General features: G+C 41.4%; 7 protein-coding genes across 7 annotated transcripts in view; 3 read left to right on the top strand and 4 right to left on the bottom strand.

Moving 5' to 3' along the window:
• LOC133366972 (vomeronasal type-2 receptor 26-like) overlaps positions 1–6,030 on the bottom strand; it is an 8,239-nt gene extending 2,209 nt beyond the window's left edge. Inside the window, exons 1-4 of the mRNA XM_061590534.1 lie at positions 5,887–6,030; positions 4,185–5,069; positions 3,515–3,742; positions 2,980–3,113 (exon numbers count right to left, since the gene is read on the bottom strand). Of these exons, the coding sequence (XP_061446518.1) occupies positions 2,980–3,113; positions 3,515–3,742; positions 4,185–5,069; positions 5,887–6,030 (1,391 nt within the window). The remainder of the gene's footprint in view (positions 1–2,979; positions 3,114–3,514; positions 3,743–4,184; positions 5,070–5,886) is intronic.
• Positions 6,031–19,840: 13,810 nt separating this feature from the next.
• LOC133366971 (vomeronasal type-2 receptor 26-like) lies at positions 19,841–28,579 on the bottom strand. The gene is made up of 6 exons (XM_061590532.1): positions 28,259–28,579; positions 26,953–27,631; positions 24,721–24,887; positions 24,413–24,640; positions 22,862–22,988; positions 19,841–20,736 (listed from the first exon to the last, which is right to left on the bottom strand). The coding sequence occupies exons 1-6, from the start codon at positions 28,577–28,579 to the stop codon at positions 19,841–19,843; spliced, it is 2,418 nt and encodes an 805-aa protein (XP_061446516.1).
• A 9,810-nt stretch (positions 28,580–38,389) lies between these two features.
• On the bottom strand, positions 38,390–58,678 carry LOC133366970 (vomeronasal type-2 receptor 26-like). Its single transcript, XM_061590531.1, has 6 exons — positions 58,599–58,678; positions 57,057–57,348; positions 55,545–56,426; positions 52,758–52,985; positions 39,400–39,535; positions 38,390–39,297 (listed from the first exon to the last, which is right to left on the bottom strand). The coding sequence occupies exons 1-6, from the start codon at positions 58,676–58,678 to the stop codon at positions 38,390–38,392; spliced, it is 2,526 nt and encodes an 841-aa protein (XP_061446515.1).
• A 6,054-nt stretch (positions 58,679–64,732) lies between these two features.
• Positions 64,733–76,796, bottom strand: LOC133366969 (vomeronasal type-2 receptor 26-like). The gene is made up of 6 exons (XM_061590530.1): positions 76,494–76,796; positions 74,952–75,536; positions 70,381–70,608; positions 67,200–67,326; positions 65,945–65,950; positions 64,733–65,625 (listed from the first exon to the last, which is right to left on the bottom strand). The coding sequence occupies exons 1-6, from the start codon at positions 76,794–76,796 to the stop codon at positions 64,733–64,735; spliced, it is 2,142 nt and encodes a 713-aa protein (XP_061446514.1).
• Positions 76,797–93,024: 16,228 nt separating this feature from the next.
• LOC133366966 (vomeronasal type-2 receptor 26-like) lies at positions 93,025–99,825 on the top strand. The gene is made up of 4 exons (XM_061590528.1): positions 93,025–93,033; positions 94,421–94,648; positions 98,370–98,505; positions 98,924–99,825. The coding sequence occupies exons 1-4, from the start codon at positions 93,025–93,027 to the stop codon at positions 99,823–99,825; spliced, it is 1,275 nt and encodes a 424-aa protein (XP_061446512.1).
• A 2,483-nt stretch (positions 99,826–102,308) lies between these two features.
• On the top strand, positions 102,309–120,799 carry LOC133366965 (vomeronasal type-2 receptor 26-like). The gene is made up of 6 exons (XM_061590527.1): positions 102,309–102,357; positions 113,996–114,306; positions 115,592–116,479; positions 116,913–117,140; positions 119,060–119,186; positions 119,898–120,799. The coding sequence occupies exons 1-6, from the start codon at positions 102,309–102,311 to the stop codon at positions 120,797–120,799; spliced, it is 2,505 nt and encodes an 834-aa protein (XP_061446511.1).
• Positions 120,800–133,131: 12,332 nt separating this feature from the next.
• Positions 133,132–136,557, top strand: LOC133366964 (vomeronasal type-2 receptor 26-like). The gene is made up of 3 exons (XM_061590526.1): positions 133,132–133,152; positions 134,635–134,761; positions 135,656–136,557. Exons 1-3 carry the CDS (start codon positions 133,132–133,134, stop codon positions 136,555–136,557), a joined length of 1,050 nt encoding a protein of 349 aa, XP_061446510.1.
• The last annotated feature ends 7,622 nt before the right edge of the window (positions 136,558–144,179 follow it).

The following is a 144,179-nucleotide window of genomic DNA, read 5'->3' as shown; positions in this document are numbered from 1 at the left end:
GTATGTTCAAGAGGAAAAAGAGAATAAAGCAAATTTGGTGAGCTATTTCCTCATCACATCTATGAAAGGGCAGGAGGAGGAAGGACCAAAGTATGGTGGACTCCATGCAACATCTTTTAAACTATATGATGAAACAGAAAGCATCTGATGTGACCCTCAGTGCTCTGAACCACTCAGATGTCCACAATGACTTGGATGGCTTGGGAGATGCCACAAACACACACGCATGCCAAGAAGCTCAGTTTTGACCTGGATAGCCTGAAATTAGATTCTGGACTCCTCACGTCCCTTGGCACATATAGTTTCTTCTCCCACTGATGTAAAGTGCCTTTGCCCCCACACCCTTTGGACTGCCCTGTGTCTCCTTTGGACCCCCAGAAACATCAGTGGCCATAGATAGTCTGAACTCTCCCTCAATCTAGGGGTCCCTTTCTCTCGCTTTCTGTGATTGTGCTGTGTCTCCATTCAATGTGCTGTTAATTCCTTCCTTTGGCCTTCCTTTTGTCTACATTGGGGGGTGTTTGCCCCCCACTATGTTCTAGCCTCAGGTTTCAGTGTGGTGGGGGTGGAAGGAGAGATTAATGAATTGTGGTCAGCCCTAAGTATCCATGGCCACATCTTCCCCTCTCTTACCTCCAAATGATGGGCATGGTTGCATTTGGTCTGAGGTGCCTGATGAAAGCTGCCTTCTGTTTCCCAGTTCACCCATTTGGCAGTACTCCTTTGAAAACAGGGATGAAGCCTCCCTTGACTTAACCCTCACCTTACTCTAATAGCCCCTTGAGAGCCTTTTTAAAAAAATTGTCATTTTGTCTGATAGTTACAATAAATAAGCATCCCATGTGATTGTGTGGGGGGACCAGAAATCCCTGTGTCTCATCTCTTCAACCTTTTTTTTCACAATTACCAGGAATGCCAAATTCTGAATCTTTCAGATCCAAATCCAGGCACCATTACATCTTTACAGGTGACCTCAGTGGCTAGGAGTGCCTTTCACCAGCTTCGGATGGTAAGATAGCTGCAGCTGTTTCTGGACAGGTATAGCCTGACCAGTGTTATCCAAGCACTGGTAACCTCCAGACTGGATTACTGTAGTGCACTCTATGTGGGGCTACCCTTGAGGTTGGTCCAGAAGCTGCGGCTGGTACAAAATGTGGCAGCAAGACTGCTCACTGGAGCAGGTTATCAACAACATGTCACTGCACTACTGAAAGAATTGCACTGGCTACCTATTAGCTACCGGGCTAAGTTCAAGGTTCTAGTTTTAGTCTATAAAGCCCTATACAGCTTGGGGCCAGGATACCTGAAAGACCGTCTTACCCCTTATATACCCAGTCGATCACTGCACTCTGCAGGTGAGGGCCTCCTGCAGATACCATCTTATCAGGAGGTCTGTTCTGCACAACATAAGAAACAGACCTTTAGTGTAATGATGCCTACCCTTTGGAATTCCCTCCCCTTAAATATTAGACAGGCACCATCTCTGTTATCTTTTTGGCACCTATTGAAGACTTGCCTCTTTCAACAAGCCTTTTGAGTAGAGACCTTATCCCAGTTTCCATCTGTGTTGGAATTGCTTTTTAATATATTTTAAACCTTCTTTTCTTTTTTTTTTTTTTCAATAATTTTTATTCAGATTTTCATAAAACATACAAGACAAAATCATAAAACATTCAAAGACAAAAAACAAAATCAAAAATAGTTAAACAAAAAGAAAAAAAGAAAAAAAAAACAAAAATAAAAAATAAAAAGTAAAATATTGACTTCCCATTTGTCAAAGATCAAATCAGTTATAAGTCTATAATATATAACAATCCTGTCTCTTAAGTCATATTATAAAATCACTTTCCTCCAGTAGTTATCTTACTTAATCATCAAATCTCATAAACATTACTTTATTCTTTCCACAAAAAGTCAAAGAGAGGTTTCAATTCTTTAAGAAATATATCTATCAATTTTTTTTCCAGATAAGCATATCGATTAATCCATCTCATTACTAATTATGATAATCTTATTGTCATAACCATAGTCAAAATAAACATTTCAATTAATCCATCACATCAGAATCTGTTAAGTTCAATAATTTCAGTAGCCATTGTTCTATTATCTCTATTAGTTCCATTTTCCATCTTCCATCTTCAGTAGTCTTGTTAAGTCCAGTAATTTCAATATCCAATCTTCCATTATCAGTATTCCATAATAATCTTGCTGTCAAAGCCATAGTCATATAGTAAGAGTCTGATGGGAATTACCTCTATCCCAAATATTTTCTTGCCATCCATTCTGAATAGGTTGCCGAAATACTGCTGTAAAATCATATCTCTGTTCTTTTTTTCAAAATACACTGGGTCATCTCTTAAAAGTTTTTCCATTGTCACATGGCTGCAGTTAATTCCATAGATTTTCTCTATATTGGGCTCCATCACATCATTCCAGTCCAGAAGATTATCCATGCCATTGGTAACTTTATCTCTAGAATCTTCATTCATTTCTTCAGAGATAACATTGAGTTCCAAACAATAGATTTTATTTCTAAAGTCCATAGACTCCAAATCTTGTTCCTGTTCCACGTTGGTTCCAATCTCCGGGATCTCCTCTCTCACAGGGACCCCTATTCCAGTCTCCTTCTTTTCTTAATGTCCTTAAACTTTTTTAAAAATGTTTTTAAAGATGTTTTTATTTAATATGTATTCAATGGTTGTTGTGTTTTAATATATTTTGAAATCTGTTTTTATGATGTTTTAAAGTGTTTTTAGTGCTTTTGTTTGCCGCCCTGGGCTCCTATTTGGAGAAAGGGTGGGATATAAATCAAATAAATAAATAAATAAAATATCTATCTCCCCAAAATAATATCAAATATCAATACAATTGTACCTGTATAAGACATGAAAATAATATATAGTACCATAGTTTTGTAAAATCTACAAAGTTAATGACAAACTTGTAAGATGTATCATTTGATATATCTTAACATAGCATGTCCTACCTTTCTCATTTGAGATCATTCCATCTGGACATGGAACGCAATCATAGCAGCAAAATTTCTTTCCTTCGATCTTTTTCTTCCCGTAACCAGGATGACAGTTGTCATTGCACACTGAAAGAGGTGGAATCTATCCAAAGATGAAGTAAGCATTTAATATTTAAAAAATGACTTTGGCATGTATTTTCTGTTGGATGATCTGCTAGTCAACTAAAGGGCTAATGTCATGGTATAGAACATTTGTCACATTCTGTGTGAGGAATATCTATTATATATCCATCATAATATCTGAATGTAGTTCTCCTTTTGTTCACTGAAATACCCACCCTTCACATACTAATGTACTATTTTTTTTAAAAAAGGTATCTCCTACTTGCCAACACAGTATAGCATTCCACTGAATTTTACATATAATTTACATACATGAGATTAAGAACGGATTTCTTTGTTTTCTTTACATCTATTGCCAGCTCATTTCATTGAATAACCATGAATTATAACATTTGAAAGATGGTGCGGGTATTTTCCCACCTGAATCAAGTCACTGTGCCATTCAATTCTGTCACCATTAATCTTCAGTTCTTTGCCTGGGGGAGCCTGAGGATCCAGACTCCCCACTTTTACCCTGATGTAGGATTTATTTGGGAATGTGACAAAGTTTGTAATATCAAATCCAGCGGCCAATTCTCCATGTTCATTAAACATGATTTCATCTCCAGCACTGTTGTTAAATGAGATCCTCTGAAGGAAAGAATGCAGCTACATGGAGAGAAAGATAATCAAGGTGTTGAAATATTCCCCCTGTGAATTTTCATATAACTTTCTTTGAGGGATTTAGGTAATCTTCCTTTAGGAGTGAATCAGTTTAGGAATGCAAGGCTTATGCCATAACCATCATTGATGCCAGATATGGGGAGAGTGAGGCTAATGAGTGAGCATACCATCAATGGTCAGTGGTATTGATAGTCAGAAAAATACCATAGAATATAAATTACGCTATAGATATGATGGTTCTATGACATCAATATCTTGGAAAGAAGAGAAGGAATTTCAGAAAAGCAAGACAAGAGCTGTATGCTCATGGTTTGCCCAGATATAGTGGTTGTTGAAATTTGGCTGCTACATGACACACCACTGTCTTGAGCCCAGCTCATGACAATTGCAAATTTAGTTGTATTTCTCCTCTATAAGGAAACACTACCTGCCAGGTTTCCACATTAGAAAGAGACAGACTGCTCCTGGCCTCCATTATTCTGTGGTTGGATCTAGCTGACTGCATGATATGTAAGGCATGAGCCAGAACATAGACAGCATTATAGATACTATAGCTGTGACCAGTCATGCTCATTTCAAAAAGGGATGCAGGAAGGCTTTCCAGCATCTCTTCTCCAGTGCACTGGCCAGTGAGGAAGGCTGGCAAAGTGAACTTTGAATAGATACAGTTAAAGGCTGCTTTCCAGAAATTGTGGATAAAACCATCTCCCTCTGTCCAAGAAGGATGGATAGTCTGAAGAAACCTACGAAAGTCTCTTAGCTCCTTGGAGTTAATTGAAAAGGAGATAGCACCATGGAATATCTGTAGATCAGTATCAAAAATGTTTGCGACAATACGCATTGTGAAATCAATTTGGGCTGTTGTAATCCACACTTTTGCTACAGAGAACTCTCTGTATGTTGGAAATATCTCTTGTGTTCTTGCAAATTTCTGTATTAAGTCTCCCAACCATATAGTTGATGCAGTTTCTGCATATGTAACAACTACATTGACTTTCCCCATATTAAAAAATAGTGACATACTCTTTTGGTCCTTGATAAGTTCATGTATATTTAGTGTTGTGAAACGTTCAGGAGCTCTTATTATGAATGCTGTACAGATTCCATTCATGGAGAACATTGGCTCCATAGTCTGCAAGAAATGGTCTCCACCTTCATCATCCTTAGCAATGATCCCAATCCATTTCCATCTGAAATGCAGAAGTAACTGGACAATTCCCTGGTACTGAAGGGCTTCATTGGGGACCATGCGGTAAAATGAAGGAAAATTGGTGGGATCATTCACTGCTGGTTCAAATGAGCCATATGAAATCTAAAAGAAGAAGGGAAAAACATAGATAATTTTGGGACAGAAAACAGGGATATCTCATGGCCTCTTCATCTAGTTGAGTCCTATTTATTTAATTATTTGCTTAATTGCTTGCCCTAAACCCTACCTTTTTTCTTTCTGAAGGGTCCCTGGCAACTTTATTTATAGTGGCCACTTTACAGAAACAACACAAAAAATAATGACAACATATTCAATGCTCTTGAGATAGACAGATGTGAGGTAACTGTCAGCTAAAATGAATCCAGATGATCTCCAAATGAAGTCCTTGTCAAGTAGCTCTTAGCATTGTGAAAAAGCAATGCTTTGCAACCTGTTCAGTAAAAATAAAAAACATGTTTCCCTTACCTGAGAAAAAGGTGAAGTTACTGTCTCCTGAAGTGATAGAAATCACGGTATAATAATGCATGTAACAGTTTCATGGTTCTCTTAGCCACAGAAGAAATAATGGTGCTGTATCACCTCATAACAGAGCAGCAGGAAGAAAACCTATATTTACACATATCAACAAACTAACATTCTTGGTGAACATTTCCTCTATATATTGTTATCAGATTTTGACCAATTCTCCTCTAACACACATTAAACATACAATCTTTGAAACCTCCCACAACTCATGCACACTTTCGGATATTCATATTAAACCATGTGTAATTCCACATTTTCTTCTCCCTTTACTTTTTTCCATCATACTGTTCCAGCTTTATGAATCATCACATTCCTACTTGAAAGAGAGAGTAGAGTGGATTATGGGGAGAAAATAGGGGAAATCCCAAATATCCCCATACTTCATTGCTCCTACCTGTGGAATCTTGAAAATATGTAATATGTCTGCCATGCATGAAGTGGTAGCAGAGCTCAGTCCCCCGATTACACCTATTAGAGTTTCCTGGATTCCACATATGTAGTTTGGAACAAACTGATGTGAATTAAAGAGAAGGTCCATCGTGGTGTGGTAGGTCATCCTTGAACTGAGGTAGCTGTCAATGATGTGGAACCCGAGAGTGACATTGGGTAAGATCTTGGGATTCTTATTGATCTCATCAATGGCAAACACAAGAGCGAGGATGTGCTGGTAGAATTTTGGTATCACACTGCAAATAAAATGACTTGCTATTTCATGGGAAAATTGAATAGTACACAAAATCATTTTATCACATTTTTCATCTCCTCTGGACCTGGGAGACTCAGCTACAGAAGGAGAGGGCACAACAAGCAAAGGTAGTCATAAATTAAGGGGAAATTGTTGTGGGTTTAACCCGATTGTGCCTTTTTACTCATACATGATAAAGATAGGCATCCTTGGATCAGTCCTCAGAATACATGTGTCTCAGAACAAACAGGTTGTGGGGACATCTATATAGAAAGGATCAAACATTTTTTGTTGAATGTCATCCTTTGTTTATCATGTTCACAGAGTACCTGTAATCCTACTACTGACCTTGCCCCATTCTCAGAACTTCATCTTCTGCAGTTTAAAAGATTAAAAAAAGTTTTGCTGATTTTTAATTAATTTAAGAAATTTAACATTGAAGTCTATTATAGCATTGGTCATGCTCTGTAAAAACCGTCAGTGTTCTTAAAGCCAGACTCACAGCTGTTTGGCTTGGCTATGCCAGACCTTGATTTCACTTTAGACGGTCGTGGCTTCCCCCAAAGAATCCTATGTGCTGAGAGGTGTTAGGAGACTCCTATTCCCCTGACAGAGCTCCTGTGCCAGAGTAGTAGCTCCTCTTCTGGGGATTGTAGCTCTGTGAGGGGAATAGGGCCTCTCCTAGCAACTCTCAGCACCCTTCACAAAGTACACTTCCCGGGATTCTTTGAGGGAAGCCAGAATTGTCTAAAGTGAAAGGTCTGGTGTGGATGTGGCCAGGGACAGCTTTGGTTCAAATTTGGGTGGGAGACTACATATGCCTGCAGTAGAACAAAAAAGTGGAGGAGAGATTGAAAAACTATAATACTGTTCACAATGTTTGGGGCTTTCCCTCTGCCCAGTGCCTACCCACCCAATCTCCTCTCCTCCCATCCACCTTTCTCCCTATCCTTGCCCTTCCTCCCATTCTCTCCCCCTCCTTCCTTCCCCCACCCTGCCAAATCAGTTTCACCTATCCTTAGCATGATTATACAGGGGTAAATCCCATTGAACTCAAAAAGCATGCAAATGATCAAACCTGCCCTCCCCACCTCCTCCTACTTATCTCCTCCCTTCCCCTTACAATCCTTTCTCCCCTCCTTCCCCCTCCCCCTCCTTCCTTTTCCTCTCCCCTCCCCCTTCTCCTCCCTCATTGTCAGTTTTACCTATCCTAAGTATGACTGCAAGGCAGTAAATCCCATTGAACTAATAAGCATGCAAGTGATCAGACCTGCATTTCCCCTCCCCCTTCCCTCTATTTCCCCCTCTCTTCTTCCCCTCTCGTCTCTGCTCCTCCTCCCTTCTTCCTCCCCTCCCCTCTTCCTTCTTCCTCCTCCCTGCCCACTCCAGCCCTCCCTCCCACTTGACTGTCATGACTGAATGTGTTGGAATTGCTTTTTAATATATTTAAACCTTTCCTTTAAAAAAATTTTTTTGATGTATTTTAAGTCTGTTTTTATGATGTTTTAAAGTGTTTTTACTGCTTTTTTTTGCTGCCCTGGGCTCCTGCTGGCAGGAAGGGCAGGATATAATAATAATAATAATAATAATAATAATAATAATAATAATAATAATAATAATAATAATAATAATAATAATAATAAAGTGAAATAAAGGTCTGGTGTGGATGTAGCCAGGGACAACTTTGGTTTAAATTTGGGTGGGAGACTACATGTGCCTGCTGTAGAATAAAAAGATGGGGTAAGCTCTGAAAAGCAATGATACTGTTCACAATGTTTTTCATTTAGAAAGGAAAGGGGCTTGCCTTCTGCCCAGTGCCTGCCCACCCAATCTCCTCCTTCTGTTTCTGTGAATATGTGAAGTACAGAAACACTTTGCATAATTTACATTAAAAAAAACTTCAACATCAATTGTGGAATAATGGCACTGACTATTCTACAGAATAGTCTCCAATGGACATGAGGAGTGTCTCAGTTTGCACAAGATAAAACGGTGGGGGTGAAATATATTCTAACAAATTTCTAGGTGTGCCCTATGTTTTTAATTGACCATGCCCACCTTTCCTTAAGTGAAGTGGTTTAAGCATAGCAGGCTGAAAACATGCATCTTGGACTGGCCAAGTTTGTTTTTTCCAGCAGCTAGATTAATAGCAACATATTGTAATGGCATTGTGTATCTTAGTTAAACAGTGTTCTAGGGAATTACTGAAAGTCCAGCAGGATGTCTGACTGGACTCTGCACACACAAGAGTCAACTGCATATTTATCAAATCTGGTCTACAGATATGTTGGACAACATACACTAATTAGCGATGGATGAACTGATCTGAAAAAATAAATAAAACTATGAGATGTGGCCAAATGTTTGGCCTTTCTCTCTTCAAAAATGAAACAAAATCTTTATATGGATTCAAATGCACAGAATAGCCTAAGGCAGCCTTTCCCAACCAGTGTGCCTCCAGATGTTGTTGGACCACAACTCCCATCAGCCTCAACCAGCATTGCCAATGGCTGAGGCTGATGGGAGTTGTGGTCCAACAACATCTGGAGGCACACCGGTTGGGAAAGGCTGGCCTAAGGCATTAAAAAAAACTACCTTCCTTTGTCAGATCACTTCAGCAGTTTGCAAACTGTCTCTCCAGGAGACGGAAACTTGCTCAGAAATGTATCTGTAGTTCCTCAGTGAGGAAAGTCAGCAATAGTAGAAAAGCTTCCCTGAAAGACATCCTGCTTACTCCCACTGATCGTCTACTTTGGATGTAGGATAGTGATGGGTACGTTTCATGCTGTACTCCCAGGTTGTTCATATAGGTTAATGGAATGGAATGGTGAGGCCCAACAGGCCTGACCAGTGCAATGCATGTGCCCTAAAATATGATCCAGAACCATCTGTGATATATAAAGAACCCTCAACAGATAAGTAAATGTGAAAAGATTTCCAAAAAATATTTTGAAAATCTATAACTTTCAATAAAACCTCCTCCAGTTAAAAGTGCTCTGATTTATTCCTCGTGGACTCAGTGAAAAGATTATCCATATGTGGATGCAGATGTCATTTGAAACAGCACTTTGACAGCTAGATCCTACTACAGATAACTCCTTGCTGGATCGTCACCTTGTAGTGGTGAGTGGGCTTGTGTGTTCCAATGAACCCTCTGAGCGATGCCGTCGGGAGTCATGTACTCCCAGCAGGGTCACCCATGGCGGTAACATCAAGGGACAGGAACTAGAGAAAGAACGATCCAAGAATGTCCTCAATGGCAGAACAGGCAGAGGATAACAATGTGTATGTTACAACAGCTGTGATGTCCATGCCATTGGATCAAAACCTTTTTCTGTCAAGATTGTGTGCTGATCGTTCTGCACCTATCTCCCCACATAAAACAAATTCATGCACAGGCATCTTTCAACCACCTTATCTTGGAAGACAATCTTGCTCCGCCATGAGTGATCACCAATGAATGAATGATGGTAATCAATCTGGTTTTAAACCAGACTAAAGTTTCAGTTTCAACTGTTAATGCACCCAAAATAGAAATAGAGCATAACCTCCAGTTTGAAACACAAAAGTCTGTCTTCACCTCATATGACATTGACCAATAAAAAGACTTTGAAATTAATAATAAAAATAAATTTGACACAGATTTCTAGGATAAATAACGAGAGAAATAAGATTTTTTAGGTTAGATTCTCTATACAAACAGTAGTAACACAGGAAAGAAACAAAGTAAGAAGAACACCAACAAACATACAAAAAATGTAATTCTCCATCTTTGGAGATGCAGTCCTGATTGCCAGTGTTGCCACCACTCACCATATGCTCAGGGTCACATGTCATTTAACAAGCTCTTTCACAACAGAAATGACACAACGAAATGCATTTCTACCCTGAATGGATCTTCTTCAGTGACCATTATAGACACAATATGCAATTCAATTTTGTCACTGCATAAACTATTTGATGTTGTATCAAAACATTACGTAATAAACAAATCAATAAGTTTTGGAAGATAGAGCAGAAAGAAAGAAATGTTTAACACTACTCAATATATGATAGAGATGAAATTAGATTATTTATTACATGTTAAAAAAACATTGCTGAAAAATAACTCACAGGAACAGTATCATTGGGTGTTTTTCTTTTTTTAAAACATTCCTGAGCGATTCTAATGGTTATGTGACATACAAAGTGGCTCTTTTTGCGCTTGCTGCGAAAAAGATTGGAAAGAAAGAACTAGATAAAAATTTTACAAATTGTATGGGAGATTCAGAGTCTTAAACTGAGCTTGCTGATGGTAACTCCAAAATTCTTTTATATTATTGGCTGCAACAACAATTTCTTATCTGTATACTATTACATACCTCTATGTTTTTATGTTCTTAATGTATTTGTCATGGCCTTTGGCTAGTACAATAAATTGAATTGATTGATTTTTTAAAAAATAATAATTATACGAACTCCAAAATGTAATTTTTAAAATTAAAAAAAAAGGGAAGAGTATGATTATTTTTTATTATGGTCAAAGACCAGTCCATACAAAATTGTACAAGTGTGAAATAGAAAAAAGTAAAATAATGTAACTCTACATACTAAAACCAATCAAACCACAATAGGAGTTTTCCTTGTAATGAATATGCTCATTTCCACAAAAACTCAAAATAAGAAAATAACTCAGACAGAAAAGCAACAGCAAATAATCGACTTTGAAGGTCTTTTCTTAAAAAGAGAGGTTTTCCTGGCACCTAAAGGTCCCCAGTAGCAGGTGGGCACAGTCATTCCAGAGTGGATGCCATGACTGAAAAAAATACATCCGGAAATTTCCACAGAGTGAAACCATGAGGTTTATTAGGGATTTAAGGAGGGCAAAATACTGAGCCATTTAAGAAGAATCAGGTTGACAAAACAAAACATAGATCAAGTGTGGAATGATATCAAGATCACAACAAAATAATAAAACAAAGGATATAGCTATCCTCTGAAAGGCACAGTATTGGATGTGATCAAATATGAATAATGTAAAGAATCACTGAAAAATGTTTAAAGAGCATTTCCTTACATTGGGATGTAAATCCAGGCCTGAGAAGGATACTTGTTGAACAAGAATTCATGACTTGTGGATATTAAATGGAGATGAGATGCCATCCCACCAATGAGAAGATCCCCTGTCACATACCAGTTATGTGGAATGCGTACAGGATTATTTATGGAGCACTTATGAGCCTGCACTTTGCACACCATGTTTATGAGCAGCAGAAGCAGAAGCACCATTCTGATGGCAAACCTCTTTCTGCACATAGACACTCCTGGGCCTTTCTACAATATGATTATTGTCACTGGGCTAATTTGAACAAGATCGCTTGGGTGGGAGCCAACTCATCCAATGCAGAGCCAACTATCCACTTTATCCTTAATATTCACAGTGTTATAAAAGCTTGCCTCAGATGCCTATTAAAAAGTGCCAATATAAAGCTTGACTTATACAATGCAAGAGGGAAACTGATCACAATGACAGAGCCCTGGCCCACTTTTGTCTCTAATCTTAGTTCATTATGAAATAGTGATGTACTTATAATCATTGCAGACTTGCTTGCTGAAATTCCCCCCCCATTATCTTTCCAAAAGCTGCCAGAGCTTTTGCTGTGAATTAATGACGGTGATTTAACAAAATTACAGGAGATATAATAACATATGCAAAGTTTTCTGGACCCCCTGATGTATCATCAGTAGCAGAACTACTGGAGCAAACATATTTTTTTATATCATGGAATTACTGAGGGAACATAAAGTTAGTCCAACCCCCCTGCCAATGAAGGAAACCCACAGCTACAAAATCCCCAGTGGGTGAACATGAATCATCTGCTTAAAAATTGCTCAGTCAAAAAAATACTTAGTGATGAGCAGATCCCAACCCTGAATCATTCTTTTAAAGGATGATAAGACACGTGTGGAAACATTAATACCTTTTCTGCTAGTCTGATTTGAGAACTCTCTAGGCTCCTACACTCTTATAGCCATGCAATGTTGATCTGCCCCTCTTTATCACCCCGTGCTTTGTAAAAAGTACTGGAGTTTGGATAGTGATGAACAGTGGTAGAGAGGATCTCATCCATAACTGTAGGGATGTGGGAAGCCTGGGAAATACAGCTCCCATAACATGTCCAGGTTTACAAAGGGGTGGAAAGCATCTTGGGGCCCCAAATGCCTTGGAGGCCCTAACTTCCTGGTACATATTGCCCAGTCCCCAAGACTCAAGCTCTCAGTTCCACCCCATATCTCTACTCTTAAATCCTGTTGCTTTTCCTTACTCCACAGATATGTGAGTGAAACCATTCCCATTATGGTTAGTTAGGTCATATTCACACATGAGGGAGGTATGTGGGGTGGCCACATAAGAATGGGCCTTCTCAGTGGTGACTCCCCATTTGTGTAATACTCTCTTCAGAAGGCATGCCTGAAGCCATCACTCTGCCTTTAGATGCCAAGTAAAGACATTCTTATTTACCCAGCCCTTTGGAATTTTCTGTTTTCTTTCAGTCAAGTGGGGAGAATATGGGTTTTGTTTTATGTAGGATACTTTTTCTTGTTTCTCTATTTTTTTTTCAATGTTGTAAGGCGCTTTGAATTTTCAGTTGGGGAAAAATGACTAATTAATAGCATAAATAATAGTATTTATTTTAAAACAGTGGTGGAGAATCTTTTTTCACCCTGGGAGCCACAATCTCTTCTTAGCAACCTTCTGAGGACCACAGACCAGTAGTGGGTCTGGGCAGGCAGAGGTAAAAGTGGGAGGAGCACCATATGTAAATTTTACCTTTGTACAGTAAGCTAGTTTCTACAGACACTCACACACCCCTCCATTCAGATAAGCAAGAGGCTTTATCAGGATTCAAGGACACATTCCAGCAGGCAAAAACACTGAAGGAGGGTGTGAAGTAGAGCAAGTGAGGGGTGTGGCCTGGGCAGAGAGGGTGTGGACTGCAAAGTGTTCCAAGGGCCAAACTGAAATTTCTGGGGCCACATTTGGTCCCTGGGCCTGAGGTTCCTACCTCTGTTTTAAAGGGGTGACCCAGCCAGCCTACTTGTCATATTTGACTGACTCAGTGTGGGATCAATGTCTGAGCATTTTTATTTTGACTGTTGTTTTTAGTAGTCAGGAGGGCAACAATAGCAGAATGCTGAGTCAGGAACTCCATTTCCCATCAGCCACCCTACAGTCCTGGCTCCCAACCAAAGAAGCAGACTCAGGACTCGAGGACTGGCTTTTTCTGCATAAAGCTTTATTCCAGAAATCAGAAGAAGAACATAACATCTCATGCTAAGCCTAAACGAGGATTCAAACAGGAGCAGACATCTAGACATTGGACACAACAGCACACTAGTTATTGCAACAGCTAATACAAGCAATTATATATATACAGAAAAGGGGTGGGCACTTGACACTGAATTAATTCAGGCCGTTCTCAGCACGAGCTACCAAGAGACAGCTATGAAGGGGGGAGTGAAGTTGGGTTACTTGTAACTGTCTTTTTCCATCCTCCGTGACCATGGAGATATGCCAGTTCCTGATTCTGCTGAGACGCTTTCATTTTCTCCTCTCTGAGAAGTTCCAGTTTCCCAGCCTTTGGGGTAGGAGTTTTGGTTAGAGAAGCAAATGAGGTTCAAGGACCTGGGTGGAAGAAGACTTTGGTTCAGGGAAATCTATTACTCTTCCAGATGATTCAGTTAGAGCTTTAAGAGCCATGACTGAAAGTGATTTGAAACTTTGGTCTCAGGTAGTCTTGCTGATATTTTTGGAAATCATCAAGGCTGGGACAGAGAGCTCAGCTACTCTGCTTAAACTTACAATATTGAGGTAGATCTAGGATCTCATCTGCCAGTTTTGGAAGTATTAACATTTGCTTCCCTGGTTTGCACAAGTGTTTCTCACCATTACTTTTATGATTCAAGCCACTTTTATGAGTTTACATCACTCCTGCCTGCAATATGGTTAAAGGGATACTCAAGTTTAGTGCTGGTGTTTCTCAGATGATTTAAATATGTTTTATTGATTGCTGTTTGCTGTCCTAGGCTCCTTTGGCAGGGGGAATAGGATGCAGATTTAATAAATAATTAACAAACGGCTGATGATGATGATACTGATAATTCCTGGACCAAATGACTGTGTGGCAACCTGATGAGTCACCTTCAGCTTCCTGGTTCACTTTTTTTCACTGACCTGCTGTTCTGTACATGCTTTGACTCAGTCCACTGCCACTGATTCACTCACTGAATTTCAAACTAATCTTGGCCTCAATAGTATATTCCATCTATCAAATGGATAGGTTTTTTCTACCCTGTCTTCTAGGATCAGCATCTAGAAATACTGACCTATTTTGCAAATGCTTTAATAACTTATAATATCTTACATATCTGCATGTACATGTTTTTTGAGTTGTTGTGTACTCTGTGGATGGGAACATATGCTTGACTTTTTTGGCTATGAACGTAATTTCTAGTCCATGTTTTGTGCTTGTGGCACATTGTACAGGTCTGGCTTATAGTGTTTTGATACTAGAGTCTCCTATCATCTGTGGGTGCCAGAGCATAGCTTATACATATGTGAGTAACAATTCTAGATTCCAGATTTATGCCAAAGGCCTGGAAAATCTTATTCCTGTGACACTCTTGTAGCGCTCTGTTTTATCCCCACACTGGTTGAATCAGGCTTAGTGTGCTTTTAGTTAACCACAACTGATGCAGGATTATCTAAGACCTACCACAGAGCAAGAATACCTAAGCCACTTTAAGATGCTCTCAGCAGAAAGTAAGCTTAATAGCCAAATCTCTTTTGACAATTTGAGACATTTGCCAAAAAGAAAGGAATGTAGAAGTTATTCAGGTAGGCTATCCGTTTAAGCATTAAATTATTCTTTAATGATGAGGATGCCTATTATTATTATGTACATTGTTTGAATAACTATTGTTTGAATTGTGGAAATGTTTAATAATATTTGTTATTAATTGTAGCAGTTGTATTATCTATGTGGCCAAATATCTAGCAAAACCAAAAGCAGAGGGGAACCGTGCGACTAAGGCCCTCAAGCATAGGAATAACAAGGAGTCTGTGTTTGAGGGGAAGGAAAACCCCACCAAAATGGCTCCTGTGGAGGAGGGAAAGTGGAGATGGAACACAAAACCCTTACACTCCTGAGAGCTCACCCCGATCACAACAGGGAAAGGAAGAGGTGAGGTGTGTCTACACAGTCAAAGGCTTTGCTGTAATCTATAAAGCACAGGGTGATTTTCTTCTGAAATTCCTTGGTCCGTTCCATTATCCAACGTATGTTTGCGATATGATCTCTGGTGCCTCTTCCCTTTCTAAATCCAGCTTGGACGTCTGTCATTTCTCGCTCCATATATGGCAAGAGCCTTTGTTGTAGAATCTTGAGCATTACTTTACTTGCATGGGATATTAAGGCAATAGTTCGATAATTACTGCATTCCCTGGGATCTCCTTTCTTTGGAATTGGGATGTATATGGAATGCTTCCAGTCTGTGGGCCATTGTTTAGTTTTCCATATTTCTTGACAGATTTTTGTCAAAATTTGGACAGATTCAGTCTCAGTAGCTTGTAGCAACTCTATTGGTATGCCATCTGTTCTTGGTAATTTGTTTCTTCCAAGTATTTTAAGAGCAGCTTTCACCTCAAATTCTAAAATTTCTGGTTCTTCATCATATAGTTCCTCCGTGAATGAATCTGTCATCCTGGCATCTCTTTTATAGAGTTCTTCAGTGTATTGCTTCCATCTTCCTTTCATTTCATCTTGCTCGGTCAGTGTGTTGCCCTGTTGATTATTCAACATCCCTACTCCTGGTTTAAATTTCCCTTTCAATTCTCTAATCTTTTGGAAAAGGGCTCTTGTTCTACCCTTTTTGTTGTCCTCTTCTATTTCTATACAGTAACTATTGTAATAGTTATCTTTGTCCCTACGTACTAGTCGCTGTATTGTTGCATTTAGGGTTCTGACTGTGTTTCTATCTCCTTTTGCTTTTGTTTTCCTTCTCTCTTTAACCATCTGAAGAGTTTCTTCAGTCATCCATTGAGGTCTTTCTCTCTTTTTAACTAGAGGTATTGTCTTTTTGCATTCTTCTCTGATAACATCTCTGACTTCATTCCATAGTTCTTTCACTTTAAACATTCATGGCTTTCCCCAAAGAATCCTGGGAAGCATAGTGTTGTGAGTTTGGGGGTTGGAATGGATAATTCCTATGAGTCCCCTTCCAGCCTCTGATTTGGAATCCTGTGCCTTGGGGTGAGAAACTGGCTCTGCTGGTCAGATGAGTTTCTTTTGTTAAGCTAATAGAGTGGCAGGTCTGTTAATGGGTCTATCAGGTGCCCAGCAACTGGTGAATGGGCCAGGAAGATCTTTTTGTCATTGAAACTCTTCATGAGGGCCTTCCCCCTCCCCTCCTGGTGGCTAGGAGAGGTGTGTGTTTTTAGTGTGTGTTGGAGTTGTGTCTGAGAATGGCTGGGAACTGGAGGCAGGCAGAGAGACTGGCTCTCTGCACCATAGCTTTAGGATGCCTCCTGTAACACTGATGGAAAAGCTGGATATTGGACTGCTGATGCCTTGAACTCCTCCATCCTAAGCTCAGGTTGGAATGTGTGTAAATAAATAAACCACATTTCATAAAGACACCACAGTCTCTGCTGACCTTCTTCCCAAGGAAACCAAACCCTGGATGAGCGCAGGGACCCCTGGAATCTCACCACTCAGAGACTGGGGAGACACGGAACAATAGTTTGTTATGGGTGCTGGGAGTTGTTTCCCCTCAGAAAGCTATAATTCCCAGAATTCTCTGGGAAGAGGGACCTACTGTGAAACCACTCTGGGGAATGTAGCCAATGGTCAGGGGATGATGGGAGATGTAGTCCAAAATACCTAGAGGGCACTACATTGGGGAAGGCTACTGTACATTATTGTCCCGGTTCATGTCATGCTCTGTCTGCACTACACATTTAAAGCACTCTTATACAATTTTAACAGTCATGGCTTCTCCCAAAGAATCCTGGGAACAGTAGTTTATTAAGGGTGATGAGAGTGGTAAGGAGACCACTATTCCCCTCACAGAGCTGCAATTTCTAGAGTGGTTTAACCAATCCCTCTTCCAAGGAACTCTAGGAATTGTAGCTCTGTGAGGGAAATGGGTTTCCTAAAATCTCTCAGCATCCTTCCCAAACCACCCTTCCCAGGATTCTGTGGGGGAAACCATGACTATTTGAAGTGGAATAACAGTGGAATAAATGTGTGAATGTGGCCACACTCACTGCTCTGCCAGTTCCAGTGCATCTCCATCTCTCTGTTCTGAAAACAGAATCACACAATGCTAGTCAAACCCCACCACTTTTTATTGTAAAACCTGATGGGAGCACTTGAGTGCATTTAAAAAAAAAAAAACAGCTTCAAAGAGATTTCACAACTGATCAGCAGAGCAACCTTTTCCCTCTCCAGGTGTGGCTAATGGAAACTCTTTGATCTGATGACTAGTGTGTTTACAGCCTTGATGTCTGGATGAAGCTGGTTTAAAGGGGAAAGCGTTCAATCTCTAAAATCCCAGATTAAGAGTAAAAAAACAGGTGGAGTCTGTCATGTTTCCTCAGATTTACAATACAGAGGTAGAGACTCACTGAAACCAGGATAACTGCATGTGTGTCTCCACTCTCTACCCTCATATAGTGGTGAGCAGTGACAGAAAGGAAGGCTTCCACATCTACAGTATAAGGGTTCGGAGAGCCTTCTCCCTGCCTTTAAATCCTGCTGTTCTTCCTTCATCCCCAGAGTAAATAAGTGAGTGAAAAGTATCCTGGCCATTCCCAGCATGTTTCAGTAAGTGATATGGACATGTATATAGGACTAGATTATTCCATTTCATTCAGGGGTTCACTTTTAAGGTGAGTAAGCAAAATGAAATAGCAGATGCCTTGTCTAGGAAAGACTTTAGATTGTTTGAATGCTCCGTAAAGTATCCTGGAAAGGAAAACTGTATTCTGCTTGTTTATGAAGGGGGTGAGATGTAGAGAAAAGCCATGTACATGAACCTCTATTTATGTTTTGCCCTTTTGGAAATCCTTCTGTGACCTTTGTCATAGTGCTACTATCAAAGTTTGAGGCCTTGTGCTGTGATTACTTTCAGGTCTGTTTAGTGGTAGCTGCTTAGTGACAAGCTCTGAACAGGGAGACAGAAACACATACACTATCACTTTTTGTATTTATAGACAGGGCATGGATCAGGCCTGGGAAACAACAGACTCTCTTGGGCTGGAGGTTCTAGTCATTAAAAAATAGGCAGTTGACTATCATTAGGAGAAATAATATGAGATGAGAAATTCAATGGATAAGAACATAAGAACATAAGAAGAGCCTGCTGGATCAGGCCAGTGGCCCATCTAGTCCAGCATCCTGTTCTCACAGTGGCCAACCAGGTGCCTGGGGGAAGCCCGCAAGCAGGACCCGAGTGCAAGAACACTCTACCCTCCTGAGGCTTCCGGCAACTGGTTTTCAGAAGCATGCTGCCTCTGACTAGGGTGGCACAGCACAGCCATCATGGCTAGTAGCCATTGATAGCCCTGTCCTCCATGAATTGGTCTAATCTTCTTTTAAAGCCGTCCAAGTTGGTGGCCATTACTGCATCTTGTGGGAGCAAATGCCATAGTTTAACTATGCGCTGAGTAAAGAAGTACTTCCTTTTGTCTGTCCTGAATCTTCCAACATTCAGCTTCTTTGAATGTCCACGAGTTCTAGTATTATGAGAGAGGGAGAAGAACTTTTCTCTATCCACTTTCTCAATGCCATGCATAATTTTATACACTTCTATCAGGTCTCCTCTGACCCGCCTTTTCTCTAAACTAAAAAGCCCCAAATGCTGCAACCTTTCCTCGTAAGGGAGTCGCTCTATCCCCTTGATCATTCTGGTTGCCCTCTTCTGAACCTTTTCCAACTCGATAATATCCTTTTTCAGATGAGGCGACCAGAACTGTACACAGTATTCCAAATGCGGCCGCACCATAGATTTATACAGGCATTATGATATCGGCTGTTTTATTTTCAATACCTTTCCTAATTATTGCTAGCATGGAATTTGCCTTTTTCACAGCTGCCGCACACTGGGTCGACATTTTCATCGTGCTGTCCACTACAACCCCGAGGTCTCTCTCCTGGTCGGTCACCGCCAGTTCAGACCCCATGAGCGTATATGTGAAATTCAGATTTTTTGCTCCAATATGCATAATTTTACACTTGTTTATACTGAATTGCATTTGCCATTTGCCATTATATTGAATTTGCCATTATATTGAATTGCATTTGCCGCCCATTCACTCAGTTTGGAGAGGTCTTGTTGGAGCTCTTCGCAATCCCTTTTTGTTTTAACAACCCTGAACAATTTAGATGAGGAGGTGTGAGGCAAAGGCGAGAGAAAGCTAAGGGGAAAGTTGATACATGGGGCCTGAATAATAAGATATCTTTCTCAATGTGATAACTATATTTTGCTGTTGAAGGTCAGACACTTCACACATACCCCAAACCACAAAATTTAGTTCCTTCACATCATCCCAGTTCATTTACACCTCATTTATGATCCTATGAAGAATATCAAGAATATAAATGAAACCACAAACTCATATTTATATTTTTCTTCGTATTAGCTGCCCTCTGTTGTTCAACTCAGGCCTCATCACAATAATATAGCATTTGGGGAAAAAGATAAAGGCAAGTAATCCAGCACTGGAAGCCAAGATGGAGAAGATTTCCACAGCGACTGTGTACTTTGCTCTTGTGCTCAGGTAAGATGGAATAAAGGAGAGCCAAACACTGCAGAAGACCAACATGCTGAAGGTGATGAATTTGGCTTCGTTAAAACTATCTGGTAACTTCCTGGCCAGGAAGGCCACAGTGAAGCTGACAATGGCCAGGAGGCCCATATATCCCAAAACACAGTAGAACATAAGGACTGACCCTTCATTACATAACAATACAAGTTCTTCAGTCATTGAATGCACATCCAAATCTGGGAACGGGGGAGAGGTTGCCAGCCACAGAACACAAGTCCCTACTTGAATAATTGAGCAGGAAAGGACAATCAAATAAGCCAGTCTTTGTCCCAACCATTTCCTCATCTTGGATGCTGGTTTGGTGGCCATGAATGCCAAAACCACAGATACAGTTTTGGCCAAGATGCTAGAGAGGGCCACAGAGAAGACAATGCCAAAAGTAGTTTGTCGAAGACGGCAACTTGCCTTATTAGGCATTCCGATGAACATCAAAGAGGAAAGGAAACAGAAGAGGAGGGATGCGAGGAGAATGCAGGTGAGGCTTCTGTTGTTGGCTTTGACTATGGCAGTATTCCAGTGCTTAATGAAAATGCCAAGCACCAGAACTGTGATAAGAAACAAGAGAAATGCTGAGATAGTTGAAACAATAGCCAAAGGTTCATCAAAGGCTAGAAAATTTGGTGTCTTAGGAATGCATTGATCCTTGCCTTTGTTTGGATATTGGTCTTCTGGGCAACTGATACAAATTTCTGGGAGGAAAAAAAATTAAAAACAATTACAATTTAAAAACAAGGAATATTTGCCTTTTCAGGAATGCACCTGAACTACATTTGAGAAAATTTTGAGCTTCTATCTAGGGGTTTCAAAAGATTCACCATGTTATCTATTCTAGAGTTTTCTAGATGAAGGGCATCCGGTTTTCTAGTGGCCTTTGAATCAAAAGTGCTATGCTGTGAAATTCCACCAGAAATCTGGAATAATGTAAGCCTCATTCTTAGAGGGGAGAAACCAGCACTTCTTTCCCATCCCATTTGTCCCTTTTAATCTCATGCTGTCATGATTCTGGGTGGTTCATGTTCACCCAACTCTACATTCCTATCACTGATATCATGCATAAAAAATCTGAAAGTTGCATTTGATCGTTCAGCAACAAAGATTCAGAAAACCTGTGAAAATAACTGCATATATGTTTAATAAAGTATACCCCTGCTCCCCCATCCCCATATTGCATCAGGAGGCAGAACTACTCTGTGCTAAGCTGCTGTGGAGGGGAGGAAAGGAAGAGCTACTAAGGGCCATATAATACACAAGGAAATGGGAATAAGGGAGTAGCTTACGACAATGCCCCCCTTTCTGTTCCTTCTTTTATTGCTAGCTCAGCACCAGCCTACACAGGAGACTGATCTCCTTGCTTATTATTAATGATAGAGTAAAAAGTTTGCTTGATGGCTTGGGAGGGGCTTTTTCATACCTATGTCATATTGACTGGGAGCCAAGAGTAGTTTAAATGGTGGCTACCATAGTAAGATCATGGTGGGCAGGTTATGTGTGAGTACCAACAATTCTGGAGCTTAATAACAGATGAAATAAGTCTTATTACAGGTCAGATGGTCCCTTGTGATCCCAGGCTAAAATTACTGAACTTGTTTACTGAAGATTTAAAGGACTTATTGTTTAAAGAATTATTAACCCTTTCTATTGTAGCTGCCAGACAGGTCTTAACTCAACATTGGAAGACAGCTGCTAACTGGAGGCTTGGTGTGAGAACATATGGGCCATTGCACTTATGGGAAAACTCTCTAAGCAACTTAAGGCTCTAAAAGACATATCAAACAAAGATGACTTTGAGGAAACGTGGTACATTTTTATTCAACATATTAGAGTTATATTAGAGGCAACATGTCTAGGATACCCCCAACAACTGATGGCAATCTCTGGAGTAACCTGCTGAGACAATGAACATGACATTAACTAAAGCCTGCTACTGACCACAATACTTACACATAACTTGTGAAATAACTTACCTCTTTGTGAATGGTGTATATATATACATGGAATGCCTGGCAGGAGCGGAGGAGTTATGGGTTCTTTTGAATAAGATTGTTTGTATTTACTATTGAAAATCCACAAATAAAACTATTTTTAAAAAGAACAAAAAAAGAAAATAGCGTTTGATATGCACCCTGAGGCATCTTTGATATGAAGGGAGGCCACAAGAGTTCAGGGAATAGGGATATGACTTCTGCTTGAGGCCTCCTCAAATCACTGAAACAAAGCCACAAGGCACAGATATATGGAGGCACCATGGGTTGAAGGCAGATTAGCCATAGTCACTGAGCTAGGGGAGCTAACCCAGATAATGATGAGAAAGAAGGACAAATATCCATCACCTCAGCCAGAAAGAGAACTCAGTTGGAGTGAGTGATTGAGTTTCTTTTTACACTCAGTGTTAAATGATCTCAGAGAGCCTGAAAGGTTAAACAACTTGTTACTGATTTCAAATTGGGGGAAAAAATCCTGAGTTTTATCTCTTCGTTATGGGATATAAAGATGTTTGTTACCTTCATTCTCACAATTTCCAAGAACACAAAATACCATTAATGGAGCTAAAATGTCCTTTTATATATTCCAGAACAGAGTTCCAGAGCATTTCATCAGAATGCTCTTAGATCATGATTCTAAAAAGTATTGCCTGCCTTTCTAAATATGTATTCCTCATGATAATTAACGTTATCTATAAATATAAAATCATACTACATTTTAACACATATCTCCATACACACACATACAAGCAAATTGGTGACAACAAACTTTCAAAAGAGTTTGCTGCAATAAATTGTATAATTTGGAATATTTTATAATGGCATCTCCTACCCTTTTCATTTGAGAACATCCCATCTGGACATGGAGCACAATCATAGCAGCAAAATTTCATCCCCTCCTTCTTTTTCTTCCGATAACCAGGAAGGCAGTAGTCATTACACAATGAAAGAGGTGGCACCTATCCAAAGATATAGGGACATCATAAGAAATTATGAAATAATGCCCTTCCTGGCTAGATGTGTCTCTCTCCATCATTACTGACTTTTAGGAGGAATTTGAAAATATTCCTGTTTACCCAGGCATTTGATGGGTAAAGGAGACTGTTCGTGGCAACCTGGTGATCACTGGATGGAAGAACATTTTTATCTGCAACTCCTTTTAAAATGTTTTACTGAACTGTTTTAGAATGTTTTTGTTTTTAGAATGTTTTTGAAAATTGTTGTGTCATGTTTGCCACCCTTCAGGAGGAAGGGTGGGATATAAATTTAATTAATAACAACAACAATAATAATAATAACCCAGCTTGATCAGGCCAGAGGCCCATCCAGTCTAACATATTGTTTTCACAGTGGCCAACCAGATGCTTATGGGAAGCCCGCAAACTTGCATGAGTGCAACAATGCTTTCCCAACTTGTGATTCCTATTAACTGGTAAGCAGCAGCAAACTGCCTCTCTATTCCACCAGGTTTTGATTATGCCCACTATATCTATGCTAAGACCAAGCAATCCAGCTCACTGATCTTGGCTCAGAGGCTTTTAGAATTCTCAGAAAAAGAAAATATTTAGGAAGTTCATCTTACAGCAGATGATCTACCAGTAAATGGGAGAGGCAATAATACTGAATATAAGATTCATAAGTGCACAGGTGACACAGTCTATGGGAGGAATACTTGGGAGGAATACTTGCTGAATTGAGTATCATAGCAACTCAGGAAGATTAAAATATCCATATTCAGTCCACCCAAAGGTATAACTACCTTAGTATTCAGTCTAATGCTAATAACTAGAGGCTTGTCTGAGAGACTTCAGAAGAAAGCTATGACAAGCAACATAATTTGTTCTCTGATAACTACTGGTTCATCTTAGTCAGAGATGCCTTATCTGGAAGCTGCACTTTTTGTTGTCATGGCTTATTTTTTTATACAACTTTCCTGAAAATTTTCCTCTCTATGTGGCTTACAAACATTTAAAAAAATATAAAACTATTTCAACATCATGTACAATGAAAACTGCAACCAACAAAATTGTAAACAGCCAGTCAGCAATAAGTACAAATGAGAATTGTATCCATTATAGAAATAACTAACAAATCCAATAACCAGCAGACCAAAAACAGTATTCTCATAAACACCACAAACCATAATACAATAATCTTTAAAAAGCATTAGTTTAAACATAAAGCCTGTTGGAAGGCTAGTACTAACACAGCCAAGAGTACTATATGCTTGAAGGCAGCATTAAAAATGCTCTGTCTGGTACTTGCTACTTTGATTTTAATGGCAGGTCAACAAGCTGGGACTTGCTATTGTCTTCCTGTTCTGTTGAATGGCCATAAATGTCGACATCTGAGATACTGAGATACTGTGCAGTCATTTCCCCACCTGTGTGAAGTCTTTGTTCCATTCAATTCTGTTGTCATCAATGGTGAACTCTTTGCCAGAAGGAGCCTGAGGATCCAATCTTCCCACTTTCACCCTGATGTAGGAGTTATTTGGGAAAGTGACCAAGTTTGTAATATCAAATCCAGCTGCCAATTCTCCTTGTTCATTTAATGTAATTTCATCTCCAGCACTGTTGTTGAACGAGATCCTCTGAAGGAATGAGTGAAGCTAGGTGAAAAAGTAAGAAAACCAAAAAAGGTCTATAAAGTGTAGTAATATTCCCTTCAAGACTAATAGAGAGTATCCACCTTTTGGTAGCAGATACAGGAAAAAAGTGGCAAATCATGCATCAGTGTACATTCAACAGTTGAAGGTGCTGCTAAGAGACTTCCAAAAGGATCCATGGAGGAGAAATTGGGGTATACACGTTTCTTATTTATAATATTTATAAACTGCTTTTCACTAAAACATTTTCCTGAAGCAGAAACAAAAATAAAAAATGAGCACATAAGTAAAACAGCATAACAGTAAAAGAAAAAGCAATAGTTAAAGCAACACTAAAACCAGCAGCAGTGTATTTTACTAAAATTAAAACTCAAGAGCAGGTTTAACCAAGCCCAGGAAAAGTCTGGGAGAACAGATGTTTGATTCAGTAACGCAAGGCCATCTAATGATGTGGCCGTCCACACTTTCAAGGTGAGGAAGTTTGAACATTGGGGCATAATTACCAAAAGGCAATATTCAGAGTCTCCACACAGTGAACAACAATCAACAGTGGAACAACAGGAAAGTTATCCTCTCCTAATCTGATAGCAGAGGTGGTTCACAGAGAGAGTTACACTCCATCAAGTACCCAGGTTACAAGTCATCAGGGCTTTGAAAAGTTAGCATTAACACCTTGAACTGGGCCTGGTAACATATAGGCAACCAGTGCAGATCCTGCAGAATAGGTGTTGTATGTCATCACATAAATTACCAGCAAATGCACATGCAGTGGAATTCTGCAATAGCACATATTTAAGTCTTCAAGGGTTGCCACACATTGAGTGTATTAGAGTAATCAAGACTAGAGCATGCAACACTGTGCCAAGGCTATTTCAATCCAGGAACAGCTACAGCCTCAACTGGAAGAAGGCATTCCTTGTCACTGAAGTCCCGTGCACTTCCAGTGACGTTAATGGATCGAAGAAAATGCCAAGTCTATATAACTGCTCCTTCAGGGGGAGTATAACTTCACTGAGAACAGGCTGAATACCAAGATATGAGAACCACCCATCAACATCATCTCCATTTTGTCAAGATTCGGGTTCATTTTACTGACCCTCATCCAGTCCATCATAATCTCTAGGCACTGACACAGCTACATATGGCTCACATAGTATGAAGACGTATAGCTGAGAATCCACTGCATATTGATGACACTGAGCCCTAAACCCCCTGATGATAAGCTTCCTATAGATGTTAAGTCACATTGGGGACAGACTAGAACAGGTTCTATGCCCCTTCCCTATGCTAACTCTCCTTTTTTCTTTTACACAGACCTTCTCTGGAAATCCCTTTCTTCTTTATCTGCTAGGACTTTTGCTGTATAAGATTGGCTACTGGGAATCACAGGGGTCTCCCCTGCATTCCTTACCAAAGCACTCAGAAATGTTTGAAATCTGTATAAAATTGGCAACAGATCTTTTCTTCTGCTTCTCCAAACCTTTCATATCCCCATCAAAATACATCTTCCTCCAATCTCAATCCAAATTTAATTCCATCTCTCTCTTTCCAATTCTTCCCAAAGTTTTCTCCAGCACATTCTCTCAGTCCACATTTTCTCACAAGCCACTCTCTACTGGACCTCCTCCCCCAGTGCCTATTTGTCTATCCTTCCCCCTTTATTTCTGTGACAAAAACCATAGATTCACAAGCCTATGTACCTTGGTTGTTCTCTTCCCTATCCGATTCCAACAAATGCCTTCTTTATCACACTCTTCCTTTTCTTTCTTTCTCTCCATTTCCTTTTTTCCAGATTCTGCTTCACACACACAAACACACACCTGCAGTTTCCTTGTTTTGTGGTATGGCGAGCTCTTATGGGTACTTTTTTAGAACTGGTGGCTTGAAAGATTAGTTATAACTCTTTAAGTGCCTACTATTATGTATTGCTTATGAAAGTCTGCATAAGTTAATGTTTCTTTAACAACTTTTTACAAAATAATCTTTTTGATACGATCAAATTGTTTAAGATTTATTATCCTTGAGGTGCCAATTTCCAGAACATGCCCAGGCTGTCAGTGTCACATATGACAATGCAAACTTTCATGGAAACTGGACTTTTCATAACACTACCTGCCAGGGGTCCACATTCCAAGGAAACAATCTGCCTGTGTCCTCCATGATTCTACTGTTGGCTCTAGCTGACTGCATGATATGTAAGGCATGTGCCAGAGCATAGACAGCATTATAGATACTGTAGCTGTGGCCAGTCATGCTCATTTCAAAATAGGGAGAAGGAAGGCTCTCCAGCATCTCTTCTCCAGTACACGTAATACCAATGAATGTTAACACAGTGGACTTTGAAACTGAACAACTGAATGCTTGTTCCCAGAAAAAATTGATAAAGCCATCTCCATCTGCCCACGAAGGATTTGCAGTGTGAAGAAATTCTTGGAAGCCTTCCAGCTCCTTTGACTGAACTGCAAAGGAGATAGCACCATGGAACATTTGCATATCAATGTCAACAAATTTTTGAAGGGTATACAATGTAAAATCGATCTGTGCTGTCGTTATCCACACTTTTGCTGTAGATAACATCTCTTTGTAATGAGGAAATATTACTTGAATCATCCTTATAACACTTCCCAACCATATGATAGTTGCACATTCTCCATAAATAATGACTGCCTTGGCTTTGCTTCTCAAGAAATTTGGCCAAATCTTCTTTATCTCATTGATCAAATCAGGTATCTTAAGTGATAACTGCAAAGATTTTATAACTTTTTCTATGAATGCTGAACAGATTCCATTCTGCAAAAGCATTGGCTCCATGGTCTGCAAGAAACGTTGTCCACCTTCATCATCCATAACAATGTGACCTACCCATTTCCATCTGAAATGCAGAAGTAACTGGACAATTCCCTCATACTGGAGGGCTTCATTGGGGACCATGCGGTAAAAAGAAAGAAACTTACTTTGATCATTGACTGCTGGTTCAAATGAGCCATATGAAATCTAAAGAACAAAAAATTGGGTTTTTTTTAGAGTGGGAACATTATTTATCATCTAATTATTTCCTTACAATAGAGTCCTATATATCGCCAACCTACTTCTTTATAGAATAATAATCCCTGCCTTTTAAACACACCCAAAGTGAAAGAACAAGAGCTTAATGGCTGATCATCTGCTTTGCATGGAGAAGGTCCCAGGTTCAGTCCTCAGCATCTCTAGGTGGAGCTGGGAACTTCCCACATCTGAAACTCTAGAGAGCTGCTGTTAGTCGCTCTAGACAGTAGTGAGCTAGATGGTCCAATGGTCTAACTCAGTACAAAGCAGCTTCCTATGTCTCTATATACACACATGCACACACTCACTATCTTGGTCACATTTTCCTCTGTTTGCCCCTATCACCTTTACAGAAATCTTCTTCAACAAATATTAAACACACAGTCTTTGGAATCACCCTCCTCTCAAACATCCCTGGACACCAAATTATAATCCAGCGCAGCTCCACATATTTCCGCTGTCCCCACCTTTCCATTTTACCACTCTATGTATCTGCTTGACTTATTACATTCCTATTGGGAAGAGGAATGGGGGAGGTTAACAGAAATCCCTGTTACTCCCATACTCAGATCCTACCTGTGGAATCTTGTAAAGACCTAAGATGTCAGCCATGCATGAGGAGGTAACGGAGCTGAATCCCCCAATGACTCCTATTACATTTTCCTGAATGCCACATTTGTAGTTGGGAATGAACTGATGTGATTTGAAGAGAAGGTCCAGAGTGGCACGGTAGGTCATCCTTGAATCTGAGTAGCTGTCATAGATGTGGAACCCAAGAGTGACATTGGGCAAGATCTTGGGATTTTCATTGATCTCATCAATGGCAAACACCAGGGCAAGGATGTGCTGGTAGAATTTTGTTACCACACTGCAAATAAAGTGACTTTCTTTTTTCATGGGAGAATTAAATAGCAGACAAAATCATTTTAGTGCAGTACTTGTCCATTCTGGATTAGAGCTTCAGCTGTCTGACTATAAGAAGGGGGCAGAAACAACCAATTAAATCATTAGCTAAATTTTACCAGAAAACAGGAAAATCTAATGTGGTTATCATTGCCTACTTTGTGACTTTCCTTGAAGGAAAGGAAGATCAAGAGTTGTTGAAAATGTGTGTGTTGTGAATTTTTTGCTGCTGCTCTCAATTTCCCTTTCAAGAAAGGAATGATTGAAAGTTAGTTTACAATCTTTTAACATTCTTTTTTTAATTCAACAATACATCCCTTTGCCAGGAGCTCTATCTGTTCAGCAATGCAAAAAGGTATGAAATGAAAACAAGGATAATGACACAGCTGCCATTTTCAATACAAAATATTAAGTTTTCCTGATTATAAATATGTGAGGGAAAGCTTTACCTATTGACGTTTTGCCTATTATGGGCTCATCTACACTGTGATTTAGTGTGTGTTTGGTGCTACTCACATCACTTTAATTTGCATGGTTCACATGATGTTACTGGCAAACGGAAGCTATCACACAGTTTTCCCTCTGTAAATCTGTACTAACCCAATCCTCTGATAATACAAAAAGTTTAGAACAATATGGCTGTGCTCTGCCCACTAATTCTCCCATGAATTCCATTTTGTTTTCATTGGTTTATCCAGCACCTTCCGACTGCTATGTCTTCCCCCTCTTCACAGTTTGCTGTAGCCCTCCCTTCTTTCCTCCCTTTCTCCCCAAGTAAACTTCCTTCACTCCTTGTAACTAGCGATGGGAATTGCAATTGTATTTTACAATTCTTTCTCATATTCTCTATCTTTGTGGAGAGAATTTTGAAGTAACATCTCTCCGAAACTATTTTCTGATTTTTTTCCTAAAAAAGATAAATGTTTTGAAACATCTAACTCTCAGTATAGGCATTGCCTATATGCACTGAAATTATCAAAAATAGTGTGCCCCCCCAAAAGGAAATAAAACAATAGAACATGAAAAAGTAATATAAAATATAATGAACAACAACAGCCACTTTCATTATGGTTCAAGAGCTTGGTACAGTGATGCATAACCATTAAATTAAATAATATAGAATGCATATTAGAAAATAAACATAGTTATATATTTTTTCTAAATCTTAAAAAAAGAAAATGAATAATGTCCATCCAACCATCCATGTTATTCAAAAAAGTTATTTTTCTATTTTTCAAGGCCATCAAAGTAATTTGCAGTCAGTCTGACAAATATAAAAGAATCAGTGAAATAAAATTAAAGACCTTACTTAAAAAAAAATTTTTTTTTAATTTCCTTACAATGGAATGTTAACAAAGAACTGAGGTGGACGTTGATTGAACAAAAGTTTGGAGAAAATGTAGTAGATATGAGATGCCATCCCACCAATGAGGAAATCTCCAGCCTCATACCACTCCTGTGGAATATATACAGGTTTATTTCTCAAGCATCTAACATTATGCACTTTGCACACCATGTTTGAAAGCAGCAGCAACAGCAAAAGAAGTACCATCCTGACAGTAAACTACCCCCTACACATGGACTCTCCCAGGTCTCTCTGTCTACATCATCAATACTCCCATCAGCCTGATTTGAACAAGATTGCTTGGGTGGCAGCTGACTCTGCTAATGCACTACTCAGAGGGCCGTTAATACACCTTGTCTTCAAGTTGAACAGCATTACAAAAACACTGCATCAATGCCAATTAAGAAACAGCCATCTGACAACCTACGCCCTGCACCTCTCTTATTTCTAATCTTAGCTGTCCATGGATTACATGAATATTTATACCCATTTCAGACTAGTTTGTTGAATATAATTTCTCCATCAGCCTTCTGAAAAACCACTGGAGCTTTTGCCATATGAATGAATTACAGTGATTTAGATAATTACAGGAAGGGAGTGCCTTCTGCAACATTTTTGAATTGTTGACAATATGTTTGCTTCAGAACTGCTAAAGCAAATGTTTTTGTCACATCATAGAAATATGGATTTGCAAGGGACTTCAAAGGTCACCCATTTATTCATTTATTTACATATTTATAATATGTACACTCTCATGTAAAATATCACAAGGTAGTATCCAACCTGAAAAAAGTAAAAACTATTTTAAAATGTCAAACACATTGGTAAAAGCTGTGTGCATGAATGTCTGTTTAATATTTTGTCTTTTGGAAATGATTTCTGTGACCTCAACTGATGTCAGAGTGTAGGGCTGCTTTCACACATGGGGCTGATTGCGTTAGTTTAACGGATTGAAAAGGTAGCGCTTCTGTCCCTATTTTTAAAATCCCTTTCACACTGCAGCACCTCTTGCGATAAGGAAGAGTACTTTTTCAGCTGATATAGTGGCATTTCGCGCAACTGTCTTTCACACAGCTTGTTTTTGTCCCTCACCCATGCACACTGTTCCCCGCTGCATAGGAGGTCTAAGATCTTGTCCCGTCACCATGCAAGCCCTCTCCCTTTAGGATGTGACTTTTTAAATCATTTTAGTTGTTTCAAGATGGGTGTGTGTGTGAAATGCTGCTGCTATCTGCGCCAATGCCAGAATACCGGTACAACATTCGTCAGGCAAAAAAAAAAACCTGCACAACTAAAGGGCAGGAACGCACTGCATGCTGGGATGCCTGTTACATGAGCGGCAGCAGCTAGCAAAAAACTCCTGCGATCTTCCGGGTTCCCAGCCTTGCTAATGGATTAGTTCTGGTATCATTTCTTGCTGAAATTAGCGCTAAACTTCCACTACATTCCACCAGAATTCCGGAGCTCCCCGGTATATCGTGTGAAAGCTCAAATATAATGCGCAAATTACCAGGTAAGAAATCATCAGAATAATGGAATAAAGTGCAGTGTGAAAGCACCCAAGGTGTTAACATTTAAAGCCTTGTGCTGTTACTATGTCACAGGCCTGTTTAGAAGTAGCTGCTTACTGGCAAGTTCTGAAAGGGAGAGGGAGGCTGCATTCTGACGGTAGTTCATTCCATTTTCCTGACATTTCCTTGGAAGGTCAAATACCCACCAACAGTTATGCTGGTTTGATGACGTCACCCTTGTTAAATTTGAGCATGCCTTCTATAAACACCAACTTTGTCTGGATACGTTTTCGGACATTTGAATGGCATCTACTGGTCTACAGTATAACTGCATGGATGTATAGATGTTTAAATGTTCTGTTAATGTGAGCTGACCAGGTTTTTTCCCTTATGTTTCTTTCTCTTTTTTATGATATCATAATTAAAAAATCAATTAAAAATTAAACATAGGGGGAAGAAGAAGTGAAGTAATCTGATGCTGGAGCATGCTCAGTTTTTTATTGTGCCACTGCTCACTTAGCAGGAGTTACACCAGATCCAGCAAGTTCTTTCTCTTTGAGTTCTATGGTGTGTTTTGAGTTAGATCACCCTTTTAGCAGGATTAACATATGCTAGGATTCAAGGTCATGAGACCGAGCTGAATGAAATTAGGATACAGCATAAATCTCCCTTCTCTTGTTTCAGCCTCTCTCACTCCCCCAGAATGCCCATTTTTTGGCACTCACACTGGCTTAATTTAAGCAGATTAGTAGTAGTTTATTGCGGTCAAGGACCCAGAAATTAAAACAGAATAAAAGAAATCAACATATAATACAGAACAAAAACAAGATTCATGATACAAACATTAGGAGGAGGCACGTATTGATTGGGCAGCAAATACGAATTTTGAAACTTGTATGGTAGTATCTCTGTCAGAGCCTGTGAGGAGCAGAGCAATCATATCTTCAGGGGAAACGTTTTTAAATTTCTGGTTCGACAAGATAGGATTAAGGAATTTAGTTCTGATTTGTGAATAGAGCGGGCAATCCAAAATGGAATGGGAAAGGGTTTCAATCTGTTCATGACCGCAAGGGCATACACGCTGCTCATAAGGGGTTCGTCAGAATCTCCCTTCCATTATCGCTGAGTTTAAGGCGTTGAATCTGGCTTTTGTGAAGGCTAAACGTAATTTGGGTAAAGTAAGAAAATATAAATAAGGGGCGAGTTTACCAAATGCAAATGATAAATTTAGGGCCAATGGGGAGCATGTTTTGGATGCATTAGAGATTGAGTTTTGGTAATCAATATCTATAAGCCGAGAGCAGATCTGTGGGAGTACATCGTTTTGAGATTGGGAGGCCAAATAGTCTTTGGAGAGGCCAATTTTCAGCAGTTTGGCTTCTATATTTGTGATCCAGGAAGAGGGATAGGTGTCATTCCAGAATGGGGCTAGAAGGCCTTGGGGAAAGTTAAATGAAATTTTTGCCCAAAAGTTGAAAGTCATGATCCATGCTCGGCAGTCCAAAGAGGTCATCCCGCATTCAAGTCTTAATGCTGCTGAGGGAACACATCGGAGCACAGCTAGAAGGCTGCGGAGGAAACTGAAAAGTGTGGTTTCAACGGAAGGACCTAGAGAGTGAATCCAAATGGGGGCACCGTATAAAAGTTGGGGAATGATCTTATATGTGAATAGTTTGATAAGGGCTGGGACAAAGCGGCCGCCTTTATAATGAAAAAAGCGGAGTAAATTCTTTGTGGAGCACCTTGCTTTTGTTACTGCTGCTCGGATGTGGGTAGACCAACTCAGAGAGGCGTGGAAAATTATGCCTAGATATCTGTAGTAGGCAACTTGTGCAATTTGATGTCCATTTATCGACCAAACAGGGAAGGATTTGCTGTTGGAAAAGACTAGGATTTTAGTCTTTTCAAAATTAATGACTAGTTGGTTGTCATTGCAATAGCACATGAACGCCTTTATCATACGGGTAAGGCCGATCTTCGTAAAAGAAAGGAGCACAGCGTCATCTGCATATAATAGTAACGGGCAGGATGTAGAGGCAATTTTAGGAATATGAAAATCATTGGAGAGACACTGTACTGCCAGATCATTTAGATATAAATTGAAAAGGAGAGGCGCTAAAATGCAGCCTTGTCTCACCCCTGTGAATGTATGTATGGGGTTTGACAGGCCACCGTCTTTACCACAGCAAACTCGGAGGGATGTGTTCTGATGTAATTTGTAAATCAGGAAAAGGAGTCTTTTATCGATAGTGGTATTAATTAATTTGTGCCAAAGTTTGTCCCGTGGTATGGAATTTAAGCAGATCTCAGCTGAGCCCCCAGCTGAGCCAGGATGGGGGAGTTAAGCCATTTTATCTCTGGCTAATCCAGGGTGAGCAAGTAATACCCAGTGTCAGCAGGAGATCTGCCAGATCCTAACTCTACTCGTGCTGGTGGATCTAGATATAGGATTGCTCCCTTAGTAACCTCCCTCAGGGCAAGCAAAGCTATATCAGTACCAATGTCAAGGACAAAATTGTTGAGTTCTGGATGGGGATGCACTATCTCTGAAAGAACAGGCTCATAGTTTAGTGGTGCTCCTGCATCCATCTATCTTGCTGGAGGCTTAGGTAGCCTCAATGGCTAGGAATGCCTTTTACTAGCTTGCATGCCAGCTACAGTCATTTTTTACAGGAATAGCCTGCCCAAGATGATGGTGGTAATCTCAAACCTTGATTATTGCAATGTGCTTTATGTGGGACACCCTTGGTCCTGCTTTGCAAGCTTTAGCTGGTACAAATGGCTGTGGTTAGACTGTTGGTGGAGATAGACTATCACTAGTACGTAACTCTGTATATAACTAGTACATAACTCTGATACTTAAAAGCTTGCTCTGGTTGGCCATATGCTACAGCACCAGGTTCAACGTTCTTGTATTAATTTGGAAGGCCCTTAACAACTTGGTTCCATTATATATTAAGGACCACCAATGCCTTATATCCCTGCCTAATCACTGAGGTTTTTGTGGAAGATTCTGCTGGAGTTCCCCTTGGTTTGGATGCATAGTTCATATCCACCAGGAGTGATGTGTCCAGTATTGTGTGCCCAATTCTGTGGCGCTCCCTCACAAGTGAAATCCACTCCCTGTTGAATTTCTGGTGCCTCATGAAGACCTTTTTTTATTTCATCAGGAATTTTAAGTACCTTTTCTGATGTCATGGTTACTTTTAACTGATTCTGTCTTTATTGCATCTTTTTAACCTTTCTGTACACCACTTTGGGACCACAGTGTTAAGCAGTATAAAAATTATTGAGTTTAAATCAACAAAAGTAGGCTGCAGCCCTAACCCATAATGTTGATGAACATGGTTTGATCTGCCAGGATTTTTTCTTTCTCTATGTATATAGGATCCTCCGTGGCACAGAGTGGTAAGCGGCGGTAACACAGCCGAAGCTCTGCTCACGGCTGGAGTTCAATTCCAACGCAAGGAGGAAGTTGAATCTCTGGTAAAAGGGGTTGAGGTCCACTCAGCCTTCCATCCATCCATGGTCGGTAAAATGAGTACCCGGCATATGCTGGGGGGTAAAGAAAGGCCGGGGAAGGAACTGGTAATCCCACCCCATATATACGGTCTGCCTAGTAAATATTCGCAAGATGTCACCCTAAGAGTCGGAAACGACTCGCACTATAAGTGCGGGGACACCTTTACCTTTATGTATAACATTTGTGCTGGTTTGTCATCATGCTGTAGTTTGTGTGGCTGCTAACAGATGGTAGTATCCTTGCAAACAACAGCCCAGTACAAATATTTTAGAGACAGAAGTGATGTATAAGCATGGCTAGAGTGGGGAGAAAGTGAAGTGAAGAGGAAGATTCAGGAGGTTACCTTGGGGGTGGCCTGACTGCATCGATGAAGCAAGGATGGGGGGGTGGAGGCATGGACGTAATGTGAAGGCAAAAATGGGTGCAAACTAAGGTTATGGTATTCTCGAAATGATATAGGCCCTACAGATGGTTTCTAGATAAGCAGCCAATCAAACAAGTTGTTACGAAGGGACCTTGAACTTCCTCATGAGCATAGCTCACTAGAAATCCAAGTCCCCAAAAAGAGAGCAGTAGGATCTTTTGCTGGAGTTACCCGCACGTCACCCCCAGAGCATGTATAATTTTACCCTTAACCCAATAACACATACACTGAAAGTAAAATAAAGAGTGGTTTTATTAAGAGAAGGAACAAGGAAAAATATTGCAGTTTACAATTGCAGTTAACAATGAGTAGTTTTCTAACTATCATTCATTCATTCATTCAGCAACACTGGATAGACTAAAGCAAAGAGACTAGCCCTATAAACACTTTCACATTAAGCTCACCCACACAGAAAGAAAGGGAAAAAAGGAAAGAAAAAGGCCCAGATAGTTGCATATACCTTTCCTGGAGGGTTGCTGCAAGCCTAAAGCTGAGAGAGAGAGACTTTCGTATCTAGCCCAATGAGCAAAAGCTCCGCCCTTTGTAACCAGCGCCAGATTTGAAAGTTCTCACCCAAATCCTTAGCTCTGAAATTGTCCCAAAGATGCTAGCATGCGTTGATAAGAAAAGCAGTTGTTGCAACCCCCCAGAAGAGGAACTGCCTTCCCCTTCTCACTCCTCATGTTTTATACCTTTTCCTAACTAAACTGACCCCAAAGTAAACCCAAAGTAAATGTCTCCAGGAGGATGTGGACCCACTCATTTCCTGATAAGTTCCCAGATAATAGGTGTGATCTCTTGCTGTAGATTCCTGATGATTCCTCAAGGTTAAGATTATCATAATCCTTGTGTAAAACAGTTTCTTTGTTTGACAGGAGTTTATCCTGTCTTCTCCAAAGGCTTAGAAATGCACAACATTCTGTTTCCTCCTGATGGCCTAGATTATCATAAACATTTCCTTTGTTTGAAAGGAGCGCCTATTCTTACTGGGTGACAAATCCCAAATTTCCATGAGTCAGAAAGTCTATACCTTCAGGCATCGCAAGATATGTACTCAGAGGTCACAGAGGGGCTGTCTCCCAGGAATCTTTGCTGTTGCAGGCCTTTTCAAACTCTGGTTCACTGATATGAATCAAAGATTAAAAATTCCCAATATTTGATTCCTCATAACAAAGTTAAGAGTTTTTAAATACCTGTGTATAGGTTTTCAATCAACAGGTGTGTGGCTAGCTCAACAGAAATATGTGGTTGAAAGCCTTACAGAGTAGTAAAATCTTATTTTTTTTCACAAAAAGTGCCAATTTCATATCTCCAGCACTTGAGGTTTTTAAGGCTAAATCCTCAGCCCAATTACTGTTTAGGATTCAAGTTTGGGCTGATGTTCAGTTAAAATCATTGGAAGTGGTTCAATCCAAATTTCTTAAGACATTTTTTTTTCGCATGTTGTGTTCCTACTCCTCATTATGCATGGAAGCTAGTCTTGCCTCTATTATTTTACAAGTTTGGCTGAGGACATTCAATTATTGGTTGCAGTTAAAATTATATTCCACTGGTTTGCTCCCTCTAGTTCTGCACGACTCTCACAAGAGCAGCTGGATGAAGGCCATTACTTTAAGGCTCTGTTCTTTTGGTTTATCCGTACAACATTTTCTAACCATAGGGTTTAGTAAAGCAAGAGATTTAATCAGACAGCTCATCTATAACATTGAACAGCAGAATAATTTGACTGCTATAAGGAATTGTTGCCCATAGTATGACAACTTCCCACTTAGTTCTCTTAATATACCACCACCTTATTTGCAAAACCTAATAATCCTTAAACACAGAAGAGCTTTTACTAGAGCAAGATTGAATATACTACCACCAGCTGTATTAGAGGGGCGTTTTGAACAAATTACATTGCAAAATTGTGTGTGTCCATGCAGAGATGGCAGTGTTGAAACAGTAGCCCATGTATGGTTATTTTGCTCTTTCTATAGAGATCTGAGAAGCGAGCTGATTACCCCACTGTTGTCATCTTTTCCAGGATGTTTGACTAATTTTTATGCGACTTTTCTTTTTGTAGACCAAGAAAAGATGGTGACAGCAATGTCTCAAAAATTTTAGCAGGTGCCATTAGAACAAGATCTCTTCTGGCACCTTGAGTTTTAATCTGATATAGTTATTTGTTCAGTTGATAGTTTTATTTGTAAATTGTTTTATTTGTAAATTGTTTTATGCTGATGGATTCTGTATACATTAATTTTATTGGCTGGCATCTTATGTAAATGCTAGAATTTTAGTCGGGTAATTTGATCCAACTGTTTATCTGGTTTCTCTGTACATTCCAGTTACAATGGCTTGTGGCTAATGCAAATAAAGGACTTTGACTTTGGGTGCAAAGTGAGGCTGCAAACTAGAACAGAGAAGTGGCTTCAAAAAATGGCATTAGGAAGGTGAAAAGGGAGCTTAGTAGTTGCATGAGGTGGGAAGTGGAAGCTCTAGGAAGTTAACACAGGGGAGTGGTGGGGGATGACAAGCAGAATGAGCATGGGGCCTTCCTCTAGTAAATATACACATAAAAATCCCAAACTGATTTATCCTAACAAGAAATCAATAGTTAAATGTTTATTTCATGCACTCAGAATAAGACAACAGCATCCACTAGAACACCAGATGTAACTCTCTGAAAAACTCCATCTGCCACCTTTACTTTATATACAGTACTTTATTTCTACTCCACCTTCCACTCTCTTCTGCACCAAAAGGCAACAAAATTCTGTGAAGGTTTATCTTTCATCCTTATGTTTCAGGTTTTTTTGCTGAACTTTAAACCCTCTGGTAAACTTTGCTCTCACAAGTTCTACAGTTCCTATCACAAAAGACACACATTTCACACACACACACACACATGAAAACCCACATTGATGAAATAGTTCCATTACTTCACACAGTCTCAATTAATGTACACCTCCTTTATGATTCTATGTAGAATATTGATAACATAAATGTAACCATGAATTCATCTATTATTGATATGTTTTCTTCGTATTAGCTGTTCCCTGTTGTTCAACTCAGGCCTCAGCACAATAATGTAGCATTTGGGGGAAAAGATGCAACCCAGTAAGCCAGCACTGGAAGCCAAGATAGAGAAGATCTCCACAGCCACCATGTATTTTCCACTCGTGCTAAGGTATGTTGGAACAAAGGACAACCAAACACTACAAAAGACCAACATGCTGAACGTGATGAACCTGGATTCATTAAAGCTGTCTGGTAATTTCCTGGATAGGAAGGCCACATTGAAGCTGACAATGGCTAGGATGCCCATATAGCCCAAGACACAGCAAAACATGAGAATTGATCCTTCATTACATGACAGTACAATTTCTTCAGTCATTACATACATGTCCAAATCTGGGAATGGGGGAGAAGTTGACAGCCAGAGAGAACAGATCCCTACTTGGACACTGGAGCAGGAGATGACAATGGAATAAGCCAATCTTTTCCCCACCCATTTCCTCATCCTGGATCCTGGCTTAGTAGCCATGAATGCCAAAACCACAGAAATGGTTTTGGCCAAGATGCTGGAGAGAGCAACAGAGAAGATGATGCCGAAAGCAGTTTGTCGGAAAAGACAGGTTTCCTTATTTGGCATTCCAATAAACAGCAAGGAGCAGAGGAAACAGAAAAGGAGGGAGGTGAGAAGAATGTAGGTGAGGCTTCGGTTGTTAGCTTTCACTATGGGCGTGTCCCGGTGGTTAATGAAAATGCCCAGCACCAGAACTGTGATCAGACACAATAGGAGGGCAGAGAAATTGGAAATGATTCCCAAAGTGTCTCCAAAAGCTAGGAAGTTTGGAATCTTAGGAATGCATTGATCCTTGGCTTTGTTTGAATAGTGATCTTCTGGGCAACTGACACAAGTTTCTGAAAAAACAGACAATGTATGACAATTTTAAAACAAGGAATATTGTTCTTAAGAATTGCCTTATCAAGAGTCCACATGTGCATCACTTAACCTAGATTCACCCAGATAAGATTTTGAAAACTTCTGCCCAAAATCTTCTGCCATAGATGCTTCAAAAAGAAATTCATCAAATGTGGCTTTTTCTTCCTGTCTTCCTCTAGAATCAAAAGTACTATGTAGTGAAATATCAGAATTATTCTAGTGGAAATCAGAAATAAGGTAATCCTCCTTAGAGGAAAGACTACCACTCCTGCTCTATCCCTCTGTATTTGTTCCTATTTCTTCCAAGCTCTTTCAGTTCCTGCTATCGTGATTCGGGAGTATCCAATGGTTCAGGTACACCGAGCTCCACAGTCATACCACAAATATGATGCATAAAAACTACATCCTTTAAAGTTGTATTAGAATAAGCAAAGCTGTGAAAATAACTGCATTATTTGCATGAGAATCCCTCTGCTTCCTCACTTTTGTACCACAGCAGGTGGCAGAACTACTTGGTGTTCAATCTTTGTGGAAGAGAAGGAGGAGGAGGAGGAGGGGGGGAGGAGGAGGAGAGCAAGGTCCAGCTGAGAGTGTGATGAGGGAATGGTTTACAAACGTTATTCCTTTTTTCATTATTAGTTGAGCACTTACCTACACAGGAGACACTGTGGGCTGCTCTCCTTGCAGGGACACTGTCCTTAGGGACAGTGTAAAATGTATTACCTCAGTGACCTAGTTGTTGTTGTTATGTGCCTGCAAGTCGATTATGATTTATGGCAACCCTATGAATCAACGACCTCCAATAGCATCTGTGAGATCTTGTAAGTTCAGGTCTGTGGCTTCCTTTATGGAATCAATCCATCTCTTGTTTGGCCTTTCTCTTTTTCTACTCCTTTCTGTTTTTCCCAGCATTATGGTCTTTTCTAGTGAATCATGTCTTCTCATGATGTGTCCAAAGTATGATAACCTCAGTTTCATCATTTTAGCTTCTAGTGACAGTTCTGGTTTAATTTGTTCTAACACCCAATTATTTGTCTTTTTTGCTGTCCATGGTATCCTCAAACCTCTTCTCCAACACTACATTTCAAATGCGTTGATTTTTCTCTTATCAGTTTTTTTCACTATACCTGACAGCAACCCCATGCCCTGCAGCACCCAGATTACACACACAGGCCGCCACCCCCTGAAAAAGATGTGGCACACGGGGATATGCAAAAGGACAGTTTATCTCTGGGGCCACCCGCTTGTTGTTGTTATGTGCCTCCAAGTCGACTACGACTTATCATGACTCTAAGAATCAGCGACCTCCAAGAGCATCTGTTATAAACCACCTGTCATGACCCCCAGACCCTCAAGGTACTGGGTTCATGCATCAGACTCAGACCCCCACCCTTAGGGAAATGACACTGGAACCAAAAAGCTATTACTTCACCCCTGCCAAGGCTGTGTACGCTCACAACAACCCTGCAAGGTAGAAGGTAGGCTGCCACCACCCCTGTATACTGGTCCACTCAGAGCCAGGGGATCTCTGAGCCCAGAAGATATATAAAACCAAGGTCCTAAAAGGCAAGAGTCACAGTTACACTCCTTGCCAGGCACCTCTGGTTTAACACTTAAAATCCAAGCCTTTAACTTCTTAACCTTCTTTGGTAGTTAGTGACTGAGATTGGTCAAGGTACTGAATCTAGAACCACCCCTTCTCTCAATTGAACACACCAGGTTAAATAGAAGTAGCTTTATTAAGATATATAAGCGCACATAACATATAGCAGCAAGTAATCCTTTAAGACCATTCACCCAACAGGGGTTTAGGTTCTTACAAGAGAATTCATACACACAACAAGAAAATAACAAACTAACTCACCTAACTACTTACACACGAGGTAGTTGGTTGCGTGGCACCTCTCCTAAGAGAGATGGATGTTCAACAAAAAGCAATGGAACCAGACATAGGTTGCCTTCCCATAAGCAACCCCAGGAACCATAAGGCAGAAAGGTTTGGAACTCTGGTGCCAGTCAGCATAGGCAGAGAACAGAGAACAAAGGCTATGGGTCTCTAGCCCTATATTAAGGGAAAAGGATCCTAACGGTCCAAGATTAATTGACCAATCAGGAATTGGCTGATGTAACTTTCTTCTCAATGTTTCTCACATTTTTGTGCCTTCAGGCCCCCCTCCCAACTGTGTTTTCCAACTGTACAGGCCAAGGATGACCTTGGGTACCAGGCACTTGCTAATCAGCAAAGATAAACAGGTGCAGCTTGTTAAGGCTTCTCTAACCATCTTCAGCTGGGAAGTGAAACTCAGATTTGCAAATTGGCAAGGCTTATCTTTTCTAACTGTAACCGTCTCCCAGAGTCCCTTACTGGAGCCAAAGTATTGCTATTAGATTTTTAATAACTCATGACCATTACAGGTTCATGACACGCCCCTTTTCGGGAAGATGATGTCAGAACTCTGGATAGTTCTGCATCATCGCCACAGCAACCAGGGATAAGGGAACAATCAAAAATTCCATCAATATATCGACATTGCACTATATACAGCATAAAAAAAAAGAAAAAGTTAATACATTTTAAGCAAGTGAGCTACTTCTTGACTTATGCCTTCTAGATATATTCAAAACATCCAACAAAGTTACAAAATAACAGCAAGAAAATTAAGGGACCCCTAAAACACCCGAGAAAAGAAGACTTTATTAAAAAAAATAAAGAAATAGAATAAAAAATGGGGTAATCCAAAAGCTGGTCCAGGTTCAAAAAGGTCATAAGCCATAAAATCCTATAAAAGTCCATAAAACATGTTAAAAGCGTAAAAGAGTAAAACAAGGTCTAAAACAGTCCAGAGGTCATCAGAGCCGGGAAATCAGTCAGTAAAATAGGCATGAATCAAATATCAGTCAACTGGAACAGATAAGCAAGATAAAGCATCAGCTACTACATTATCGCGCCCTTTTATGAACTGGATTGAAAAATCAAAATCTTGAAGGGCCAGACTCCAATGTAACAATTTTTGGTTGGAGTTTTTCATCCTGTTCAACCAACACAAAGGGGAATGGTCTGTCTGCAATTGAAAATGACGTCCCCATAGGTACGGGCGTAACTTGTCAAGAGCCCAAACCAAAGCAAGACACTCCTTTTCAATGGTAGCCAAATTGCGCTCTCTTGGAAGCAATTTCTTACTAATGTATGCAATAGGGTGCAAATCTCCAGCAGCATCTTCCTGGAGCAAGGCAGCTCCAAGCCCAAAGTTAGAGGCATCCGTCTGAACTACAAAAGGGCTTGAAAAATCAGGGGCTTTCAAAACAGGGTAGTTTACCAACATAGTCTTTAAAGCATCAAAAGCACTTTGACATTTATCAGTCCAAATGACATGCATTGGCATAGTCTTTTTGCACAATTCAGTTAGGGGGGTAGCAACACTGCTAAAATGTGGGGTGAATTTTCTGTAATAGCCTGCTAACCCCAAAAAAGACTGAACCTGTTTCTTTGTCCTAGGGACAGGCCAATTTTGAATAGCTTCGATCTTAGCCTCCAGGGGTTTTACACGATCCTGCTCCACCCTGTGGCCAAGATACACAACTTCCCCCAACCCAAATTGACATTTCTGCACTTTGATGGTTAGTCCAGTGGCCTGCAGTCTCTGTAAAACAATTCTCAAGTGATTCAAATGCAACTTCCAGTCAGGGCTAAAAATGGCTATATCGTCCAGATATGCGCAAGAAAATTCGCCTAGGCCATTAATCACAGAATTAATAAGCCTCATGAACGTTGCTGGAGCATTTCGAAGTCCGAATGGGAGAACCTTGAACTGGAACAAGCCCATATGCGTGACAAAAGCAGATTTCACAGCAGCGTCCCCATCTAGAGGCACTTCCCAATATCCCTTGGTTAAATCCAGTGTAGTGATGTATTTTGCTGCTCCCAGCCTTTCTATTAAATGGTCCATCCTAGGCAAAGGATACGGATCCACTTGGGAAATCTGGTTCAGCTTCCTGTAATCCACACAGAAACGCACTTCATTAGCTTCTCGTTTAGCCACTAGCACAGTAGGGGAGGACCAGGGACTGGTAGAGGGTTCAATAACTCCCATTTCCAACATAGCTTGGACTTCCCTCTCTACTACCTCTGCATTCCGCCCTGTAACTCGATACAGAGAAGCTTGCATAGGGGGATGATTCCCGGTGTTAATAGAATGAATAGCCAAATCAGTTCTTCCAGGCTTACTGGAAAACATAGGTTTAAAGTCAGTCAGGATTTGGACTAATTGATTTCATTGCTCCTGAGTCAAACCTTCGGGTAGGGTAATTTCAGTTATCCTCCCTGCTTGTTGGCTCTCTGTAACCAAATCCAAAGAATCCTCTGCAAATTCACACACCTTAGCACAAGCCATAATTAAATGTCCATTAAGAGAATCAGATTTCTCAGCTTGTAACAAAACAGCCGAGTTGGCTTCCGTTTTGCTTTTACAACTTTGGAGGCTTCCCTTCTTTAATAGAGCTGTCTTAATTTCTTGAGAGCCAACAGGCGGCACTTTGCATTCCATCAGCCCCCCTCCTCTGGGTTGCAAAGGCGAACTTCTTTCCTGTGGCTCAGGCAAGCGCACGGCCCACTCCTTCGAAGCCTTGGCTTCTCTCCCACTACATTTCAAGGTGTCTAACAAAACTTGAGACCTAGCAAGAGCATCCCTCTCCGCCCTACGTTCAGTCTCTTTATGGTGCAGGAAAAGCAGGTCTGCTCCTATCAAAACGTCCCATAAACTGTTGGTTGAATGAACTAGAACTCTATGGCGCCCAGTCCAATTCTTGTATGGAAGCAGCAGCTCAGCTACACGAGCTTGCACTGTCCTGGGTCCATACGCCGTGACAGTCACTTGTAAGTCTGGGACATATTGTTCTGGCTTAACTAGGTGTTCAGCAATACTGGTAATCTCAGCACCCGAATCTACCCTTCCCATGACCTGAACACAATTGACATATATGGGTTCCGAAAACTGCATTTGAACCCATTCCTTACATTCCGATGAAAGAGGTTCTGGATAGTTTCTCCCTGGCAGCAAGCTATCCTTTTCTTCTCCCTCTCTGCCCCCGGGTATATTTTGTACAACACTCACCGACAGGGCTTTGACTACCGGTCCACGAGGAGTTTCAGGACGGTCTTGTGAATTTGGGGCAGAAAATACAAAATCCAATTCTGCTCCTTCATTCTCCTCTGCTGACGACCAAGAAGAAAGTTCAGGGGGTTCCGCTCCAGGTGACGCTAAGTCTCTTACACGCACAACTGGAGCAACCCTTGGATTCTTCCTCATAGCAGGATTGGGCTTAGGCAAGGTTTCAGAACAGGAATTAGCCTTATGGCCGATTTTTCCACATTTAAAGCAAGTTATTTCTACAAGGGGCTTCTTTTGTAATGCAGCCTCTGTCAGGGCGGAAGGTACTTTGGAGTAGCCGTGCCCTCCCTTCACTTCCCTCGGCGGTTGCCATGGTTTCTGCATACCTGAAATCTCTCGCCTCGGTGGTTTCACAGGAACGTTCTCAGATTTCTGAAACAGAGTAAACTTTTCTCCAGCTCTGTTTTTAAACATACGATCTGCTAGCACGCCTGCTTCAGCCAGCGAACGGGGCTGCTGGTCTCTAACCAGAGCCATCAGGTCTCGAGGGAGACGTCTGTAAAACAGTTCTTTAGCAAACAGATCTAAAACCTCCCCTCGAGTTGCAGCTTCAGCCGTGTCTGCCCAGCGCTCCACATTCCTGCCCATCCGCACAGAAAAAGCTGAGAAGCTTTCCCGAGGCTTTTTTTGATCTGCCTCTAAACGTCGAAAACAGTCCTCTGCTGTTAAAGCAAAGTGGGATCTGGCCAGAGCATAGAAGTAATCAAAATTATCTGCATACTCCACTGGCAGAGAGTTCAACAATTCTCTCAATTCGCCTTCAGCGTTAATGCGTAAAGCACTCATCCAATACTTTTTAAGCACACCTTGGTCTCTACAAGAGTGAGCAAAAACTTGAAAAAAGGTAAAGATGTCATCTGTCTCACGAAAGGTCGGAAAAGATTTTTTATGGAGGTCTCGTCTTCCTCCTCGCGGTTGTTGCAACTCACGAGCAAAACTTTCCCTACTCCGGCGATCCTCCTTCATAGCCTTGAACTGTAGGGACAACAGCTTCATTTGCTTGGCTAGGTAACGCTGCATACTTCTAGGCAGCTCTTCCCCATCAGAATCTTCTTCCTCCTCATCTTCACTGTCCTCCTCACTTTCCTCAGTTTGCTTAAACACGATCTCCTTGTCATCTGCAGAAGGCTGAGGTATAAACGACAGAGCAGCAGCGCCTTCCTCCAGCTGAACAAGCTGACTAGGCAACGCATTGTCTGCCAGGTGCACATCCTCGGCTCCATTCTTTTGAGATCTGGTTTTTATCTTTTGCGACATTCTGCACTGACCTTACTACCCAAAGTAACAAACGGTTGTGTCAGAAGTCTCTTTCAAATTTACAACTTGCTGCAATGCACTTATCTCACACAGCGTGTTCACTTAAGAGCAGGAATGGCTTCGATCCTCACCGCTGCCAGCCATGTCATGACCCCCAGACCCTCAAGGTACTGGGTTCATGCATCAGACTCAGACCCCCACCCTTAGGGAAATGACACTGGAACCAAAAAGCTATTACTTCACCCCTGCCAAGGCTGTGTACGCTCACAACAACCCTGCAAGGTAGAAGGTAGGCTGCCACCACCCCTGTATACTGGTCCACTCAGAGCCAGGGGATCTCTGAGCCCAGAAGATATATAAAACCAAGGTCCTAAAAGGCAAGAGTCACAGTTACACTCCTTGCCAGGCACCTCTGGTTTAACACTTAAAATCCAAGCCTTTAACTTCTTAACCTTCTTTGGTAGTTAGTGACTGAGATTGGTCAAGGTACTGAATCTAGAACCACCCCTTCTCTCAATTGAACACACCAGGTTAAATAGAAGTAGCTTTATTAAGATATATAAGCGCACATAACATATAGCAGCAAGTAATCCTTTAAGACCATTCACCCAACAGGGGTTTAGGTTCTTACAAGAGAATTCATACACACAACAAGAAAATAACAAACTAACTCACCTAACTACTTACACACGAGGTAGTTGGTTGCGTGGCACCTCTCCTAAGAGAGATGGATGTTCAACAAAAAGCAATGGAACCAGACATAGGTTGCCTTCCCATAAGCAACCCCAGGAACCATAAGGCAGAAAGGTTTGGAACTCTGGTGCCAGTCAGCATAGGCAGAGAACAGAGAACAAAGGCTATGGGTCTCTAGCCCTATATTAAGGGAAAAGGATCCTAACGGTCCAAGATTAATTGACCAATCAGGAATTGGCTGATGTAACTTTCTTCTCAATGTTTCTCACATTTTCGCGCCTTCAGGCCCCCCTCCCAACTGTGTTTTCCAACTGTACAGGCCAAGGATGACCTTGGGTACCAGGCACTTGCTAATCAGCAAAGATAAACAGGTGCAGCTTGTTAAGGCTTCTCTAACCATCTTCAGCTGGGAAGTGAAACTCAGATTTGCAAATTGGCAAGGCTTATCTTTTCTAACTGTAACCGTCTCCCAGAGTCCCTTACTGGAGCCAAAGTATTGCTATTAGATTTTTAGTAACTCATGACCATTACAGGTTCATGACACCACCCAGTTCAGATCTTGTAAGGTCAGGTCTGTGGCTTCCTTTATGGAATCAATCCATCTCTTGTTTGGCCTTCCTCTTTTTCTACTCCCTCTGTTTTCCCAGCATTGTTGTCTTTTCAAGTGAATCATGGCTTCTCATGATGTGTCCAAAGTATGATAACCTCAGTTTCATCATTTTAGCTTCTAGTGACAGTTCTGGTTTAATTTGTTCTAACACCCAATTATATGTCTTATTCTTAGTCCATTCCAGTTTAAATGTGGCAGCCATAGTTAGATCAGAGCTTGAAAAGTTACTTTTTTGAACTACAGCTCCCATCAGCCCAATCCAGTGGCCATGCTGGCTGGGGCTGATGGGAGTTGTAGTTTTAAAAAGTAGCTTTTCCAAGCTCTGAGTTTGATCATGGTTGAATGGTTATATGTGGGTTTGATAAGTACACTGAGGCAACTTTGATTGAAGGGAGGCTATTGACACTCTGATCATTCCAAGCTCAAGAGTTAAGGGACTAAGGATATAACTTTTCCTTAAACCCTACTCAAATCCCCCCACAAAAGCCATGAAGCCTAAGCTGATGTATGTCATGAAATTGCAACATTGGTTTAAATTGGTTTAAAATACTTTATGTAACATGGCTTAGATGCAGAGAATTGTGGGAATTTCATCTTGGGCAGAGATGGGCCTCTGAGTGAGTGGAAAACTTTTAAGTTTCGTTTTTCAGCTGCAACTAATTAGGTGGCTTGAAGAGCAGCACCTGGTTATCTCTGTTATCTGGTGAGAGCCTGGTACTCAAGGCCATGCAGGCCTGAGAAGAGTTGAGATCAGGGAGGGAGGGGGGCCTGCCAAGGCGCGAAAAGTGAAGAAGCTTCGGGAAAATTACTTCACTAGAACGGCCCCTGATTGGCTGAATCATTGTGAATTGTTGCTTGGGTTTTTCCCTAAGTATAGGGGGCGAGACCCATAGTCTTTGTTCCCCTGGGTTCCATCTAGACGGGTGGTTACCTGTGTGGGGTTCCACTGCCTTCACTACCCAACTTATGCCTCTCTGGGGAGAGGTGAGATTTACAACAACTACCTCTTCAAGTAAGTAGACTAGGCTAGTTAGTTTTGTTATTTTTCTGTTGTGTCTGAACTCTCTCTTATGTCTTACCTAAATCCCTGGTCGGATGTGGGTTTTTGAGGAATTGTTTTGCTGCTATTAATTGTGCACTTATATTTTATTAATAAAGCTACTTCTTATTACCTTTGTGTGTTCATTGAGTGAGACCAATTTGGTTCTGAATCCAGCACCTTGACCACTGACCACAAACTACCAAGAGTGTGTTTTGGCTTTACCAGAGGCTTCTGGACAAGGAGTGCCTGTTTGGCTCTCGTCTTTAGGAATCCTTGGTTTACCTATGTCTGTGCTCTGGGTTTCCTCTAACTCAGAGTGAGAACCAGTTGAAGGGGTGGTGACAGCCTATCTTCTACCTTGCAAGGTTGGTGTTGGTTTGCACAGCCTTGGCAATGGGGAAAATTGGGTTCCAGAAAATTGGGTTCCAGAAAATTGGGTTCCAGAAAATTGGGTTCCAGAAAATTGCCCAAGGTGGGGTGATTGGGTTCGAAGCATGTACCTGACCCTCGTGAGGGTGCAGGGCATGCGAATGTAGACCATGGCCATCTGAGACCATGGGATGAAGGAAGATTACCCATAGTCCCTGAATCAGGGGAGCTCAGCCACATAAGGCTGAGAAAGAAAGACAAATATCTACTATCTCAGTCTGATAGTTCAAAGGCAGTTACAGTTTCTTTTTACACTCAGGTTTAAATTATTGCAGAATATGAGGGGTACATACATTGTGCTGCCCCCTAGGTAGGAAGTTACAGACCATAAGCCATGCCACAGCATTATCAATTATAGCTGGTAAGTGGGGTTGGCATAGCATTGGAGACAAAACCATCTTCCCCTCAAACAACCCACTTGTTGTTTGACAGCCACCTCAGTACACCTACTGAGGAACACCTGGGAGCTGACCAGCATAAAATAGACCCAGTGTGGTGCGTGCCATGCATCTGGAGTCCTGCTGGCAACCAGAACTATGCGGCTTCAGATCCAGCACCCCAAGCTCAGGTCAAACTCTGGGAGCAATCCCTGGACCCCTTATGGGGATCCCCCTTATGTTAATTATTCAGCCCAGTGCCATTTCTCCCATTGCAAAAGTTGTGACAAAGTATAGGTAGCACCTAACAATTCCCACTATTCACTGAGAGAAATGCAAAAACAAACCACCATTTGGGAGTGGGAGATCCTTTCTGACCAAGTTAACTAGCAGTCTGTGAGGGAGGGGATCACCAGAGGCTGATATGGTGCCGTGCCTGATCTATTAAAGGGCAAGAGCTACCCAACTGAGAGACCCTGCAGGGCCTCAGGAGAGCCTCGGTGCTATCACAAATTGCAGCAGAATTCCTCCCCCTCACCTGGGTCACCCGTGTGATCCCACAACCAGATCCTGGCGTGCAGCTGTGTCCCAGAACCTTTTTTTCTGGTGTCAAATTAAGAAAAAAATCTGAGCCTTATATCTTCAGTTTGGGGTGAAAAGACCTTCATTCTCACAATTTCTAAGAACATGAAATATCATTAACAGAGATGAATGTTCCTTTTATGTCTTCCAGAAAAGAGGTCCAGCCTTTTATCTATCAGGATGATCTTAGATCTTGATGCCAAAATGTACTGCCTGCCATTCTAAAGATACAGTATATTCCTCATGATAATTAATGTTATCGATAAATGTGAAATAATAATACATTTTAACACACACCAAACACACACACACCCAACATAAGTGACAACAAACTTTCAAAAGAGCTGCTCAGAGTTTACTGCAATAAATTATATCATGTGGAATATCTTAACATGGCATCTCCTACCCTTCTCATTTGAGAACATTCCATCTGGACATGGAGCACAATCATAGCAGCAAAATGTCCTCCCCTCCTTCTTTTTCTTTCCATAACCAGGAGGGCAGTAGTCATTACATACAGAAAGGGGTGGCACCTATCCAAAGATAAAAGAACATCATAAGAACATGAGAGTATTGCTGGATCAGGCCCTTCTAGTCCAGCACCCTGTTCTTGCAGTGGCCAACCAGATTCCTATGAGAAGCCTGCAAACAGGATATGAATGCAACAATGCTCTTCCAACTTAGATTGGAGATAGAACATAGCCATTGGAAAGCCTTATCCTACATGAATGTGGGTTTTGTTTTGAATCCCCTTCTCCTTTTTTGCAGCTGCTCCATACTGGGTCAACATCTTCATTGAGCTATTCACAAGAACCTCAAAGTCACTGCCAGATTCCAACGAAAGGAGGAAGACGAATATCCGGTAAAAGGGGTTGAGGCCCACTCAGCCTTCCATTCATCCGTGGTCGGTAAAATGAGTACCAGGCATATGCTGGGGGGTAAAGAAAGGCCGGGGCCAGAACTGGCAATCCCACCCCATATATATGGTCTGCCTAGTAAATGTCGCAAGACATCACCCTAAGAGTCGGAAACGACTCACACTACAAGTGCGGGGACACCTTTACCTTTATGCATCACTTTCTACTTGCTGACACTGAATAGCATTTTTCATTTTACTGCCAATTCCTTTTGATGAGATCATTTTGGTGCTCCTCACAATCTCACTTTTGTTTTAATGACCATGAACAATTTAGCATCATCAGCAAACTTGGTAATCATACTGATCCCCCCCCAAATTCTACTAAACATATGAACAAGTTAAAAAGCATAGGTCCCAATACCAATTCTTGGGGAACTTTCACTTTGGGAGGACTGTCCATTTATTCCTACTCTTTACCTCCTGTGTCATAATCAGTTACTGATCCATAGAAGGACCTCTCCTCCTATTCCATGACTACTTATTCAGGAGTCTTTGGTGAGGTACTTTGTCAAAAGCTTTTTGAAAGTCTAAGTACACATTGTCAACAGGATCACATTTATCTATATGCTTGTTGACACTCAAAAAACTCAAAAAGGTTAGTGAGACAGGACGTACCCTTGCAGAAGCCATGCTGGTTCTGCATCAGCAAGACTTATTCCTCTAGACTTTTAGTAAGTCTGTCTTTAACAATTTTTTCACCAGTTTTCCCACAACAGATGTTAAACTAAGAAGCCTGTAATTTCCCAGATCCCCTCTGACTCTATTTTTAAAAATTGGTGTTACATTGCCTGCTTTCCACTCCTCAAGTGAGGAGGCTGATCTTAGTGAGAAGTTAAATATTTTATTTTATTTTTGGAAGATCTGCAAATCCACATTTGAGTTGGTTAAGAACTCATGGGTGGATGTCATCCAAACCCACTTATCTGTCTGATTTTTAATTTGTCAATAAGTTCTAGAACTTTGTCTCTTCTCACCACTATTTGCCTCAGTTCCTCAAACCCCTGGCCTTATTTCGTCAACTGAAAAAACATGAAAAGAAATCATGCAGCTTCTCTACAATCTGCTTTTAGTGCTTCAACACACCTTTGACCTGCTTGTCCAATGATCCAGCTGCCTCCCTTACCCGCCTCCTGCTACTAATGTATTTAAAGATTTTTTTATTGTTTGTATTTGTGTTTTTAGCAATGTACTCTTTGAGTTCTTTTTTTTATATTCTTTTTATAGTTGCATTTCTTTTGTTCCTTTTCGTTCTCAATTGGACAGAACTTCCATTTTCTGAAGGAAACCTTTAATAGCCTTTAATAGTTTATTTTTTTTACTTAGCTCATTATCTGCACTGGCATCCTCTTTGCCTGATGGTGTCTTCCCTAACTGCAGGATACATTCTAGCTGATCTTCTATTTATTGAGGTTTTGCACAACCACCATGCATTTTGGAGAAATTTGACCCTCTTGTCTTTACCTTTCAACTTCTTTTTTACCAATCACCTAATCTGGGGGAAATTTCCTCTTTTAAAGTCAAATTTGACTGTGTTGGATTTTCTTAGCAATTGTCTGTTGTACATTTTTATAGCATTATGGTCATTGTTGGAATCTGATAACATGGTGGTCATTGTTCCAAATCCAATCCAATAACCAGCAGACTAAAAATATTGTAAAACAATATTCTAAAACCAGCACCAATTGCAATAAAATAATCCTAGCAAATCATCAGTTGGAACATAAAGGCTATTTGAAGGCTGGTACTAGCACGGTCAGGAGTTCCATATGCTAGAAGCCACCACTAAAAAGGCTCTGTCTAGTACTTGCTACTCTGGTTTTAATGGCAGGTCAACAAGCTGGAACTCACAAGACAAAGGCATGAATATGCTCATTCAGGGGAAGGTCTTTTGAATAATGGTATTCCAGGGAATTTCATTTTGGATACTCTGTTCATAGAAAAAGAGGAAGACCAAACAAGAGATGGGTTGATTCCATAAAGGAAGCTACAGACCTGAACGTACAGGATCTGAACAGGGTGGTTCACGATAGTCAGAGCTTGGAAAAGTTACTTTTTTGAACTACAACTCCCATCAGCCCCAGCCAGCATGGCCACTGGATTGGGCTGATGGGAGTTGTAGTTCAAAAAAGTAACTTTTCCAAGCTCTGCGACATATGCTATTGGAGGTCGCGATTCATAGGGTTATCATAAGTCGTGATCAACTTGAAGGCACAAAACAACAACAGCAACAGGGAATTTCAAATTTAATTATGTTTTATACGAAGGAATGCTTCCTTTGTTTCCTTTACATCTATTGCCTTCCCATTTTGTTGGATGACCATGAATGTTTGCATTTTAGACACTGTGCAGTCATTTCCCCACCTGAGTCAAGTCTTTGTTCCATTTGATACTGTCCTCGTTAATGGTGAACACTTTCTCAAGAGGAGCCTGAGGATCCAATCTTCCCACTTTAACCCGCATGTAGGATTGATTTGGAAATGTGACCAAGTTTGTAATATCAAAGCCAGCTGCCAATTCTCCTTGTTCATTTAATGTAATTTCATCCCCGGCACTGTTGTTGAATGACATCCTTTGAAGAAATGAGTGGAGCTAGGTGGAAAAGTAAGAAAGGTTTTGTAATATTCTCTAAGACGAATGGAGACTATCCACCTTTTAGTGGCAGATAATACAAGAAGACAGCAGCATATCATGAATCAGTGTAAATTCAAGAACTGAAGGTGCTGCCAAGAGAACTTCCAAAAACTAGTGGAGGACAAATCAGGATACATACATTATTTATTTAAAACATTTATAGATTGCCTTTCACCAAAACAGTTTCCTGAAGCAGTTTATGGCACAAGTATAAAACAGCATAATAGTAAAAGCAAAAGCAACAACACCAAAAGCAGGAGCAGTGCACTTCACTAAAACTAAAACTCAAGAGCAGGTTTAACCAAACCCTAGAAAGGCCTAGAAGGCTTTGCTTGATTCAGCGACTGAAGGCCATCAGTAACATGTCCATCCATGTTTCTAACCTGAGGATGTTCTAAAGTCGGGGCATAATTACCAAAAAGAACAATTTTAGGTTTCAACACAGTGAACAAAAACTCACCAGTGGAACAACTGGAAAGTTTCCCTCAGCTAATCTGAGATCCTGGGCTGGCTGATGTGGAGAGTTGAACGCTATTAGGTACCCAGGTCACAAGTCATTTAGTGCTTTGAAAGTTAACATTAAAGCCTTAGTTAGTTAGTTAGTTAGTTATTCTTTATTTATATCCCGCCATCCTTCCAATACTGGAACTCACGGCGGCTTCCAGATAAAATCTTAAAATCTGTCTTAAAATGTTTACAATTTTGAAAGGTGGATGTAGTTTTAAAATTGTTTAAATATGTGTTTTAATTGTAGATGGAAGTTTTAGTTTGTACACCACCCAGAGAGCTTCGGCTATGGGGCGGTATAGAAATTTAATAAAATAAATAAATAAAATAAATAAATAAATAAAAGCACATATAATTGAAATATACAGAATCTACATTAAAATGAAATTAAACTACATCCAATATTAAAACCAATCATATTGCTAGATAAAAAGGAATCAAAACCAATTTAAAAATAGTAAAATTCGCATTAGCAGTGCAGTTCCCAGCAGCCCCAACATTAGCAACTGTCAGTACCAAAAGCTTGTTGGAATAGGAAAGTCGTTGCTTGACGCCGGAAGGACTGCAGGGAAGGGGTCGTTCTTATATCCCTAGGAAGAGCATTCCACAGCCTAGGGGCCGCCACTGAGAAGGCCCTATCCCGCATCCCCACCAGTCGTACTTGAGAGGAGGTGGGTACTGAGACAAGGGCCTGTCCTGAAGATCTCAGGGCCCGGGCAGGTTCATACAGGGAGATATGGTCTGATAAATAGCCTGGACCTTAAACCAGGCCCAGTGTCATATAGGCAACCAGTGCATATAATGCAGAATAGGCATTATATGTCATTGCACCAACAGAGGTGTCAAGATTGGAATGGAAGTGAACAAATTAATACTCAAAGTAAGGTTGCAAGATTCTTACAGCAAATTTCAGACTTTTAAGATATTATACTGATACAGTCAGAAGGTTCAGATTTTACATATGGCTACAGTATATAGAATCACTTTTGGAAAGGAATTTGAGAAATTGAACAAGACAAAGCTGGCTGCTCATGTTCTGTAGACATGATAGTGGTCAATGGAATATTGGCTACTGCATAGCACACAGCTGTTGATGGGAGTAATGTATCTTCTTTGCAGAACAGGACATATGCCCCTTTGCTATACTAACTCTCCTCTCTTTTGTACAGACCTTCTCTGGAACTCCCTTTCTTTCTCCTTCATCTGCGAGGACTTCTGCTGTATCAGATTGGCTACTGGGAACTACAGGGCTCTCCCCTACATTCCTTACCAAAACACTCAGAAACCTCTGAAATCTGTATAAAATTGGCAGCAGATCTTTTCTTCTTCTCCAAACGTCTCTTATCCACCTCAAAATACATCTTCCTCCAATTTCAATCCAAATGTAGCTTGCTCGCTCTCCCTCTCTCCCCCTCTCATTTCTTCCCAATGTTTTCTCCAGAACATTTTCTCAGTCCACATTGCCTACAGTTAGTGTAAGCAACTCTCCATTGCGCCCGTCTCCTGGACCTATTTGTCTTTTTCCCCCCTTTTATTTCTGTTATGAAAACCATAGATTCCCAAGCCTATGCACCTTGCTTATTCTCTTCCCTACCCCATTCTCACAAATGCCTCCTTTATTTATTATCTTCTTCCTTCCTTTCTCCCATTTCCTTTTGCCAGAATCTGCTTCACACATACAACCCCTTGCAATTTCTTTGTTGTGTGTTATGGTGAGCCCTTAAGGCTAGTCTTTTGGAAATGGTAGCTTGAATGTATATTTATAACTCCTTAAATGTTATTTAAGCGTTATTTAAATGTTATTTAAATGTTATTAGCGTGCTGCTTATGAAAGTCTGCATCAGTTAATGTTTTCATACATCTTTTAACAGAATAATCTCCTTCTTGATACAATTAAATTACTTAAGGTTTATTATCCTTGAGGTGCCAAATTCCAGAACATGTCCACACGGTCAGTGTTACATGTGACAATGCACACTTGCATGGAAACTGGACTCTTCATAGCATTACCTGCCAGGGGTCTACATTCAGAGGAGACAGTCTTCCTTTGGCCTCCATTCGTCTGTGGTTGGCACTAGCTGAGTACATGGTATGTAAGGCATGTGCCAGAGCATAGACAGCATTATAGATACTGTAGCTGTGGCCAGTCATGCTCATTTCAAAATAAGGAGAAGGAAGGTTCTCCAGCATCTCTTCTCCAGTACATGTAATACCAATGAATGTTAACACAGTGGACTTTGAAACTGAACAACTGAATGCTTGTTCCCAGAAAAAATTGATAAAGCCATCTCCATCTGCCCACGAAGGATTTGCAGTGTGAAGAAATTCTTGGAAGCCTTCCAGCTCCTTTGACTGAACTGCAAAGGAGATAGCACCATGGAACATTTGCATATCAATGTCAACAAATTTTTGAAGGGTATACAATGTAAAATCGATCTGTGCTGTCGTTATCCACACTTTTGCTGTAGATAACATCTCTTTGTAATGAGGAAATATTACTTGAATCATCCTTATAACACTTCCCAACCATATGATAGTTGAACTTTCTCCATAAATAATGACTGCCTTGGCTTTGCTTCTCAAGAAATTTGGCCAAATCTTCTTTATCTCATTGATCAAATCAGGTATCTTAAGTGATAACTGCAAAGATTTTATAACTTTTTCTATGAATGCTGAACAGATTCCATTCTGCAAAAGCATTGGCTCCATGGTCTGCAAGAAACGTTGTCCACCTTCATCATCCACAACAATGTGACCTACCCATTTCCATCTGAAATGCAGAAGTAACTGGACAATTCCCTCGTACTGGAGGGCTTCATTGGGGACCATGCGGTAAAAAGAAAGAAACTTACTTTGATCATTGACTGCTGGTTCAAATGAGCCATATGAAATCTAAAGAACAAAAAACATGTTTTAGGGTAGTAAAAGGATCTCATCATATCATTTATTTACTTATTTACTTACAGTAGAGCCCTATATATCCCCAACTTCTTTATACGATATTATTCCTTGCCTTTTTAAACCCACCCAAAATTAAAGAGCCAGAGCTTAATGGCTGATCATCTGCTTTGCATGCAGAAGGCTCCTGGTTCTGTCCCCAGCACCCCTATGTTGGGCTTGGAATTTCCCCCATCTGAAAGTTGCTATAGGCAATTAGGGTAGACTAATTGCAGTGTGAGCTAGATGGTCCAATGGTCTCTCTCTCTCTCTCTCTCTCTCTCTCTCTCTCTCTCTCTCTCTCTCTCTCTCTCTCTCACACACACACACACACACACACACACACACACACACACACACACACAATCTTCTCTTCAACAAAATATTAAACACACCATTTTTGGAACCACCCTCTCTCACCTGTGCCTGGATATCAAATTATGTCCCAATTCAACTCCAAATAGTTCATCACTTTTTACTTTTTCCATTTTGCCACTCTGTCTGTATGAATCATCACATTCCTATTGGGAAGAGGAATGTGGGAGATTAAGAGAAGCCCCCATTGCTCCTGTACTTGAATCTTACCTGTGGAATCTTGTAAAGACCTAAGATGTCAGCTATGTGTGAGGAGGTATCGGAGCTCATTCCCCCAATGACTCCTATTACATTTTCATGAATGCCACATTTGTAGTTGGGGACAAACTGATGTGATTTGAAGAGAAGGTCCAGAGTGGCACGGTAGGTCATCCTTGAATCAGAGTAGCTGTCATAGATGTGGAACCCAAGAGTGACATTGGGCAAGATCTTGGGATTCTCGTTAATCTCATCAATGGCAAACACCAGGGCAAGGATGTGCTGGTAGAATTTTGTCACCACACTGCAAATAAAGTGACTTTCTTTTTCAAGGGAGAATTAATTAGTACACAAAATCATTTTAGCACAGTATTCATCTGCTCTACATCTGACATTTTCAGCTGCCTGATTATAACAAGAGGGCATAAACAATCAAGTTTACCATTAGCCACATCTTGCTAGAAAATTTGTTGTTGTTATATGCCTTCAAGTCGACTACGACTTATGGCGACCCTATGAATCAGCGACCTCCAAGAGCATCTGATTATAACAAGAGGGCATAAACAATTTAGTTTACCATTAGCCACATCTTGCTAGAAAATAGGAACATCTAATATGGATATCATTGTCAGGATTGTGCCTTTAGATGTGCATTATATAATTAGGATCCGCCTTCAGGCAAAACCAGAATTTAAACATCTCAGATTACATAGAATGTACAGATATCTTTTTATAAATTTTATATGGTCCAACTGTTGGCAATGTTATGTGTAGTACAGATGCTTTTGGCATCTCATCAGAAGATGGTTGTGGGGTAGAGCCAAAGTCTAAAGTGGCCAGAGCCTTCCATTGCCATTTCTTTTCTTTCGGCCACCCAATTGTTTTCCCCCATCTTCCTGCCGTCTCTCTTACCCCATTGTTTTCTCCTCAATTCCACCCATGAGAAATTAGGCTGAGGGGAACATGTAACTCCTCAGACTGTACATTGGTCACCCTTTAAAATCATAACTGTATACATGCCATATTTCTGAATGTCTGCAAATTTTGGGAAATAAAAAAGCTACCCCTTCTGTACCCACTTTTTTCTAATAGGAAAAATCAACAACTATATAACCAGAATCAAGAGCAATTGGATCACAATACGGTAAATGTTTTGAAATGTCCAAATCCCAGTATAGCTGTAGTCCATATATATTCACTGTCTGAGCAGTTCCATTTTTTATCAACAGTAGTTTCCACACACAGAAAAGGAAACAAGACAATACAGCATAGAAAAGTAATATAAAACATCATGTACAACAACAATCACTTTCCTTATTGTTCAAGAGCTCGGTACACTGATGCATCATCATTAAACTAAATAATCTAGATTACACAATAGAAATAAAACTCATAGTTATATTTATTTTTTCTAAACCTAAAAAAAAACAACCAACAGTGCCCATGTCTTTCAAAAAAGTTCTATTCCTATTTTTTAGGCAATCGAAGTACTTCGCAGTAAGTCTTACGAATATGAAAGAATCAGTAAAATAACATTGCAGACCACTGACTTACAATGGAGTGTTTACAAAGAACTGAGAAGGATGTCTGCTGAAGAAAAGTTTGGGGAAAATGTAGTAGATATGAGATGCCATCCCACCGATGAGGAAATCTCCAGCCTCATGCCACTCATGTGGAATATATACAGGTTTATTTCTCAAGCATCTAACATTATGCACTTTGCACATCATGTTTGAAAGCAGCAGCAGCCAAAGGAACACCATCCTGACAGCAAAGTTCCCCCTACACTTGGGTTCTCACGGGTCTCTCAGTCTACAACATCAATACTCCCATGAGCCTGATTTGAGCAAGATGGCTTGGGTGACAGCTGACTGTGCTAATGCACTACCCAAAGATACATGAATACACATTATCTCTAAGTTGAACAGCATTACAAAAGCATTACTTGAATGCCAATTAAGAAACAGCAGTCTGACAACCTATGCAAAGAAAGGAGGAAACGGATTAAAATAACAGGGCCTTGCCCCTCTCTTATCCCTAATCTTAGCTGTCTATGGGTTACTGGAGTACTCATACCCAATTGATGCTTGTTTCTTGAATTTACTTTCTGCATCTGCCTTTTGTAAAACCCTGGAGGTTTGGGAATATGGATAAATTATCGTGATTTAGATAATTAATGGCAGATAATTGCTTCTGCAATGTTCTTGGACTGCTGAAAGTATATTTATTTCATAACTGCTGAAGCAAACTCTTTTGTCACATCATTGAAAGATGGAGTTAGAAGGGACCTCAAAGGGCACTTATTTATTTAAATATTTGAAAGCTCTTACATAAAATATACGAGATGGTACACAACCTCAAAAACATAGTAAAAACAACTTCAAAAGGCTTATACAAGCAACAGTCTTTCTTGAGTCCTTAGAATCTGTCATCAAGGACATGTAAGACCCCAATGTAAATATCACTAGTCCCCAATTGTACAAAAGATCCCTTTAATAAACAATCTTAGTTAAGATTGTTCCGTTGCCATGGCTAAGTCTATTACACCAAGCAACTAGGAGGTTTTAAAACCATTCTAAATGAATAAGTGGCTGGGAGAAAGTGTCACGTTGAGACAATTTGAGTTACTGCAGCAGGGAGTTCAAGATATAAAAAACACAAGAAGCTCAAATATATTAATTCATGTTTATAACAAGGGGGACCAAGGGACTGAAGGAATCATTTCCATACAGCAGCAGTTCTCAAACTTTTTTCCCTGGACCACTTAATTTTTTTTGTGTGCCTGTGACAGGGAATTTAGGGGTCCATTGGACTGGGGGTCCTGAAGAAATTGAGGATACAGGCTTACAGCAAAAAGGTAGGCCTTTATTTAGTAAGGTAATGTACAGGAAGACCATTTCCCATGATGTTCGATGGAGCTCTGCCACATGCCACTGATGTCTACATTTTATACCCTCCAAGACAAAGAAATTAGCATATTCCAATACAAAAATTATACATAAGTATTACCTAGACATTATGCTGCCTACATTAAAATCTAGCCAACCATATAATAGTCAGAAATTCTAATACCAACCCATCCCTTCTGTGACCTAATACATTCCAAAGCTGACCTTTCCTGACCCTTTGGAGACACTGAGGCTGCTGTACCAGGGTCTTACTACTTTTATCTTATCTCCTGGCCTTGCTGTTCCAGCATACTGAACATTCCACAAAGGGACCCCAAAGAAACAGAATCAAGCAGAGAAAAATATATTTTAGCTTTGATTCACCTATTAATATATTATAACTTCATTATTCCTAATGAATATATAGTTTATTAGTTTATTATAAAAATTCCATATCACCTCAGCAGCACATCACTCCAAATGCTTGAAATGCTGAGAGCTTGTAAGAAATAGCAATGTGTCCTTATAACACCACCATTGTAAAGCAAAGTGTGTAGTTCACGTTTTGTAGCTTTTTGTGGAACATCATGCTTCTTTTCTGTTAACAATAAACATACATAGATATCTGCGGGAGGCCCACTTTGGCTCCATTTAACAAAAATGTGTGATCTGATATAGATGTAGATATAGCCTACATAGCAATAATCTATAAAACAATGAATCCCTTATTTTCATTATAAAGTATTTGAAATACAGGGTATTCAACAAGTTCCAGTAAGGTGTCTTCAGTTAATTTTAGGCCACTGTTTGGGGAAATATCACATAGAACATAGGACATATAAATGGTCCTCCCCACCCCCAAATAAACTGCAATATTCCCTGACTTTATGTTATGGCTTATCCCTTGTGCTACAAATTTGGTTCAAATCTATCAACGTCCTTGAATAATCATGGCCATTACACACACACACACACACTAAATTAGGATGCAAGCCTCCTCCTAATGTTGGTGTTGTTCTGCCTGTGATTTTTTAATGTGTGTGTATGTAAAAATTTCAAACCCATGCATCCCAAAGAATAAGAATCCAATCGTTAAAATTAAACATAGTTGTATTTCATGCACACAGAACTATATGACAGCCTCCCCACAACACCAGCTGTAACTCTGAAAAATTCCACATGTGCCTTTACATAAATATTTTAATTCTATGCCACCTCCAAACCACTTCCCTAATGAGAGGGGTAATAGGTTTCTGTTTAGTTTTCTATTTCCTACTTAAATTCAGTTTCTGTTCATGAACTTTAAATCCTCTGGTGAACTTTTCTCCCACCAGGTCTGAACAACCCCTAAAAGACTCAACTCAAAACAAAACACAAAACTGATGAAATATTTTCATTCCTTCACAAACACCCACTTCATTTACTGTACATCTCTTTTATGTTCCTGTGTAAGATACAATGAACATAATTGAAACCACAAATTCTTCTATCATTTATATCTTTCTTCACCTGCCCTCTGAAAAATTGGTTTCTTGACCTCAAGTGTGAACTCTTGACCCACCTGGTCAGAATGGCCTCTTGATCGTGGCAAGGCTGGCCCCCTTACCAGTGAATGCACAGAGTCAAGGGTTTTTGCTTTCTCCCTCCATATCTACATAGAGTCCTAGTATGTCGAACATTAGTTCACCTAAATTCACAGGTTAGCAACGGCAGTCGTCAAACACAGGCATAGGATAAAGGAGGTCCCACTCAAGCTTTCTTGAGTCTAGGGAGATACCAGATATTTTCTATTTTGGAGTCAGACTTCAGACAGCAGAATAATCTTTATAATATATGCTATTTATTCGTATCTTGCACACTACAATTAATAAAATGCATTCTAGTGGCCTTAGCCAACATTGCAGAAACAGAAAAAAAGAAATATATATCAGCAAGAAATAAGTTGCTGGATATCCATTTAACATCAAATTATTAGACTATGAAGGCACATCTTAGTTAAAATAGGTTACAATACAAAAAGACTGAGTTAAACTCTAAGTCATATTACAGAGCCAAAGTGCATGGAAATGCATGTCATAATACATCACCCATCAAATGTCATGGATGGAATAGAGGGATGGTTCCACCTGCTTTCTTCGACCCCCCACTTCAACAGAGTCAAGGGTCATTAGTGCTATAATAATTGGCCTTTTATACACTTTCTTATCAAAGGGCCTTATCTGCTACTGCCAATTGCTGCTTCTCCTTTCTGTGCCTCTTCATACAACCTCTTCATGCTCTTCATCAGGTCGTTAACCAAATGCTCCTAGTGCTCCTAGCACAACTAGTTATCTTAACTTCACCATATAAGAAACTTCCTTTCTAAACAGCCGCAGTATTGGCTGAATGCCTAGACTTCCTTATGTGTTTATTCTCTGTTTCATAAGAAAACATTGCTTTGTTCAGAAAGGAGGGCTGGAAAGAGGCCATTTTCAAAAGAGAACATTTTTCCTTTATGCCACTTATGCAGTACTAAGCTCTAAGCTAAGCCATAAAAGCGAATATAAGCAAATTAAATTATTTAAGCACGTTTTATTTATTTATTTATTATTATTTCAATTTATATACCGCCCTTAGCAGAATAGCTCTCAGGGCGGTGAACAAACAAGATAAAATACAATATATCATAGTAAAAAATCACAAAAACATGTACAAACAAATAACAGAAAGCACAACAAAAACGAAATACAACACAAATTAAGAAGGATACATATTAAAAGTAGAAAGATTAAGAAAATTAAAAGATTAAAATGCCTGGGAGCATAAAAAGGTCTTTACCTGGCGCCGGAAAGATAGAAGTGTAGGCGCCAGGCGTACCTCTTCGGGGAGGCTATTCCACAACTCGGGGGACACCACAGAAAAGGCCCTAGATCTAGTAACCACCCTCCGGGCTTCCCAATGAGCTGGTACCCGGAGGAGGGCCTTAGATTCTGAACGAAGTGAACGGGTAGGTTCATAGCAAGAGAGGCGTTCCACAAGGTATTGAGGTCCCACGCCGTGTAAGGCTTTATAGGTCAAAACCAGCACCTTGAATCTCGCCCAGAAGCAAATAGGAAGCCAGTGCAGACGCGCCAGAATAGGTGTTATATGCGAAGACCGACTGGTCCTCATCAATAGTCTGGCAGCCGCGTTCTGCACCAGCTGAAGCTTCCGAACTGTCTTCAAGGGCAGCCCTACGTAAAGCGCATTACAGTAATCCAATCTTGAAGTTACCAGAGCATGAACAACAGAGGCGAGGTCGTCCCTGTCCAGATAGGGGCATAGTTGGGCTACCAGACGAAGATGGTAAAATGCATTCCGTGCCACCGAGGCCACTTGGGCCTCGAGAGACAAGGAAGAATCGAAAAGAACCCCCAAACTACGTACCTGTTCTTTCAGGGGGAGTGTAACCCCATCCAGAACAGGGTGAACATCGACCATCTGAGCAGGGAAGGCGTTCACCAGCAGTGTCTCGGTCTTGTCTGGATTGAGTCTCAGTTTATTAGCTCTCATCCAGTCCATTATCGCGGTCAGGCAACGGTTCAGCACATCAACAGACTCACCTGAAGAAGATGAAAAGGAGAAATAGAGCTGCGTGTCATCAGCATATTGATGGCAATGCACTCCAAAACTCCTGATGACCGCACCCAGCGGCTGCATGTAGATGTTGAAAAGCATGGGGGACAAGACCGACCCCTGAGGGACTCCACAATGGAGAGTCCATGGTGTCGAGTGATGTTCCCCAAGCACTACCTTCTGGTGACGGTCCGCGAAGTAGGAGCAGAACCACTGCCAAGCAGTGCCCCCGACACCCAACTCCGCGAGTCTCCCCAGAAGGATACCATGGTCGATGGTATCAAACGCCGCTGAGAGATCAAGGAGAATCAACAGAGTCACACTCCCCCTGTCCCTCTCCCGACAAAGGTCATCATACAGGGCGACCAAGGCTGTTTCGGTGCCAAAACCGGGCCTAAAACCGGATTGAAATGGATCTAGATAATCGGTTTCATCCAAGAGCGCCTGGAGCTGGCCGGCAACCACCCGCTCCAAAACCTTGCCCAAAAAAGGGACATTTGCCACCGGTCTATAGTTGTTCAAGTTATCTGGGTCCAAGGAGGGTTTATTTAAAAGAGGTCTCACTACTGCCTCCTTGAGGCTACCAGGGACTACTCCCTCCCTCAAGGAGGCATTAACCACTTCCTTGGCCCAACCGGTGGTCCCAGCCCTGCTAGCTTTCACTAGCCAAGATGGGCAAGGATCCAGAACAGACGTGGTTGCCCGAACCATTCCAAGCACCTTGTCCACTTCCTCGAGCTGCACCAACTGAAACTCATCCAATAATGAAGGACAAGGCCGTGCTCCGGACACTTCAATGGATTCATCTGTCGCAACATCGGAGTCAAGATCCCTGCGGATACATGCGATCTTATCTTGAAAGTGTCCAGCAATTTCGTTGCAGTGGGCTTCCGATGTTTCCGTAGCATCGTGGGGGCCAGAGTGTAAGAGCCCACACACGACTTTAAAAAGCTCCGCTGGGCAGCATAGGGATGATCTAATAGAGGCAGCAAAATAAAGCTTCTTTGCTGTCCTTACCGCTTTTGTATACAACTTATTGGTGGCACTTACCATGCATATTTTAAGCCAATATCTGGGCTGGACCGTTACACTCTGAAACTAAAAGCAACCATTTTACATCCCAAAAACAAAGCACAAAATTGCTGAAATAGTTTCACTCTTTCACATGGTCTTAATTCTATTATTATTATTATTATTATTGTTATTTTATTTTATTCGTATTAGCTGCTCTCTGGTGTTTAGCTCAGACCTCAGCACAATAATGTAGCATTTTGGAAAGAAGATGCAACCCAATAACCCAGCACTGGAAGCCAAGATGGAGAAGATCTCCACAGCCACCGTGTATTTTCCTCTCGTGCTCAGGTAACTTGGAACAAAGGACAACCAAACACTGCAAAAGACCAGCATGCTGAAGGTAATGAATTTGGCTTCATTAAAACTGTCTGGTAACTTCCTGGCTAGGAAGGCCACATTGAAGCTGACAGTGGCAAGGAAGCCCATGTAGCCCAAAACACAATAGAACATGACGAGTGACCCTTCATTACACAACAGCACAATTTCTTCAGTCATTGCATGCACATCCAAAACTGGGAATGGGGGAGAGGTTGCCAGCCAGAGAACGCATATCACTACTTGGATACTGGAGCAGGAGATGACAATGGAATGAGCCAGTTTTGGACCCAACCACTTCCTCATCCTGGATCCTGGTTTGGTAGCCATGAATGCCAAAACTACAGAGATGGTTTTGGCCAATATGCTAGAGAGGGCCACAGAGAAGATGATGCCAAAACCTGTTTGTCGGAGAAGGCAGGTCACCTTATTAGGCATTCCAGTAAACAGCAGAGAGCAGAGAAAACACAAGAGGAGGGAGGTGAGGAGAATGTAGGTGAGACTTCTGTTGTTGGCTTTCACTATGGCAGTGTCCCTGTGCTTAATAAAGATGCCAAGCACCACAGCTGTGACCAGACAAAATAGGAATGCAAAGAAATTTGATATGATGGCCAAAGTGTCATCAAAAGCTAGAAAAATTAGTATCTTAGGAATGCAGTTATCATTTTCTTTGTTTGGATACCGATCTTCTGGGCAACTGATGCAAGTTTCTGAAAAAAACAGACAATGTATGATGATTTAAAAGTGGACTCCTGTTACACAATTCTTAAGAATAATATTCCTTATTTTTAAGGAACATTCACCCAGAGAAAGTTTTAAAAACTTCTGCCCCCAACCTTCTGCCCTAGATGCTTCAAAAGGAAATACCAGTTATCAAATGTGTAATTTTCTCCCTCTGTTCATCTTTTTAAAATCAAAAAGCTATGTCATGAAATGTGAAAATTTGTTCCACTGAAAATCAGGAATAAGGTAACATTCATTCTTGGAAATAAGACCACCACTTTCATCCCATCCCAAAACTATATGTACTTATATCTTCCAAGATCTTTCCTCTCATGCTATCATGATTCTGGGGTATCCAATGTTCCAGCTCTACAATTATATCACAAATATGATGCCTAAAAACAATTTCCTTTAAAGCTATATTTGAAAAGATTAAAGAAAGCTGTGAAAATAACTGGAATATGTGCTTAATAAACAATGCCCTTTCTGCCCAACTTTCCTATCACAGCAGCATGACAGAATTACTTGGTACTCAGCCTTTGTGGAGGGAATGAGAGGCAGGACCAGCTAAGGGCTAACCAAGACAAGTGGAGAGGGGATGAGGCTTACAAGTATGGTCCCCTCCTGTTCCTTCTTTCATTGTTAGCTCAGCACCTGTCTACCCAGGAGACAGTGTGGCTTATTTTTATTGAGGGAAGTATAAACTATATTATCCCAATGGCCTAGATTCTCTTGGTGTCTAGAGGAGTTTTTCCCCACCTGTGTCATACTGACTGGGAGATGAGGCTGGTTTAAATGGTGGTTACCATAGTAAGGTCATGGTAGAGAGTTGTGAGGGCTCAAGGAGAAGAAAAGCAGAAAACAATATTTGATAAGTACACTGAGGCATCTTTGAGGTGAAGAGAGGCTTCCTGACACCAAAGTCTTCAAAGCCACAAGATGGGGCTTCCTCAAATCACCCAAACAAAGCCACAAGGCACAGAGGTATGGAGACACCATGTGTTGGAAGAAGATTAGCCATAGTTCCTGAGCTAGGGGTCCTCACTCAACTAGGGGTGAGGAAAAAGAACAAATATCCACCGCCTCAGTCCAACATGGAACTCATGTTACAGTGAGTTTGTTACACTCAGGTATATACAATTGCAGACCCTGAAGAAGTTAATAAAGTTGTTACTGATCTGAATCCCACCCCCCAAAAACTGAAGAGTCTTTTCTCTTCACTTTTGGTGGAAATACCTTCTTTAATCTCTCTGTCACAATTCCCAATAACACATAATATCATTAAAGGATCTGAAAGATCTTTTTGAGACTTTGAGAGCAGCAATCCAAGCAATTGTTTCATCAGAATGATTTTAGATCTTGATGCTAAAACATATTACCCATATTTCTAAAAATATGTCTATATATCTAAAAATACTGAACATCTAAAAACATGTAATAATACTTGATTTTGAAACACTGCATTTTAACATTAAAAAGATAATGACAACAAACTTGCAAAAGAGCTACCCAGGGTTTACTACAATGAATTTATTATTTCTTATACCTCAGCATATCATACCTTTCTCATTTGAGAACATCCCATCAGGACATGGATCACAATCATAGCAGCAAAATTTCTTCCCCTCCTTCTTTTTCTTTCCATAACCAGGAGGACAGTAGGCATTACATACTGAAAGAGGGGGCACCTATCCAAACATATAAGAGCATCATAAGAACATAAAAAGAGCCCTGCTTGAACAGGTCAAAGGCCCATGTTGTCCAGCATGGTATTCTAACAGTGGTCAACCAGATGCCTATCAGATACTTGCAAGCAGGAGCTAATAGCACTCTCCCAATTCTCATTGACTGATACAAGGGTGTGTGTGAGGAACAGAGTGAGTGAAATGCTGCTGCTATCTGCCCCTATGAGAGAGAAAAAAGTGCACCTAAAGGGCCGGAATGAACTGCATGCTGGGATGACTATAGTGGTAGCAGCTGCAGCTAGAGAAAAACTCCTGCAATTTTCTGGGTTCCCAGGCTTGCAAACCTATTATTTATTATGAAAATTAGTGCTAAACTTGCAATATATTCCACTAGAATTCCAGACCTAGCTTGTACGTCATGTGGAAGATCAAATATAAGATGCCAATTACCAGGTAAGAAATTATCAGAATAATGAAATAAAGTGCAGTGTGAAAGCAGCTGTAATCTCACTATAGCTTTGTAGAATGGCATTATTTTCCATCCTTTCCCCTTTTTTTTTGCTGCACACTGGATCAATATCACTGAGATATCCTCTATGACCACAAACTCACTGCCAGTCCAAACCCAATTTGTGTATATGTAAAATTGGGGAGGGGGCATTGCCCTATTGTGCATATGTTTATAATTGCTTACTCTGGATTACATTTGCCATTTTACTGCCCATTCATCCAGTCTAGAGAGATCCTTCAAGCTCTTTGCAATCCCTATGTGTTTTAACCACCACGAACAATTTGGTATGGCCAGCAAACTTGCCTAATTCACTGTTCATGCCTAACTCTAGGCCATCTCTGAACAAGTTAAAAAATGCAGTTTCCAATACCAGTCCTTGGAGACTCCATTTTCTACATCCCTCCATTGGGAAAACTGTCCATTTGCTCTTTATCTATGCTTTTTGTTAAACAGCTACAGATCCACAAGAGGACTTACCTTGTTCCATGACTGCTTAGCTTACTCAGAGGTCTTTGGTGAGGTACCTTTTCAAAGCTTTTTGAAAGCCTAAGCACACAGTTTCAACTGCATCACCTCAATCTATGTGCTTCTTAACACTCTGAAGGAGTTCTTTCAGAGTTCTTCCTGCAGAAGCTCTGCTGTTTCTGTTTTATCAAGATTTGTTCTTGATAAATCTATCTTTAAGAATGAGGTTTCCCAGTTCTCCCAGAACAGAACCTGAAGCTAACTGCCCTGTAATTACCAGGATGTTTCCTGGACCCCCCCTTTTTTAAATGGCGTTGCATTGGACATTCTCCAGTTTTCAGGTACAGAGGTTGATCTTATGGACAAGTTTCATATTTTTATGAGAAGAATCAGCAGTTTCACATCTGAATTCTTTAAGAACTCTTGGGTGGATGCCATGTGAACCTGTTGATTCATCAGTTGTTATTTTGTCAATAAGGCCTCGAACTTCATCTTTCCTCACCACTGTTTGTCTTCATTCTCCATCTCAAGATCACCATAGGCATTTTAGTCAGGAGGATGATAGTCGGTCCCAGAATTGAATTAGTTTTAAAGCTTTGTATTACTACCCGCAGGAATTCAGCAGAGGATGCTGCCCCTTTGGAGATTTGTTGTTGGACTCTATGTCCTTGTTGATGTACAAAGTGACACTACCTACAGTGTGCCCTTCCGCATCATTCCTATAGAGTTTTGATCTTGAGATACCCATGCCCCACTATTTCTCTCTGTTCTACCAGGTTTCCATTATGACCACTTTGTCTATGCTCTCTTCTAAGATCAAGCAACCCAGCTCACTCATCTTGGCTCACAGGCTTCTAGCATTAGCAGAAAAAAGCAGGGCTGTGAAGTCAGAGTCGGAGTCATGGAGTCGAAGTCGGAGTCAGAAACAATTTTGGGTGCAGTCGGAGTCGGTAGAAATGTACCGACTCTGACTTCAAAATAATATCATATTAATAAATTAATATTAATATTAATATTACCATTTATGAAGGAGTCGGAGTCGAACAGTAGAAAAATAGAGGAGTCAGAGTCGGAGTCGAAGGTTTGACATACCGACTCCACAGCGCTGGAAAAAAGTTAGTATTAAGAGGTTTGGGGAATTCATCTTCTAGTAGATGATATACTAGTAAACAGCAGGGCCCATGATACTGAATATGAAGTTCATAAATGAAGGGGTGGCACATTCTGTGAGAGGAATACCTGTTGTCCTGAGTATCATAGCAACTCAGGAAAATTAGAATGTCCACATTTAGCCTGTCCAAAGGCAGAACTAGCTTAGCATTCAGTATAATTCCACTAACTAAAGACTTGCCTCAGAAATTCAGAAGAAAGCCGTGAAAAACAACATCTTCTGTTCTGTGATAATCACTGGTCCATCCTGTTCAAAGATGCCTTCTCTGCAAGTTGCATTTTTTGTTGCCATAGCTTATTTATTTATAGAGGATTTTGGTACTCCTGAAAGGACTATGCCCTCTCTTTGTGTCTTACAAACATTTAATCAATATACAATATATATAAATTCTGTTACCATTTATCGTGTACAATGAAAACTACAACCAACAAAATAGCAAAAAGCCAGTGAGCAATAAGTAAAAATTAGAACAATGCTGATTATAGACATAACTCACAAATCCAATAACTAGCAGTCTAAAAACAAGAATGTTAAATATATATATATCAATCACAATAAAATAATCTTAATAAAACATCAGTTGGAACAGATGGATGTAGAAAGCTTCTATGAAGGCTGGTACTGACATGCCCAGAAGTTCCACATGCTAGGAGCCACCACTGAAAAGGCTTTGTCTAGTACTTGCTGCTCTGATTTTAAAGGCAGGTCAATGAGCAGAGAATCCCAAGACACAGATCTGCTCATACATGTGAAGACAGTCCTTCAAATAGCTGTATTCAGTTATGTATAAATTCAGTCATGTATTATGTGAAAGAAAGCTTTATTTATTTTATTTATACCTATTGGCCTCCTATCTTGTTGGATGTTCATGAAAGTTGGTATTTGAGAGACTGTGCAGTTATTTTCCCACCTGAGTCAAGACTCTGTGCCACTTGATTCTGTTCTCATCAATGGTGAGCTCTTTGCTAGGATGAGCCTGAGGATCCAGTCTTCCCACTTTGACCCTGACATAGGATTGGTTTGGGAATGTGACCAAGTTTGTGATATCAAATCCAGCTGCTAATTCTCCTTGCTCATTAAATGTAATTCCATCACCAGCACTGTTGTTGAATGAGATCCTCTGAAGGAATGAGTGGACCTAAGTGGAAAGGTAATGAAATCAAAAAGCTCTATAAAGTGTAAGATTTGTAAGTGTAAGTGTAAGACTAGTGGGAAGTATCCATCTTTTGGAAGCAGATAAAAGAAGAGAGTGGCAAATTACGGACCAGTGTAAATTCAACAATTGAATGTGCTGTCAAGAGAACTTCCAAAAAGATCAATTGAGAGTACAAACACTATTTTTAATATAAAATTTATAAACTGCTTTTCACGAAAACATTTTCCTGAAGTAGTTTCTAGCATAAAAAAGAAAACAACATAACATTAAAAGAAAAAGCAACAGTTGAAACAACATCAAATCCAGCAGCAGTGTACTTTACTAAGATTAAAAGTGAAGAGATTTAACCCAGGGGGCACCAGACGTTTTTGGACCAGCAGGCACATTTTGAATTTGAAAGAGTGCTGGGGATGCCAATCATGACTGGCATAGGATAACAGCATTGTAACTTTTCTCAGAATTGTATTGTCATGCTAGAAAAAGCTTGACCTGTTGAATTTCTCCCTGCCATACTGCTGTTAAAGGCACAGGAACCTTTTTTTTCTCCAATGTCAGTCATAAACCAAAGGCTAGGCTGTCAACCTGTACTCACTTACCTGGGAACATGCCACATTAAGAACAAAGAAACTTACCTCTGAAGAAACATTTATGCCGTTATACTATAAGTTGAATTCTATAGAGTGAATTCTTAATTAGTGCCTGGTCTTTAGCTCCTGCATAGCAAGAGTCATATCTCTTTGCAAACTTTTCACACTCACCTTTTTGGGGAAAGGGGGACTCTTTAACATCTACTCACATTTATTGTGTAGTAGTGTTCGCAGAAAATAACTTCTAGGGATTACCTGATCTCAGACAAACCCACCACAGGAAATATGCATCCTGGCTGCTAGGGAAAAAGGAAGGGCAAAGTACAGAGTTTTAAGGACTAAAAAAAAAGACAGAAGCAGGAAAAGTGTGCTAAAGGGGAGAGGGAAACGGCAGCTCATTAGGACCCCTGGGATTTATATTGCTGGTGTCCAAACAACTCACTTATCAATCACAGATCTGACCTCACTCACTGGCTAAAACCACTGACAGACAGATGCAGCCAGGCTGGCTCATTTCACAGACATTACTTGAAAAGAACCTACATATTTTACTTGACATTTCTTTTCCTAGGAGGGTTAAATAATTATTTTTTAAAAAATAAATCTCATAATATGGGGGGCTGCGTGGGCATGCTGATGAAGGCCTTCACAGGCACCATGACACCCATGAGGGCTGGATTGGCAACCCCTGATTTAGCCAGCCCCTCTAAAACTCTGAGTACAGATGTTTCTTCAATGCAGTGAAAGAAGATCTAGGAAGAACCTCTTTAGAAGGGGGCACAACACAGCCTTCTGTCAAGGCAGCAAGAACTCTCCCCTTCTGCAGTGAGGCATTCACCACAAGATGGACCCACCAAGGTTTTTTACCCTAATTAAACAGCCCTGCCCCCAACTTATTTGGGAATGCCTCCAGGGCAGGTGGTCCCCTGGTCACCAATTTTTATCTGTACAACACCCCAGATTTCAGCCAATTACCACTTTAAACAAAAAACCACTGGAGGCCAAAAACAACTCAGCAAAATGCCCTGGGGGCAAACCTTTTGCCTTTTTACACATGAGTAGACCCACAGGGTTGACCTTCTATGGCACTGTCATAAACTGTCATCCATACAACACCCCCCAATGTCAGCCAGTTACCACTTACATTTTCCTTCTGGAAACAAAAAAAAATGCCCCAAAAAAGCCCACTGAGGTCCAAAAATAACCCCAGAAATTATGTTATTTAATATGCATGGAGAAGGGGCCAATGTATATTTCGCAGAAAAAATCCACCTCCTCTGAATAAGTGGTTTTTGGCTTTGATAGTGTCAAGCACACTTGCAGTAACAAAGAAACAACAGCAGGTCTTTGGGGTATAAAGTGACCCCATCCTTCCATTGGAAATCTCACTGGAGTCCAAATATACAGCACAGTCAGCCAATGTGATTTTTTTTTTTGCCAGGTCTGAATGAGGGGTATATTAGGAGAAATGGGCACTAAAATGCTGATGATTTCACATGAGGACTTTAAAAATTATCACAGCCTGACATGAAAACATGGAGAACCAAAGACTGGAATCAGAAACAGGAAGAAACTGAAATCGACAGCTTGCCCATCCCTTCTTACGGGCCACTTTACACTAGAAGCCCCTCTTCTGGGCCTATTTACCAATCCCACTTTGTTGCTGTTAAGAACACTGTAAGTTCACAAGCCTAAGAACTTTGCTTCTTCACTTCTCTATCACATTCTCAGATATGCCTGCTTCATTCATAACCATCTTCCTTTCTTCCTCCCACATTTCTTTTTTTCCCCAGAATCTGTTTCATATGCATGCATACCAGAGCTTGGAAAAGTTACTTTTTTGAACTACAGCTCCCATCAGCCCCAGCCAGCGCTGGCTGGGGCTGATGGGAGTTGTAGTTCAAAAAAGTAACTTTTCCAAGCTCTGATGCATACCACAAAGAAACTCCAAATATATTATGTAATAGGCAAAAAACCTTGAGGTTTAAGAATGTACCTATAGCCAACAGATATTTCTATCAAACTTTAAAAAGCAGGGAAATTGGGCAGCTATGCTGAATGCATCAGGGAAGCAGGAGACCTGACCTCCTCTCTGAGATATTGTACTGCCCTACAAATTTGTCAAAATGCAAACACAATTTGGGTTGGTCTTTCATAGTCCAATCCACTTCCTGTGTAGCTTGGAAGAATGATTGGATGGGTGGGCACTGGGCAGAGGGGAAGCCCCTTTCCAAAAGAAAACATTGTGAACAGTATCATTCTTTTTCAGTGTTTCGCTCACCTTTTTATTCTACAGCAGGCACATGTAGTCTCCCACCCAAATTTAAACCAATGCTGTCCCTGGCCACATCCACACCAGACCTTTATTTCCCTTTACTCATGGCTTCTCCCAAAGAATCCTGGGAAGTGTAGTTAGTGAAGAGTGCTGAGAGTTGCTAGGAGAGGCCCTGTTCCCCTCACAGAGCTTCAACCAGAGTGGCTGACTGTTAAACCACTCTAGCCACTGGAGCTCTGTCAGAGAAATAGAAGTCTCCCCTCAGCACCCTTCACAAACTACACTTCCCAGGATTCTTTGGGGGAAGCCATGACTGTCTCACATGAAATAAAGATCTGGCATGGGTGTGGCCCCCTGATTAGACAAGCCAAGCAGCTATAAGTGTGGCTTTTAGAACACTGACAGTTGGTTCTTACTGAGCATGCTTGACATTATCATTGAGGTCAATGCTAAATTTCCTAAATTAATTAAAAATCAGCCAGGCATTTTTTAACTTTTAAACTGCAGAGGATTAAGGTCAGAGTATGGGGCAAGGACAGTAACAGGATTACAGGTACTCTGTGAACAAGGCTGATTTTTCATGAATTTCAACAGATTATGAGAACTCTGACAGAAAGAAGTCCAAAAGGTGTCTGGTTTTTTCCTCTCTGTTTTTTACACTTTGAACTCTTGATTCTCTCTGACTGTTTTGTGTATCACCATGGAAATTGAGAGGGTTATTAAACAAGCGTTTCTGAGTTCAGGACTATACGTTTTGTAAGGTTTTGTTTTGAAATGAGCTCAGAATGGCATGGGGGGTATTTTCAATTTAACATTGTGGAACGCGAAAAATCCACACTCACTATAGTATACAGCCACTCTTGTGGCTGTATAATCTGAAATATAGGCTGCCCTTAAGGTTGCCTTTTTAGAACTGGCACCTTGACTGTTTCATTACAACTCTTTAAATGCATGTTAGTGTGTTGCTTATGAAAATCGGTATAATCAATGTCTATTTAACATCTCTGTACAGAAGAACCCTCCCCTTTGGATACAATAACATTACTTAAGATTTATTATCCAAGAGCTGCCAGATTCCAGAATGTGTCCAGGTTGTCAGGGTTACATGTCACAAACCAAGTTTGCATAAACACTGGATCCTTCAAAACAGGAAGCACTACCTGCCAAGTTTCCACATTCCAATAAGAGAGTCTCCCCCTTGACTCCATTTTTCTGTGGGGTCCTCTAGCTGAGTGCATAGCATGCAAAGCATGTGCCAGAGCATAGACAGCATTGTAGATACTGTAGCTGTGGCCAGTCATGCTCATTTCAAAATAAGGGGAAGGAAGGCTCTCCAGCATCTCCTCTCCAGAACATGTGCTGTCAAAGAATGTTGGTCCAGTGGCGTTTGAAACTGAACAACTGAATGCTTGTTCCCAGAAGTCATTGATAAAGCCATCTCCTTCTGCCCAAGAAGGATTTACACTCTGAAGAAAGTATTGGAACCCCTGAAGCTCCTTTGAATGAATTGCAAATGAGATAGCACCATGGAACATTTGTATATCAGTGTCAATGACTTTCTGAAATATATTTAATGTGAAATCAATCTGAGCTGTCGTAATCCACACTTTTGCTGTAGAGACCATCTTTTTGTATTGAGGAAATAACTGCAGAAACATCCTGGCTATCCTCAGAACATTTTCCAACCATATAATTACACTTTCTCCATATATAATAACAACCTTGGCTTTGTTCATCAGGAAAGGTGGTAAAAAAATCCTTGTTTCATCTATCATATCAAATATGTCACCTGAAAAATGCAGATTGTATTGAACTCTTTCTGAGAATGCTGAACAGATCCCATTACTGGAAAGCATTGGCTCTATGGTCTTCAAGAAACGTTCTCCACCTTCATTATTTGTAGTGATAAGCCCAACCCAATTCCATCTGAAATGCACAAGTAACTGGATAATTCCCTTGTACTGGAGCGCTTCATTGGGGACCAATCGGTAAAAGGAAGGGAACTTGATTTGATCCTTCACTTCTGGTTCAAATGAGCCATATGAAATCTAAAAAGAAAAAAAAGCCAGATATCTAAGTGTAGCAATCCGAGTTCATTCTATTTGCAGTTATCTAATTATTTCCTTACATTACAGTTCTATGTACCCCAAATTTACTTCTTGGTAGGACACACACAAAGAGCAAGAGCCAGAGCTCAGTGGTAGAGCATCTGCTTTGAGTGCAGAATGTCCCAGGTTCAATCTCTGACATCTCCAGTTAAGACTGGGAAAGACTCCTGCCTGAAACTCAAGGGAGCCACTGCCAGTCAGTGTACACCATACTGAGCTCTACTCCAATGTTCCAACTCAGTATAAGGCAGCTTCTTATGTCCCTATATACACTCACACATACACACTACATTTTCCTCTAGATACATTATTCCTCCCGCATCACCTTTAGAGAAATCATCCTCAACACATGATATTTGGAATCTTCCCACTCTCATACACGTTTGAATACCCATATTATACCCCATGCAATTTCACATATTTGAACTACTTTTACTTTTTTTCATTGTACCACTCAATCTTTATGAATCATTAGAGCACTGAAGGGAGTTATGATAGCACTGTTCAAATACTTGAAAGGTTGTCACACAGAGGAGGGCCAGGATCTCTTCTCAATCGTCCCAGAGTGCAGGACACAGAATAATAGGCTCAAATTACAGGAAGCCAGATTTTGACTGAACATCAGGAAAAACATCCTACCTTTTAGAATGGTGCAAAAATGGAACCAATTGCCTAGGGAGGTAGTGGGCTCTCCAACACTGGAGGCCTTCAAGAGGCAGCTGGACAGCCACCTGTTGGGTATGCTTCAATTTGGATTGAGCCAGGGATTGGACGTGATGGCCTTATAGGCCCCTTCCAACTATACAATTCTATGATTCTATTATCACATTCCTACTGGGAAGAAAATTATGGGGAACATTAAGAGACATTCCCATTCCTCCCATGCTCAGATCCTACCTGTGGAATCTTGTAAAGACCTAATATTTCTGCCATGAGTGAAGACGTATCAGAGCTCATTCCCCCGATGGCTCCTATTACATTTTCCTGAAAGCCACATTTGTAGTTGGGAATAAATTGATGTGACTTGAAGAGCAGGTCCAGAGTGGTGCGGTAGGCCATTCTTGGATTGGAGTAGCTGTCATAGATGTGGAATCCGAGAGTGATGTTGGGTAAGATCTTGGGATTCTCATTGATCTCATCAACAGCAAACACCAGGGCAAGGATGTGCTGGTAGAACTTTGTCACCACACTGAAAATCATTGTTTACTAGTTCACAAAATCATTTTAGCAGAATACTCGTCTGCTCTAAGAGTTCTAGCTGCCTGACTATGAGGATAAGGCAGAAACAACCAAGTTTATAATAATCTAAGTCTTATTGGAAAACAGGAAAGTGTATTGCTGCTACCATTGCCTGCATTGTACTTTTAGACTTGGGTATTATATAACTGGGTAAGTTAAAAACAGGATCTGTCTTCAAGCCGGGTCAGACTGTTAACATCTCTCATCACTTTGATTGTGCACAGATCTATTTAGAGTGAATCACGTTTTCAGTTTCTTCTCCTTCAAGATTTTGCACCATTTTTTTTTTAAATTATACTGTTGCTACAGTTTTATGCTACTGTTTTTGGAGTTATCACCAATTTCTAAGAATTCATGAAACAGCACCGGCTTCATGGACTACGGGATCTCTGTGTACCTTCGGCATCTAGCTTTTTTGTTATTTGAAAGTCATAAAACATAAAAGCCACATGAGAAGCTGCTTTATACCGCTTCATACTAAAAAATCATTGTTATTAAAGTTAACACATTTTAAAAATGTAAGTTATAAGACAAGAAAGAAAGGTATATTATCTTATATGTGGCCCAACATACTTTTCCATAGAAGTGTATCATTCTTAGCAATGCATCATGCTACATTGGTAAGAAACATGTTACATTATCTACAGTATATGTATAAGAAATTCAAAGTAATGCACATTTTAATAAGAGAGGAAACAGGGTTGGTTCACATGGCAACTTACTGTGAGATTGGTGCTACTTGCATTCCCATTAATTTGCATGGTTCATATGACATTGCAGGAAATCAGCAGCTATCACACAGTTTTCCCGTATCAAACCAAGCCAATATTAATGCAAAAATGAAAGGAAAAACCATCTCAGCTTCACTGCGCTCCTCTGTGTATCCGCTTTGCCTTGATTTTTTTTAGTGGATAGGCTCTCTTATGCCCCATCGCCAGCTCCCTCTCTTTCTGCCACCTGCAAAAGCTGCCTTTCACTCACTCACCCCTCTATTCAGTTTCACACAGTTTGGTGTCAATTGCACCCCCACACTCTCTGGCTTCAGCCAGGAGAGGTGTGCAATCGACAAGAAACAATGAAACTGACCAAAAAAAACCCTCTCCTCTCCATTAGCAATATCTGTACTCCGGAGGGAGTAAGCTGTAAAATTAGGAGTGGGGCCACAAGGAATCAGTGATACCAAACCTTTCCAGAGGAATGCCTACTTGTGTGAAAGGAAAACAGTGAATTTGAAGGTAGGAAGTGTGAACCTTGCAAATCTATCGCAATGGCAAAAGCTGCATCTTTACTGCGAAGTTTAGCTCCCGTGTGAATGAGCCCACAGATGGGTTGAGGACAGCACATTCTATCATATTCTCTCATAATATTCAAATAGTCCCTGGCAATATATGCTACTATCTGGAATGCCTGATGATCTATTTCCTTTTCTTTTCTTTACCTTAAAATGAAGCTTTTCCTAGACAAATATACAAAAGAACAGTAATATGACTTTTGCTAATATATGATGGAATTTGCTATCCAAATAAGCAGCTGTGATATAGCTCTGTGCTACCACATACACCTTCATGTTTCATTGAGTTTTTGACATGATTCTATTACTGTTTTATACCACCTTTCCTTCAAGGGTCTCAGGCTCAGAGGCACATGTTTCCAAATTCTTCCAAGCTATACTAGAAGTGGATTGGACTGTGAAAGACCAACCCAAATTGTGTTTGCATTTTGACCAATTTGTAGGGCAGTACAACATCTCAGAGAGGAGGTCAGGTCTCCTGCTCCCCTGGTGTATTCACTATAGCTGTCCAATTTCCCTGTTTTTTAAAGTTTGACGGAAATATCTGTTAGCTACAAGTATGTTGTTAAACTGCAACTTTTTTTGCCTATTACTGAACTATAACCAGAGCCAACAGCAATAGGATCACAAAAAGGTAAATGATTTCAACAGTCCAAAACACAACATAGGAATGGTCTGTATGCACTTTTTGAGCATTTTGTTTTCTTACCAACAATTGTGTCCATCCAAACATCCCTATTTTAAAAAACAAGAATTCTTATTTTTCAAAATAATCATAGTACTTTGCAGACAGTCTTACAAATATAACAGAATTAGTAAAATACTATTGAAGACAATTTACTTACAATGGGGTGTTAACAAAGAACTGAGGAGGGTGTTGGTTGAACAAAAGCTTGGAGAAAATGCAATAGATATAAGATGCCATCCCACCAATGAGAAGATTGCCAGCCTCGTACCACTCATGCAGAATATGTACAGGTTTATTTATGAAGCACCTAACATTATGCACTTTGCACACCATGTTTGAAAGCAGCAGCAACAGCAAAAGGAGCACCATCCTAACAGCAAACTTCCCCCTGCACTTGGACTCTTCCAGGTCTCTCGATATACAACATCAATATTCCATCAGCCTAATTTAAACAAGATAGCTTGGATGGAAGCTAACTTTGCTAATGCACTTCCCAAAGGAATATGAATACATCCTATCCTTAACCTCAGCAGCTTTACAAAAATGTGGCTTAAATTGCCATGGCTTGAATTCCAATTTTAAAAAGCAATCTGAGAACGACAAACACAAGGAAAGGGGAAAATTGATCAAAATGATGGAGCCCTGCCTCTCTCTTATCCCTAATCTCAGCTGTCTATGAACTACTGGAGTATTTATATACATTTCATATTTGTTCGTTGAATTTGTTTTCCCATCTGCCTTCTGAAAAACCATTGTAGCTTTTGCCATGTAAATAAATTATAACAATTTAGATAAATACAGGGAAGATAATCGCTTCTGCAACATTTTTGGACTGCTGAAAATCTTTGCTTCTGAGCTGCTGAAGCAAACTTTTTTGTCATATCATAGAATGGTGTAAGGCACCTCAAAGTTCTAGTCTATCTACCTTGCCAATGTAGGAAATTTACAGCTACAGAATCCCTGAAATCTAGGGATCTACTTTTAAATTCCCCTGTTAAAAATTGTTAGACCAGATGCATCCTGTGCTAGAACCTCAATTATTTTTTAAAAAAACTGAAGGATGAAACTGTAAGACACTTGCATTTAAAAATGAACGCTTTTTCTGCTAGTCTAATTTGCAACTCCTGGAAGTCCTATATCCTTTGATCTGTGTCATATTAACTGGACCCAGTTTGCTATCCCTGTTTTTCTCTGCAATATTTAACGGAGCCTGGGAACAGTGATAGAGAGGATCCCAACCATGTCAGGGTTTAGGGAGCTTGGGAAATTCCGCTTCTATGGTTCCTAGAAAATTTAAACACAACTCAAATGTACTGGAATATCTGAGGCCTTAATTTACACTGCAGTCTTCCTGGCATAGATGGAGGCATCTGTGACACCACTCTCTCTCACTGATAAGAAGTGGCATAGTGGTCCCACCCTATACAGGTAAATTGTGGGATGCAGAGAAAGCCCTCATGCCTGTGTGCTCCATATCTGTCTGGGCTGTATCAAAGCTTAAGACCTTCAGAGACTGCTGAAAGGCATGAATCCGTTCTCTTCTGTACTTATTGAGATAGAAGTGTGTGTGTGTGTGTGTGTGTGTGTGTGTTGAACAATTCTGAATAAAATAATTACCTATATAAATTTGGGATCATCAAATTAGGCTCCACAAAAAATAACCACTGTTATAACAGAACCATTGTTCTTGTGGATTTGAAACATTCCATCAATAACTAAATAATTCTCACATATGAAGAAAATTATTGGAATGGTAAATACCACAAAGTCAATGCTAGATGGTATAGTTTGGTCTACAAATGAAGTGAACTGCAGCCTGCACCTTGAAGCAAGCAAGCCAGCTCACCCTTTCATTGGTCTTTATCATTGCCAGCAAATTAGTATCTGTATTGCTTGTCTCACTCTCCACTAAACAGCCTTTATCCTCCTGAACATAATTGTTAGCCCAGCCAGCTATATGCCCTGACTATGGCTTATGTTTTAAAAGAAATAAACCTATTTTTCTTTTAGCAAACTGTTTCAAAACACAAAAATCTACCCTCTTCCAGGATGCCTTGATCAACGCATTTCTGATCTCGTGTATATCCCCTCTATTCTTAGCTTGAAACTCATTTTGGAGTGAAGGAAAAGAAGAGCAAACAGTTGTTTCTATTGTTTCTATTGTGGTTCTCAATTTCCCTTTAACTTCTTCAAGAAAGTAACGACTGAAAGAAAGTAATTATTGAAAATTAGTCCACTTCTACAATTCCTTAACAGTGTTAATGAAGTTCTACAGTACATCTCTTTGCCATTCTCCCTGTTCAGCTGCACATAATGGTATGGAATGAGAACAAAGGGAGTTTACACAGCTGCCACATCAATACTAGGTTTTCTTGAAGAAAAAGGTCTCATGATGGAAAACTTCAGCTGTTGAAATTCTGCCTACCTGTTTATAAGTAAAACAAATAAACAAACAAAAAAATCCACCCCAAGTCTCAGTCTGAAGAGGCACAGAGCAAATAATTAATAATTGAAGGTCATGTGAAATACTGATCAACACAGTTAATTGTTTTATAATTTCATTTCATTTCATAGCAACCAATAATCATACAGTTTCAGAACATTCAAAATGATCCTTGCCAAGCCTTAGTCCTACAGAAAACATTGTATAATGTATAGATAGGCAATTTTTGAATAGAACTGACATCTAATGGCATCCAGTGTTGAGGCCTCCATAGGGCAGGCATCCTAAAGAGTTGGTGCCACTCCTTTATCTAACAAGATTACACAAGAAATCCCCATGGAGTGAAAGCATCAAGATGATCAAGGATCTGGCAAAGACAAATTACTAAGCCATTGAAAAATCAGAGTTTCAGAAGGATACATTGCTCAAAAGGGTATTAAATGAAACCCACAAGAAGATAATGTTTATTTCCTTTTCACATTTATTTCTTTTCATTAATTAAGGCCACAGCAAATACAATCTTGCAAAACCTGAACGTATCATTGGATGCCATTTTTAAGGTGTTGGACTCAGACCTGGGAGACCAGGGTTTGAATCCCCACACAGCCATGTAGCTCCCTGGGTGACCTTGGGCCAGTCACTGCCTCTCAGCCTCAGAGAAAGGTAATGGTAAACCCCCTCTAAATACAGCTTACCATGAAAACCCTATTCATAGGGTTGCCATAAGTCAGAATCGACTTGAAGGCGGTCCATTTCCATTTTTATGTTCAAGGTCTTGGGGATGTTATGTGTGGTCCAGATGCTTTTGGCACCTTATTAGAAGATTATTTTTAAGTGTGTTTTTTTTAAAAAAAACTGGCTACTGTCTAAAGTGTCTGGAGCTTCCCATCCCTACTAGCTCCCATTCTGCCTCTCTCTCTCTCTCTCTCTCTCTCTCTGCCATATTTCTTCCCCCATTTTTTCTCCTCCATGCCACCCACAGGGATTGGGCTGACAGCAGCATGTGGCCACTGAAATGCAAAAGTTTATGCATGACTGTCTGGATTAGAGTTGGAAACATCTGTCAGTGTTGGTTCTCTCAGTTTATCATTTTTCTGATCTTCAGTTCAGTTCTGCAGCAATTTACCATTTCCCCTAAGAGAAAATTCCTCATGAAAATTCTTCAGCATCATAGCTTGACTGTCTCCTACTATACATTTTTTGTGCAGTTTTGACTAATGTACACATTTTAAACAATTTCTCCTAATATTATATATTTTGTATGTTATTTTCATTAATATATTCACTTTATGCACATTTCCCCCCCAACATATGCATTTTTATAAACCTTGCTTGGTTGGAACACTGCCTAGCAAAATTTGGGTAAGTATGAATTTTGAAGGCTGGATGTGTTTAGGTTCTCATATCACAGTCTCATATGTATTTAGGTTCTCACATCACAGTCTGTCTTGTAAGTATTAAAATTATGAACAGTTACTTACAATGGGGTCTTTAAAACGAACTGAAGAGGGTGTTGATTAAACCAAATGTGAGGGAACATGTAATATATATGAGATGCTGTCCCACCAATGATGACATCACCAGTCTCATACCAATCATGTGGAATATTTAAAGGATTACTTTTCACACACTTAATAGCATGCACTTTGCACACCACGTTTGAAAGCAGCAGCAGAAGATGAAGCACCATCCTAAAAGCAAACATCCCTTAAACTTGGATTTTCCTGCCCCTCTCAGGCTGCAACATTATTATTTCAATCAGCCTGATTCGAGAAGGATGCCTTGGGTGGCTGCCGACTCTGCTAGTGCACTACTGAGAGGGACATGAATACACCTTAACTTTAACCTCAGCTGCATTGAAAAAGCTTGGCTTAAATTGCTATGGCTTGAATAACAATTAAGAAACAGCAATCAGACAAGCTATACAAGGAAAGGGGGAAATTGATAAAAATGATGGAGCCCTGCCTCTCTCTTATCCCTAATCTCAGCCATCTATGGATTACTGGAGTATTTACACCCATTTCATGCTTGTTTGTTGAAGTTTGTTTCCCCATCTGCCTTCTGGGAAACCATTGGAGCTTTGGCCATGCGAGTCTTCTAGTGATTTAGGTAATTACAGGGAAGATAATTGCTTCTGCAAAGTTTTTTGAATGCTGAAAATAAGTCTGATTCAGAATTTCTGAAGCAAACACATTTTTCATATCATAAACGATGGAGTTGGAAGGGACCTCAAAGGGTCATCTAGCCAATCTTCCTTGCCAATGTGAGAAATCCACAACTACAAAATCTCCCAGAGTTGGGACCTGCTTTAAAATTCTTCTCTTAGTGATGATCACACCAAAACCACATACTTAGTAGAGCCTAAATTGCTTTTTAAAATACTGAAAAATGAATCTGTAAGACATCTGCATTCAAAATATAATACCTTTTTCTCTTAGACTACATGGTATGACCTCTGACCTACTGTATGTAATACTGACTGGGCCTTGTTTGCTACCTCTGTTATTTTTGCAATCCTTACTGGATGTTGGGAACAGTGATGAAGAACATTCTATGGAGCCTGGGAAATAGTGTTCCCCTGACACCCAGCCAGTTCAGACACAACTCATATGTACCAGAATGCCCGAGGCCTCCCTTCACTGTGTAATCCATATCTGTCTGGGCTGTGTCAAAGCCTTGTGCCCTCTGAGCCTAGTGCACTGTACAAAGGAGTGCAGGTGTTATACTATTTGGAAAGAAATAAATGAATACATAAATATATTTGGGATAATCAAACTAGGTTCCACAAATCATATCCTATGTTTTAACAGTATTACTGTTCTCAGGGAGTTAACGATTTCTAACAATAAGTTTAAGTAGCATACAGTATGTGAGGGAGATGATTGGGCTGGTAAATAGTACAGAGTCAATTTTAAATGTCCACTACTGGAAGATGTTTAGGACACAGCTGGAACCCCTCAGGCAGACTCAGAGAGTGAACAAGAAGCTGCTTGGCCCTGGACATAGCAAAACAGGTGTTCTGGCCATTTAAGGCTACAAGCTCCCAGGTGCTGGAGGGCTGATTGCTAGCACATGAACCAGGGAGGGGAGCTTAAAAGGCAGTGAGAGGTCTTTTGCCCTCTGCTGGAAGCAACTTCAGATGCCAGCATCAGACCCTCGCGAGCCATGCCAGATCTTGATGGAATATTGAACCTTGGATTTGTTACTAATCTTGCCTTTGGAAGATGGACTGGTACATGGAACTGAAACCCCTCTACCCCTTTCCTTGCTTATCCACATTTTCTTTAACCCTTTTCTACTTTACAACCAAGCCCCTGCTTTGGCAGCTGCCAACTAATTGTTTTACAGCACCATTAATCATCTCCGTGCAGCTGGCAGAGACTGGCATCCAGTCTCTTGAGTGGTGAGAGACTTCCAGGGGTTCCTGCACTGACCCAGGGTTTGGTTTCCTTGGAATACAAGTCAGGAGAGAATTATGGTGTTTTTATGGGATATGGTTTCTTTACACATATACACAACCTGAGTTTAAGATGGAGGAGTTCACAGCATTAACAGTCCATCAGATCTTGCTCCCCAAAGCCCATGAATATGGTTTTAGGGGTTCAGACACACAGAGGAAGCAAACCTCTTTGTCTGTTTTCAGTTCCCAGCTTTTCTTCATACTAACTCTAACACAGATGCACAAACTACTTAATTGTTGGGAGGGAGGCCTCTCCACAAAAAAGTTCTTAATGGCCCACATTGCTTTCCTGGCTGATTCTACTATCTGTTAATAGAGCACATGACAGGTCCATCAGCTTACAGACTGACCAGTCGAGAGGGTTTCTTCCTGGCAGACTGTATCTCTTGCAACCACATAGCTATAAGCTAGAAAAGTCTCATAGATATCATCCAAACCCACCCCCACAATTCTATAACAATACCAACATTACTTAGCTCTCTCTCCACTAAACAGCCTCTGCCCTTTGGACTTCAATTACCAGCCCTGTCAATTGCCTAAACTAACTAGAGTGGTAAGGGAATAGGGGTGTGGTGATTAACAATACTGCAGCATGGTTGCTGACAGGAACCCTCTCAGCATATAACATCTCTGCTCAGAGATCTGCACTGTTTGCCAACCTATTACCGGGGTCAGTTCAAGGTGTTATTGTCCATTTGTCTGTCTGTCTGTTCTGTATCCATTCACATATCTCATGAGAAGGGATGGGGAAGAAATTCTGTTCAGTTCACATTTAGAGCTGAATTTATCAAATTTGCACTTTTCAAAACAGTATGAGAACTGAAATAACTGAAACAGCCTTTGAAATTTGCACATATCCTAATTTTGATAAGCAATGTTGGCCAGAGTGGTTTAAGAGTCAGCCCCTCTCCTGGGAATTGTAGCTCTGTGAGGGGGATAGGGCCTCGCCTAGCAATTCTGAGCACCCTTCACAAACTGCACTTCCCAAGATTCTTTGGGGGAAGCCATGACTGTCTAAAGTGGAATAAAGGTCTGGTGTGGATGTGGCCAGGGACAGCTTTGGTTTAAATTTGGGTGGGAGGCTACATGTGCCTGCTTAAGAATAAAAAGAATAAAAACCTGCACTAACACCAGAAATTCACTAACACCAGCAATCAGGACTACATATCCAAAGATGAAGAATTACATTTTTGTATCTTTGAAGGTGTTCTTACTTTGTTTCTTTCCTGCATTACTACTGTTTCTACAGAGAATCTAACCTAGAAAATTATATTTGTCTTATTATCTGTGTCAAATTTATTTTTATTAATTTCAAAGCCTTTTTATTGATCAAATATTATTATTATTATTATAGTAGTAGTAGTAGTAGTAGTAGTAGTAGTAGTAGTAAAATTTATATCCCACCCTTCCTCCCATTAGGAGCCCAATGTCATATGATGGTGAAGATAGACTTTCATGTTTCAAACTTTAGGTTATACTCTATTTCTAATTTGGGTGCATTGACAGCTACAATATGTTGCTACTTCAGCAATGACTCTAGCTCAGCCTTTCCCAACCAGTGTGCCTCCAGATGTTGCTGGACCACAACTCCCATCAGCCTCAGCCAGCATTGCCAATGGTCAGGAAAGATGGGAATTGTGGTCCAACAACATCTGGAGGCACACTGGTTGGGAAAGGCTGCTCTAGCTGTTGGAAAAAACAAATGTGGCCTGCCCAAGATGCATGCACATCTAGAATTTTGCTAGAATATATTTCACCTCTCACTGTTTTATCTTGTGCAAACTGAGACACTCCTGATGTCCACTAGAGACCATTCTGAAGAATAGCCAGTGCCATTATTCCACAATTATTTTGTAGTTTTTGTTAGTGTAAATTATGAAAAATGTTGCTGTACTTCACATATTCACAGAAATAGAAGCAAAAGAAAATGATTTACTTCACTAAATAAACTTAACTAAAATTGCAAAGTAAATCCAACATATTTAAAGTGACTATCTGAACTACTATAGTTAAACTATGAAATTTACTTCCACAAGAGGCAGTCATGGCTGCTAACTTGGATGGCTTTGAAGGAGATTTGGAGAAATGCATGGTGGATAAGGCTATCAATGGCTACTAGCCATGATGGCTATGTTCTGCGTCCACTGTCGAAGGCAGTATGCTTTGAATACGAGTTGGTGGAAGCAGCAGGAGGGGAGAGTGCTCAGGTCCTGCTTGTGGGCTTCCCATGGGCATCTGGTTGGCCACTATGAGAACAAGCTGTTGGACTAGATGGGCCATTTGCATAATCCAGCAGGGATCTTCATATCTTCTCAAGCCGTTAATGCAAAGTAAAAATTATGTTAAAACACGGATCATGTTTTGTGGAATCCATTTTGAAGCCCCCACAGTTATTACTGCATTCATTTAATTTATTCAAAATATTTAGGTGACTGTTCCTTGAACCTCTACACTTCTTCAGAATGAATCCTGGAATGTCAATGTAGTGGCATAGGAAGCAGAAAGGAATTAGCCATGTCTTATAATGTACAGAAACTAAGAAATGGCCCCGACGTATACAGAGCATTCAAGGCACAAGACCTTTTTCCTACATCCTGTATATTTCCTTACACTGATGAGACCTCCCTGTCATTGTTCTGATTTGCACTTCTTACCATGGTGAGAGACTGGTAGCAGAGAGGTTCCCATCCATGCCAGATTGCCACAGACATTCCTATACAGACTGCTGGGACTAAAGTGGCTGGGTGTCATGTTAGCTATATTTCCCAGGCTCCCTACATCCTGGCATAGTTAGAACCTCTCCTGCACTGTTCCCAAGATCCAGCTTGTAATACAAAGAGCAGAGGGTAGCAGACAGGGTCCATTCAATGTTGTGTACGCTAGAGGGTGTAGGCACCTCCAGCAGCAACAAATTAAGAGTAGTGGGGGAAATGGGTGGGTGGGATTTTTAATGCAAATGTTTTATAATTCCATACTTCTTGTATCTTAAATGAGGATCTAGTGCAGGATAGGAACTGTTCAGCTCTAAGAAGATTTTGATGGAGCAATTCTTAGGCAGAGAATTGATGCCTATCAGGTGTATTGTATCTGTGGATGTCCTTCATCAGCAGAGGGGTTGTACCTTAGAGATCCCCTTCCTACTCTATGATTTTGTAATGTGACAAATATATTTAGTTTGGCTGTTCAGTTACTGAGGATGCATCATGGAGTCCCAAAATATTGCAGAAAATATTGCAGAAAATCACTTCTGCCCTGTAATTATTAAAATTACCATGATCAACTCTCCTGGCCATGGCTCCAGGAGGCAGACATGGGAAAGAATCAACAAGCAAGTCTGAAATGGTTATAAGTGCCTCAGTATTCCATAGACAGCTAAGGTAATGGACAAGAGGGAGGCAGGGCTCTATCATTGTGATCAGTTTCTCTCTTGCATTGTGTAGGTCAAGCTTCACATTGATGTATGTGGTTTGGCTTTCAAGGCATGAATTTTTGACAGTGTTGAGGTTAAGGATAACGTGGATGCATGTCACACTGACTAATTCATAGACAGAGTTGCCGTCCAATTCATCTTGCTCAAAATAGGCTGATGGTAGTAACTATATTGTAGAGAAAGACAGGAGCATTCAAGTTTGAAACAAGGATGTTGGTGCTGCTGCTGTTGCTGCTGCTCCCCAACCTGATGTGCAAAGTGCATAGCGTTAAGTGCGCCACAACTAATCCTTTACATATTTGGCATGAGTGGTACCAGCCAGGTGATCTCCTCATTGGTGAAATGGCCTCTCATGTCCATTACATATTCTCTGATGTTCAGTTCAACAAGCATCCTTCTTATGTCTTAGTTGACCTTTCACTGTAAGGAAAAGGTTTCCTTAATTTCATTTTATCGATACTTTATATTTTTATATGTGATGAAAAAGTAGTTAACTGGAAATTGCTAGTGTCAAGGGGATATGCTGTGAAAAGGAGTGGGTCTGTTCCTTTCTTGGAACACTCTAAGGGCAACTAGAATCTCATGACCAAAGCATTAAAAACAAATCTTCTTTCCCTTGCCTTCATTCCTAACTGGGCTAGAAATTATGAATAGCAGAATGCTATGAAGACTTCTGTACACATGGATGTTACTTTGTACTATAGCAGGGGTGGCTACTCCGTGGCTCTCCAGATGCTGCTGGAATACAGCTCCCATCATCCCTGACCATGAGCTGTATTGGCTGAGACTGATGGGAGCTGTAGTTCAGCAGCATCTGGAGAGCCACGGAGTGGCCACCCCTGTACTATAGTTTTATCTGATCTTACCAACGGAATGCGGTTAAAGGGAAGTATTATAGAGCTGAAATGAGTGGATCAAAGAGGGAACATATGCAGCACATTACCAAAGGAAAAGTAAGAATCACTGATTCAGGGCAGCAAACCAGTAGAAACATCTATTTGTCTGCCTTTAGAAAGCAGCCATAGCTCAGCAATTCAGCACATTTTGCATGCATAAGGTCCCCAGTTCAGTCCTTGGTATAAACACATAAGGTTGGTAAAGACCATGTAGAACAGACTCAGTACATTTCTTCTTATGTTCATTCACTCATGGTTTTTAAACTATAAAAACCTAGAGGCTGATGCTGCAGAGATCTAGTGATGTATGAAGCCAATGGAGTTTTCAGGTGCTCCATTGTAGAATTGTAGAATATGTATGACAGAGCATGTTTCTAGCTGAAACTGTATAGTGGTAAAAAACAAAATTGATAAAAATATTGAGAATGAAGAAAGTGAAATTCAAGTAATAGTTTGATCCATTCTGTATCTATTCACAATCTAGTTACTCTCAGATATTAAAAAACTGATATAAATTGAAGTCAGATCTGAACATTGATATTAAGAGGAGGAAAACTGATATAGGTTGCAAACAGGTCTGAACATATTGAATTATATAGTCTATATGTCTAAAGGCACAAAAACATCATTCTTTTTTCAAATAAGACTTTGCTTGTGACTACCTTTGCTGGCTGTGCCCACTCCTTGATGTCAAGCAGTACAATATCTCAGATTAAGTGTTTACACACTGTTTAATTCACCCATGAAATAGCAAGCAACTTTATTTGCAGTGTGTGGACAAAGTTCTACCAACACATCCTGGCCTTGGTGTTTGCTGTTGATGAAATCAATGAGAATCCCAAGATCTTGCCCAATGTCACACTCGGGTTTCACATACACAATAGTGGCTCTGATTCAAGGATGACCTACCGCACCACTCTGGACCTGCTGTTTAAATCACACCACTTTGTCCCCATCTATCAATGTGGCATCCAGAAAAATGTACTGGGAGTCATTAGGGGACTAAGTTATGACACCTCCTCACACATGGCAGACGTCTTAAATCTTTACAAGATTCCATAGGTAGGATCTGAGTATCAGAGAAATTAAGATTTCCCTTAATCTTCCACCATAATTTACTCTTCTGTTTTCTTTCCAGTAGGAATTTGATGATTCCTAAAGATGGAGTGGTGGAATGAGAAAGAATAAAAGGAGCTGAAATACTGTAAATAGAGATGTTTGGGGGGCATAATATGGGTATGCAACAATGTGTATGAGGGGGCGAGTTTCCAAAGAATGCATTGATTTGTACTACTTTGTTTGGTGGCAGCTGGTATATAAATAGCTTTTGGTCGCTCAGTTGATAGATGAGGGAAGTGGGTGATATTTATAGGAGGCACTCATATTTACACTATTTCCTTCTTTTTGGGGGGTGGCAGTGGAAAAGGATGAAGTGACACTACCTGGTCTGTTAGAAAGTTGGAGAAAGTGCTCTCTGCACCCCCATGGTGAGAGCCTGCTCTTGGGGATAGATTCTCTCCATCCCCAAGTGAGAGGCAAAGGGGTGCTTTGTAGGAATCTTTTTATTTAGCAGGTGTTTGTGCATTGTTGCTTGCTTGTATGTCAGTACTTGTCCAGGTTTACCTGAGACTCATGGTGTAGACATGTGAATGGGTCATTGATTGAGAATGCGAGATTGAAGTATGGGAGTGTTTGCAGAGTGTAGAAAATATGATTGGAGGTTGTGCTAGAATAGTATGTTCAAATATACTGATTCAGAGTATCGATGTGTTTGATTGGTATAGGCTTGTTGATCATGAAAGGATGGTCTTGAGTGGAATTGAATGGTCTGTATTTTCAGCTGTAGTAACATTGTTGTTGTTGTTGTTGTTATGTGCCTCCAAGTTGACTAAGACTTATGGCGACCCTATGAATCAGCGATCTCCAACAGCATCTGTCATGAACCACCCTGTTCAGATCTTGTAAGTTCAGGTCTGTGGCTTCCTTTATGGAATCAATCCATCTCTTGTTTGGCCTTCCTCTTTTTCTACTCCCTTCTGTTTTTCCCAGCATTATTGTCTTTTCTAGTGAATCGTGTCTTCTCATTATGTGTCCAAAGTATGATAACCTCAGTTTCATCATTTTAGCTTCTAGTGATAGTTCTGGTTTAATTTGTTCTAACACCCAATTATTCGTCTTTTCAAAGTCCATGGTATCCGCAAAGCTCTCCTCCAACACCACATTTCAGAGTTGATTTTTCTCTTATCCACTTTTTTCACTGTCCAACTTTCACCTCCATACACAGAGATCGGGAATACCATGGTCTGAATGATCCTGACTTTAGTGTCCAGTGATACATCTTTGCATTTGAGGACCTTTTCTAGTTCTCTCACAGCTGCCCTCCCCAGTCCTAAGCTTCTTCTGATTTCTTGACTATTGTCTCCATTTTGGTGAATGACTGTGCCAAGATATTGATAATCCTTGACAAGTTCAGTGTCCTCATTGTCAACTGTAAAGTTACATAAATCTTCTGTTGTCATTATTTTAGTCTTCTTGACGTTCAGCTGCACACCTGCTTTTGTGCTTTCCTCTTTAACTTTCATCAGCATTCATTTCAAATCATTACTGGTTTCTGCTAGTAGTATGGTATCGTCTGCATATCTTAAATTATTGATATTTCTCCCTCCAATTTTCACACCTCCTTCATCTTGGTCCAATCCTGCTTTCTATATGAAATGTTAAATTAGGTCATGTTTACTCTTCTATAGGGGGCTGGGAATTGAATTGGATTGCTTTCTTTTATTGCATGATTGATTGAAGTATGGTACTTGGGAAGAGTGAGTTGGTTTTTTTTACCTAATTACCTAATCAATCATGTTGTTTAGAAAGGTGGAATTTATACCTTTCAGTTGATTTTCATTTCTAATATCTTGCTTCCTGATATTTAGAGGATATTTTGTTAAGTTGTTTACTACAAAGGATCTGGCCTGCAGAGCCAAATGGGCCTCCCACCACTGTCCTAAAAGAAAGTATATTTGGGATACATGTATTTAGGATTACACTGAAAGAAAATCATCAGATATATTATTATGAGCTCCTTTTCCCACTCTGAAATATTTGGTGTGTTTTTTCCTTTTTCAGATTTCATATGGTTCATTTCAGCCATCAATGAATGATCAAATCAGGTTCCCTCCCTTTTACCGCATGGTCCCCAATGAGGCCCTTCAATACCAGGAAATTATCCAGTTACTTCTGCATTTCAGATGGAATTGGGTGGGGCTTATCATTATAGATAATGAAGGTGGAGAACATTTCTTGAAGACAATGGAGCCAATGCTTTCCAAGAATGGGATCTGTTCAGCGTTTACAGAAAGAATTCAATACAGCCTGCATTTCTCTGGTAACTTGCTTGACATGGTAGTTGAAACTGGGATTTTGTTACCAGATTTCGCGATGAGCAAAGCCAATGCAGTTGTTATATATGGAGGAAGTGCATCTATTGCATGGTTCGCAACTGCTATTGCAGCAATAAAGGTGTTTAAACTAATATCTCTTGAAGCAAAAGTATGGATTACAACAGCCCAAATCGATTTCACACTACATATCATTCAAAAAGTTTTTGACATTAATATACAAATGTTCCATGGTGCTATCTCCTTGGCAATTCACTCAATGGAGCTTCAAGCCTTCCAAGAATTTCTTCAGAGTGTCAAACCTTCCTGGGCAGATTCAGATGGTTTTATCAACAATTTCTGGGAACAAGCATTTGCTTGTTCACTTTCAAACTCCACTGCGTCAACAGACATTGATGAAACATGTACCAGAGAGGAGAATCTGGAGACCCTTCCTGCACCTTTTTTTGAAATGAGCATGACTGGGCACAGCTACAGTGTCTATAATGCTGTGTATGCTCTGGCACATGCCTTACATACCATGCACGCAGCTAGATTCAATCGCAAATGAACGGAGACCAAGGCCAGGCTGTCTTCTCAGATGGTGCAAATGTGGAAGGTAATGTTTCCTGCTACAAAGTGTCCAGTTTACATGCAAGTCTGCATTCTCACATATAACCCTGACACCTGTGTTTAGGACATTACAGCATTGATGACTTCGCCTCAGTTGTTCATGCTCTGGTAACTTCTAGACTGGACTACTGCAATGCGCTCTACTTTGGGCTGCCCTTGAAGACTGTTCGGAAACTACAACTAGTCCAGAATGCAGCGGCCAGATTGCTGACGCGGACCAGAAGGTCCGCTCATATAACACCTGTTCTGGCCCGTCTGCACTGGCTTCCTGTTTGTTTCCGGGCTAGATTCAAAGTGCTGGTTTTGACCTATAAAGTCCTACACGGCATGGGACCGCAATACCTGGTGGACCGCCTCTCCCAATATGAACCTACCCGGACACTGCGCTCAACATCTAAGGCCCTCCTCCGAGTGCCATCCCATCGAGAAGCTCGGAGGGTGGTGACTAGAACCAGGGCCTTTTCTGTGGTGGCCCCCAAACTGTGGAACAGCCTCCCCGATGAGGTGCGCCTGGCGCCGACGCTACTATCTTTTCGGCGCCAGGTGAAAACCTTTTTATACTCCCAGGCATTTTAAAGTGTGTTTTAATAGCATTTTCATCATTATTTGTATTTTGGATGTTGTTTGGTTCTTTTATTGTTTGTTTGTTTTGTTTTCTTGATTTATTGTATTTATTGTATTTATACATTGCTTGTTTTTTTATCTTTTTGTACACCGCCCAGAGAGCCTTCGGGCTTAGGGCGGTATATAAATTAAATTAAATAAATAAAATAAAATAAATAAATTGACACCTGGGCAAGTTTCAGTATTTGGTAGCTCACAGATAGATTGAATAATGGATAGCAAAAATAATCCTTAAATAAATAAATAATAAGAATGACACTAAACAAATTTGTAGCCAATCTGTAATTGGCTTCTATTATGTCTACCGAAGAAGTAAACCCAGCCCTTTTCTTGTTCATCTTCTCAAATCCTTTCCCTTCCTTTACAAAGGATGATCCCAAACAAGCATTATTTCTCTTCCACTTATCTTTTTAGAAGTCTCTTGGAAATTCAGTGATTCATGATATCCCTGTCTTTCTGTATCTCCTACTGAAAGTTGAATACTGTCCATTGTCAATTGTAATGGCTCACCCTTAGAGGACAATAATTATACAATCCAGGAAAGCTACTTGAACAAACTAAATGAGAATATTACAACACTTGATAGGCCTTTGCATTCTCCCTTTCTCTTTCCACTTAGCTCCACTCATGACTTCAGAGGATCTCATTCAACAAATAAGGAGAGATTATATTTGCATTTTAGCTGAACAAACAAACTGAATGAGAATATTGCACCGCTTTCTAGATCTTTGAATTCTCTTTCCACCTAGGTCCACTCATTCCTTCAGAGTATCTCATTCAACAACAGTGCTGGAGATGAAATTACATTTAATGAACATGGAGAATTGGCAGCTGGATTTGATGTTACAAACTTGGTCACTTTCCCAAATAACTCCTACATCAGGGTCAAAGTGGGAGGGCTGGATCCTCAGGCTCCTCCTGGCAAAGAGCTCTCCATTGATGAAGACAGTATCAAATGGCACAGAGGCTTAACTGAGGTAAGAAGATGCCTGCACTGTCTCTCAAATGCCAACATTCATGGTCCTCTGGGAGGGAAAAATGAGGCATAATGATATAACAAAAGCAAAGGAGGCATTATTTCATTTAAAACATAATTACATTTGAAAATCATAGGAATACTGCTGACAAATTAAAGAAATAAGGATGTTTGTTTTTTAAAATAAAAGGAGGTGGAATTGATATATGTGTGGAAAGTAGTTTAGAAAAATGAAGCCCAGCAGGCCTGAAGCTTCAACTTCAGATGAATCTGCTATCTTGTTGATTGAACTTTGCTTTGTACATGATCTTATATTGCATCATTCTATGTGATACTGAGATATATAATAAAAAGATAATCTCAGCTTGTGAGCCACCTAGATATGACACTGTCCTTTAAGAAATAACAAACATTCATTAATCATGCATATAAATAAACCACAATACCAAAAAGTGGAACATCAATGGAAGACATCTCTGATAACTAAGGACCAATCCCCATGAGAGTATAAGGAATGTTGCCCATTATTCTTTTTTGTGAAATTGCTGATACACATAGCATTAGGTTGTGATTCTCTAAATAGACATAGCTAGTAATGACATTATTTATTTATTAGATTTATATCTCATCCCTTCTCCCAGTAGGAGCCCAGGGTGGCAGACAAAAGCACTAAAAACACTTTAACACATAAAAAAAAATTTAATATATTAAACCAAAACCATTAAAAACATATTAAAACAAAACCTTTAAAAACATTTTTAAAGCTTTGAAAACATCTATTTAAAATTTTAAAAAGGTTTAAAAACATCTTAAAAAGCAATTCCAGCACAGACACAGACTAGGATAAGGTTTCTATTTAGAAGGCTTGTTGAAAGAGAAAGGTCTTCAGTAGGCACCAAAAAGTTAACAGACACACCTGTCTAATAATTAAGGGGATGGAAAAGGGTAGATGCCACTACACTAAAGGTTCATTTCCTACATTGTGCAGAATGGACCTCCTGATAAGATGGTATCTGCAGAAGGCCCTCACCAACAGAGCACAGTGGGTTTATAAGGGATAAGGCGGTCTTTCAGGTATCCTGGTGCCAAGCTGTACAGGGCTTTGCAGACCAAAACCAGAACCTTGAACTTAGCCCTGTAACTAATAGGTAGCCAATGCAATTCTTTCAGCAGTGGGGTGACATGTTAGTGATACCCCGCCCCACTGAACAGTCCCGCCACTGCATTTTGCACCAGCTGCAGCATCCAGACTAACCTCAAGAGTAGCCCCACAGAGCACATTACAGTAATTCAGCCTGGATGTTACCAATGCATGGACAACATTGGTTAGGCTATCCTGGTACAGAAATGGCCACAGTTGTCTTACCACCAAAGCTAGTAACAGGCACTCCTACCCATTGAAGTCACCTGGGCCTCTAGTGACAAAGATGGTTCCAGGAGCACCCCCAGACTACAAACCTGCTCTTTCAGAGAGAATACAACACCATCCATAGCAGGCAACTGACCAATTATCCGAACTTAGAAACCACCAATCCACAGCGTCTCCATCTTGCAAGGATTCAGACTCAGTTTATTGACCCTCATGCAGCCCACCCCCTGTCCAGGCAGCGATCCAGGGCTTGCATGGCCTCTCTCGATTCAGACGTTATAGAGAAATAGAGCTGGGTATCGTAGGCATACTGCAAACACCTCACCCCAAATCTCCTGATAACTGCTCCCAAGGGATTCATATAGATATTAAACAGTATGGGAGACAGGATGGTACCCTGTGGAACCCCACAGCACAACTGCCAGAGGGGCGAAATACAATCACCCAATGCCATTCTCTGAAAACAACCCTGCAGATAGGATTGGAACCATTGTAAAATAGTGCCTCCAATACCCTTCTCGCCATGGCAGCCCAGAAGGATACCATGATTAATGGAATCAAAAGCCACCAAGAGATCAAGTAAGAATAACACGGTTGCACTCCATCATCCTTTTCCCAATAAAGGTCATCCATCAGGGCCACCAAGGCTGATTCAGTTCCATAACCAGGCCTGAACCCAGAATGGAATGGGTCAAGATAATCTGTTTCATCCAAGAGTACTTGCCATTGCTGCACCACAACTCTCTCAATCACCTTCCCTAAAAAGGGGGTATTTGTGACCGGGCGGTAGTTGTCGCAAACCAGTGGGTCCAGGGTGGGGTTTTTCAGGAGGGATTGGATCACTGCCTCTTTCAGGGTGGCTGGAACCATTCCCTCCCCAAACAATCCGTTGACCACACCCTGGATCCACTCCATCAAATGCCCTTGGCAAGCTTTCATAAGCCGAGAAGAGCAAGGGTCGAGAGGGCACGTTGATGGACGCATTGTCTCAAGCACCTTGTCCATGTCATCAGGCCACATCAACTAAAACTACAGTAGATGTGGATGAGGCATCAAGATTGCTGCAAAGGCAAGCAACTGTCCCTCAAAGTATCTTGCAAACAATTCACAGTGGGCCTCCAAAGGGACTAAAACTGCTTTTCCTGGAGTTGATGTCAACAGACCCCTGACAATATGGAAAAGCTCCACTGGACACCTACTTGAGGATGCAATCTTGGTGAAGTTGGCCTTCTTCACCGCCCCGACTGCCACACAGCAGGCACAGTTATGATGTTTTACTCATACCTGATCAGCCTCACACCGTGTCTTTCACCACTTGCACTCTAGCCTATTCCATTGCCCTTAGCTCACTTGTGTAGCAAGGTGCAAACCAGGCTCCACAATGCCAGAGACAGTGTTTCCCGGCAAATATGTCAAGAGCCCCACACACCTGATTGTTCCACAGTGTGACAAGGCTTCAACAGGGTCACCTGCTCTATCTACTGGGAATTCCCCCAGGGCATTCAAGAATCCTGTGGATTCCATTAGTCCCTGGGGGAAGACCATCTTAATCTGTTCATCACTCCTGCAGGGGAGGATTGGAGCCCTAAGTCTAAACTTCACCAAAAAATGGTCTGACCATGACAATGGAATGACATCCACCCCCCTATCTCCAGACCACCCCTTCCATCATCTGGAGCAAAAACCAAGTCGAGGGTGTGCCCTGCCCTATTCGTCAGGCCAGTGACAACTTGAGACAGCCCCATGGTTGTCATAGAGGCCATGAAGTCCCAAGCCAGAACATTAGAGGCAGCCTCAGCATGAACATTGAAATCACCCAGGACTATTGTTCCAGACTCCTCCAATACCACAGCCCAGATGGCCTCTGTTAGCTCAGTCAGAGAAGCTGCCAGGCAGCAGGGTAGATGGTATACCAGCAGCAACTCTAGTTTCCTGTCTCTTTGGCCTAACACCAGGTGCAGGCCCTCACAGCCAGCTCCAACAAAGAGTGGTTTCCTGGTGACAGAGATGGAAGTTCTGTAGACCACAGCAACTCCTCCCCCCCTTCCTTGTGCTGCTGTTGCACCAAGTATCCAGGTGGACAAAGCTGGGTCAGATCAAGTCATTCCAGTTCACTCACCCAGGTCTCTGTAACTCACACACCAAATATTATATTGAATTCTAACATAGTTTTATTGTTCCTTGGACTAAGAATAAATATTGAAATCTTCTTGGGTTTGTATAATGCTTGGAGAGGCAGATTTTGGTCACCTGTGCAGATTCAGATTGTATGTTCCACATTTACTGGTAGATCACATGACGAAAGATAAATTTCATCAAACATTTTCCTGTGACTAAACTCTTCTTTGGACAGGTGCCACCCGTTTCAGTATGTAATGACTACTGCCCTGCTGGTTATGGGAAGAATAAGAAAGAGGGGGAGAAATTTTGCTGCTATGCTTGTGCTCCATGTCCAGATGGAATGGTCTCAAATGAAAAGGGTAGGACATGTCGTGCTAAAATATAGCAAAGGATACAATTTATTGAAGTGAACTCTGAGAAGCTCTTTTGGAAATTGGTTGTCATGAGATTAGGGAAAGCGGAAAGATGTAGTTTAAAATGTATCTTTAAGTATTATTCTCATTGTTTATAGACAACATAATACAATTTTAACATTTAACTGTTTTGAAGAAAATGTTTTTAGAAAGATAGGCATGGTAGATGGACTCCTGATAAGAAAATTCTTAAGAATATTCTAGATTTGATACATGGCTTTACATTTTGAAACGTCATGGGCAGAAGCCATTGGGCAGGAAGTTTTCAAACTTTCCAAGGTGAAAATCACTGTAGTAGATGCACTGCTGATACAAAATTTACTTAAGCATAGTCCTGGTTGTTTCAAATTTTCATATATTGTTTGTTTTTCAGACATGGAAACTTGTCTCAGTTGCCCAGAAGATCAGTATCCAAACAAAGATCAGGATAGATGCATTCCTAAGATAGCAAACCTTCTAGCCTTTGATGAACATTTGGCCATTGTTTCAACATTCTCTGCAGTTTTATTCTCTCCTCTCACAGTTCTGGTGCTGGGCATCTTCATTAAGCACCGGGACACTCCCATAGTCAAAGCCAACAACAGAAGCCTCACCTACATTCTCCTCATCTCCCTCTTCTTGTGTTTCCTCTGCTCTTTGATGTTCATTGGGAAGCCTAATGAGGCAATCTGCCTTCTCCGGCAAACAAGTTTTGGCATTGTCTTCTCTGTGTCCCTCTCTAGCATTTTGGCCAAAACCATCTCTGTGGTTTTGGCACTCATGGCAACCAAACCAGGATCCAGGATGAGGAAATGGGTAGGCAAAAGACTAGCTTATTCCATTATCGTTTCCTGCTCCATTATTCAAGTAGAGATCTGTGCGCTGTGGCTGGCAACCTCTCCTCCATTCCCAGATTTGGACTTACACTCAATAACTGAAGAAATAATACTACAATGTAATGAAGGGTCCGTTTTCATGTTCTATTGTGTTTTGGGCTACATGGGCATCCTGGCCATTGTCAGCTTCACAGTGGCCTTCTTAGCCAGGAAGTTGCCTGACAGTTTTAATGAAGCCAAGTTCATCACCTTCAGCATGTTGGTCTTTTGTAGTGTTTGGCTCTCCTTTATTCCAACTTACCTGAGCACAAGAGGAAAATACATGGTGGCCGTGGAGATCTTCTCCATCTTGGCTTCCAGTGCTGGGTTATTGGGTTGTATCTTTTCCCCAAAATGCTACATTATTCTAGTGAGGCCTGAGTTGAACAACAAAGAGCATCTAATGCGAAGAAAGATATAGAAAGAGGTCGACATAAATTTGTACCTTGTGTAAGCATGCAACTATTTCATGATTTTGTGTCTTGTTTTGGGAATGTGAACTGCTTGGATTTGTTTTGGAGACAGGTGGATCAAAAATTCACAAAGGGGGTCCAGTGTTCAGCTGAAATAACTAAAACTTAAGGGACAAAGAGAAACCTAAACAGGACTATCCTGTCCTGTCCTGTCCTCCTAAGAGGTTGGGATGGAAAACCGAAATCACGTATAAAAGCAAACGTGGCAGGTAGATTTCTTTCAGAGTAAGAGTTGGCAGTACTGGAGAAGGAACAAAAAGTCAAATCACAAGGTGGAAATTATTTTGTGTCTTTTTGTGGAAATGTGAACTGCTTGGATTTGTTTTACAGACAGGTGGATCAAAAATTCACAGGGGGGGTCCAGTGTTCAGCTGAAGAAACTAAAACTTAATGGACAAAGAGAAACCTAAACAGGACTATCCTGTCCTGTCTTTCTAAGACTGGGAAAACTGAATTCATGTATAAAAGCAAACGTGGCAGGTAGATTCCTTTCAGAATAAGAGTTGGCATTACTGGAGAAGGAAGAAGAAGTGAAATCACAAGGTGGAAGTCAGGGGTTTACAATAGATCTAGACTGCAAGGAAGGAATGCAGCTGAACTCCATGAGGGCTGAAAACTGCTCTGATATGTTCCTAATCTAAACTGGAAGTGATTTATTCCTAAACATTAGCTGAAGTAGTGAAATCATCTGGAATAGAGATTCCCTGCTTTATTTTAATTTTATATTATGGGTAACTGTTTACTTCTCAGTAAATATTCATTACAGCCATATGGCAGCCATTCACTACTCATATGACATGTGAGCGTTGTACTTATGATCCAGGAATTTGTTTGGAACTATCTGTAACTCATTCCTTTGATTATATGTAATATGAGACTATCCTTTAACTCTGATCCTGTATACTATTACTTTATTATTTAAAAAATGGATATGCCATGTATGATCTTTACCTCTGTTTTATTCATGCATAACTTTGTACTTGTTAGTTTCTTTGGTTTATGTGAAAATGGTCTATGTATTCTGCTTTGATTATTGCAACTCCATTTTGTCCATGCTGCTGATGCTGCTGCTGCTGCTACATAATAATAATAATAATAATAATAATAATAATAATAATAATAATAATAATAATAATAAATGTAGTGAAGATATCTAGACACTGGCTGGAAATGTTTTGCTATATTATTTTCATTGATTCTTATATTTAACTGTCCTAAATTTAGGGGTGTTTTCCTCTTAAAAATATCCACACAATCAATGTTTCTATTGTTGCATCACAAAAACCTTTATTAAAGCCAATTAAATTTAGGTTTAACATTATCTCAGGCTTTATTGTTAAATGGAGGCAGCCACATAATAAAGTTATCCACGTGGAAAGGATGCAAGAACATGATGCCCCTTCTTCAGTTTAAAACTCCACTGCACCTACAGATGTTGATGACAGCTATACTAGAGAGGAGAAGCTGCAGAGCCTTCCTGCACCTTTTTTTGAAATGAGCATGACCGGCCACAGCTACAGTTTCTATAATGCTGCCTATGCTGTGACACATGCCTTGCACATCATGTGATCAGCTAGATCCAATCACGAACCAATGAAGACCAAAGCCAAACTGTCTCCTCAGATTGTGCAGCTCTGGCAGGTGGTGTTTGCGACCCAGGGGTGAAATAAGACGCAGACACAATATGATGGGTTAAATAACGGGCCACTTTATTAAACCAAATTCATATTATGATAATGAACCTGCAGAAGGGAACATAAGTGCGGGATTCAACTGATGAGTCAGGCAAAGCCTGCTTGCAGCTATTGGGGCGACCCAAACCCCTGTCGGGCCAGGGGGTGCTAATCTGTCAACCTCTTGCCCCGACCACACTCTAATTGTGCATAGGGAGGCCAACCTGCATCACCGCCCCCGGTGCCCTGAAACTCCAAGTGGATGAGACCTGTTGGCCCCAAAGGCGATCCGTATCCTGCCCTCGGGCCGTATAACCCGGAGCTGCAGGCCTCCGGAACTGCCTATCACCTCCAAAGGTGCCTAAAGATGTCACCTAGCTGCCCTTCACCTTTAACCTTTCCCGCACTTCCTCAATAAAGCGACCTTATTTAAGTATTAAATTCAAACAGCCAAATCAACCTAATAACCACAAGAACACCCAGGCTAACCCTAAATGCCCTCCCTACTAACCACAGTATGGAGTAGGCAAAAAAAACCTGCCGGCTAAAACGCAGGCAGGCCAAAAATTCCTACTCGGCCCCAGAGGCGACCAAATGAATCACACTGCAGCAGAGGGAGGGTAGGGCGGGTGCCACAAACTTTGAAGAGGGAGAGGGGGCAGCCGGCCTGAGCTTAAATAAACTCGGTTGCCCCACCCACTCTAGGCAGCGCGCCGTGACAACGTCACGCCAGTCTGGCTTGCTTGCCCTCCTTCACCATGGAGGCTCAGGATTCACCTCGGGCTGCAAACTATGCCCCGCGACCCGGTAAGTCCCGGGTGCGGAGCGGGATTGCGACCCAGGGGTGAAATAAGACGCAGACACAATATGATGGGTTAAATAACGGGCCACTTTATTAAACCAAATTCATATTATGATAATGAACCTGCAGAAGGGAACATAAGTGCGGGATTCAACTGATGAGTCAGGCAAAGCCTGCTTGCAGCTATTGGGGCGACCCAAACCCCTGTCGGGCCAGGGGGTGCTAATCTGTCAACCTCTTGCCCCGACCACACTCCAATTGTGCGTAGGGAGGCCAACCTGCATCACCGCCCCCCGGTGCCCTGAAACTCTGAGTGGATGAGACCTGTTGGAACAAAGGCGATCCATATCCTGCCCTCGGGCCGTATAACCCAGAGCTGCAGGCCTCTGGAACCGCCTATCACCTCCAAAGGTGCCTAAAGGTGTCACCTAGCTGCCCTTCACCTTTAACCTTTCCCACACTTCCTCGCCACAGAAAGGGGACAAACCTCTGTTTAGTCACCCTTTACCCCACATCTAAACAAGATGTCCTTCACACCCTTCTGCAGGTCATCTAAAAGGATATCGTTACCTACATCGGACATATGGACTCCATCTGACCAATATAGTTCAACCCTACTGTGCCTTATCTCAGGGTGGTGAATGACAAAACCACCAGAGTCCAATAGAGCAAGACGGAGCTGCCTATTCACTTTTTTTTGGGACCTATTTATCCCCCTAGGGTCACCCATACAATTCCAATGTCTACGGGGTAAAATATCAGACCAAATCAAGTGCACCCCCGGCCACCTCTGCGTGATGGCCCAGAAGTCAGCACACGCCTGCTCAATAAGGGCTCTACCCTTCAGCATGCCAAGGTCATTTCCCCCCAGGTGAATGACCAAATATTGTGGCGCATCCCGAACCATTGCCATCTGGAAAAGCGCAGGGAGGAGCACGTCCCAACGCATCCCACGGCGGCCCAGCCATTCCACAGTAGCCCACTGGCTAAGTCCAAGCTGCGTACCAAAACGCGACTTCACCGCTCTGCGGCTGCCCAAAAGACCATGCTATGGCCGCAGAGGAGGATGCACGCTCTTTCATCTCCCTTCCAACGGCCTGTCAAAACAAACAATGGAAACTCATAAAAGTGACAAGGAACAAGTCACAAACTGGTTTTTTGGACCCTTCGGAAGGGTCAAATATAAGACCTATAGGCTGTACAACGCCATCTTCCCAGGGACTGCAACCTTTCTTGGGAAAAACCCAAACAGGCAGCCGTAGACGCTGCTCCAATGCGGAAAGAGTGTGTCCCAAAATATTTGGGGTCCAGTCCCATGTTACCCAGGGCTTTCCTGGTAACCGCCCAAAACTGAAATCTAGAAAGGGGTTGGCCATCCTTATGTATAAACAAGTATCCCGGTTGTTGTCCCTGGACTGCCAAAAAAATTTTCAATGCGGCTACAGGGCAAATCTCGTGCAGCTGTGAGGGGGAAAGCATAACCATACGTCCCCTCCTGCGCTGATCAGTCTTTGACCATCCCAACTGTAGGGCAGCCTGTCCCCCCTTCAAACTAAAATCAGACAGCAAAAAGGCACGGGAAGAGATGTCATTCTTGGACCCTGCCAGCACCTCACTGATCCTAAATGCTCCAAAGAACAGCGTAAGTCCGGCCGCATGAAAAAGCAGTACCTCAAAAGATGAGGAACATAAATATTCCAATTGAATCAGGAGCCCTAATAAAAGTTCAGGGTGCATAGGGGAGCGGGAATCTGAATTGGCGGGGTGTTCCCGTACCCAGCCTTCCAACATCTTACGAAGTCGGAAGTCATCGGAAAAATCCTGCAAACCACGAGACTTGGCCAAAAAGGAAAGGCCAGAGAGCTTACCTCTAATAGTCTTGATGGCAAGGCCCTTCCTTCTGCCTTCCACACAAAACTCTATGAGGTGCACCACTGGAATGGGCCACCGCTGAATGTATCCCCTTTCGGCCCTGAAAGCTAATAGCTCCCTACCTGCTCTCTGGTAGCTGGCCATAGTACTGGGCACAATGGACAGGCTTATCGCCCTCTCCGACTCAAGCTGCCAATCTCCCATAGGTCTGGCGGGACCACGTCCGGCTGAGCCTTGGCCCACGGCGCCAGGTGGCGGAATCTCTCCATCTGATTCCGTGACAGAGCATCAGCAATACTGTTATCAATACCCGGGACGTGGCATGCCAGAAACAGAATGTTAAACTGGAGACATTGTAAAACAAAAGCCTGTACTAGGTGCATGACTCGGGTTCTTTGATGACAAGGAGTTAATAACATGCACCGTGGACAGGTTGTCACACCAAAAGTGGACTGTGGAATCGCGCAGCCTGTCCAGCCAAAGATGCACTGCCGCCACTATTGGAAAAAATTCCAGGAGAGTCAAATCTCTAGTCCAGCCTTCCTGAACCCAGTTCTGTGGCCAGCTGCCATGGCTCCAGGAGTCATTAAGAACGACACCGAAACCACATGCCCCCGAGGCGTCGGAGTGCACCTGGAGTTCGGCCTCCAGGAGGCGGTCCCGCCTCCAAAAGGAAATCCCATTGAATTCCTGTAAAAATTTAGCACAGACCGACAGATCATCTTTGAGCGCCCCCGAAAGCCTAATGTGATAATGAGGACGGGACAAACCTGACATAGCGTCGTATACTCGTCTCAGGAAAGCACGCCCCAGTGCAACCACCCTGCAGGTGAAGTTCAGGGAACCCGCCAGCTCCTGAAGGGAGCGCAGGGTTACTCTCCTGGAAACCCGGACCTGAGATATCTTCTCTCGCAGTGACTGCAGTTTGGCAAGAGGGAGCCTACAGGACTGGGCCAACGTATCTATTTCGATCCCCAGGAATGTGATAATAGGGGACGGGCCTTCAGTTTTTTCCTCCGCCAGTGGGACTCCCAATTCTCTTGACAGCTCCATAAAGTGATCCTTAAGATCCTTGCACTCCCTTGTGTGTGCCCGTCCAGCAAATAAAAAATCGTCCAAATAGTGGACAACAGAACGTGAGCCAGACCGCCTCCTAACCGCCCACTCCAGGAAAGAGCTAAAAAGCTCGAATACTGTGCACGAAATAGAGCAGCCCATGGGCAGTGCATGATCTACATAATAGTGATCCGCAAAAGCGAAGCCCAATAGATCAAAATCTCCAGGGTGGACGGGGAGGAGGCGGAATGCAGATTTTATGTAACACTTCTCCATGAGGGCGCCCACACCGCAACTCCTAACCATGTTCACTGCACAGTCAAAAGAGGTGCAGCATACCGAACTTAAGTGAGGTGGGATAAAATCGTTAACTGACTGCCCATGTGGATAGGAGAGGTGGTGAATGAGGCGGAACTCTCCTGGTATCTTCTTAGGCACAATGCCCAATGGTGAAACCCTAAGGGACGTGATGGGAGGGGAAGCAAAGGGGCCCAAAACTCGGCCCGCTTCCCTTTCTTTGTTAATCTTGTCTAGAACAACCTGTTCCATGCCCAAGACAGACCTCAGGTTCCTAGACCGGAAGGCGGTCCGGGGGCCTAAGTAAGGGATCCGAAAACCAGTTAAAAAACCCTCTAAAAGGCACTGAGCTTCAGGGACTAAGGGGTAAAAACTCAATAAACATTGCAATTCTAGTAACTTAATTGGGCTGGGGCCCTTTTCCTTGAGTTGCACCTGGGGATCCTTGCTTCCGTTGACCGTGGAAGTCCCTATTGCCCCCTCGATAATGCCGGTTCCTAGGGCAGGTAGCGAGCCGTGTTGACCACCGCAGAGTGTACACTCATGCCTATACCGGCAAGGGTTCCTGCCACAGAAGCCACGGGAGCTAAACTCCCAGCAGAGCAGGCGGGGTTGAACCCCCTGCCCCGCTGGCCCGCGGGAGGGAGCTGGTGCCAATTGCCTAGCCATGAGGTGGCCACTATCAGTTCTGTCCCCAGCCACCGGCCGTGAGTGAGACATGATCTGTAACCACAGTTCAGCCTCCTTCCTGTCCCATGGCAAGGAGGGGTAATAGGCTGCCCTCATATGAAATAAATCCCACTGAAGTCAATAAGCATGCAAATGATCAAACCTTCCCTTCTTTTCCTCTCCCCTCTTGCCTGCTCCCATTCCCCTCCTCCCCTCTCCCTTCCCTGCCACCTCCTCCCCTCTCCATCCCCTGTGGTCATTCACCTATCCTAAGCATGATTGCAGGGGAGTAAATCCCATTGAACTCAATAAGCATGCAAATGATCAAACCTGCCTTTCTTCTCTTTCTCTTCTCCTCTCCCTTCCTCCTCCCTTCTTCCTCACCTCCCCTTCCCTCTTCCTTCTTCCTCCTTCCCTGTCCACTCCAGCCGTTCCTCTCCCTCTCTCTTCTTCTCCACCCATGGTCAGCTTTACATATGCTAAGCATGATTACGGGGGAGTAAATCCCACTGAACTCAATAAGCATGCAAATAATCAATCTATTCTCAGCAAACTTGCACAGGATCCCATTTCTTACCTCCTGGATTAAAAAGCAGAGAAATTCACTAACAGGCAAAAAACCTTGCAGTTTAAGAATATACCTAGAATTTTACTAGAATATATTTCACCTCCCACTGTTTTATCTTGTGTAAACTGAGACACTCCTGATGTCCACTGGAGACTATTCTGCAGAATAGTCAGTGCCATTATTCCACAATTATTTTGAGAGGGTTTTTTAGTGTAAATTATGCAAAGCATTGCTGTACTTCACATATTCACAGAAACAGAAGAAAAAGAAAATGATTTACTATAGGAAACTTCACCAAATTACAATTCATGCTTAGGAGAGGTAAAATGGGGGGAGGAGCAGTGGGAGGGGGAGGAGCAGTGGGAGGGAGGGAGGGCTGGGATGGGCAGGGGAGGAGGAAGAAGGAAGAGGGGAGGGGAGATGAAGAAGGGAGGAGAAGGGAGAGGAGAGAGGAAGGAAGAGAGAGAGGGAGAGTAGAGTAGAGTAGAGAGGGGGAGTGGAAAGGCAGTTCCACATCAGACCTTTATTTCATTTTACATCCACACCAGAGCTTTATTTCACTTTAGACAGTCATGGCATCCCCGAAAGAATCCTGGGAAGTATAGTTTGTGAATGGTGCTGAGAGTTGCTAGGAGACACCCTATTCCCCTCACAGAGCTACAATCCCCAGAGGAGAGACTGACTGTTAAACCACTCAGGCCACTGGAACTCTGTCAGAGGAATCGGAGTTGCCTTACAGCAAACCGGGGCTGTCTCAACCCATCTCATCCCAATTTGGTTCAGGAATCCACGTAGGACTCGGTTAGCTGGTTTGCATACCACAGCTCTGTCGCAAAAAAACTTCGAACCAAGGGGGTTCTTTCCAGGCGGGAATGAATGCAAGAAAGAATGACCTGATACAGTAACAAGTTCAAAAGATTTTATTTATCTAAGCTATTGCAATAGTGGCACGATCAGACACATCAGCAACAAAGGTCTGAGTTCAGTCGGCCCCGGGGAGAAAGAACAAAGGCTTTTTATACAGTTTAAAATGCAAAACTACAAAGAGTATATAAAAAAAAGCCTCTAGCCATGAACCGCCCACTGGCTAAACCGCCCACATTCCTTTTGCATACCAGTCATTTGAGATTAATTTTTGTTTCTTTTGTTTCATCCTCAGTTTCCTGCTACCTGACGGTGTGATTGGATTGCGGTGTGATTGGATTGCGGTGTGATTGGATTGCGGTGTGATTGGATTTTTTACAACAGCTCCATCTCGAGGGAAAGGATACAGCCGAGGCTATCATAGACTAAAGTGACCTTCCTAGAACTGACTCTGTGGTACTTACCAATGCAAATATTCTACTCAGACGTAAAATAATTAATGAAACTGAAAATGTCAATTCCATGGGGCCAGAGAGTCTGTTAAAACATGTTTAGGAGGGCACATTCTGAAGCTCTCACTATTTTATACAGTAAGTTACATTTTATGTGTTATTTTATATTATTGAAAATTGTGTGTAGAGCTCATCCCCTTTCCAAATCTAGGGCAATAGAGTTGGGTCTTTTAAAAGGGCTCCAAAAAGAGGAGAAATCCATCCCGTCCCTTGACATAGAAAAGAGCCTAGAGGGTCCCAACCATTCTCCAACCTCCATAGGGGAAATCAGGACATCAGCACTTCTCAGATCTTTTCTGTTTGATGACTCTGGGGTGATCCATGTCAGGAAGAATGCAGCAGTCTCAGAGAATGCTAAGATCTGACACAACACTGAAGGTACAGAGTTACACCAGGAATGAGGGACTTGTCTCCATCCCATACCCTTCCTGAAGCAGAACAACCTCCCTGCCAGTCTTTCAATTAGTATTTCTCATCATGGAGAGAAAGTGGTGGCAGAGAGTCTCCTAGCCACATCAGGAAGGGAGCAGTGTGAAGTCAGGTCTCAGGCATTTCTGTACATATGAGTTGTAAAGTGACCGGATGTCATGGCAGCTGTATCCTAAACTCCTATGGACATAAGTGGGGTTCTCTCCATCATGGTTTTTCAATATCCCATTAATAATGCAGAGCATATGGTGGCAGACACGGTCCAATTGGTGACAGATGCGGCAGAGGCCAAAGGGATCTCCAGCACTTGCAATTAGATTAGCAGAAATCGTGTTAATAATGTCAGTGTTGAATAAATTCATCCCTGAGTTTTCAAAATGAATTTAGATTCTCGTGCAGAAAGGGGTCTTGAAGAACCTTTTGACACTTGTTATTTTTTTCCTCAGAGAGATCAAAGTTAGCATTGGTGTTCCTATCCAAAGCATTCCTCACTTGTTCCATCATAGGTGTCACTGTGGAGCCTTCTGACTTACATTGTGAAGAGCTTACTGATTGCATGAGCAGTTTAACAGTGGGACTTCTTTGAATGGTGGTGGATGACCCTTTATTATTGGGGTTTTTTAAAAACAGATGCCCACCTATCAGGAATATTGTATCAGCAGATTTCCTCCACAGACTAGGGGGTGGTCTAGATGACATTTCAGGCTCCTTCCAACGCTATGATTCTCTGATACGACAAAAATATCTGATTCAGCCATTCTGTTGCTGATGAGGCATCGTCGAGTCCAAACATATTGCAGAAGTAATTATCTTCCCTTTAATTATCAAAATCGCCACAATTAATTCACTTGGCTGAAGCTCCCATGCTGCTTCCAGAAGCCAGTAGGGAACAAACAAAGAAGTGTGTCTGAAATGATTATAAGTATCCCAGTGTTCCATAGACAGTTAACATTAGGGATAAGAGAGGGTCACGGCTCTGTCAGGCAGTTTCCCTCTGTCGTTGCATAGGTCAAGGTTCAAATGGTGCATCTCAATTGGCATTCAGTTGGGAGGTTAAGGATAATGTGGACAGGTTGTCTTTAATCAATGCATTTGGAAGTATCAGCTGGTGACACGCAAGCCATCGTTTTCACATCAGGCTGAGGGTAGTGATTATATTGTAGAGAGATACAGGAGAGGCTATGTGCGGAGGGAAATTTGTCATCAGGATGTGGGTGCTGCTACCGCTGCTCCCAAACATGGTATGCAAATTGCATGCCTTTAAGTGCACCATACATAATCCTGTAGATATTCCACATGAGTGGTACAAGCCAGGTGATCTCCTCATCGGTGGGATGGCATCTCATATCCATTATATTTTCACCAATCTCATGTTTGGCAAACCCCCTTCTCAGGAGTCGATTAACTTCCCCTTGTAAGGAGTTCTTCTCTCGGTGAAATGGTTTTGCATGTCACATGGGTGCAATTTACTTTGGTTGCTTTGAAAAGATAGAACTTTTTTAAAAAAAAAATGGGTGGATGAAAGGACACTGACCACTGTTGAGATGAAAATGAAATGCTCAAACATATAAACTGCCAGTTACATGTTTGGAAACATTAGATCATTATGATCCAGTTGCTCTCTGTTCTAATCATAATGTATAGGTAGGTGCTGAATCTCCAGCTATAGAAAAGGGAAGTGCAGCAGGTTTTTTAGGGTATCAACTTTGTACTATTTCAGTGTTATGCCTTCTATATTGTTCTTTGTTTTGGAGGAGTAGGAGCAGCACCTGTGGCCTGACTGCCACAGGAGGACACAACCAACAGGTTCAGATGAGGGCAACAAAAATGATTGGGAGACTAGAAACAAAGCCCTATGAGGAGAGATTTTGAAAGAAATGGGCATGTTTAGCTTTGGGAAGAGAAGACTGAAGGGAGATATGATAGCACTCTTCAAGTACTTGAAAGGTTGCCTCACAGAGGAGGGCCAGGATCTCTTCTCGATCATCCCAGAGTGCAGGACACAGAATAATGGGCTCAAGTTACAGGAAACCAGATTTCTACTGAACATCAGGAAACCCTAACTGTTAAGAGTGGTACCACAATGGAACCAATGACCTAGGGAGGTGGTGGACTCTTCAACACTACAGGCCATCAAGAGGCAGCTGGATAGGCACCTGTCGAGTATGCTTTAATTTGGATTCCTGCACTGAGCAGGTGGTTGAACTCGATGGCCTTATAGGCCCCTTCCGACTTTACTGTTGCGCGCCTCCCCCAAGGGCAACTGATCATCCCATCATCTTACCTGGCCACTCTATTTGATTAACAAAGGAGCTTCATCTGGCTAGCAGAGCCAGCTCCCAGGCATAGGATTCCAAATCAGAGGCTGGAAAGGGGACCCACAGGAATCATCCATCCCAACCCCCATGCTCATAACACTACACCCTTCCCTGAAAAGGTCTGCCCCAGACCTGCAAACAAACAACAGAATAACAGCTTCCCCTACAAAGAAATAACAGATACAGGTTAGTAAGGCATTGAAATATACATCATTAAAAGCATAGTCATATTACAGTCTCCTTTCCACACAAGTTCAAATACGGTCTATGGCTTTAAAGCAAATTTGAGTCACTACGCCAGCTCAGAGATCTAATCTTTGTGGTGTGTTCCTACATCTCTGAGGTCTCCTGGCAGACAATGTAGTGGAGCCCCCATCACCTAGCCCAGATGAATAATGTTTGGCTGCAGCAGCTACCATTGGGGAATCCCCTTGCATAGGTGGAACCTGTCGCTCTGTCTCTACACTCGCTGGGTGAAGTCCCACTGTTGACTGGAAGAACCAGTTACATGTTTGGTTCCCTCGATACTTCTGCAGTAGGTCCTTGTGAATAATTTTGGGCTTGTGCCTGTGGCCTAGCTGGATCTGGTAAACTACCTCATTTATTTTTCTGAGGACCACATTCCCAAGGTTTATCTAGTTCAGGGCTCCTGCACTTTTTCCTTTTTGGGTTATAAAACCACACCAGGTCTCCCCTGACAAAACATCCCCCATATGACCTCACATCGTATAAGCGTTTCATCTTATCTGAGGCAATCCTCAGATTTTCCCTTGCAAATTGGTGCTCCTTCTCTAATTTACATTGCAACCCTTCTACATAGTCCAAAGGGTCTGCATTATCCCTCTCATCATCGGGGGTGCCATAAAGCAGGCAGGTGGGAGTCGTCAACTCATGCCCAAACATGAGAAGGGCTGGAGTACACTTGGTGCTTTCAATAACTGCTGTTCTATATGCCATCAGAAGGAGTGATGTGTTCATCCCAATCCCTTTGATGATGATGCACAAAAGTTGCCAGTTGTACCCCCAGGGTGCGGCTGAACCTTTCCACCATGCCATCCAACTGGGGATGTGCGGGGGTGGTCCGTGTTTTGTGGATTCCCAGAATTTCACATAGTTTCTGGAACACTCTTGATTCAAAGTTCCTACCCTGATCAGAGTGTAATTCGCCAGGCACCCCAAATCTTGAAAAGAAGTTGTCAACCAACTGTTTGCCACTGTCACAGCTTCCTGATTTTTTATGGCATAAGCCTCTGGCCACCGTGTAAAATAATCCATTGCAACCAAGATGTAGCGGTTGCCAGCCTCCATTTCTGGGAGGGGCCCTAGAACATCTATTGCAACACATTCCATTGGGGCACCCACCAGATATTGCTGCATTGGGGCTCTCCCTGTCCTAGGGGGACCCTTCTTTGCTGTGCAAGCATCACACTTTTGGCACCAGTTGTCCACATCCTGCCTGCACTTGTCCCAGTAGAAATTGTCCCTTACCCGGGCAAGGGTTTTTGCCACACCAAAGTGTCCAGTCGTTTTAGCATCATGGCACAACACCATCACTTCTCCCTTTAGTTTTGTTGGCACAATCAGCTGCCACCTATATCCAGTCCCCACGGGCTCTACCCATCGTCTGTACAATATGCCATCTCTAAGCTCTAGACTCTCCCATTGGGACCAAAAGGCCTTCACAGTAGTCTTGAGTGGGGACACCCCTTCCCAGGGAGGGCAAATTTGTGAGTTGACTTTCCACCCACACACAATCTTGATGTCTGGGTCTTCTCTCTGTAAGACCCTCAGTTGCTCCAGGGTCCACCCCTGTAGCGTCTCAATCTCTCCAGAAAGGATAGTTGTGCTTCTGCAAACCAACAGGCCTGGGCCTTCCATCTGCTTTTGCCCTCACTCCTCCTCCAAGGCAGCCAGCTCCTTGTTTTCCTGCCTTGGGCAGTAGCTGCAGTTGTCCTGCAAGCAAGGCTGCCTGGATAATGCATCTGCATTAGAATGCTTTAAACCTGGTCTGTGGGTGATGGTAAAGTCATATTTCTGAAGCTTCTGTAGCCACCTTACTATTTGACCCTCAGGGCTTTTGAATCTGAATAATCATTGCAGGGACGAATGATCTGTTCTCACGACAAACTTTCTCCCATACAGATAATGGTGAAAATGTTCTATGGACCTCACAACTGGTTGAAGGTTGTTGGGGGGGTTTTAAGCCAGATTTGGCCCATTCCAAAATCCACATTAGGGCAATTGCTTTTTTGTGCTAACCAAAATATCACAACATATGTAAGTTCTCAAGAAGTCTTTCAAGCTCTCCAAACTCTTCATCTGGTTAGATGGTAAACTGAAAGAATGCAGGGGGCAGGCAGCAGATATTCAAATGAGGCTGTTTATCTGCTAGGCAGGTACTGCATTCCATTAACACTTCCAGGAACAAGAAGCAACCTGACTCCCATTCTCCTGAACCACAAAAAGCAGTCTTTGTGTCAGCATTAATTTTGTTTCATTTTCATTATCTCAGTTACACTTTATATTTTTATATATTTGTAAACTGCTTAGAGACTGTTTTAAATATTAAATGGTGTGGTGTAGTGGCTAGAGTGTTGGACTGGGACCTGGGGGACCAGGGTTCAAATCCTTGCTCAACCATGAATTTCACTTGGGTCAGTCACTGTCTCTCAGCCTAACCTACCTCACAGGTTGTTGTGAGGATAAAACTGGGACAGGGAAAACCATATTTCTACACAACCTTAAGTTCCTTAGAGGAAAGTGGGATATAATCATCATCATAATCATCTAAAGGCACAACCCAGTAAAAGGTAGCCACAAAATATTGTCCTTTCTAGTAGGACTTCTTCCAATCATCATTTTATTTATTTATTTATTTATTATTAGATTTACTGCATATCCCACCCTTCCTCCCAGTAGGAGTCCAGGGCATCAATCATGACTAATTTTGCTGGTGGTATCCTCTCCTGATAGTCAGACAGCTGAATTTTCAGATCTAGAGTAGATGAATACTGTGCTAAAATGATTTTGTGGGCTCTTTAATTCTCCCATGAAATAGCAAGTCACTTCCTTTCCAGTGTGGTGACCAAGTTCTACCAGCACATCCTGGCCTTGGTGTTTGCAGTTGATGAGATCAATGACAATCCCCAGATCTTGCCCAATCTCACTTTCGGGTTCCACATCTATGACAGCTACTCCAATTCAAGGATGACCTACCGTACCACTCTGGACCTGCTCTTCAAATCCCATCACTTTGTCCCCAACTACAAATGTGGCATCCAGAAAAATGTAATAGGAGTCATTGGGGGACTGACCTCTGATACTTCTTCACGAATGGCAGACATCTTAAGTCTTTACAAGATTCCACAGGTAGGTTCTGAGCATATCATCCCCATAATTTATTCTTCTCCTTGGCTTACGATGACATACGAAGTTGGAGAGGTATGATGTATTGTACATCACCTAGAGCAAGGGAGGGAAGACTTCAGGCTTGTGGGACCTACTTTATTTTTTATTAGAAATCCATTAATATGGTGTGACATGCAACAGATATATTCTGAGAATTAAAGCAGGAGTGGGGAATCTGTCAAATCCCCCAACTGATCCCAATCCATCTTCTGGCCACCCTTGACCCTAGGGACTTATAAATATATCAACTTTATAAATATAGTAAAATAAATAAAAAGTATGGGGAGGGGAGTAAAAGAAGCTGAAATATGTGGAGTTCCATTGGGGTATAATTTGGGTTTCCAAAGATGTGTGCGAGAACTTAGACAAGATTGTTTAATAGGTGTAGAAGATTGATTGCTCCAAATGTGATAGGTGGAATATCTTGGGCAGTAATGATTGGCGGGATGGGGTTTCTTACCTGACTTCCTTCACTGTCATCGCTGTGGCCTACTGGGAAGGTGAGGAGGACATTCAGCATGGTGGTACCACTGGATTTGCACTGCATCAACTTTGCTGCTCCCAGTGAACCATAGCAACAGCAGTGACAGGAAGACAGGTGAGCAATGCCACCACCACCTCACCCAACCGCTACTGTTCTAGAGGGAAAGTTGTGTGTGTCCACACGCACGTGCTCACACAAGATTGTGTGTGTACAAGATGTGTGCTTGTATGTATGTGTGTAAAGCAGAAGACCTAGAAATAAGTTAGGGTTCATGGATAAGAGTCCAAATACATACCATAATTGAAGAGTTATTTCAACATTTTTTAAACATATACACCAATGCATGATGACACCCAGGCATCAACATGTATAAAACCCCCAGAAAGGCCTTAACTGAGAAGACACTCTGCATGACACAGCACTCTCAGTGTTCATATCAGGCACACACAGGGATTATTGTTATTATTAGTATTATTAATTGGATGTTGTGCAGAAAAAGTAAATCTGGATTAAATGGGGAAATGTCATGGGATGCCATTTTGAAGAGAACCAGATCATGTAGATGTGGTAAAAAACTTGCATGCATGAGAAGCACCAAGTCCACAATAAATGGTTGTGTGGAAGTGTAGTAAGTCCCATTGCTTACAAAGAGGCATCTCAACATGCACATATTGGATTGCAATGTAAGAAAAAGATTAGATAAATAAGAGTATGATGAGCTGCCTCTATGAAAATGCCTTGTTTTGTTTTGTTTTTATATAGATTTCATATGGTTCATTTGAGCCAGAAGTGAAGAATAAAGTCAAGTTCCCTTCCTTTTATCGCATGGTCCCCAATGAAGCCCTTCAGTATCAGGGAATTGTCCAGCTACTTCAGCATTTCAGGTGGAAATGGGTAGGGCTCATCACTGTAGATGATGAAGGTGGAGAACATTTCTTGCAGGCCATAGAGACAATGCTTTCACAGAATGGGATATGTTTAGCATTCTCAGAAAGAATTCCAAAAAATATGCATTTATACACCAACATACATGAAATTATATCTGGCAGACGTACTATTTTGCCAGCTTTCATGATGAGTGAAGCCAGTGCAGTAGTTATACATGGAGAAACTGCAACAATAACGTGGTTGGGAGGCACTATAGGAGCAATCAGGATAATTCAACTAATAGTTCCTCAATTTAAGAAGTACACTGCAGCAAAAGTGTGGATTACGACAGCCCAAATCGATTTCACATCACATATTTTTCTAAAGATTATTGATACTGATATACAGGACTTTCATGGTGCTATATCCTTCTCAATTCACTCAAAGGAGCTTCAGAACTTCCAAGATTTTCTTGAGAGTGTAAATCCATCTTGGGACAATGCAGATGGTTTTATCAGTGATTTCTGGGAACAAGCATTCAGTTGTTTACTTTCAAATTCCACTGTGCCTACAGACATCCATGACACATGTACCAAAGAGGAGGTGCTGGAGAGCCTTCCTTCTCCCTATTTTGAAATGAGCATGACCGGCCACAGCTTTAGTGTCTACAATGCTGTCTATTCTTTGGGACATGCCTTACATTTCATGTACTCAACTAGATCCAACTGCAGAAGAATGGAGGTTATGGGCACATTGTCTTCTTCGATGGTGAAGCCCTGGCAGGTAATGCTTCCTCACTGACACAACAGAAATTTCATAGCTTTGGAAGAAATGCAATAGGCAGTATACATTGACTGTTAATTCACTAGAGTACATGAATATCCTGCCCTTGGCTTGCTTGTCTACTCAAATTCCTTCCCTTCTTTGACAAATATTGGTGCCATGCAACCACATTTGTAGCCTTATTTGTCCTCCATTGAACTTTTGAAAGTTTTCTTGGCAGCACCATCAACTGTTGAATTTGCACTGATTCATGAGTTACCACTCTCTTGCTCTATCTGCAATGTAAAGTTGGATATAGTCCACTATGAATTGTAATGGTTGTCCTCCTAGAGGACAAGAATTCAAATCCATATAGGAAATGTATTTGAACAACCTTAATGATAATATTACAACATTTTATAGATTGTTTGATTGTCTTTCTCTTTCCTCCTAGCTCCACTCATTTCTTCAGAGGGTTTCATTCAACAACAGTGCTGGAGATAAAATTACATTTAACGAACATGGAGAATTAGTAGCGGGATTTGATATTACAAACTTGGTCACTTTCTCAAATAAATCCTATATCAAGATCAAAGTGGGAAAACTGGATCCTCAGGCTTCCCCTGGCAAAGAGCTCACCATAAATGAGGAAAGAATCAAATGGCATAGAGGTTTGACTCAGGTTGGCAGAGGGAAACTTTACAGTCCCTCTTTCATGGTGATCCAATGAAATGAAAAGGCAATAGATGTAAAGAAAACAAAAGAAGCGTTTCTTCACATAATGCATAATTACATTTGAAATGCATTGGGATATCTTGCTGTGTTGGGAAGTTGGTTAAATGAATCATTAAAAGGAGGAAATTAATGTATAGTGGGTAGATATTTCAAAAGAGATAAGACACTGTTTGAAGGATTACCTCCACTCAATTGAATGTGCTTTAAGATCAGCTTCAGAAGTCCTGCTCATTGGCCTCACCTTAGAATAAGGTAGATTAGCAGCACTAGAGACAGGACCATGTCAGTGGTGGCCCTTACCTCCAAAAGAATGAGCATTTGGCCTTGTCCATGCCACCCTTCGAAAAAGGCTTTCAAGATTCACCTTGCCCAGCTCACTTTTAATTAAGGTGATTTCAATGAAAATGCTGTTTCTAGACTATTGTTTATGGTCTGCTGAATATTGGATGTGTGGTTATTTTATCCTGGGCTGGTAATTGTTTTAAAGTTTGCGGGTTGTATTTGATATTAATCATAGAGTAGACTGACTTAGACCCATTAATTCTACACTTAGTATAACTGAGTTGGCTCCAACCCTTGGTTAATTTGAAGTTATTGCTTGGTTAATTTGAAGTTATTGTTTGGTTGGTTTACTTTTATGCTTTGCTGAATTATGTTACTGGATTTGTGTTTTTATTTGTTATGTGTGTGATGTATGCCAAATATAGGAGTTCTTATTGAATCTGACTGTACTACATACTGTAAGTGATAAGTTCTCCGAATGGAGGGATGCAGAAAGTGGAGTCTGCCAAGAATCGGTACTGGGATCTGTGCTTTTTAACACAGTTCATAAACAATCACAAGTTCATAAACTATCTAGAGTCAAGGATGGGCAGTGAGGTGGGCAGGTTTTCTGATGGCAGTACATTGTTCAGGGTGGTTGAAACAAAAAGGGATTGCAAAGAGCTCCAAAAGAACCTCTCCAAAGTGGGTGAATGGACATCCAATGAAGCTGAATGTTGGACAATTCAGGACAAAATCCTTTAAAAGAGGATTAGACAGATTCATGGAGGATAAGGCTATCAATGGCTGCTAACCATGATGACTATGCCTCCATAGTCGGAGGTGGTATGTTTCTGAATACCAGTTGCTGGGAACCACAGTTGCTCAGGTCCTGCTTGTGGGCTTCCCATAGACATCTGGTCAACCACTGTGAGAACAGGCTGGACTAGATGGGCCACTGCCAGCTAGCTCTTCTTACGTTCTTAACAAGGGTATATACAATATTCAGTGGTATCAAACTAAGTCATACTTGAAATAAACATGCTGAAATCAATGGGCTTAAATTCCTCAAGTCTATATATTTCAGTGGGTTTACTCTGTGATTATCACTGAATATCAGAATACAAATATTTAATAATTTTAAACTGTTTTTAAAATAAATGAATACTGCAGAATAACAAAACATGCAGAACCCAGAAAGGACAACCCTGACTAACAAGGAGCAGCGACTTACAGAGAGTAGATAATATTACCCATGATGACATTTTATGAAATCTGTTTTCCATGCCTCTTGTCAGTGGCATTAGATGGAATGCTAAGCTAGTTGCACCATTGTTTGGGCTAAGTATGACCGTTCAAATCTTCTGGAGTTTGTGTGATGCTTAGAACAGCAGCAATTCCTCCAATTGTATGCATCATCTGTGCATGTGTGGATCGTGCATTCTCTATAATCGGCCCTCCTATTTACTGATAGATCCCTTGATGTAATCCTCAAAACATTTTCCTAAGACCGCCCTGGGCTCCTTCTGGGAGGAAGGGTGGGATATAAATTTAATAAATAATAATAAATAAATAATACCAAGCTCTTCTGATATCTTTGGGTAGGTGCCCCCCCTTTCAGTATGTAATGACCACTGCTATCCTGGTTATGGGAAGAAAAAGAAGGAAGGGAAGAAATTTTGCTGCTATGATTGTGCTCCATGTCCTGATGGGATGTTCTCAAATGAGAAGGGTAGGACATGTCATCTTAAAGATATCCCAAAAGATACATTTTATTGCATTGAAATGCGAGCAGCTTCTTTGCAAGTTCCTGCTCATTAACGTTGTGAGATTTGTAAATTGATGGTATTGTGAATTATTCTCATGGTTTGTATTGATATTGATTTTATTGATATTTCCTGTTAATCATCTTGGGTGGAGGAATAGAAAGATTGGTAATATATTTTAGTGTAACCATCTTCCAAAACTATTCTCATGTAATAATAGCTAGACCTGTGGGTTTTTTGGTAAGTGTGAAAAAAAGTTATAGTGAATCCACACTACAAAAAGAAGAGAGGAGACTCAGTAATATGTGGGGTTTCAATTGAGCAACAACTTGTTTAACTTTTCTGGGAATCTCCAGTAGTTTAAAATGGGGGCAATCCGGAGGTAACAAGAAACTCCTCCAGTGTGTGTACCCTATCTGAATGATAAACTGGGGCTATGCCCATCTTCAGCATTTTGTGATCTCCCCAGCTTTAAAGGCTATAGCTATTCTTTCTCCTACCCCTAGCCTTTACAAAGATGTGCTGAAGAAAGTCTTGACACCTCACTGTATTTGGGCTTTATTTAGGTGAGAAGGGCAGGCCTCAGGTTCACTCCTGATACACTCCTTATCCCTTGAAAGAATTTTCCTTGTTTGTTACTATGTTTGTTTGTTTATTTATTTATTTATTTATTTCAGAGATGGAAACTTGTGTCAGTTGTGCCGAAGATTACTATCCAAACACAGGCCGGGATCAATGCATTCCTAAGATTCCAAACTTCCTATCCTTTGAAGAAACTTTGGGAATCATTTCAACTTTCTCAGCACTTTTATTCTCTTTGATCACAGCTCTGGTGCTTGGCATCTTAATTAAGCATTGGCACACTCCCATAGTCAAAGCCAACAACAGAAGCCTCACCTGCATTCTCCTCATCTCCCTCCTGTTTTGCTTCCTCTGCTCTTTGCTGTTCACTGGAGCACCCAATAAGGTGAGCTGCCTTCTCCGACAAACAGCTTTTGGAATCATCTTCTCTGTCAGCCTCTCCACTGTGCTAGCCAAAATCATCACTGTGGTTCTGGCTTTCATGGCTACCAAACCAGGATCCAAGATGAGCAAATGGGTGGGGACAAGAATGTCACATTATATTATTCTTTCCTCTTCTGTAATTCAAGTAGGGATCTGTGCTCTCTGGCTGACAACCACTCCTCCATTCCCTGATTTGGACACACACACGATGACTGAAGAAATTATACTGCAATGTAATGAAGGTTCAACCACCATGTTCTATTGTGTCTTGGGCTACATGGGCTTCCTGGCCATTGTCAATTTCACTGTAGCTTTCATAGCCAGAAAGTTGCCAGACAGTTTTAATGAAGCCAAATTCATCACTTTCAGCATGTTGGTCTTTTGCAGTGTTTGGCTGTCTTTTATTCCAACCTACCTGGCCACAAGAGGAAAATACATGGTTGCTGTGGAGATCTTCTCCATCTTGGCTTCCAGTGCTGGGTTACTGGGTTGCATCTTTTCACCCAAATGCTACATTATTCTGGTGAGGCCTGAACTGAACAACAGAGAGCAGCTGATACGAAGAAGGATATAAATGCTGGAAGAGTTTTGTTTTCATTTATATTCTTGGATTCCTACAGCGTAACATAATAAGAGGTGTAATCCAAGTAGTTCATCTGGAATTGATTTACTAATATAATCATCCTCCTCAGATGCGCTAATAAATAAACAGTGACAATTCCATAGGAATAGAAATTGGGCCATTATTTGATAGTTATTTATACACTTGCTCTAGGATATGTGTACCTAATATACATCTGAACCTTGTGTGAAAGAGGAAAAAGTCCTGCATGAAAAATTGATGATTGAATTAGCCCATTGCTAGAAGAACCTCTGTGCCCTGTGTCACCTGACTCTATGCCTTCTGGAGGACAGGCTCCTGTCAATCTAGTCCACCAGGCCCTGAAATTAGTACACTTTACCAAATTAAAAATGGCACAATGTGGGTATCTTTGAGAATCTTGGTCTAGGGCCACATTCACACCATATGTTATTCCACCATTATTCCACTTTAAACAGTCATGGCTTTCCCCACAAAATTCTGGGAACTGTAGTTTATGAAAGGTGCTCATAGTTGTTAGGAGACCCCCATTCCCCTTACAGAGCTATAATTCCAAAGTGGTTTAACAGTCAATCCTTCTTCCCAGAGAACTCTGGGAATTGCAGCTCTGCGAGGGGAATGGGGTCTCCTAACAAACTACACTTCCCAGGATTCTTTGGTGCAAGCTTTGACTATTTAAAGTGAAATAATAGTGGAATAAATATATGGTGTGAATGTGGCCTGAATCAGTCCTGGGGGATCTCTGGTCCCCCAGGCTTTTTTAGGCCTGCCAAGCCTTTCCATTTGCCCTGTGAGCCCAAGCCACACCCACCTGCCCTACACTTTATGAAATATATGATGTTAGTCTTTGTGCAGGTGAAGACACGGATCCCTGCCAAAAGCAGACTGATTGCTAGGTGCCTTCAAACCACAAGGGAAAAGATTTGCTTGTCATCATTGTGACACCAAGTGATTGACAGGTGGGCAGGGAAACCTGTCAAAGTTGACCTGTGGAGGATGGGGGAGGTCCCCACACCTGGTCTAGTTAGTGGGCCCTCACCATTAGGTTCATGGGAAGAGACAACAGAGGCAAGGCTTCTGGAGTTAACCTAAAAAGGAGTTTTTATAAAAGCCAGATGCAGGAAAGGACACACAGAGAAGCCACTAAAGACTCTCCCTTAAATGAGGGAGAAGCAGGACAAATAGCAGCGAAAGCGAGAGTAGCACTGCAGAGAAAGAGAGAGAGAAGGCAGAACAGAAAAAGAAAGAGGAGAGGAGAACATTGAGCCAAGAGATCAGAAAAGCTGGAAACCACAGAAAGAAGTAGGCTGGGCTTTCACCTATCCTCAGTTATTGGAGCTAGAGTTGGAAGACCATCCTCCATGACACGTTAAATCCAAAAGTGCAAAGGAAAGATGGGCAGCCTTTTTTCAGCATGAGGACCACATTCTCTTGTGGACAACCTTAAGAGGGCCACATTCCAGTGGTGGGTTGAGCCAGATGCACAAGTGGGCAGAGCAATGGATGTGACTCTTACTCTAGTAACAGTAGGCTTCATTCTGGCCCTGTAATAGTCAAGAGTTTTCTACATAATGCCATTTGCCTCTCCATCCAGCAAGCAAGAGATCATAATTCAAGGATATATTCCTGCCAGGCAAAAGCACTTGAAGTGGGTGAAGAACTGGAGCAGTGAATGGTGTGACCTGGGGAGGGGCATGGCCAGTGGAGAGTCCTGAGATCCAAATAGAGAGGCCTGGAGGACTGCATTCAGGCCTCAGGCCTAAGGTTCCCCAGCCCTGGCATAGAGCGATCTGGCATTCCCAGGCTATGGCAGAATTTTCACTGGGTGGCAGTATAAGGAAACAGGTGTTCCCAAGTCTCACTAGATGTAAAGACTGGTGTCCAGCCAGGAATTCCAAGAGTGAGTTAAGTGGAGAGTCTACTGCCAGATCTGCTTTTGCAATCATGCTTCATCCATCACTCCAATAACAATAATATTTTTTTAGAAAAACAAAGGCATAGATGTCTACTGAAAAGGGGCATTCTGGGGAATCAAAATGGGTGATGATCCAACTTTTGAAATGGGGGTTATAGACAATTGATGTCTCCCAGTATTGTTAATTAATGAATGACAGGGTATTGTCTTGATTGCTTAAGGATGTGGATTGGCCTTCCCCAATCTGGTGCACTCCAAATGTTGTTGTACCATAAATCTCATTATCTCTTGACAATTAGGCATCCTAGCTGGGACTGATGGGATTTGGAGCCCAAGGACATCTGGAGGGCACCAGTTTGGGGATAGCTATTTTAGCACAGACAGTTTTTCCTTCCCTTTTCGGATTAAAATTGGATTGATTTGCTTTGGATTTAAGGGAGAAAGCAGCAACTTGCCTTCCCATGGGCTGAAACCTTATGTAAACTTGGCGAATTTAACAGGCATGCGAGTAGCACCGATCTCGGAGTAAGTCCCCATGTGAACCAGCCCTTAGTATAACTTGCAGTATTTTCTAAGCAGCTGCTGTTTGCTGCCTTAGCTTCATTGATGCAGGTCTCCCAGTTTACCTACTCCTGGCCGCCATTCTGCCCAGTGCAACCCACTCTCTTCGTTCCCCAACTGTCCGTTTTCAACTGTCCTTCCTTCTGTGCTTAGGCAACCGTTGCATAGCAACTCATACCCCAACATTCCAAGTTCCCAGCATTCCATTAACTTGGTGCTGGCTACACTGCCCATGAGAGAATGTCACTCTTGGTCTGAAAAGGGTTTCCCACTAGGATTTTTCTTTTGCTATTCCTTAAGGAACTTCATTGGCTACCAACTGCCACTTTATCAAACTCATATGAGTCAGTAGTATAGGAAAGCTAACTGGGCCAGCTCACAAGCCTGTTTAGGTCTAAACAGTTTCACTACTAAGACAAACTGCTGTAGGGGCTTTCTTTTGCTTCTCTCCTCTTTTCTTTTTGTAAGGATATGTCACCACAGGGGCATCTGCAGTAGAACCATCTTGACCTGAGGGGAGAGGAGAATAAGCAATAACAGATTCTTCTTAAACAAGCTGTCTTTTCCATTTTCTTGTAACTTTTTAAAAAAGCATTACCTATTGTTGTAATAATCTTATGTAAACCGCTTCGTGAGGTCTGCCTGAAAAGCAGTATATAAATGTCTTCAATAAATAAATAATAAATAATATGAAACCACATGGATGAAAAATAAATACAGTAGGGCCCTGCTTATACGGCGGGTTAGGGACCAGGCCCCCGCCGTAAAGCGGAAATCGCCGTAAAGCAGAACCCATTGACTTTAATGGGTCACGTCTCGCAAAAATGACGCAAAAATGACGCAAAACAGCAAAATCTGCTTTAAAACAGGGAATTTCCCCTGATTGAAAGCCGCCGCATCAGCGGAATGCCGTAAAGTGGGGCCCTACTGTAATAAAATCCATTTCAAAAATGTTCTGGATGTCAAGAATGGTGTGTAAATTACTAATCTTGACAATTAATCGGTGGGAAATAGCGACCACCCTATCCAAATGGAGAACAATTTTATTCCAAGTATGCACACCTCGCTTCCTGTTTGATTCCATCCTAGGAGGAACTCTGTGGATCATTCTGAAGTTGCAAACCAGTTGCTGTCCCACTACACAGTAGCAGGAAGTTGTTGTGACATTTGACAGATCTGTTTGCTTCAGCGGTTGTGCTCACTGAATGTAGCCACATGGAGTCCAGAACCATTTTAAAAGTTATTATCTCCCCTGTCATTATCACAATCACTGTTATTAATTCACCACATCAAATCCCCGGTGGTTCTTTTAGAAGGCACTGGGTGAAGTATGGGAGTTTAACAGTGAAGTCTAAAATAAATTTAACCCCCCCCCAATGCCATTCACAGCTATGATGAAGGCCAGGGTTCAGGCATGACTCTGTGACATTGCCAGTTCCTCTTTCCCACACACACACAAACACGCACACCCAATTTCTTTGTATAAATCAAGCTTCAAATCAGTGATTCTCAATGGGCATGACTGTGTTACACTGTTGACATTAAGGATAATTTGTCACGGTCGACAGAAGTAGCAGCTGTCTACAGCAGTTTGCCTGAACCTTTCCAATAGTAGCATACAGGAAGACACAGAAGAGGCCTTGTGTGGAGTGAGGTTTTCTCTCAGGATGATGGGGGTTGTGGTGATGCTGCTGCTCCCACAAGCAGCCACTGAAATGCAGACATCTAAGTGCTCTGGGAATGCCCCCCTTCCTATTCCACGAGAATGGTACCAGGCAGGCGAAATCCTAATTGGTGGGATTGCATCTCACATCCATTACATGTTCACTAATGTTTTCTTTGACAAGCACCCATCGGAGGAGTCAACTGAATTTCCACTGTAAGGAATCATTTCCCCACCCCATGAAGCGAGGTTTGGTTTTATTGTAGTAGTTCTTTTTTCAAGTTTCTAGGACTGCAAATTGAAAAAGACCAGCATTGTTTTTAGTTCTGTTGTTATTATTTTAAATATAGATGAATGGAACCCAAGCAATTGCCTGTGTTTATATATCAAGCCTGGCTATGTGTCAACTTAGCATTGTCAATTCTAAATGGCAGCAGCTTTCAACAAAAGCTCTTCTGCTTGGCTGCTACCTGATTCTTTTAAGTAGAGCTGCTGGAGAGTGAACGTGGGATGGATGGATGGATGGATGTATGGATGGATGGATGGATGGATGGATGGATGGATGGATGGATGGATGGATGGATGGATGGATGGATGGATGGATGGATGGATGGATGGATGGATGGATGGATGGATGGATGCATGGATGCATGGATGCATGGATGCATGGATGCATGGATGCATGGATGCATGGATGCATGGATACTAACCTTGGTTGAAACATGACAGAAAATGCTTAAGAACCAGCACCCATACAAAAGTGCTGACCTAAGGTGCAGCAAACAACCAGAAAGACAGTGCTACTCTTTGAAGCCGTTTCAGTACCCCAAAAGCTACCAGCATGCCATTGTAGTCCTTCAAGGCTCTGTCTTGCCCACCAGACAGCAGCAAAATTAGAGGCCCCTCCAGATGATTTGTTTATTCGCCATTCATCCTGGTTTGCTTGCATAGACCTTGCACAATGATTAGACTAAGTCTGGTCTTTATAGAGCATTTGCTCTGGTTTCATTACAAGGTGATGATATTACAATGAGCATTCATCCTGATTTGCTTCTGGGGGGGCATAAACACCATCCTGTTATTCATTCCACCCTTTTCAATACATTTCCCCATTACTTCACTCCCAATCATCATGCCCTCCCTCACTGCAATTTTGGGGAGAACCAAGAGGGGGAAATGGATATAAAGGCAATGGTATTTGCAAAGGAAAGAGTTAAACAATTGAGTTAATTCTTAGAGAGGAGAAACAGACCATAGAAAGGGAAAGGAGAAAGAACTGAGGTCAGTGGTAGAGCACATGCTTTGCCTACAGAAGTTTACAGGTTCAAACCCAATATCTGAACCTTTGGAGCGCTGCTACGTCAGTGTAGGCGGTACCGATCTACTTGGGCCAATAGTCTGACTCCATCTAAGACAGCTTCCTATATGCTCCTAAAAGGCCGAAGCAAATTAGGAAATGGCTAGAGTATTCCATACGAGCCATAACTAGCCAGAATACCAGTGCAATAGGCCATCAAACCAGCAGAAATTTTGCAACATTTCCACTGACTCTAGAAAATTGGATTTTCTGAGCTCGGGGGGAGGGAACCAAAGCTGAACAGGGAAAACATCAAAGGGGTGCATGGGTTTTTTACACCATTGTGCAGATGCTCCATTTAACAACTGAGTGAACAAAAAATGGAAATGGACTGCCTTCAAGTCAATTACGACATGTGCAACCCTATGAATAGGGTTTTCATGGTAAACGGTATACAGAGGGGGTTTCCCATTGCCTCCCTCTGAGGCTGAGAGGCAGGGACTGGCCCAAAGTCACCCAATGAGCTTCATGGCTGTGTGGAGATATGAACCCTGGTCTCTCAGGTCGTAGTCCAACACCTTAACCACTACACCACACTGGCTCTCGAGCGAACAAAACATAGCTATATATCCACTGTGGAAGTAGCGCACATGTCACCTTCTTTCCCTGCACTGGGGATGTGGATGGAGGTGCATTATCCATATCTCTCATGATTCCTTTTCTTTATAGGTAGCATAGTAATAACAACAACAACAACATTTTGTAAGTGCTGTACATATATCAGACATACATTAAAACAGCTCCTTCGAGGCTCAAAAGGAATGGCGAGGGAAGAGGGAAGTGAGCAGTGAAGCAGCTGCTGCTTTGCTTGCCAATGGATGCCAGGTTGGTCTCTCCAGTGCCATGATTTCCTAGGAGGCAGGGGTGCAACTTCCCATGCAAAGATAAATAAATATGGGGGAAGGGGAAACACCACAAATTGTTTCTGGAAAGAATATGGTAAGGTAAGTCATAAAACAGATCATTCAGACCATGGTATTCCCAATGTCTATGTATGGATGTGAAAGCTGGACAGTGAAAAAAGTGGATAAGAGAAAAATCCACTCATTTGAAATGTGGTGTCGAGGAGAGCTTTGCGCATACCATGGACTAAGAAAAAGACAAATAATTGGGTGTTAGAACAAATTAAACTAGAACTATCACTAGAAGCCAAAATGATGAAACTGAGGTTATCATACTTTGGACACATAATGAGAAGACATGATTCACTAGAAAAGACAATAATGCTGGGAAAAACAGAAGGGGGTAAAAAAAGAGGAAGATCAAACAAGCAATGAATTGATTCCATCAAGGAAACCACAGACCTGAGCTTGCAGGATCTGAACAGGGTGGTTCATGACAGATGCTATTGGAGGTCGCTGATTCATAGGGTCACCATAAGTCATAGTCTACTTGAAGGCACATAACAACAAGAACAAGTCAGAAAACACTGGACTGCAGTGGGCTAGTAATGACATCCATGAATAGTGAATGAACAACAGTTGGCCGATGCAAAGAACAGGACAAGTGCAAAAGGCATCTCTATTTGTAAGGGAATACTAGCCTTGAAACTAGCCATGATGATTAAATTGTCCCTCCATTGTCGTAGGCAGTATGTCTCTTAATGCCAGTTACTGGAAATCACAAGTGCTTACATCCTACTTTTGGACTCCCCACAAACATCTCGTTGGTCGCTGTAAGAACAGAATGCTGGACTCAATGGGCCATTGGCCTGATCCATCAGGCTTTTCGTATGCTCTTATGGGCGGGGGGGGGGAGGAATGAAAAATACACCTACATATAGATATCTTAAAAACCGCCTGATCACTGAGATATTTGGGGGAATCTATGTTAGTGGTTCCCCATGGGTCAGATGCGCATGACTTGTAACCACCAGAAGCCATCCATTTAGTCTTGTGGGCTTGAGACTAAGGCTCCCTCCTAAATGAGATTAGACAGGCATGCCCCTAGCTGAATTTCAGGTGCATGACAAAGACTTTCTTATTCCACCAGGCATTTTAAGGTAGTGCTCGGATTCATAAATAAATAAATAAAACTATCTGGACCACACCAGCTGATGGCACCTAGGTAGTTGGTGACCACAGTCACTACAGTATTATCTTGTGAAACTACAGACCCTCTCAGGTCTTGAGAGCAGCAGAGGCAACCCTCTTGGTAATTCCACCACCCTCAGAAGTTCAGAGGGAGTGGCCCGGGAGAGGGCATTCTCTGTGACAGCCCCCACGTTGTGGAATTCCCTCCCCAGAGAGGTGCATCTGCCATCTTCGTTATACAACTTCTGTCATGTGCTAAAAACACACCACGCTGGCCTTCGACACTTCAGATAAATGTTTTTATGACCCTCTATAGTCGTGAATGTAATTTGTTTTGAACTGCTTTTCATATTGAATTTTATATTGTTGTGACCTACTCTAAAACCTTAATAATAATAACAATAATAATATAGCAAATAACTTAATTTGCAGCGTAGTGACAAAGTTATACCAACACATCCTCGCCTTGGTTTTTGCCATCCGAGAGATCAACAAGGACTCCAAGATCTTGCCCAATGTCACACTCGGATTCCACATCTGCGACAGCAGCTCCAATCCAAGGATGACTTACCGTACCACTCTGGATCTGCTTTTCAAATCACATTGGTTTCTCCCAAACTACAAGTGTGGGACTGAGAAAAATGTCATAGGAGCCATTGGTGGACTTAGCCTTGATACCTCCTCACACATGGCAGACATCTTAGGTCTATCCAAAATTCCACAGGTAAGCTGTAAGAGAAGAGCCAGTGTGGTGTAGTGGTTAAGGCGTTGGACTATGAGCTGGGAGACCAGAGTTCAAATCCCCACACAGCCATGAAGCTCACTGGGTGACCTTGGGCCAGTCACTGCCTCTCAGCCTCAGAGGGAGGCAATGGGAAACCCCCTCTGAATACCAATTACCATGAAAACCTTATTCATAGGGTTGCCACAAGTCGAGATCAACTTGAAGGCAGTCCATTTTCATTTTCAAGCTGTAAGAATGGGGGCCAAGGGGATTTTCACAGTCTCTCACATAATTGACTCAGAATGGAGTGGGTGATGGTGCTACCCATTCTCACGCTGAGGATGTGTCCTTGGATGGCAGAAATGGGGAGGGGGAACAAGTGGGAGAAGGTGATTGGCCCCTGTTCAGTAGACTGTGGTGCAGCTGGATCATTGCTGTCTGCTACAAGTAAGGGATGTGGGGTTTAGGGGTGGAGGAGGTGGATACAGAGGAGGTGGGAACCATCACGTGTCTGGGCCCCACACAACCACTGCTGTGCGGCATCGTTATTTTTTTTTCCAGTCCTCGTGAAAATATCATTTTAGTGTAGAATTGCATCTTGGTACAAATACAGCCCCTCCTAAGTTGCCTGTTATGATTCTACATGTTTGGGGCTTCAACAGATTGAAAAGGAGAGACTGAAATTTAGTAAATAAGGAAGCAAATAATCAAATAAGATGAGAATATAATGGTTGAAGCCCTCATTTTGTCCTGTTCCTACTCTTTCCTTCCTTTCTTTCCTAGATTTCATATGGTTCATTTGAACCAGCACTGAATGATCGAACTGGGATCCCTTCCTTTTACCGCATGGTCCCTAATGAAGGACTTCAGTACCAAGGAATTGTCCAGCTACTTCTGCATTTTGAATGGAAATGGGTAGGGATCATGATTACAGATGATGATAGTGGAGAACATTTCTTGCAGACTTTGGAGCCAATGCTTTCCAAGAATGAAATCTGTTCAGCCTTCATTAACAGAGCTCCCAAAAATGTCTATTTTTCTGTACCCGACCTCTTCAGTTCTGCACTACAAAGTCATCAGTACATTTTCAAGGAGAAAAGAGTCAACATAGTTGTTATATATGGAGAAACCACAACCATTGTATGGTTGGGCGTTATTGTGTTGGAAACAACATTTTTAGTTGATGAATATATAGATAAAATCTCTGCAAGAAAGGTGTGGGTCACTACAGCCCAAATCGATTTCACATTACATAGTTTTCAAAAATTTCTCGATTTACAAATGTTCCATGGAGCCATTTCCTTCACCATTCACTCAAAGTGGCTTCCAGGCTTCCAAGATTTTCTTCAGACTATTAACCCTTTTGGAGCAAAAGGGGATGGTTTTATCACAGATTTCTGGGAGCAAGCATTTGGGTGCTTAATGCCAAATTCTGATGCATCAACAAGCATCAATGACACATGCACCGGAAAGGAGATGTTGGAGACTCTTCCTGCACCTTATTTTGAAATGAGCATGACTGGCCACAGCTACAGTATCTACAATGCTGTCTATGCTCTGGCATATGCCTTACACACCATTCACACGTCTAGGTCCAACCACAGAGCAATGGAGGATAGGGGCAGACTGGCACTTCTGAATATGGCAACCTGGCAGGTAATGTTTCCTCCGAGTCAAAGGTTTTGTTGTAATGAACAGGGGCACCATATAGTGGTGCAACCTGCAGTGGTCAGTATGCTGTTGATCAGGGGAAGGCAGACTTCAGGCTTACAAGAATGTTCACATCTGAGTGAAAAGGATATAGTCACTCAGCCAGTCATTGTGAAAGAGACCACAGGCAATGCTTAGCCAGGACCATTTCCTTAGAATCCAAAAACTCTGAGAAACTTTCTGAGTCCCAGCAAGGCTGTGAATCACCTTGACAGTCCTCCTTTTGATAAGCACATGCTCTCTGTTGAATGGTGCATTCAGAAGACAAGGTGGTTCCTCAGTGTTCATGAACAGGAGCAGTGTGCAAAAGATAACACTTAAAATAAACCTGGTGCCTCTGCACAGCTGCAAAGCACAGGGCTTTGTTCTCAGTACAAGAACTGAGCTGAACTCACAGTTCTTCCAAATGAAGATCCACTTCTGGGTACCTCAAGCATCCCTCATGTCAGCAATCTAGTTTAGGGGGTAGGGGTGTCATTTGCTTGTTGCCACTGGTAAACAATTAGGAAACAGAAAGCCTTGCTAGTCTATTGCAAATCACCCGGAGAATGAAATCTACTTTCTGTCCACCCTGATAATATGCATCCACACCTTGTCGTAAACTTCTCAAATTTAACCCATCAGTTTCTACATAATGACCGCACAGAAGCACAAATAGCCTTCATCATTCCTCCATAGAGAATGTCTATCAAAAGCATCTTTAAATGTTGCCACCCTCATCTTACATCTGGAATCTTAGCGTCCATTATCACTTGTAAAAGTCTTGCATTCCTAAGCAATTTCTCTCTTGCATGAAAACAACCCATTTATTTGTTTGAAATATTTACAGACTGCCTTTCATTACAAATTAGCATGGCATTTTCTTTCTATTAAGAAAAATTATTTGAATTTAAGGGTGTTTCCAGACTGTCGCTATTTACAGGTAGTATTTACAGACAATTATAGTTCGTTGGGAGGTCTTGCATGGCAAACCAGCTTACCCAAAAGATGGAAAAGATGGAAGGTGTGGGACAACAGTTGCTTCGATGCAGCGTCATCTAATCTCCCGCCAAACAAATCAGCATGAATACTGGATAAACCAATCATCTGAAAGTACCCTAAATCTCTGCGAATCACCCAGGTTTTGTCTCCCTCATATTCTCACATACCTTCCCTTACTTGCCAAATATTGATACCATACAATCATGTGTGTATGTAGTTTGGTGTAGTGGTTAGAGTGTTGGACTAGCTTTTCAATCTTAAATTATTTCTTTCCCGGATTAAAAAAAGAATCTAAATCCATCTAAGTAAGGGGGGGTTGGGGGGAAAACAATGCAATGAGAATATCCCAATATTACAGGCCCTTTCATTCCCTTACTCTCTCCATATAGCTCCACTCATTTCTGCAAAGAATTTCATTCAACAACTGTGCCGGAGACAGAGTTTCGTTTGATGAACATGGTGAATTAGCTGCTGGATTTGATATTACAAACTTGGTCACTTTCCCAAATAAGTCCTACATTAGAGTCAAAGTGGGAAAGCTAGATCCTTGGGCTCCTCCAGACAAAAGTTTCACCATTAACGAAGAGGGAATCCAATGGCACAGGGACTTCACGCAGGTGGGGAAATAAATGGCAAGGTCTTTTCAGTGGTGGCCCCAGCTCTGTAGAACTCTCTCCCAAGAGATATATGTCAACACAGACTTTTAAAATCCATCAACACAGACTTTTAAAATAGCCTTTGGGGTTGCCTTAATTTAAGGTGCTGGGCTGAACATTTAACTATTTAATGTTACATATCACTGCTCACTTTAAATTATTTCTTAATGCATCAGTGGGGGGGAGGTGTAAATCAAAGGCACTCAACGACCATATCCAAAACCTTGCTGGACTCAAACTGACAGGATGGAAGTGAGATTGGAGGAGATCCCTGGGAATAAAGATTGGTTGTTAAGCCACTCAGGAAATTGTAGCTCTGCGTGGGGAACAGTGGTCTCCTAACAACTTTCAGCAGCTTTAACGAACTACATTCCCAGGATTCTTGAGGGGAAGCTGTGACTGCTTAAAGTGGTGTAATAGTGCTTTAAATATAAGAATTCCCCAGCCTTTCAGTACAATAAATTCCTATCTTCATGACTATATCCTTTTCACATAGGTTACTCTGGTACTCTTCCTGTGCATTAACTATGACTTCTATATTGTACATGTTGTACATGTTGTAGAGGAAGAAGAGGGCTCTCCAAGTGTTGATGGACTCCAGCTCCCATCAGCCCATAGCCAATGGCCAATGGTTAAAAGTGATGTGAGTTGTGGTCCAACAACTCCTGGAGGGCTACAGGTTCTGCAGCCCTGGAGTCAAGAACGATGGATAAATGGTCTGACACAGTACCAGCCAGCCTTATATGATCATGCAGGTCTGCCTGTGAAATTACCCAAAGTCTCCACTCACTAAAGATCCCAGAACAGCCATTATTATGCCAGTCTTTTCCGATATGGACTAGTATGTGAGATCCTTCATGTTGCTGGACATAGGAAGCTGTCCAGAGCTTGGAAAAGTTATTGTTTTGAACTACAACTCCCATCAGCCCAATCCAGTGGCCATGCTGGCTGAGGCTTATGGGAGTTGTAGTTTAAAAAAGTAACTTTTCCAAGCTCTGAAGCTGCCTTATACTGAATCAGACAATAGTCCATCTAGGTCAGTGCTGTCCACACTGACTGGCTGCGGCTCTCCAGGATTTCAGACAGGAGATTTTCCCCAGCCCTACTTGGAGATGCCGGGGACTGAATCTGCGACCTTCTGCATGCAAAACAGATGCTCTGTCCCTGAGCTCTGCCCCTTCACAAGCCTTGCCTCCTACCATTGTGCTTGGGTATCTCCTCTTCCTTTTTCCTCCTGGAACCAGGACAGCAGTGGTTATTATACAAAGGAACAGGCCACACCTGTGCATAAACATAAATCATGGAAGGTGTGCTGCACTGAGAAGTGTAGAGGTCTCCAGGCTTTTGGTATATCCAGCAGCTAAAGATGTTACTTTCACAGTGGCCACTAAATACATCTGACTTTGGCCTCATCTGCACTATATATTTAAAGTCGTTTGGCTTTCCCCAAAGAATCCTGGGAGCCGTAGTTTGTGCTCAGAGTTGTTAGGAGATCCCTATTGCTCTCACAAAGCTTCAATCCCCAGAATTCCCTTGGAAGAAACTGTAGTTTCCAGGATTCTTTGCAGGAAGCCATGACTGCTTAAAGTGATATATTATGCTTTAAATATATATCGAATTCTGTCTCCAGTGCTGAAGATCTATGGCACTGGGATGACCTCCTAAGGGCCATAAGATTGCATTCTAAACATTTAAATTAATTTTATGAGAGCTTGCATGCTTGACTTAGAGTGCGTCAAAACAGATCTTGTCAGATGCAGCTTTGACCTCTGAGTGTCAAGCTCTGTCCATATCTATTAGCTAATACTGACCATCATTGTTGTGAAACCTCTGAAGCTTCTCCCTCTCTCTCTCTCTTCAATGCCAGAAGAACAGTGGTGGAGAACCTGTGGGGCAGGTGAGCTTGGTTTGGAGGAAATGGCCTCATGGGCCAAATTGGGATCCATGCCAAGTCTAATTAGTCTAAGGGTCAGAGGTTCCCCACTCCTGCAATAAGAAGGTATACTGAGTAGATGGGCCATGGGCCTGGCTAATGACTTCTTGAGTTTAAGGAAGCAAACATTCTTCCCACTGAATGTGCCATCCATGCTGCTTAGAGATGTTATTGTCCTGCAACCAGTCCTCTTGTTGATTGGTAGTCCACCTTGCACAAGACAAAATGCTCCAAACATTTCCTTAATACAAAACTCTTCCTGTGTTCTTGGATAGCTGCCACCTCTTTCATTATGTAATGACCCCTGCCCTCGTGGACACAGAAAGACAAAGAAGGAGGGAAATAAATTTTGCTGCTATGATTGTGCTCCGTGTCCAGAAAGCATGATATCAAACCAGACAGGTAGGAGACACACAATGTTAGGAACTGTAAAGCTTGAGATCTGACATTGTTAGCCTTCTATTTGCAGTTGTCATTGTATTGCCTTACTGGTAATGACAGCAGTCTCACTGTTTTTGAAATTACCTGTTAAAACATCTCACAGTGGCCTGCCAGTGATTGCATTTTAGTGGCCTGCCACTGATGGTACTGAAAATGGTGTTTTTTGATGCCCTGCCATTGATGGTATTCTGCCTTGCTTTATTAAATGTAAATGGACTGCCTTCAAGTCGATTCCGACTTATGATGACCCTATAAATAGGGCTTTTATGGTAAGCGGTATTCAGAGTCAGAGGGGGTTTACCATTGCCATCCCCTGAGGCTGAGAGGCAGTGACTGGCCCAAGGTCACCCAGTGAGCTTCATGGCTGTGTGGGGATTCGAACCCTGATCTCCCAGGTCATAGTCCAACACCTTAACCACTAGTGTGGGGGGGGGGGAATAAAGAAAATGTTTCTCTTTGAAACTTTCCTCCACTTAATTGGTTTGATCCATTTTTTGAGAATTATAATACAGCAGATTTTAAACACATTTAAAACAAAGACTTGTACTAATATGGATGGCTTGTAAAGAGGTGTTTGTGTGTGTGTTTTGAAACTAATTAGAGCTGGACGTCTAAGAGTAATCCTGTGCCCCAAATTCAACTTATCATGAGATGAAAGTTTGAAAGAAAAAAGGACAATAGGCTCTCCTCTAAGGAGCAAACCTTCTTAGAAAAAGGATAATAAAATCTAACGCAAAGTGTCCTGGGTAGATGTTGTCACATTTTTCTGTGATGAAAATACTAGGCAGTTCTTCCTAATCTTAAGAACAATTATGGTTCTTTTAACATTGTAATACATTGTGGTTGCTTTTTCAGATATGGAAACTTGTGTCAGTTGTCCAGGGGATCACTTTCCAAACAAGGAGCAAGATCAATGTATTCCCAAGGTTCCAAACTTTCTCTCTTTTGAAGAATCTTTGGGCATTGCTTCAGCTTCTTTGGCTCTTCTCTTTTCCCTGATCACAGCTTTAGTGCTTGGAATCTTCATTAAGCAACGGGACACTCCAATTGTCAAAGCCAACAACCGGACCCTCACTTACCTTCTCCTCATCTCTCTCCTTCTTGGCTTCCCCTGTGCTTTGCTATTCATCGGAAAGCCTAAGAAGGAGACTTGCCTCCTCCGACAAACAGCTTTCAGCATCATCTTTTCAATTGCCATTTCTTCTGTTTTGGCCAAAACCATTACAGTCATTGTGGCTTTTGTGGCCTCCCAGCCAGGAAACATTTTGCAGAAATGGGTTGGCAAAAGATTGGCTTATTTCATTGTTCTTTCCTGCTCCAGTATTCAAATAGGCATTTGTGCTGTTTGGTTGGCTACCTCTCCCCCATTCCCAGACCTGGACTTGCACTCACTGTCTGGAGAAATCATAGTCAAATGTAATGAACAGTCAGCCATCATGTTCTACTGTGTCTTGGGCTACATGGGCTTCCTGTCCATCATGAGCTTCACTGTTGCTTTCCTAGCCAGGAAGTTACCTGACAGTTTCAATGAAGCCAAGTTCATCACCTTCAGCATGTTGGTGTTTTGCAGTGTTTGGGTGTCCTTCCTTCCAACCTACCTGAGCACCAAAGGAAAACACATGGTGGTTGTGGAGATCTTCTCTATCTTATCCTCCAGTGCTGGCTTACTCAGCTTCATCTTTATTCCCAAATGTTACATTATTGTGGTTAGGCCTGAACTGAACAACAGGGACCAGCTAATCTGGAGGAAAATATAAATAATAGAAGAGTATGTGGTATTGTTAAAAATAATGCCTCAATATTTGAATATTGAAAGACTAAGGCTCGCTCCCAGATCACAAGGTCCCAATAAACCTGGAGACAATGAAACAAGTGAGTAAAACTATGCCAAAGTTTATTAGTACACTTGCAAGTGGAGAAGCAGCCAAACTGATTCTACCTTAGCTGGACGCAGCCAGCCTTTTTATTTACAGGAAGGTTACGTATAGAAAGTATAACATAAGCACATGCCCATTTCCTCGAAATCAGCCCATTTACAGGAAATCCTTTACGTGTGGTTTCGTTCTCCCCTCATGGTAGACCCCTGTTCAGTTTCTATTTTCCTTATATGGTCTTTTTTTTCTTCTTCAGGTTAGGGCGTTGCTGGGAGTATAGGTGCCATTCCTTTACATAGATACACTACTCAAGTAAGTTAAACATTGACCTTTACTACATGAACTTTGTCACACATCTTCCTTGATGCTACAGGATTCCCTACAAGGGCTACTTCAAGGAATTTCTCCCAGGGTGATGTGGGCGTCTATTTCTTTCAATATCCTAATAAACAACTTATAACAAAATTAAAATCATTTTCCACAGTATCATTAATACTTTTAGTATCCCCCAAGAAGATTCTAGGATAGCCCATCTAAATGTGGTGCTATGTAATGTACCAATTCAATCATTTTCCTTGTATGACAAAAAAAAGACAAATAATATTGCATGTTGATAATAATTCTGTTCAAAAGGGTTGGCTCCAGATTTCTGGGGGCCCTTGGGCACTGGGTATCAGTGGGCCCTTGTCCCCTCCCTTTCCTTCTCAAACCACATCCCTCCTCTCTTGTGGTCTCACTCCTTTCAAAGAAAACAAATATTTGCCAGTTTCCCAACCCCCTCTTATAATATAAAAGTACAGAATTTGGTTTATTTTAATTTCTTGGGGCAATTTTACCTATTATGTAGGCCTTAAATGTAAATGTACTGCCTTCAAGTCGATTCCGACTTATGGCGACCCTATGAATAAGGTTTTCATGAGGCTGAGAGGCAGTGACTGGCCCAAGGTCACCCAGTGAGCTTCATGGCTATGTGGGGATTTGAACCCTGGTCTCCCAGGTCATAGTCCAACACTTTAACCACTACCCCAGGCTGGCTGTCTATGTAGGCCTTAGCTCCTAAGAATTTATTCTGGTTTACCATGTTACTGATAGGCAGATTATATGAATAGTATCAGAGCCTGGGATCTTCCACAAAATGTACTGAGAAATAATGCTCATTTTTCACTGTTTCTGTTGGCTTCTCTTAATGTTTTCACAGACAAAAAAATATGTGGGGGGGGGTTGAAGCCATCCTTTCCTGTCATTTGCAAAGATCTTTGAAAAATGCACTTCAGATAAACATTTCAATTCTCCACCAGGTTTTTTTACTCACATAGGAAGCTGCCTTATACCGAGTCAGAGGCAGCATGCTTCTGAAAACCTGTTGCTGGAAGCCTCAGGAGGGGAGAGTGTTCTTGCACTCGGGTCCTGCTTGCGGGCTTCCCCCAGGCACCTGGTTGGCCACTGTGAGAACAGGATGCTGGACTAGATGGGCCACTGGCCTGATCCAGCAGGCTCTTCTTATGTTCTTATGTTCTTATGAGTCATCAGATCATTGATCCATCTAGCCTAGTACTGTCTACACTGATTGGCAGAATCTCTCCAGGTGTTTCATGCAGGAGTCTCTCCCAGAGATTCTCTCAGGTTCAGTCCCTGATGGCATCTCTCCTACCTGGAGGTGCCATTGGGCACTGAACCTGAGCTGAGGGACCTTCTGCATTCGAGGCAGATGCTGCAATGGCCCTTTCCCTGTACTCACAACTTACTCAACTGTGCTGAGATATTACAAGGCATTCTAGAATTAATCTTAGAAGCCCTTATTGCCACGAGGTACTGTTATATCAGAGCACCAGGGCAAACCAAGGACAAAACAGCAGATTAAAGGCGGCCCTTTTAAGCAAATACTATCCTTTATGTTTTTGACACCAGAGGAGGAGCTGGAAAATGGCGGCCGTGATCCTAGTGCTTCAAAGCCAGCTCCTGTAAGAAGTTGTTTTATTCCTCTTCCTACCAATTAGTTTTCCGTTGAATGGCTTATCTTAAGTAATTAATCAACCCTTGAGACTGCCATGTTTTATGGCATTAATATTTTACAACAGGCAGTCAGTTAAGCCTGATTTATTAGCCTCTCTGTCGTCTCCGACGCCGCGGATGCAGCTTGCAAACTAATGTCTGCATTCCATCTCCGCTGTTTGTTTTCTCTCCTTTCCCTCCCGAATTCCGGGGTGAGGATTGGTTTTATTTTAACAGTCTTGGGAAAAGTCAACTGGATTTATTATTGAATGGTCCCTAATTTTAAGTCAATCTATTTGTTCCTGTCACGAGAGACGCTCTAGCAAAATGGTCCTGACAAGGCAAAGATGTAGGGAGATGGCTGAAAGTTCCCAGCCACACTCCCCACTCCCATCTCAACGAGGTTCGCAAACGAAAATTACTTCATTCTTCTCGCATGAGCCTGCTCCTGCTCCTGTCTCATATGACTTATTAAGATCACAGACTGTTTCACCTACAGCGTTGACACCACGTGTTATGGATTGGTCAATAAATTATATTAACGAACCTACTCCTAGGAGAGATGACTCCTACTCATCTCCACTTAGTGTGGAGTTGGCAGCCGCTGATACTTCATTTAAAGGGATTGCATCCAGTTCCCTACAATCTTCACAACCACTACAATCTTGCTTTCAATCCATCCCTGTTTCCTCAACGCTACCAACCTTATCTCCGTCTTGCAATAAGAGCACGATGACCGAGGATCTTGCAACACCTACCCCCTTTGTTTCTACTCTTGGTCCACTACTAATGGTCCTCGAGGAACTGAACCTTATGAATACTTTCTTTGAGGAATCTAATGCTCTTTTAAAAACATTAACATTTGCAGCAAACAACTTAATAACCAACATCTCCCAATTGTCATCTGTTGATACAACTAAATTAAATGAGAAGGACCGTGAAAAGTGCTCTGACCCAACTATTCAGTCATCCTATAATAATAAATCTAAGAAGCGCAAGAAAAAAGAGAGGCAACTTAAGAAGACCAAGAATGTGAAGAATTTCAAGTATTCTTGTCACAAAAAACTGAATTTTAAGCCACTATTTGAAATTTTGAAATCTTTAGACTCTGCTGTCTCGCACACAACTACAAAGTTTACCTTTTCGGAGCCTTGTTCTACGGCTGTTAATGGTCGTCCCAAAAGTTTGGAAAAATGGTCCCCCTCTATCCTTCCACGGAAACCTCAACAACACCCCCTGGGAGTAATTCCTGAGGCCGATCGATTCATAAAAACTAAGTTTCCAGACCAACCATCTGAGAATCTCCCAACTAAAAAGGTACTAGAAACTGATCTATCAAAGTCCCGCATGAACCTAGTTATTGAACAAAACAAAGTGGTTCTCCTCAATTTTCCAAACTTTTTGAGGAAACGTGGCTACTACCCGAATAAATTCCAATTCTGCAAATATTTAACCTCCCATGCTCCGATACATATAGTCCCTATAGATATAAGTAGAATTTTATTTCTCTATAGTAATCAATCCACGACAAAAGCTGTAATAACTTTTACAAGTAATGAGATAGCCAAAAAGTTCTACTCTTTAAAATCTTATCTAGTAGATCATGGATTATATATTACTCACTGTTTTAAGAACGTAGCTGCTCCCCTCTCGTTGGGGACTAGACCACACTATTCATCCAATTCCTTGTGCAAAACCACTAATTCTTTCTCTCCCTCAGCAGCTTCTGTGCAATTGTCTGATATGCAGTTTCACTGCCCCCCAAACGATATACTCAATGAATCAAGGGAGTCGGAGGATCTTCAACTTATTGCGGTTTTTTCTGATCTCCCCGTAGCTGAACAAACCAAAATAATCAACAGACTTGATCGCCTGAAGGCAGATTTGCACCAACAACAAAGCTTTTTCCTCCTGGTTCCTCTAAACTTACTGAGAATCCTGGGGTGGTCCCACCCTGCCCGCATGAAGGAGTACAAATTCCATCCCCTACTACCTGGACGGAAAGATGTTATTTGGCCCCACACGAGATTAATCCAACTATCCAACTTTCTCATTCTCCCCAGCACTCCCCTCGGAATCACAAATTACCCTTAACAAATGTTAGTGTGGTAAGACCCGATTTAGACCAAATTCAAATTCTAAATGATACTAATAATTGAAAATCCCCGTTACATCTGGATGCCACTGTAGCCCATACTGCCACATCTGATTCCCGGCCCCTCCCCCTTCTGGCAGAGTTAAATTTTTTGTTTTGGAATATAGCTGGTTGGAACTCCAAAACCTCTGACCCTGAGCTTTTAGCCTTTATCCGCCACTATGATATCTTAGGTCTGCAAGAGACATGGCTATCTGAAGATCAGTATCTCTACATAGACGGTTTCAAAACCTGGACTAAGTCAGCTACACGTGTGGCCCAGAAAGGACATGCCAGTGGCGGTCTAGCGCTCTTAATTTCTACTGAACTCAGTGTCTCAGTATCTGAGGTACAGTGCACGACTCCTGAAAATTGCCAAGCCCTAATTATTTTTCCTAAAATTTCCCCTTGTTGGAGGAGCCAATCACCATACCCATTTATATGTATAAATGTATATTTTCCCCCTTATGATCAGAGGCGACGCTCCCAAATGTGGAAAGAGTTTTTTGAATTTATTGATCTCATTCAACAAAACCATCCCACTCACAATTTAATTATTGGTGGTGATTTTAACGCCAGGATAGGTTCTATTTATCCGAAAATATTCGACCTTCCACCCCTATGGATGGGCGACATGACGCTTCTTCCACGCACGTCGTATGATAAGGTGCTAAATTCGAATGGACATGTTTTATTTAGGTTGATGCTAAGTGCGCATCTTAGTTGCCTAAATGGTTCCAAATTTGATTCGTCTAAGGGGTTTTTCACCTTTATAACTAAAAGAGGTGCCAGTGTGGTAGACTATATTTTAGTCTCTTCTCACTTACTTGATTATGTAAAGGGATTTGCTATCGAAGATAGATCTGACAGTGACCATCTTCCCCTTTCTCTGAAACTCTATGCCCCAGTTGGCCACCTCACTTCTCCCTCTTTTTTTCCGGATATTGAAGCTCACCAGGGTTCAAAACACCGCAGATGGTCCCCTATTTTACTCGATGAAATTAAAACAAATCTACTGTCCTCTAGGATGCTAGATCTTCGTCTAAAAGCGTGAGACCCTTCTGAGGAAATTATTGAGAATTTTGAATGGATATTAAACCATCTTTATCCATCTGTTACGTCATCAAATGCTCACTCTCTCAATATACGTTCGGGCGGTAAGCCATGGTATGATAAGTTATGCCTGGCCAAAAAGAAACAAATTGGTTATCAAACCAGCTTCATTAGACACCATTTCTCGGTAACGGCCTTAACTAAACTTTTACAATTAAAAAAAGAATACAATAACTTATTAAAACATAAGAAATTAAATTACACCTTTCAACTTTGGCAACGACTAGGCACGGCCGCTCACCAAGGCAATCAAGGGCACTTCTGGAGATTGATTCACGCTACTTTATTTGACAAACCATTTATAACAATTCCTCCAATCCTCCCTGAAACATGGATTTCTCACTATCAATCCATTTTTGGTGATCTATCTCCAGCAGGTCAGGATTTTCCTACTATTCCTAGTAATTATCCCTTATGGCCCCCGGTAACAGGTGCTGAAGTTGATACTTTAATTTCTGCTCTATGATCGGGGAAAGCCCCTGGCCAAGACATGATTCCACCAGATTTATATCAAGCTTTTCCCCATTGGTGGCACCCTATTTTGGCAGCTTTATTCACAAAGATTAATGAATCAGGTTGTATCCCCCTTGGATGGAAAACGAGTGTAGTGATCCCTATATACAAAAAAGGTGACCCTACATGCCCGTTCAACTACAGACCCATTAGCCTTTTGGATGTAGCGGCTAAGCTTTATGGGCGATATTTATTATTGAAATTGCTTGATTGGGATAGGGAACACTGTTATATCAGACGCACAGGCAGGTTTTAGGGAAGGTGCTTCTACAATTGATCAATTGTTCATCTTATACCACCTTATCATGAAAGTAAAAAAGAAATCCTTAACCTCTCTTTACTTAGCATTTATTGACTTTGCAGCCGCTTTCGATTCAATAGACCACCCCCTCCTGTGGAATAAACTAGATAAGGCTGGAATTGATAAAAGATTGCTATGGCTTCTCCAAATTTTACATCATGACACCGTTATAAGAATTCGCCTAGGTTTTAGTGGGGTTCTATCTCAAAAAATCCCAATGAGAAAAGGCGTAAAACAGGGTTGCATTTTGGCTCCTTTTTTGTTTAATTTTTTTATTAATGACATTGTTTTGACAATGGCTGCACCCTCTTTTTTTCCACCCAAGATTAAAGATAGGAAGATCCCGGTTTTGTTATATGTGGATGACCTGCTTTTGCTCTCACAAAATAGGATTGGTCTCAAAAGAATGATCATACACCTCCAAGAATATTGCGATTCGCAATTTCTCCAAATTAGTTATATAAAATCTAAAATGATGATTTGTGGAAAGCATAGTAAAACCAAATCGTCATGGCTTTTGAATGGCCACTCCATCGAACAGGTCCATACTTTTAAATACCTGGGAATTCATATTAATAACAAATTGTCCTGGTCCCAACATCTTGCTCATATTAAACTACAAGCTTCTAGAACCCAGGGCCTTTTGAAGAAATTTTTCTTCTCTAAGGGCGGACAATTATTGAAACCTATGTCTAAACTTAATACATCTAAAATTCTTTCGTCACTATTGCACGGGTGTGAGATTTGGGGACCCTCCTTACGTTTAGTTTTGGAACCAATTCAAAATTCTTTTTTCAAGCATATCCTGGGTCTACCTAAAGGTACCCCAGCGGCCTTCCTAAGATCAGAACTTAATTCTCCCTCCATAATGGCCAGGATTGACCTTGCATTTTTATGCTTTTGGAAGAAACTCTCTGTAGCTGACCCCCCCTCCTTGTCTAAACTATGTTGGGTGGACCAGATGGAAAATGGGGGTTGGGCGCAAAACTTTTCCAACCTAGGTCTTCAATATCTCCTAACTCCTACCTTGATTGGCAATCTTAACTCGAAGTCACTGCGTAATCTGATCTTTGACCAGGAGGTAAAACAAGATAATTTAAGGATTGCATCTTCCCGCTTCTCGCCCTGGTTCTCCCTTATTAAATCAAATAATGTATGGCCCAACTATTTGGATATTTTGACGAGGGCCCCCCTCCGAAGAGCTTATTCTGAACTTTGTTTTCAAATGATGCCCACAACGCTCTTACAAGGTAGATATCTGGGCATTCCATACGCTGAAAGATTATGTATAGCAGGTTGCATGGTCCCAGATGACTTGTTACATTATATGTTAGATTGCCCAATGTTTTCTCTTCCAAGAGCAAAATATTTAGTTCCATTACTTCAGGCAAAAAATGCTTTAAACAGATCTCAGAAAGTGGCTTTTTTATTATCAGCAACAGATCCAAAGGT

This window comes from Rhineura floridana, chromosome 11, assembly GCF_030035675.1.
Source record: "Rhineura floridana isolate rRhiFlo1 chromosome 11, rRhiFlo1.hap2, whole genome shotgun sequence".
NCBI classification, from domain to species: Eukaryota; Metazoa; Chordata; class Lepidosauria; order Squamata; family Rhineuridae; genus Rhineura; species Rhineura floridana.
This window is presented reverse-complemented; position numbering and strand designations above follow the sequence as displayed.

Coding starts and splice junctions, on each gene's coding strand:
- LOC133366970 (XM_061590531.1), bottom strand. CDS start 58,678: ATGGCATCTCATATCTACTACATTTTCCCCAAACTTTTCTTCAGCAGA. Junction 56,427..57,056: donor GTCTTTACAAGATTCCACAG/GTAAGATTCAAG, acceptor TTTGTTCTTTAG/ATTTCATATGGCTCATTTGA. Junction 39,536..52,757: donor GGAACAAAGACTTGACTCAG/GTGGGGAAATGA, acceptor GATTTCCACTAG/AATAATTCTGATATTTCACT.
- LOC133366965 (XM_061590527.1), top strand. CDS start 102,309: ATGGAGGCTCAGGATTCACCTCGGGCTGCAAACTATGCCCCGCGACCC. Junction 102,358..113,995: donor AAACTATGCCCCGCGACCCG/GTAAGTCCCGGG, acceptor CCCATGAAATAG/CAAGTCACTTCCTTTCCAGT. Junction 114,307..115,591: donor GTCTTTACAAGATTCCACAG/GTAGGTTCTGAG, acceptor GTTTTTATATAG/ATTTCATATGGTTCATTTGA.
- LOC133366966 (XM_061590528.1), top strand. Junction 94,649..98,369: donor GGCACAGAGGCTTAACTGAG/GTAAGAAGATGC, acceptor TTCTTTGGACAG/GTGCCACCCGTTTCAGTATG. Junction 98,506..98,923: donor AAATGAAAAGGGTAGGACAT/GTCGTGCTAAAA, acceptor TTTGTTTTTCAG/ACATGGAAACTTGTCTCAGT.
- LOC133366969 (XM_061590530.1), bottom strand. CDS start 76,796: ATGATTTTCAGTGTGGTGACAAAGTTCTACCAGCACATCCTTGCCCTG. Junction 75,537..76,493: donor GTCTTTACAAGATTCCACAG/GTAGGATCTGAG, acceptor TTTTCTTTTTAG/ATTTCATATGGCTCATTTGA. Junction 67,327..70,380: donor GGCACAGAGTCTTGACTCAG/GTGGGAAAATAA, acceptor ATGTTTGGATAG/GTGCCCCCTCTTTCAGTATG.
- LOC133366971 (XM_061590532.1), bottom strand. CDS start 28,579: ATGAAAAAAGAAAGTCACTTTATTTGCAGTGTGGTAACAAAATTCTAC. Junction 24,888..26,952: donor CACTGTGTTAACATTCATTG/GTATTACGTGTA, acceptor TTTCTGCTTCAG/GAAAATGTTTTAGTGAAAAG. Junction 24,641..24,720: donor CCTGTATCTGCTACCAAAAG/GTGGATACTCTC, acceptor TTTTTCACCTAG/CTTCACTCATTCCTTCAGAG.
- LOC133366964 (XM_061590526.1), top strand. CDS start 133,132: ATGGATAAATGGTCTGACACA. Junction 133,153..134,634: donor TGGATAAATGGTCTGACACA/GTACCAGCCAGC, acceptor GTTCTTGGATAG/CTGCCACCTCTTTCATTATG. Junction 134,762..135,655: donor CATGATATCAAACCAGACAG/GTAGGAGACACA, acceptor TTGCTTTTTCAG/ATATGGAAACTTGTGTCAGT.